Source organism: Diceros bicornis, chromosome 17 (genome assembly GCF_020826845.1).
Source record: "Diceros bicornis minor isolate mBicDic1 chromosome 17, mDicBic1.mat.cur, whole genome shotgun sequence".
Classification (NCBI taxonomy): domain Eukaryota; kingdom Metazoa; phylum Chordata; class Mammalia; order Perissodactyla; family Rhinocerotidae; genus Diceros; species Diceros bicornis.
In genome coordinates, this window is record NC_080756.1 from 52,003,795 (window position 1) to 52,147,973 (window position 144,179).

Consider the following 144,179-nt stretch of genomic DNA (forward strand, 5'->3'; position numbering starts at 1 on the left):
AAGGATGTGATTGCTTTCTGATTAGAAAATTACTAGTGGGAGTGGGGGTTGGATTAATGGTCTGTGCCTACCAAGGAGATGGGAGAAAAGATGGCCTAGAGAAAATGAGAACATGTGTCTTCCCTGCACAGGTATAGAACTTGTGATTTTCTTCTAAAAATTCAGGCGTTTCATCACTCAAGAGTGGTGGACACATTTAGTCTCCTATAATATGGAATGAATACTGACCAGAGGAAAATGTTGGTTGAAAGATTTACACAAATATTTGCCCCCGAGGTTAGGATTAGGCAATTATTTGCAAGAGACGCACTATCTTCTACTTCTTCTCTGACAATTTATCACACACATTCTAGGGGCTTAATAACTATTGAATCAGTGAATGAACCATATTCTTCCCTGTAAAAATTTCTATTTTGTTTGTATCATCTGTAGAGTCTAACAGAATTGCTTTTGACACATGAGAACTCTGAGTATATATGATTACTGATTGGCTTGGATCATTGGACATTCACTCTGGAAATTTTGTGATGTAATGTTCCAAGTCATGTTGCTGTTGACAATTGGATTAAAGACCTATGTTTAGGTCTTAACATCTGTGAGATCTTATTCAAGTCTCTGAACCTTTCAGTTTCCTGATTTGCATATAAGGATAACAGTGCCTGATTTGTTTGTCTTACGAGGTGTGGAGTCCAAATACATTGTATGAGATTTTTTCCTGCTGAACCACTAATATCTGTGCTTTTTTAATGATGAACACATAATTAGATATTCATACACCTGTGAGATACATGATTTATTTGTTTTTATAATAATGGTGAATTTTTCTCTTGTAATAACAGTGCCACTGGTGTGCATGTAGGACGTGACGTTAATATGAGTTAAGTGAATATTGAGGTTTCATACCTATTTTCCTTTGGTCAATAACCTCAGTTCAAAGATATAATTTTAGTGGAATAAAAACTGAATAGCAAGACCAGCCTGGTGGCATAGTGGTTAAGTTCACACACTCTGCCTTGGCCGCCATGGTTTCGTGGGTTCAAATCCTGGGCTTGGACCAACGTACTGCTTGCCAAGCCATACTGTGGCAGGCATCCCACATATAAAATAGAGGAGGATGGGAACAGATGTTGGCTCAGCACCAATCTTCCTCAGCAAAAAGAGGAAGATTGGCAATAGATGTTAGCTCAGGGCCAGTCCTCCTCACCAAAAAGAAAAAAAAAACTATTGAATAGCACAAAATTGTGTTGTAATTCTTTGAGGTGATCTCAGTTGATTAACTAATTAAGCTTATTTGCTTGGTGTCTGACATTCGTTTATGGTATTTTACTTATAAAACACATTGTGTGTGTGTGAGAAAGAATGCATACACATGGTCTGTATGAAAAACATCAGGCTCTCTGCTCTGTGGATGAAGTTGATCCAACCAAGCTGGACTGAGAGTTTCTTCAAGAGTCATTGTAGGGAGAGTAGACAAAGTATAAGCTTTAGTTGGTTTTTTTTTTTTTTTTTTGAGGAAGATCAGCCCTGAGCTAACATCCATGCTAATCCTCCTCTTTTTGTTGAGGAAGACCGGCTCTGAGCTAACATCTATTGCTAATCCTCCTCCTTATTTTTTTTTTTTCCCCCTAAAGCCCCAGTAGATAGTTGTATGTCATAGCTGCACATCCTTCTAGTTGCTGTATGTGGGACGAGGCCTCAGCATGGCAGGAGAAGCAGTGCCTCGGTGTGCGCCCGGGATCCGAACCCGAGCCGCCAGCAGCAGAGTGCGTGCACTTAACCGCTAAGCCACGGGGCCGGCCCCAAAGTATAAGCTTTAGAATCACATACTTAGAGCCAAATATCTGGTATTGAATTCTGGCTCTTAAATTGTGTCAGTTGTGTGACCATGAGTAAATTACTTAAATTCTTTCACTGTCCATATTTTTCATCTGTAAATGTGGATAATGAATTGTTTGCAGAGCCCTTGGGAGGACTGGAGGTAAGGAATGCAAACACCAGGTACAGACAGGATCCAAAGAATTGTTTGATTACTTGCCTCCATCTTTTTGTCTTTCTGATGCTATCCTCTGTCACTCCAGGTCTTCGTTTTCTTTCTTCTCGGTGGTGGTGCCCTGTTGCTGTGACTCTGGGGATCCTTTGCCTGGGATTACTGGTGACTGTTATAATGCTGATAATGCAATGTAAGTATCGAAACAGGGAAATGATGGAGGAAAAAAATGAGAGTTTATAAACATGGTTTATGAGTTGGTTTCATAACTACAAACAATCTTGATTTAGATACATTTTAGGCAAATTGCTTTTAGAGTGAGTGGGAAGATGAGTGGATATATTGTGCTTGTCTCTCAAATAGATTGAGGCATGGAATGAAGATTACGAATGGTAGGTTTTTGTTTTGTTTTCTTTTGTTTTCATAATTTCATGGATAGAGCCTACTTAAATCCTAGAATGATGAGGAAGAAAATTATTTGAAGTTACTAATCCACAAGATCACCTGAAAGACCCAAAAGTAAAAGAAACTTCATTTAGTTCACGTTAAGTTTTAATAGTAATGATTAAATACCAATTTAAAGTTAAGAACCAGAAACACAGTCTTAATAAATAAAACATTTAAAACAAAACATACTTCAAATTTATAATATGGGCATTTAGGAAAGAGAGGATGCTAAGAGAAAGAGAAATGAAAAGAAAGATAGAGTGGCCAAGACAGAAAGAAAATGGTGCTGATCACCCATCTAACCTCCCTGTGTATTTACGTTGGAGATCTGAGTTATTTTGGCTCTCTAGAATCCAGGTTACTAGGGCCTTTGAAGGGCTATTTGTTTCTTAATTGTTGTTTAAGGTCATAAACTATTTATTATTTCCATCTATAAATACTTAAGGACTTTCCTAATGATTGGGATAAGTGCCTTGACTCAGTGGTGGTTATTGGAAGTCTTTCTCTGAGCCCCTGATCACTTTACAACAGGGTCAAATCTGGCCTTCAAGCCAAGGAGTCTGCTTTATACTGAACCATCAAGCTTCTAGAACTGAGATACTTGACGCTTAACATTTGTTGCCTGCTTGATTTCACAACTTTAATTTCATCTCCACCCTTTCTAAAAAAAGTACTGTGGCAAAAAAAAAAGAAAATGTTTTGAGACTCTTGTGACACAATTTAAAATAATTCTGTGGAAGCGTGTTTCAAAAAAGAGACTAGTGTCACAGTCCTTAAATAAAATTAGGAAGTCTGAAAGGGTAGAGAGAGGACAGAGGAATGAAGTGACAAGTAGAATAAATTATTAATGACAATTCCTACTAATAGTTACTGAGTCTGGTTGGCTTCTGACTATTTTAGCTTGTCTATATTTTATTTTTACCACTGATATACTACTTACCTTGAGATTGCTTTTAATTTGTGTGTAGCCCTCATCAAGTAAAATTCTGGTAATTTTTTTTTTAATCACAAGTATCTGTGACAGTTCCTAACATTAAAAAAATATTGCAGCAATTTCAAATAACTTTCAAATCCATAATTCGAGTAAATTTGGGTCTTTTTCCAGTAGTTTTTCTGTTGTCAAATCAGATATTTGATTCAGTTCTTTGATTTCCTCAAAATCCAGTGGAGGGATTTTTATTGGGGATTGGTGATGGAGTCTTAATTCAGCTATGGTTTAGTATCCCAGGTGTATGATTACCTACAGCAACAGCAAGCAAACCTTACTCACCAGGAAAATATACTGGAGGGACAGATCTTAGCCCGGCAGCAAGCGGAAAAAGATTCTCAAGAGTCACAAAGGGAACTCAAGGAAATGATAGAACCCCTTGCCCGCAAGCTGGATGAGGAGTCCAAAAAACGAATGGAACTTCATCACCAGAACCTGAATCTCCAAGAAACTCTGAAGAAAGCAGCCAACTTTTCCGGTATGGGGCAGGGAGGGGTGAAGAGAGGTGAAGGAACTTTCTCTGTTAATCTTACCCCATTTTGGAAATGTCTGTAGGCACAAAATTGGCATATTGATATATGTATCATTGTTCATTCCTAATGTTCTACCCCAAAGTTCTCTATTTTTGTCATCCTCACCCTCCCCTATGCCAAATTCTTGAGATAATCTGATTTAATTAACCACACATTTGGGGGATTTAAGTTTTCCTTCTTCGCAAGAGACTCCTCTTCCTTTTTAAAATTTTGGTTTTGAGAGTTTTCTAGAAGAACTCTCCTACCCTTACCCTTTCCATTTCAATGTATCCTAATCATTAATTTCTTTTTCTAAGGAGTCCCCTTTGTCCCTAGGGCCCCTACCTCTACATTAGCTTTATTCCGTGGCACTATTTCTTGAAGGGCACTACATCAATTTAAATTGAATCAATTTGGCTGGCTTGGAAGTACTAGGTAGATACTTTAGATAAAACAAAAATATGAGGGTCCCAAGAAGTCAGTTTATGTGAGAAAAATTGAGTTGATCTCAGCCATATCCTCAGAATCTCGGAGGTGGGTAGAAATAGTAGCATCTATAAGAAAGAGATGATAATGTGAACTCGTATATTATTATGGAAGTTATCTGTATTATTTAGTCTTTCTACCGTGTGCAAGTAAACCAGATATATGATTTTAGTCATAGGGAGAATTAGAGGGTGTGAGATGGAGTCACTTTCAGAGGTACATTGCTTCCTTGAAGCAGTATGAATGAGTGTCTTATTCTCAGCATTAGTAACTAGCACTAACAACAGGTTTCTCCAGCTTCCTGCTTGTAAAATTCATTTAATCTTAACCACATAATTTCTTTGAATAAAGACTATATAAGAACAGTTCACAGATACTTATCCCTTTATTTTATAGGATAAAATTGAAACCCAGATAAATTAAATGATAATAATAATGATAAGTAGTTTTATATAAAGTTTTACAGTTTATAAATCACTTCAATACTTACAGGGTTATTTACATTTCCAAAATAACCAGAAATTTTTAGACAAACTGATATTTTGGAAACGTCAAACATGTATTTAATCTCTTTAAGGAGGGAGCTATTGAGGAAATGAAAGCATACACCATCTTAAGGGAGGCTTAAAGGAAGGAGGATAGTATGTCAAGGATATGAATGTTTATATAAACAGACATAGCTACATACCAATCAATGATTTATTTCACAGGTGGGGCTGTAAAACAGTTTTGTTTTTATCAGTCGTATGGGATTAAATCTACGTCAGGACCACTCAGAACCATCTCCTAGGGATGCCAGGCGTGGACAACTAATTGAAAATAATAAATGATATGTCTTTTGCTGGCAGATATACCAGATAACATGTTCCGTTCCTTGACAGTGTCAGATAAAGGCCAATTAGTAGAGACACCAAATAAAGTACTGCTTTTCATCAAGCAGCTTAGTGACAAAAACATTAGTAATAAAATACCATGTGGAAAAAATATGCCAGTTTTCTCAAGTTTGAGATAAGTTTTATCTTTCTTACTAGCAAGTCTGTGGTCCTTGGTGTATACATGAAGAGGAAGAGACTCTGAGAAGTTGCTATACGTGGTTTGCTTGAGGTCATCCAGCTAGAAAGATGCAGGCTCTTCACAGTACGAGGCTTTACTTTTAGCCCCAGAATTAGTGGTGGTTCTCAACCTTTAGTGTGCAAAATTATCACCCAAGTAGCTTGTTAAAAATGGCAGCTTCCAGGTTTACCCCAAGATTCTTTATCAAAATATCTTGAAGGGCATCAAGAAACATTTTCTCAATTGATTCCAACTCACATGTATGAGGTAGTGTGATGTAGTGATTAAACACAACAATAGTTACATTGCGTAGGTTCAAATTCCTTTTTTCGTTATCAGTCAAATGAGGAAAATGAATGGAACCTATCTCATAGTGTTGTTATGGGGACTAAATGAGTTAATATGTGTGAAGTACTGCCAACAGTTTTTGGCACATAGTGATATTTGTGAGTGTTAAAAAAAAATTAAAATAAATACAGGTGGTTTGAACATGACATTTTGAGATTTGTCCGTCTCACGTTGTCATAGCTTGGAAACCCTGTCTAGACTGTCCTTGAGTCCATGAAAACCAATATATTCTTGCCTTTTACATAATATGATGGGACTAGGCAAATTAAGACGAAGCTTGCATTCATTGCTTTCAACCTGGCCTTTTGTATGCCCTTTCTCTTTCACTTTCTCTTTCATAGTTCAGTGCCCTCCTGCTTTCTCCTCTCTGATAAAGCTTACTCTTATAAAATTGTCTAATCATTTTATGCCCCAAGGAAAACTCAAATTAAAATGTCGTGTTTCTCAAGGATTTTAATTTTTTCATTTTTTGGTCACAGTGTAGACCAAAGGGCTTTTTTTCCCCATTAAAGAGATTCCAAGTGTTACGAGTACACAGAAGAGATGACGAGGAGGAGGAGGAAGAAGCGGAGGAGGAGGAGAAGAAGGAGAAGAAGGAGAGGGAGAAGGATGATGATGATTTGGGAGTTCTTTAAAATGTCCATAAACATATAAACATTGGCGTATTTTGCCTATTACCTAAGCCCTGAGTTGGGTTTTTTTGGACTGCCTGGGAATTTCGCTGCTGAAAATTTCTCCTTATTTTCTGAAATCTTATTGAAATTGAGATGCTCACTTTGCATCAATATACTGTTCTCCCTAGAACATCTCTGTCCAGAGGAATACAGTGTGTGCCACATACACAGCACTAAATTTTCTAGTAATCACATTAAAAAACAAAAAGAAACAAATGAAATTAATTTTAGTAACGTTTTATTTAACTCAATATATTTGAAATATTATTTCAACACTAATCAGTATAAAAATTATTAATGGGATATTTTACATTCTATTTTTTGCATTAAGTTTTCAAAATCAGGTGTGTCTTTTACACTTACAGCACCTCTTAATGCAGACTAGCCACATTTCAAGTACTCAAGATCCACATACGGCTACTGTATTGGACAGAACACATCTAGAAGCAGGAGACACAGCATCTAAACCTAAATCTATTATTCAAAGACCTGAAGTTTTAAAATGCGTAAACTTATCTTTTTAATAGCAGAATGGCTATTAAATATTCATTCCCCCAACTCTCACTTCCATTATTTGAAACATAACTTTAAAATATAGATCAGATTCTAAACTTACATCTCAGCTCAAGCTTTACTTTTTAACAACCTTGCTTTTTAATTTAGTTTCCTAAAATTAGAACGCTTTATTTCCTTTTCTCCAAAAAATGGAGAAATAAAGACTCTAAGGCTATTGAGATATTTGCAGAGTCTGGGTATAATTCTAAGTAAGAAGAGATGGGGGCCTGGCCCCGTGGCTTAGTGGTTAAGTGTGCGCGCTCTGCTAGTGGTGGCCCAGGTTCGGATCCCGGGTGTGCACTGACGCACCGCTTGTCCAGCCATGCTGAGGCCACGTCCCACATACAGCAACTAGAAGGACGTGCAACTATGACATACAACTATCTACTGGGGCTTTGGGGAGAAAAAGGGAAAAAAAGGAGGAGGATTGGCAATAGACGTTAGCTCAGGGCCGGTCTTCCTCAGCAAAAAGAGGAGGATTGGCATGGATGTTAGCTCAGGGCTGATCTTCCTCACACAAAAAAATAAATAAATAAAAGAAGAGATGGCACATATGTGAGAGTCCTAAGCGGAGAATTGATTTAAGAATTATAGAAATATTTTTACCCAGGCATAACTCACTGATTAGATATACTATACCTCCTAGGTCCTTGTCCCCAAGACTGGCTCTGGCATGAAGAAAACTGTTACCTATTTTCCTCTGGCCCATTTAATTGGGAAAAAAGCCAGGAGAACTGCTTGTCTTTGGATGCCCAGATGCTGAAAATTAATAGCACAGATGACCTGGTGAGTTTTTATGGATGTGTGTTGGGCTGGAGTATTGGCTTATAGGGAAATAAATCAGGTTTCAGCCCTTGGTCGAGGAGCACTTGTTTGAGAATCAGAATACCTGTTCTCTAGCCACTAATTATGGGCATGACCTTGGATGGACATCTTACGTAGCATCTCTAAGCTTCAGTAAACATTTCTGTAAAATCAGTAAAGGGATGTCAAAGATCTCTTTTGGGTCTTTAGTTTTGTGAATCTAATCTAAAACGACCACACTGTCTTCACCATCAACTCAGAAATGTTACTCCCCACAGGAATTCATCAAGCAAGCAAGTGCCCATTCCAGTTTCCCATTCTGGATCGGGCTGTCTCGGAGGACACCCAGTGACTCATGGCTCTGGGAGGACGGTTCTCCTTTGAGGCCCCGTTTGTAAGTTTCCTGTTCTTTGCTGAACCTGCTAGTAAAGTTGCTGCTGCCTTCCACATGATGTCCCCCTCTTGGCAGAGAGAAGCTTAGGGAATTTCTGAAAGTCTCTTTCCCCCCTCTCTCACACAGGGACTTGCGCATTTACCCATTCAGACCTTCTCTTGAGTTTTCCTTCCCAGACCTATTACTGATTTGAAGCTTTAAGACAAGGCTAAATTCTTGACACAAAGTGACAGTAAATCTACTTTTTTTTCTTCTCTCCGCATGCAGGTTTAGACTCCAGGGAGCTGTTTCCCAGGTGTACCCTTCAGGCACCTGCGTATATATACAAAGGGGAGCTGTTTTTGCTGAAAATTGCATTTTAATGGCATTCAGTATATGTCAGAAGGCAGCGAATCTATTGAGAACACAGTGAATTTGAAGGCTCTGGAAGGAAAGAAAGAGGCCTTTGAAGTCTCCACTGGAATTTAAGCTATTCTTCGTCACTTAGGTGCAAACCGTGAGAGCCCTGAGAACTGCCTGTTACTGGCTGACTGCAGAACTTCTTAGCAGAGACCGGGGCTCCAAATGCTTGACATCTTGATATCAAAAGTTTTGCTTCTATCTCTATTTTTTCACCTAGCTTGTCCCAAGCCTCTCTGCCAGCCTTCAATTCCTCTTCCCTTTTTTATTTTAAAATTTCACTCCTCTCTAATCCTTGGGAGTCCTCTGTATTCAGTTCTCTCTACCTCAGGGCTCCCCCTCCCCCTCCACAAACCGCATGGAAGACAGAACATAGAGAACTTGCCCAACCGCAGGCAGAGGGCAGAAAAGGGGAAATATGCCTGGGAAACAGCATCTGAAGAAACATAGAAGAGGAAACACCAAACTGGAATCAAGAAACTCATATTCTCAATGTTAAAATCTACCATTCGGTGGTTTTTTAAATTGTGGTCTCTTACCACGTACACACACACACACACACACACACCCATACTCCACACCACATCCTCACATTTTGGGCAACTGGGATGTCCCAGGGAATAATTAGAAATTGGATGGTCTTCTCTGTGAGCTAGTTCACAGTTCATTATTGGTTCCCGAATAGGTCATTATTTCTTCATCTTTTCTTTACCCAAGAACAGCTTAACACCTTTCATCCTTCAGAATAGTATTTGTTAGAATCATGAGATAAAGGACCTAGAGGGAAAAATAGAATTTTTTTTTCCCTAAAGTACATAACCTTTGTAGATGACCTCTCCTCAACTCTGTTATGCTATGCTCTAATGCAGAAACATACAGGACCAAAGAATGAAAACAATTCTAAAACAAACTGACCCAGGTATAGAAATATTGCTGAATAGAAACTGATGGAATTAGAAAATTCCTTCTATTTTTCAATACTCCCTTTCTACCTCCCTTCACAGATTATTCTACTTTATTTTTTAATTTAATTTAATTTTTTTTTGTGAGGAGATCAGCCCTGTGCTAACATCTGCCAATCCTCCTTTTTGCTGAGGAAGACTGGCCCTGGGCTAACATCCATGCCTATCTACTTCCACTTTATATGGGACGCCTGCCACAGCATGGCTTGCCAAGCGGTGCGTCGGTGCGCGCCGGCGCCGGAGATTCGAACTGGTGAACCCCCGGCCGCCGCAGCGGAGCGCACGCACTTAATGGCTTGCGCCACCAGGCCAGCCCCAGATTATTCTACTTTAAAGGAGCCTTTCCATTTTGTTGAAAATGAGCTTGCACCAATCTTATAAACAAAGAACAAAGTTGTATCATCCCTAGGAAGACAAGAGATATTTTCTTTTATTAACAGCTTTATTGAGGTTTAATGTCATATAACAAACTGAACATATTTAAAGTGTACAATTGTTAAGTTTTATCATATGTAAACACGTTCCCTTGAAATCACCACCCCAATTAAGATAGGGAACATATCCATCATCCTCCCAGATTTCATCATGCTCCTCCCTAATGTCTTCTCCCCAGACAACCACCAATCTGCTCTAGTTGGCATTTTGTAGTATTTTATATAAATGGAATCATACAGTATGCCTTCTTTTTTTTTGGTCTAGCTTCTTTCACTTACGTAATCATTTTGAAATTCGTATACCTTGTTGCCTGTGTCAATTTTTCATTCTTTTTAAATGTTGAGTGTTATTCCTTTGTAAGCATATACCACAATTTGCTTATTCATTTACCTATTGATGACATTTGGGTTGTTTTCAGTTTTTGGCTGTTACAAATAAAGCTGCTATGAACATGCATGTACAAGTCTTTTTATAAACATAGGATTTCTCTTCTTTTGGGTAAATACTTAAGAGTGTAATGTTTGGATCATTCAGGTGTATGTTTAGCTATTTAAGAAACTGTCAAACTATTTTCCAAAGTTGTACCATTTTACATTCCTACAAGCAGTGTACAAATGTTTCAATTCTATCTCATCCCTGCCAACACTTGGTATGGTCAGTCTTGTAATTTTAATCATTGCAGTTTAATTTGCATTTCCTAAATGAAAAATGATCTTCAGATCTTTTTCTTTACTTACCTAGTTATGGTGATTATTTACTATCTGCATATTTTCTTTGATAAAGTCACTGTAAACATCTTTTGAAAATTTTTGAGTTATTTGTTTCTTATTGTTGAGTTTTGAGAACTCTTTGTATATGCTGGATAAAAGTCCTTTATCAGATATCATTTTGATAATTTTTTTTTAGTCTATGACTTGCCTTTTTATGCTCTGAACAGTATGGTCAGAAAAGCAGAAGTCGTAAATTTTGATGAAATCCATTTCACGTTTTTACTGTTGTTTCTAAGAACTTGTTGCTTAACTCAAGGTCACAAAAATTTTCTCCTATGTTTTCTTGTGGACATTTTCTAGTTTCAGATTTTATATGGAAAAATATGACTTGTTTTGGGTTAATTTGTGAGTCAGGTATTGAAATTCTTTTTTTTTTTTTTTTTTTTTTGCTTCAATTGTTTTAGGAACATTTGTTGAAAAGATTATTCTTTCTTCACTACATTGCCTTTATACTTATGTCAACAATTTGTTATCAATATATGCGTGAGTCTATTTCTGGACTCTCTATTCTGTTCCAGTGATCTATTTGTATATTTTTACAACACCACCATGCTATTTTGAATACGGTAGTTTTGTAATATATCACATTGTTCTTTTTCAAAGTTGTTTTAACTAATCTATGTTAAATTTTTGATATATGTTCTCATGTTGATTTTTGAATTGGCTTGTCAATTTCTTAAAAAAAAAGCCTTTTGAAATTTTGAGTGTGATTGCATTGAACCCATAGTTAAATTTGGGGAAAATTGAAATCTTCAAAATATTTATTTGTTCAACTCATGAACAAGGGTGTTTCTCTCTGTTTACTTAGGTCTTGTTTAATTTCTCTAAGCAATGTTTTGTAGTTTTCTGTGTACAGATATTTCACATCTTTTGTTAGATTATCGTTATATATTTCATACTTTTGATGCTTTTATAAATGGTATTATCATTTGTAATTTTAATTTCCAAATGTCATTGGCTAGTGTATAGAATTATAATAAACATTTTTATATTAACCTTGTATCCTGAAACTTTGAAACACTCACTTATTTCTCCAGTAATTTTTTTTGTGTGTCTATGGATTCCATTGGATTTTCTAAATAGATAATCATGTCATCTACAAACAAAAACATTTTTATTTCTTCCTTTCTGGATGACTTTTATTTCTTTTCCTTCCCTTATTTCATACATTAGAACCTCCAGTATGATGTTAAATAAAAGTGGTGAGAGTGAACATTCTTATTTTACTCTTGATCTTGAGAAGTCATTCAGTGTTATACCAAATATGTAGTGTTAACTGTATGTTTTTCATAGATGCCCTTTATCAGATGAGGAAGTTCCCTTTTATTTCTAGAATGCTGAGAAGTTTTATCAGGAATGGGTATTGATTTGTCTAATCTTTTTCTACAACTATTGAGATGATTATATAGTTTTTCTTTTCTTTTACTTTTTAGTTTTCTAATATGATGAATTACATTGAATAATTATAGAAGGTTAAACCAACCTTGGATTCTTGGGATATATTATCATTTTAATATATCAGTGGATTAGATTTGCTAAAATTTGGCTTATGATTTTTGCAACTATGTTTATGAAGGATATTGATATGTTATATTCTTTTTGTTCAATGGTTTTGTCTGGTTTAGGTTTCAGAGAAGTACTCCTCTATATCAATTTTCTGGAAGATTTTGTGTCAAATTGGTACTATTGTTCATTAAATGTTTGATACAACTTACCACTGAAGTCGTCTGGGCATGGGGTTTTCTTTGTTGGAAGATTTTAAAGTACAAATTCTTTAATAGATATAGTGCTATTCAAATGATTCCTTCTAGTGAGCTTTGGTGGTTGACACCTTTTAAGAAATTTGTCCATTTCATCTAAGTTGTTTAATATTTTGGCCTAACATTTTTATTTATATTTTCTTATTATCATTTTAATATCTCTAGAATCTATAGTGATGCCACTTCTCTCATTCCTAACATTGTTAATTTGTGTCTTCTCCTTGTTTTAAAAATCAGTTTGGCTATAGATTTAAAGGAAAAATTTCATTTTTCTTCTCGAAGTTCTTTGTTTCACTGACTTTACCTTTTTTTGTAAAAAGTGAAGTCTGTTGCTTCTGTTTTCTATTTTGTTAATTTCTGCTTCAATTGATTTTTCTTCTTCTACTTAGTTATGTTTTAATTTGCTCTTATTTTTCTATTTTCTTGAGATGGAAGATAAGTTTGTTGATTTAAGACCTTTTTTCTTTTCAGATATAGCCATGTAGTGCTATAAATTTTCCAGGTAGACTGCAATAAGATATGACGTATATTATAAATCCTGAAACAACTATTAAAATAACAATACAGAGAGAACTGCTAATAAGCCAGGGAGGTTTAGAGCTAATAAATAAGGAGACAAAATGGGCTAGTAAACAATATTTAATTAACACAAAAGAAGGCAGGAAAAGAGGAAAAGGGACTAGAGATAAGTTGAGACAAATTGAAAACAAATATCAAAATGATAGACTTAATTCTAATTATATCTAAATCACATTAAATGTAAATGGTTTAAACACCCAAACAAAAGACAGAAGTTGTCAAATTATATAAAATAGCAAGACTCAACTATATGTAACCTAAAAGAAACACAGTCTATGTATAAAGACAAAAAACAGGTTAAAAGAAAAAGGATTGAATAAGATATAACATGTTGACACGGAGTGGCTATATTAATTTCAGACAAATAGATTCAAAGCAAACATTATTAACAGATAAAGAAGTTCATTTCATAATGATATAGGGGTTAATTTATCAAGAGGGAGTAACAATCCATAATATTTATGTCTCTATTATCACAGCTGTAAAATATATGAATCAAAAACTTATAGAAGTATAAGAGAAACAGACAAAACTGTAATTATAATCAGAGGCTCAGATACTCCTCTTTCAATAATTGATGGGATAATAGACAAAAAAAAATCAGCAAGAGTACAGTAGACTTGAACCTAGTTATCAACCACCTTTATCTGATGTACATTTTTAGAACATTTTACTCAACAACAGCAGAATACATATTCTTCTTAACTACACATGAAAAATTTACCAAGTCTCAATAAATTTAAAAGATCTGAGTCATGAAAGTATGTTTTCTGACCCCAGTAGAATTAAATTGGAAACCTGTAGCTTACATATATATTAGGCTGCCAGAAGTTATCCTACAGCACCCTAATGCTTTTTTCTTTCCTTTTTTCCTTTTCTCTGTCCTTTCCTCCCTTCCTTCCCTCCTTCCTTTCCTTTTAAAATCATTTTCTCCCAGTGTTTCCTTTTTGATAGTTTCTCTTGTTATACTTTCAAGTCCATTAATCTCTTCTGCTGGCTGTCTAATTTATCATTATTATTATACAGTGTATTTTTAATCTCACACTTTGTAGTTTTCATCTGTAGAAGTGTGCTTTGTTTTTTTTAAATATCTTCCATGTCTCTATGTAGCTTTTTAAATGTATGAATATATTAAGAACATATTAACTATTTTAATGTGTGTGCCTTCTAATTCTAACTTCTGAGTTGGTTTTGATTATTTTTCTCCTCACGACCTCATTCCCACAAGGGTCATGTTTTTCTGACTCTTTGTATGCCTGCTAATCTTTGATTGAAAGCCAAACATTATTAATTTTACCCAGGTCAGTGCTAGATGTTTTTGTGTTCCTATAAATATTCTTGAGTTTTATGGTGAGATATATTTAAGTTACATAGAAACAGTGTGATGCTCCTGGGTATTGCTATTTGATTGTTAGGCAGTACCAAAGAAGTTCTCAGTCTGGGGTTAATCATTTTCCATTCACGAAGGGAAGATTTTCTGCATATTCTACCTGATGCTTCATGAACTATGATCTTTTCCAGCCTTTCTACTGTTGGGAAAGGGCACTATTCTCTGCCCCATGTGAACACTAGGTATTATTTCCTTTATTCCTTTTGAATGGTTCTTTCCCCAACGCCTCAGGTGGTTCCCTCATACTGATGCTCTGATCTGTACCCGGCTGATTACTCAGGGAGGACCGTCTACAGATCTCCGGGTTCTCTCTTTGTGCGGCTCTCTTCACTTTTGTACTCTCCTCTGAACTCTTACTGACTTTGTCTTTCCCAATCCTGGTGTTTTGCAGTATCCTCCTCAGTTCCCCTTCCCTGTGTGTGGCCTGCAAACTCCATAAACATGGTAAGCTGAGGCAGTCACAGAGCTCACCTTGTTTGTTTTCTGTCTCTCATGGATCATTGTTCTTTGTTGTTCGATATCCAGCGTTTTGAAAACTGCTGCTTTATATATTTTGTCTGTTTCTGTTTGTTTGCATCAGGCTGGAAGGTAAATCCAGTCCTTGGCACTCCACCTTGACTTTAAGTAAACAAGAGAAGGATTTTGTAATTAGGTACAGACAGTCCCCAATTTACCATGACTTGACTTTTGATTTTTCAACTTTATGATGGTGTGAAAGTGATACGCATTCAGTAGAAACCATCTTTAAATTTTGACTTTTAAGCTTTTCCTGGACTAGTGATATGTAATACAATACTCTCCTGACGCTGGGCAGTGGCAGCGAGCCGCAGCTCCCGGTCAGCCACGCGATCACAAGGGTAAACAACCAATATGCTTACAACCATTCTGTACTCATACAACCATTCATTTTTTCACTTTTAGTACAGTAGTCAATAAATTACATGAGATATTCAGCGCTGTGTTGTAAAATAGGTTTTCTGTTAGATAATTTTTCCCAACAGTGAGCTAATATAAGTGTTCAGAGCATGTTAAGTTAGGCTAGGCTAAGCTATGATGTTCGATAGGTTAGGTGTATTATGATATTTTCAACGTATGATGAATTTATAGGGAGGTAACCCCACTGTAAATCAAGGAAGATCTGTACTCAAGTTTCTCTTTCTCTTGGAGCTACTAATATGTCTGAACAAAGACATGTTGATTCCTGGAAAAAAATTCTAGTCTAAGGAATGGAAGGTGAATTTCTTGCCTCTGTGTCTGGTACAGTCTCTATTTCAAAGTTGATGACAGAGCTATCTTCTTGTGCCAAGATGACAGTGCCTATGAGTCATTCTCCTGTCGCCCTTACTATTTCTGTCTCCAATTCTCACAGACATTGATGACTTATCTTCCTAAACTTTAGATTCAGAGGCAATTGCCTTAATTTGTTCTATTTTGGTAATCTCTCTTTTAGTTTATATACTGCTTCATGATCTCAACCACGTAAATGTTCTCACCCTTGTTATTGTTTAAATCAGGGTTACAACTATAGCTTTCGGCCTGTAGCCAGTATATGTATGTCCTGAAAGCTAAGCCTGGTTTTTACATTTTTAAAACATTATTTAAAAAATATGCAGCATAGACTGAAAGTGATCCACAAAGTCTAAAAGATTTACTCTCTCATCCTTTGCAGAAAAAATTTGCTGACTCCTGATGTAAATAACTTATTGTTTATTTCTCATTAAAGAAATGCACAAGGGCTTTGAATTTGATTTCCTGAGTCCACATCCCAGTCTATTACCCTCTCTGCTGTCTAAGGCAAGTTACTTAGCATCTTATTACCTTGACTTCCTTAATTGAAAGATAGGAATAACACTAGAAGCTCATAGATCCTCATATCACATCTATTAGCTCATATATATTTGAGGATTTAATGGGATAATGTATATAGAATACCTCACAGAGTGCCTAGGATTTGGTCAGAGTTCAAGAAATGTTAGCTATTTATACTATTAGTTCTTTTGTTTCCTGTCTTTATAAGATTCTACAAGTGTTTCTGGTTTTGATAGTAGGTTCTTAACCTCTTATAGCAAATTGACCAAATAACATACAAACCATCTTAACTTAGGTTTAATTGTGTTTGTAGACATTGCTTAGAATTCTTTTTTGTTGTTCTTGTTGTTGAAGTAGTGTGCTGTGGAACATACTCTGATTTGGCACTTGTTTCCTTAACTATAAAAAAATATTGTTCAGCATTTCTTCAGTTTCTTTTCCTGAGTTTATTAGGGCTCTACAAGGCATTTGGGTCAGTATGGGAAGAGATGGTATATAATTGAATATCATTTCAAATATTAGATTACCTTCAGGTGTTTCACAGACATAGGCTGTTCTAGTTTGGAAACACTGGCAGAACATGTATGCTTTCCTCAATCTATTGTTCAAGTTTTTAAGTCTTACCAAGTAAAATGAGCAAATTTACAATATCCAATCTTTATACCTTAATATTCCAAATGTGCCTTCTTTGCACCTACATTTACTTCCAAAATCCTCTCAACTTCCACTCCTCCATGATCATTCATCCTCATCCCACAGTGTGCAAGGTATTAATCTGTGAAGGATGCCATGAACCAGAAAACTGATGGACCACTAGTTCCCTGGGAGCAAATTTAAAAAAGGAGACAGGAGTAAGTGGTTCTAAGCATTTGAACAGTTGGGAAACTCAGAATTCTAAGTAGAAATATTAGCCATTTGACTTGTACTTGGACCATAAGAAAATCTAAATGGCTTTGAAAATTATCAAATTGGCCCTTGGTTAGAACACATTTAAACTAATAGTTCATAGGGTACCCTAATGAATAGTCACATGCCTCAGATCTTCCCAAGTTCTTCCACTTATTAAGAGCACAGCTGACAGATAATTTATAATTCTACTCTTAGAGAATAAACAATCCAATAGTAATATAAATAATTTAAATTCAATAAAGCATCCTATAAGACTGACAGCAAGAATCTACCTCAATATATTTATAAACATCAAATCACTTGTGTTTGCTAAGCTCTTTTCTGAGATAAGCTTATATAGCACTAAGTCTTTTATTTATTTACAACAAACCTCAAGCACTAAAAAAAAATTAAATGAGCAACTTTTTCTAAATATTATGCCCATCTCATTAAACATGTGTGTGATATTTTGGAAATGATGTGGCATGCCTCGTACATAACTTTAAAATACCTAATTATATGCTTCAGTAACTTAAACACCAAAATAATATTATCAGGATATTTTGCTTCCTCCAAGTTATTCTAATTTCCTTTGACAAAGAGATGTGTATTAGAAATTTTTCTCACTTTTTTTTGGTTCATTCATTCATTTAACAACTCTCTCGACTGTCTTCTTTCTTTCGTGCTAGCAGGGTAGACAGTAATGAATATACATAGAGTCTATTCTCATGGTGCTTACAGTCTAGTGTGAAGGAAGAAAATAAACAATTGAATTAAAAATAGCTACATGTATGCAATTTTATTCATTCATTTAATATGTGCAAGCACAACTCTAGCTGCGAATTAGTGGCAAACAAGACAAGTTTCCTGCCCTCTAGGAACTATGTTATGGTGACACAAGTTAAAAATTAAATCAACATACATGGGAATCAAAGAAGGAATTCAACAGCTGCTCCTAATGGAAGATAACTGCTAACAACCACAATTCATTAAGTATGAAGAAATATAAATGCTTTTAGGCAGAGTGGAAGTTACACTTTTTTTATGAGTCAGGTCCAGCAGAAATTCTCCAATTTTACTCACAGATGAATAAAAATAGGTTAACTTCCTCTGAGTTGTCTTGAAATTACTAAAACACAGCTGCAGATGGCGCCATCACATCATTCACTCCTGCGTGATTTTGCTAAATCTTTTTTTTTTTAATTTTTTGTTTATTGGTTTATAACATTATATAAATTTCAGGTGTACATCATTATACTTCTATTTCTGCATAGATTACATCATGTTCACCACCCAAATACTAATTACAACCCATCACCACACACATGTGCCGAATTACCCCTTTCGCCCTCCTCCCTCCCCCCTTCCCCTCTGGTAACCACCAATTCAATCTCTGTCTCTATGTGTTTGTTTATTGTTGTTATTATCTACTACTTAATGAAGGAAATCATACGGTATTTGACCTTCTCCCTCTGATTATTTCACTTTGCATAATACCCTCAAAGTCCATCCATGTTGTCACAAATGGCTGGATTTCATCATTTCTTATGGCTGTGCTAAATCTTTTTGATTAACTCATACCAACTTAGTTCAGATCTCACACCACAGGAAATCTATTTTCATTTTTCTGTTATCCTGTACCTTTCTTATTCACCATCTAAGGATCCCAACAGTGATTTAAGACTCATCATGATTTTACTGGTGAGGAAAGGAGGAGTGAAAATTTAACAACCTATCTAAAGTCACTCAGTCAATCAGTGAACAGAATCAGGAGCAACAAGAAAACATGATATACGTTTATTGGATAGAACATGGACTTTAAATTTAGAAGTTCTGCCAATAACTTGGAGATTTTTTCCCCTATGCAATTCAATTGCCCTATCTCAGGTTGATTCCCCTCTTAAAAAAATGAACGCAATATATCAGGCGAATAGCTTCCAAATATTTTGTGGGTTCAACTGCTTTTTTTCTAAGTGAAATTATGTATGAAATTCCTACATACAAAACAAGAAAAATCAGACATGCTCTGCTTGTATCAATTCTGGGGCAGTCTAGAGACTTGCTTGCATGGCCTGTCCTGCATCACATTTTGCTATACTTTTCTTCCTATTAAAGATGATGCTGAGTTTAAGGGCACAGGAAAAAAAGAAAATATAGTCAACGTATTTGACCAAAACATGGATGGCCAATACAGTAACAAAAACAAATGCAATGGAGAAAGAAAAGCCACTGGGTGTGGAAGAAAGAGGAACAATGCCACATGTAACCTAAAGCAAACAAATATACATACAAAAAACACTTCCCACTTGAAAATTACACCCACCATTCTTTGTTTTCTCCTGCTCTCCAAAGCCAATTCAGACACAACTTGGTTGTGATTTGAGACTAGAAATTGGAATTACCAATTGTTTAGTTCTTAGTTCATAAGAAGTATAGTTGCTTTCTTGTCATTTTCCCCAGCGGACAAGACGACTGAGGCATGTACCAGACATTGGACACAGAATACCCATAGAGAGAGAATGCTTGTCCTTTTGGAATTTATAAACTGAATCAGACAATAGAATTGGGTAATTTTAGGCTATAATATACGAAGGTACTTATATGTTTTGCACATGTATTATTACTTTTAAAATGTTTTTATTTATTTTTACACATTTATTTATACATTGACCCAACATATATTTATTGATAGCCTACAATGAATCAGAAGCTAGTCTAGGTTCTTGGGATATATCAGTGACCAAGACAAGCAAGATTCTTAACTCATGGAGCTTACAAACATGTGGGTGGAGTGAGTCTAATTATAAACAGATGAGATATATTCAAATAGTATGAAGTGCTTTGAAGAAAAAAAAATGCTGTATGATGTGATCTAGAGTGAATCGCAAGCCCATGGTCATATGCAGCTTCAGGCTGAGTAATCAGGGAAGACCTCCCAGAGAGGGTGATATTTGAACCGAGAACTAATTATCGAGAAAAATCCCTCCATGCAAGGTTCTCAAGGCAAAGCATTTCAGCCAAAGTATAAACACAAAGTCTCTGAGACAGGAACAAATTGGTGTGTTCTGTGATTAAAAAGAAGGCTAGTGTTTCAAGACCACGGACAGTAAAGGGGAGATGGTTAGGGAATGAAGTTAGAAAGATAATCAGGCACCAAATTATTTAGATCCTTATGGGCCAGAGAGGATATAGCCAAGAGTGTTCAGCAGGCAATAAGGGGGCAAATTATCTGTAGAGAATTTAAAAAATTTATTAAAAAGTAAGTCTGCTTTTAATTATCACCATGTACCAGCAATACTAAACAATGTTAGTGATAAAATATTGCCTGAAAATATCTTTGCCCAAAGTTTTAAACAATTATTGTGTTTAGTGTTGAGTTTTAAAACTCTCTCTCTATTTATCTACACAGTCAATTCTTGTTATTTGTGGTAGTTATGTTCTATGAAGTCACAGAGAACACTGAACAACTATTGCTCCGAGGAGAAATATAAAGGTAGGCTCCTGTGAGCATCTGGTCACAACATTTTTGTCAACAGATCAATGTATAAACTTGTTTTATGTATGTTTCTGTTTAAAGACACCTTGGCTAATATATATTGTTGATTAATTAACATTGAACTCATGGCCACCAGCACTATAACTTGTACCTGAATAAAGCTTATCTAACACACATATTTTCTCTGGAAGCCACATCACAGCCTTCTTGAGCTTAAGAACACTAGACAGCACTTTAGTACTATGCTTGACCGCATTTTAAACAGTGAAACAACCAACAAAAAAGTGGAAAAATGAAAAAAATATGGCACTAAATAGACCGTGAAAAGGACACTCATTTACTGTATGAAAGCTGGAACAGGAAGGCAGAATGTTGCCTTGTCAAACTCACCTAGGATAGTGCGTGTTGGGCGAATCAAGTTTTCACTGTTCTGCTCATGCCTGTGAATGATCGTGACAGTGCTGAGAGTATTGATTTCAAGATTACAAGTAAATTTTACCAAGTAGGCAAATTCGCTTTTTTGGAATCCACAAATAATGAGGATTGACAGTATATGGATGTATAAACAGACACATATATACACATATGTATCTATGTATATGCTTCAAATTAGCGTCCTTTAGTAAACATTGTATTCTACATGGAAGCTAAATCACAGAACTCCCAGTTATACTGATATATGTGGTTTTAGAACAAGTTGGACTGGTTTGGAATTGCTTAAGTTCACTCAGAAGACCACTTACTGGAGAGAGGGGGAGTCAAGATGGCGGCGTAGGCAGACTCTGAACTCACCTCCTCCCGTGGACACAGCCAATTTACAACTACTCGTGGAAAAATTACCCCTGAGACAGAACTGAAAACTGGATGAGAGGAACTCCTGCAACAACGGACTATCCTAACTGGGGTAGAAGAGGCAGAGACCCCCTTCCGGAGAGGAAAAATACCGCCTTCACAAGCCGCCAGTTTCACGGGCGCCAGGAGCAGCTCACAGGTACGCAGCCTCCCTGGAGGCTCGGGGCCCTGAGCCGGGGAGCGCCCCGGCTGTGGGCATTTTGTGGACCCAGCACAATCGAGACCAGCGGCATAATATCTGACTTTGCCTGCTACTAAAGCATTGGGGAGGACCCCCAGAAAACCCGGTTCACAAAGAAACTAAAACTGGCTCTTAAAGGGCCCACGCACAAACTCACCCGTTCCAGAAAGCATCCTAAAATCACCAGAAAGAAAGGTGCACAGTGCTTTGGTGACAAGAGACTCACCTAATAGGCCCTGAGTGCATCTCGGTGAGGGGTGAGACCTCTCCAGGGACTGGGACGTTGGCAGCGGCCATTGTTGTGGCCTGGTGTGAGCGTGCTGACACAGACGCCATTGGAGTTCTCCCTGAGGCCTGCTAGCCCAGGGTCTGCTCCACCCCCTAGAGCACCGATTTAATCCAGCTCAGCCAGGGCAGACAACCCACCCTAGAGACTGGCCCCACCCAACAACAAGCCCTCAGGCAACGTGTGGGCCTGCATAGATTGGTGACTGGATTCTCTGCAGCCTGGCAACTGAGCGGACTTGAGCAGGCAGGGTGTGCACAAGGAGCGGGTGGAGAGTGTGGGGCGGTGGCGGAGTGTGTGGGGCTCCCGCCGTGGAGAGACTGGGTCCGCTTGGGGAGGTCGGGGCGCTCACACGGGGCAGGACTGTGTTGGCAGTGGTGTGGACCTGTGTGCAACAGGGCTTGTCAGCTGCAGAAGACTTGTGCTTCTCAAAGACCCACATAGGAGGTTTACCCCACCTTCCAAAGCCTGAAACAATTGGGTGCTCCTGTGCCTGAGGCCAGCCCCACCCAGCTGCAATCCTCAGAGAGCTGACAAGAGACCTAATAGGCTAGAGGCTTACAGCAATTGTAAGGCCCTGAGCCTAACAACCTGCCACGCTGGGGGTCTACTCAGTTAAAAGAAATACTGCAACACAAATGTGGTATTAGAACTTACAGCCAACAGTGCTGGGGCTCCCCACACCTGATAAAGAGACGGAAGGGCCCACAACAACTACAAGCAGCTGAGCATAACAACAGCTGGCCAGGAGCATAACTCAGCCTCCCTGGGTGCCTATAGGGAGAGCTAACAGGCCACAATAGAAGGACACACGTAGCCCACATAGGGGTCACCCCTGGAACATTAAGAACTGAGGGAAGCACACTGGAAGCCTCATAAGGCATCACTTACATAAGGTCACCTATCCAAGAGCAGGAGACGTAGCTGACATACCTAATACGTAGAAACAAGCACAGGGAAAGAGGCAAAATGAGGAGGCAAAAGAATACATTCCAAGTAAGGGAACAGAACAAAACCCCAGAAAAGGAACTAAGTGAAACAGAAATGAGCAACCTACCTGACAGAGAGTTCAAACTAAGAGTGTTAAGGATGCTCACTGATCTGGGGAGAAGAATAGATGAACTCAGTGAGAATCACTGAGAGAGTCAACAAAGAAATGGAAGATATAAAAAAGAACCAATCAGAAATGACAAATACAATACTGGAAATGAAAAATTCATTAGAGGGACTCAAAAGCAGAGTAGAGGATACAGAAGAATGGATCTGTGAGCTAGAAGAAAGACTAGAAGAAATTACCCAAGGTGAACAGGTAAAAGAGAAAAGAATTAAAAAGAGTGAGGACAGTCTAAGGGACCTCTGGGACAACATCAAGCGCACTAACATCCGTGTTATAGGTGTCCCAGAAGGAGAAGAGCGAGACAAGGGGGCAGAGAATCTATTTCAAGAAATAATAGATGAAAACTTCCCAAACCTAAGGAAAGAAACAGACATCCAGGTACAGGAAGCACAGAGAGCCCCAAACAGGATAAACCCAAAGAGGCCCACACCAAGACACATCATAATCAAAATGTCCAGAATTAAAGATAAAGAGAGAATCCTAAAAGCCGCAAGAGAATGTCAAGTTACATATAAAGGAAACCCCATAAGGCTATCAGCTGACTTCTCAGCAGAAACCTTACAGGCTAGAAGAGAATGGCACGATATATTTAAAGTGCTAAAAGGAAAAAACTTACAGCCAAGAATACTCTACCCAGCAAGGTTATCATTCAAAATGGAAGGAGAGATCAAAAATTTCCCAGATAAGCAAAAATTAAAGGAATGTGTCACCAAGAAACCAGTGCTACAAGAGATGTTAAAGGGACTGATTTAAGGGGAAAAGAGAAGACCATAAATAGGAAAAATTATTTATTTCCATGATTAGAACGTAATGGATAAAAATGTAAAAAAAACAGGTTAGATATGATATCAAAAACATAAAAGGAGGGAGGAGGGGAGTTAAAGAGTACAGCTTTCAGACAGAGGTCAAACTAAAGTGACCATCAATTCTGTATAGAAGAAGTAAGGAACAGAGAAGGACTACTAAAACACTGAGAAAAAAAAAAAGTTAAAAAATGGCAGTAAGTACATACTTATCAATAGCTACTTTAAACGTCAATGGACTAAATGCTCCAATTAAAAGGCATAGGGTGGCTGACTGGATAAAAAAACAAGACCCATATATATGCTGCATACAAGAGACACACTTCAGACCTAAAGACACTCACAAACTGAAAGTGAAGGGATGGAAAAAGATACTCCACGCAAATGGCAATGAAAAGAAAGCTGGGGTAGCAGTACTCATATCAGACAAAATAGACTTTAAAACAAAAACTGTAAAAAGAGACAAAGAAGGGCATTACATAATGATCAAGGGAACAATCCAACAAGAGGATATAACACTTGTAAATATCTATGCACCCAATGTAGGTGCACCTAAATATATAAAGCAATTATTAACAGACATAAAAACAGAAATAGACAGTAACACAATAATAGTAGGGGACTTTAACACTCCACTTACACCGACGGATAGATCATCCAAACAGAAGATCAATAAGGAAACATTGGCCTTAAACGACACACTAGAACAGATGGACCTAGTAGATATATACAGAGCATTCCATCCAAAAACCGAAGAATACACGTTCTTTTCAAATGCACATGGGACATTCTCCATGATTGATCACATATTAGGCCACAAAACAAGTCTCCATAAATTTAAGAAGATTGAAATAATACCAAGCATCTTTTCTGACCACAACGGTATGAAACTAGAAATCAACTATAGGAAGAAAATCAGAAAAGCCACAAATACATGGAGATTAAACAAAATGCTACTGAACAACAACTGGGTTAACGAAGAAATCAAAGAAGAAATCAAAAAATACCTGGAGACAAATGAAAATGAAAATACGACATGCCAGAATTTATGGGATACAGCAAAAGCAGTTCTAAGAGGGAAGTTTATAGCGATACAGGCCTATCTCAACAAACAAGAAAAATCTCAAATAAACAATCTAACAATGCACCTAAAGGAACTGGAAAAAGAAGAACAAACAAAGCCCAAAATCAGTAGAAGAAGGGAAATAATAAAAATCAGAGCAGAAATAAATGAAATAGAGACTAAAAAAACAATAGAAAAAATTAATAAAACCAAGAGCTGGTTCTTTGAAAAGATCAACAAAATAGACAAACCTTTAGCTAGACTCACCAAGAAAAAAAGAGAGAAGGCACAAATAAGTAAAATCAGAAATGAAAGAGGAGAGGTTACAACAGACACCTCAGAAATACAAAAGATTATAAGAGAATACTATGAAAAGCTATATGCCAACCAATTCGACAATCTGGAAGAAATGGATAAGTTCTTAGAATCATACAACCTTCCAAAACTGGATCAAGAAGAAGTAGAGAATTTGAATAAACCAATCACCAGTAAGGAGATCGAAACAGTAATCAAAAACCTCCCCAAAAATAAAAGTCCAGGACCAGACGGCTTCCCTGGTGAATTCTACCAAATGTTCAAAGAAGACTTAATACCTATCCTTCTCAAACTCTTCCAAAAAATTGAGGAGGGGGGGAAGCTCCCTAACTCATTCTACGAAGCTGATATTACCCTGATACCAAAACCAGACAAGGACAACACACAAAAAAAAGAAAATTACAGACCAATATCACTGATGAACATCGATGCGAAAATCCTCAACAAAATACTAGCAAATCACATACAACAATACATTAAAAAGATTATACACCATGATCAAGTGGGATTTATTCCAGGTATGCAGGGATGGTTTAACATTCGCAAATCAATCAACGTAATACACCACATTAATAAAATGAAGAACAAAAATCACATGATCATCTCAATAGATGCAGAGAAAGCATTTGACAAGATCCAGCATCCATTTATGATAAAAACTCTGAATAAAATGGGTATAGAAGGAAAGTACCTCAACATAATAAAGACCATATATGAGAAACCCACAGCTAATATCATCCTCAATGGTGAAAAACTGAAAGCTATCCCTCTAAGAACAGGAACCAGACAAGGATGCCCACTGTCACCACTCCTATTTAACATAGTATTGGAAGTCCTAGCCAGAGCAATCAGGCAAGAGAAAGAAATAAAAGGGATCCAAATTGGAAAGGAAGAAGTGAAACTGTCACTATTTGCAGATGACATGATTTTATATACAGAAAACCCTAAAGAATCCACCAGAAAACTTTTAGAAGTAATAAACGAATATGGTAAAGTTGCAGGATACAAAATCAACATACAAAAATGAATTGCATTTCTGTACACTAACAACGAAGTAGCAGAAAGAGAAATTAAGAGTACCATCCCATTTACAATTGCAACAAAAAGAATAAAATACCTAGGAATAAACTTAACCAAAGAGGTGAAAGATCTGTACACCGAAAACTATAAAACATTTCTGAAAGAAATTGAAGAAGACACAAAGAAATGGAAAGATATTCCGTGCTCTTGGATTGGAAGAATTAACATAGTTAAGATGTCCATACTTCCTAAAGCCATCTATAGATTCAATGCAATCCCTATCAAAGTTCCAACAACATTTTTCACAGAAATAGAACAAAGAATCCTAAAATTTATATGGAGCAACAAAAGACCCCGAATAGCTAAAGGAATCCTGAGAAAAAAGAACAAAGCTGGAGGTATCACACTCCCTGATTTCAAAATATACTACAAAGCTATAGTAACCAAAACAGCATGGTACTGGCACAAAAACAGACACACAGATCAATGGAATAGAATCGAAAGCCCAGAAATAAACCCACACATCTATGGACAGCTAATCTTTGACAAAGGAGCCAAGAACATACAATGGGGAAAAGAAAGTCTCTTCAACAAATGGTGTTGGGAAAACTGGATAGCCACATGCAAAAAAATGAAAGTAGACCCTTACCTTACACCATGCACAAAAATTAACTCCAAATGGATTAAAGACTTGAATGTAAGACCTGAAACTATGAAACTTCTAGAAGAAAACATAGGCAGTAAGCTCTTCCACATCGGTCTTAGCAACATCTTTTCAAACACCACATCTGACTGGGCAAGAGAAACAATAGAAAAAATACACAAATGGGACTACATCAAACTAAAAATCTTCTGCACAGCAAAGGAAACCATCAACAAAACGAAAAGACAACCTAACAATTGGGAGAAGATATTTGCAAACCATACATCTGATAAGGGCTTAATCTCCAAAATATATAAAGAACTCATGCATCTCAACAACAAAAAAACTACCAACCCAATTAAAAAATGGGCAAAAGACCTGAACAGACATTTCTCCAAAGAAGATATACAGATGGCCAACAGACACATGAAAAGATGTTCAACATCACTAACTATCAGGGAAATGCAAATCAAAACTACAATGAGATATCACCTCACGCCCGTCAGAATGGCTATAATTAACAAGACAGGAAACAATATGTGTTGGAGAGGATGTGGAGAAAAGGGAACTCTCATACACTGCTGGTGGGAGTGCAAACTGGTGCAGCCACTATGGAAAACAGTATGGAGATTCCTCAAAAAATCAAGGATAGAACTACCATATGATCCAGCTATTCCACTGCTGGGTATTTATCCAAAGAACTTGAAAACACCAATTTGCAAAGGTACAAGCACCCCTGTGTTCATTGCATCGTTAGTCACAATAGCCAAGACTTGGAAGCAACCTAAGTGCCCATCAAGGGACGAATGGATAAAGAAGATGTGGTATATATACACAATGGAATACTACTCAGCCATAAGAAACGATGAAATCCAGGCATTTGTGACAACATGGATGGACATTGAGGGTATAATGCAAAGTGAAATAAGTCAGAGGGAGAAGGTCAAATACCGTATGATTTCCTTCATTAAGTAGTAGATAATAACAACAATAAACAAACACATAGGGACAGAGATTGGATTGGTGGTTACCAGAGGGGAAGGGGGGAGGGAGGAGGGTGAAAGGGATAATTTGGTACATGTGTGTGGTGATGGGTTGTAATTAGTATTTTAGTGGTGAACATGATGTAGTCCATGCAGAAATAGAAGTACAATGATGTACACCTGAAATTTTTACAATGTTATAAACCAATAAAAAAAAAAAGAGTAAAAAAAAAAAAAAAGAATACCACTTACTCAGTTTTCCTTATTTGTAACGACTCATTATGGAATATTTCTGTGTTTAAAGTGTAGATTTAAAATAAACATTGATAGCATTGCACAGTGATTATAAAGTCAAATAAACAGAACTTGAGCTACTTCAATGGTCCTTCTATGTGACCATTTGTAATTATTATTTGTATTTATACAATTTTTCAATTTGCAGAGACATTTGACAGCTTCTAAAATTGATCCTGAAGAAATAAAGACATGGGCAATATTGTAATTTCTGGAATAATTGTGAAATAGGATTTTTTAAATCTTTGCCACACATATGCTATGTATACATCTTTTTCCTATTTACCTATTTGTGGCTTCAGTGAAAGAAACTTTTCAGAATTAAAATGAACAAAAAGTGGTCTTCAATCAATAATGAGCAAAGATAAATTGATGACTCTGGGTACACTATCTAATCAATGTGAACATGTGAAAAAGATTACTTTTGACAATGTCATTGGCAAATTTTGAGAAAGTAAGGGTCCAAAACAAAAATTGTAATATTATTATTTATTATGGTGACATACCTATATAAGGGTATAAATTCTTTCTCCCTTTCCAAAAAATATGTTAATATGATTGAAAATATTTTATCCATATAATTAAAAGTAGTTTGTATGATAATATTTATTTTATGTCAATGCACACATTTATATGCACTTTTATTTTTACTGGTCTGATTTTATATATCAAGTTGAATAAAAACTATTCACTACCTATATTTGTTTTCTGGCCGTTATTACCATTTATTCCATTTCATGATTATTACTGAATATTATTTTTTTATATAGAAGAGAGTGAAGTAAAAAAGAAAAAATGAGGGGCCTGCCCAGTGGCGTAGTGAAGTTCATGCGTTCCACTTCCATTGGCCCGGGGTTCGCCAGTTTGGATCCTGGGCGCCGACCTACTCACCGTTCATCAAGCCATGCAGAGGTGGCGGCCCACATAGAAGAACTAGAGAGACCTACAACTAGGATATACAACTATGTATTGGGGCTTTGGGGAGAAAAAAGAAAAAGAGGGAGATTGGCAACAGATGTTAGCTCAGGGCCAATCATCCTCAAAAAAAAAAAAAAAGAAAGAATGAACTGCTCCAGGTGTTGAATATGCGGGATACACCACGGTTCAAGGAACTCAAGGAGTCATGAGGAACAGAGTTATAAGCATCTAACAATAAGAAAATACCACATAAATATCATCTCTTCCTTGAGAAGAATGGGAAGTTTTAAATACAAGTGCCATATGAGACTGATGTTTACGTGCACTATATACATTCTCTCCTCAGTAAAACAGTAGAAGAGGGGCTCAAAGGAGGAGGGATAGTAGAGGTTATATGTGGTATGTGGACAACGTAGCAAACTGGAACCAGGAAACCACTGGAACAGTAGGGTAGCTGGAGCATAAACAGAATCAGAGAAGAGAAGGTGGATGGGGAAAAGATGGTGAGGGGCACATTTTCACTATGAAGTATCTATTGATTATAAAGAGAGCCTTTGGTTTAATCAAAAATTTTTAGACACTCTAAGAAAGGACTCAATATCAATTACTTCATTTGTAGAAAGCATAAAAATAACACTGAAAGGGTGCTGTGAATAAAGCTAAGTAATTTTCGTGGTGTGCCCAAACCAGGGGATACATACATAAATGATTTAAGTAAATTTTTTTGTCTGTATCCTCCAAATATGATGTGGAACCAATCAGGGTGGGGATTGGGCCTCATGCTTCCTTGTATCTAGGCTTCTGAGAAGATGGTAAATGTTCAGTAGATATTTAATTGCTTAACGGATAGATAGAGGAAGGAAGCAAGGGAGGGAGGAAGGAAGGAGACTCAAGTTAGCATTCAAATTGGAGGTGAAATTTGATCAGCCCTGAGCTAACATCCATGCCAATCCTCCTTTTTTTTTTTTTTTTTGCTGAGGAAGACTGGCCCTGGGCTAACATCCATGCCCATCTTCCTCCACTTTTATATGGGATGCCGCCACAGCATGGCCTAACAAGTGCATTGGTGCACACCCGGGATCCGAACCCAGGCCGCCAGCAGCAGAGCACACACACTTAACTGCTACTTCACGGGGCTGGCCCCTGATGATTTTTTTTTTTTTTGAAACTTATAAACATTAATGGGGACGGTACTTTGGAATGTTGGTATCCTGAAGACTTACATTTTTTTTTCTACAATGGTTCTTAAGTGAATACTTAGTTTGTTTTTAATAATCTTGTTTTCTATTTAATTAATTTATTCATTTATTTCTATAAGTTTGTATATTTATTCATTTCTCTTTATTCATTTATTTGTATAAATTTTCCAAAAAGTCACATTGGATATATGCCTCAGGCTCTCTTGTGTTTCTTTTTGCTGGTCTAACACTCTTTCTAGTGCATCTATCAAAATAGATATTTATTTGGGAAGAATTTTATTTTTTGAGATTTAATTCTGAAAGCAAATACTACTGTTAACAACAGCTTAATATTTGTAGAAATAAGAGCATGACCAGGCTAATTTAGCTATTCTGAATGCAGTTCTTTCGATTGTTTTATTGACATTATATTCAATCTGACTCAGATTCAATTAATTGTAGTTTTAGTTTATAAAATGTGTTTTTCACTTCTAAGAACTCTTCTCAGATTCCTCATTTTTCTTTGAGGAAAAAACTTGCTGTATGGATGCAATTTTTCATCAAATTTTCACTGAGAATATGAATTAGATAATTGTTGTTTACTGGGTTTTGTTTGTTTTGTTTAGGTTGGTTTGTTTTTCACCTGTTTCTTACATTAATGTTTAACCAGGGGTAGTTTTCTGTGAATACTTAGACTGTCTGTCTCCAACCCTCCCCTGCCCCTTGAAATGCTAAGGGACTTTTTTTCCTAGTTTATCCATAATTTGTGTAATCGCTGTTCAATTGTTTTAGTCTCAGACAAAAAGAGAAGACTAAAGTTTACATTTATTGAAAAAATTTCAAGAGCCAATTGTTCTTGTAGGATTGTGATTAAATAGAGGAAAGTAGTCATAAAAAATAAAGTTATTACGTCAAGTTCTCTCATTGGAAAGTCTGAATTGACAGTAAAAAGCCAGCCTCTTTTTATTGCCTGGAAGGTGCTCTTCTCATTGTTGTTCTCTAGTTTTGTTTAGTAGGCTCACTTCTTCCTTGAGCCAATTTATTCACTCTGTGAAAAATCCCCTGCTTTCCAACTATCCTCTGCTTTCCGAGGGCTGCATTATAGAAGTGAAAGCTGATGAACTGATGGATGTTGAGATTAGATCCACCTTACTACTTTGCAACGTGTCTACAAAAAGTTAGTAAAACTTTTGTGGCAGCCTGGGTAAGACGTAGAAACTCACTTATTTTCCATTGCACTCTCTTCCATTTGGACATGTTGTTAGTGAGAACTGCAGAACTCTCGGCGTATAACACCTCCGTCCAAACCTCTGCACTAAGAGACGTGACAAACTCCGGCATGGCTTCTAACAGCTTAAGGCTGAGTCCCTAGCGTCACCCCAGACCCCCGTAAAATGCCTACTTCAGAAAGCTCAATGCTTCCAGGAGAATTTACTGTTTGTTCTAGTCAAAACTTGGTGATAGACAGATAGGCAGGTCCCTGGAGCCCCTCTTAGAGCAGTTACTTTAGAAAGCTTGCAATTATAGATCCTTTCTCTGCCCTTTGAGATGTAAATCTACCACCCAAAACAGTTTCTTCAGGACCTGAGAGCCATCTCTTTGAAATGCAACCATTCAGGGAGTTAGGGACTTTTACTCTCTGTGGGAAGATAGGGGCTTAACTTCAGAGGGGGCCACCATCCTTCAACATGCACCATTGCCTCCTGTCATAAAAGCAGAAGTTCATTTCTCTTCTGGAGAGGCACCAATTAACAAATTCAGATGGCCCAGTCACACGGATTAACCCCCCTTAATACCACTCAGTGCCTTTCCCTTCGCATACTCCAGCCTTTAAAAAGTCTCCAGTCTTTGTTTTGGGGAAGTTGGGTCAGTTCATGCTGGGCTCTCTTGTCTGTTGTAATAGTATTACTGAAGGAAATCTGTCTTGACCGCTTTAATGAGTGTCTGGCGTGGTCTATCTTTGACAACAGTCAGATGTCTCCTTCATGCTACTTGCTTCAAAGACTTGTAAACAGGTTGGATACCTCTGTAGTTTCCAGCAGTGGTAAGTGTTTTCCGTATCTCATTAATTTGGACATTACTATGGAAATTGGAAGAGAGGAAAAAAATCAAACATTTAGCATAATATTTCAGTGCAAGAATCCTCCATAACTTCTTACTTGCAATATAAGTGTATGGAATGGTGAAGGAGGCAGTGTAGCATAACAGAAAAGATCATGAGTTTTGCAGCGAGTAGACTTTGACTTGATTCCTTTCTTCAATATTCTTATTAGCTTCTTAAAATTGAGCAAGGGACTAAAATTTCTATGTCTCATTTTCTTCATTTGAAAATAAGAATAATACCTCCCACATAGACTTGTTGGAAAACTGAGATTGAATGAGAAAACATGTGTAATGGGTAGTACTTAGCTCATAGTAATTGTTCAATAAATAATTTACCACTTCATGTTAATCTCTGACAAATCCCAAAGAGATTTGTTTCCTCTCTCTGTTGTTACAACAGTGCACCTCCTTATGGCATCCTTCATATACCTATCTGTAGGTTTCCTGTTATTAGACAAAGAGCTTCTTCACAGGTATCATTTATCCTTGTATCCCCAGCTCCCGCCAATTGAAAAGATGGGCATTCTGAAAATGTTTACTGAACAAGCGACTACACGAATAAGTGAATTAATGTATAGTTATAGCGAAGTATTGGTGAACTCGAGGTATCAAAATTGTTTAATAGTTTATATAGACCAAGTCAATTAATGATGTCAAATTCAGTTGTGAGAATAATGAAAGCAGCATAAGACATTAGTCTCTTCATTTTTCTCACATTTTGTCTGAAACAAAGATCTATCCATTGTGCTGCCTTATTATTTTTTTAAGAGTCATTAGTCTCAGAAACAGGATCTAAAGATACAAATGGGAAATTGCTATGGCAGAGTTTTCGTTTCCTGCTTTTGGATAGCTGGTTGGACAACTTAAGCTCTTGTTCAACCTCAGTAAATACCTCTCCCACATGATTTGACTCATAGATCCTCTTTTGTCCACAGGCAGTTGTCTTAGGAGAAGAGAGAAAAGAGCTCTCAAATGCTGTGTCAACTCGGGAACCCAGGAGAACAATGGAATACCACTCTGAGTTAGAAAATGTGGATGAAGATGGATATACTCAATTAGACTTCAGCTCTCAAGGCATCGCCAGGAGACGTGTGGTCTCAGAGAAAGGTATTTTTTCTTTCTGCCTTCAGCATTCTTATTCTCATCAACTAAAACCCATAAGGGGAGAAAATATGAGAGACTTGTGATTTGTAGGGCTTTTATTAATATGTTTTAAAAGGTTTTCAGAAGTCATTGAAGATAATTTGAATGTAACTAAGCCTTTTCTCTTGGCAATCATTCAGTGACTAATAACTAGTATGTAAATTAATTATTCTGATGGCAGAAAATACAATTTCTCTGCTCTGTAGAAACAGACACTTCAGCAGTAAGGACCTGTAATAAGTGTGATGAAATGCAGAGATGAAAGAATTTCAACAGGAGTGGCTTGTTGTTGTTTGATAGAGAGGAGTAAATTGTAGAATGGAGGTCGAGGAAACTTAAATAAGTGTATATGAACAACATCAGGATATTGGAGAGAAGAATGAAAAGATGGGGGCTGGCCAGGTGGCATAGTGGTTACAGTTGATGCACTCCTCTTCGGTGGCCCAGGGTTTGCCGGTTCGGATCCTGGGCGTGGACTTATACAATGCTCATCAAGCCAAGCTGAGGCAGCATCCCACATAGAAGAAATAGAAGGACCTACAGGGGCCGGCCAGGTGGTGCAAGTGGTTAGGTGTGGCGCTCCGCTGAGGCAGCCCGGGGTTCGCAGGTTTGGATCCCGGGCATGCGCCGACGCACCGCTTGTCAAGCCATGCTGTGGTGGCATCCCATATAAAGTAGAGGAAGATTGGCATGGATGTTAGCCAAGGGCCAGTCTTCCTCAGCAAAAAGAGAGGAGGATTGGCAGATGTTAGCTCAGGGTCTATCTTCCTCACAAAAAAAAATCAAAGAAGGACCTACAACTAGGATGTACAACTGTGTACTGGGGCTTTGGCGAGAGAAAAAAAAAGAGGAAGATTGGCAACAGATGTTAGCTCATGGCCAATCTTCCTCAAAAAAAAAAAAAAAGGTTCCAGGATGCCATCTACGAATTAAAAAAAAAAAAAAGAATGAAAAGTTGGAAGATAGGTGAGGGAAAAAAGCAAACTTTTTTTGTGATAAAGGCCAAAAGGAAGTCAGAAGTCATAGAGTTTAGAATCCTGAATCTGATATGATTTTTATGGTAAGAAATGAATTTGGATTTTTTTAAACAAAAGGAAGTTCTATGTACACCGGTGAAAGAAAATATATATTAGATGAAAAGATCCCATTAGCAGGGCAAGAGTCTTAAACAAAATATAAAAGGCGTGAAAAATGGAGAAGGGCATTAAAAGATCTCTCTTTTAGAGAATGAGAGGTTTAGTCCCCTCTGTGATTCTTCTATTTGACAATGTTCTGAAATGCTCCTACTGCTTATTCTCAGTCAAAGGCAGAGCTATGTTCTTGCTATGGTGATGTTGACATAAAAGGAATTCTCTGTTATCAAGAGAGAGATTGCTACAGGTTTTGACATCAGAATTTGTTCTCTTCTTCTTTCCTGTAAAATCACATTGCACAATTATTTTCCTTTTGCCACTTATGAATTCTTTTCTTGCGCAATCTGTTGGGGAATAGTGAAGATACTGGATGATGCAAGAGGTAGGGAGGTGTGTGTGTTTATGCATATGTGTGAACAAACAGTGAGTTACCTACAATGTGCTCATAATCTCTAAACTAGGTGCTTTTATGTGTGTTAGCTCATTTAATACCCACAATAATCCTTTGAGGTATTATTACTCCAATTTTTCACAAAGAGAAATGAAAAAACAGGAAGTAATTTGCCCAAGGCAACACATGAGTGAAAAGGGAAGATTACCCTTAGTAACCAGTGCTATTTCCCCTACGTTAAGCTGTCTGTTCTAAGAATGAGTAAGATTTCAGGATCCTGGTAGTGTCAAGACCTATAAATATTAATGTGGATCTAAAATTAGGCGTGCATAGATATCACAGCACTGTGCTCAAATTACAGTTGCAGAACCTGAAGAAGTATGCTAAAGCTGGGGAAAAATTCAGACTAACTCTACATGACTAGATTCTCCAGGAATCAGTGATTAATGGTTCACTTTAGAATTTGCCAGATTTTGATGAACTGTAGAATTAAAGTGCTCCATGATCCCTCATTCTATTTCTTCCTTCAATTTCTGCTCCCTCTGGCTCCTCAGGAACCTGTGCTGCATCTCCTCGTTGGTGTCCCATTGCTGTGACTTTGGGAATCCTATGTTTGGTAATACTGGTGATAGCTGTGGTCCTGGGTACCATGGGTGAGTATTGGTGGGGGATATTAACAATAACAGATATTTAATAAGCATTTATAATGTGCCAGGCACTCTTTTAAAAGCTTGACATGCATAATCTAATTTAATCTCATTATTAACCCTATTGAATTGGTACTATTAATTCTCATTTTATTTATAAGGGATGTGAGAGTCTGGAAGGTTATTTTGTTTTTCTAGAGTCATAGACTAGTTAGTGGTGAGATCATGATTGCAAATTCAGGTGAATGATCTAAAAAAACTCATACTCTTAACTACATGGTTCTACTACCCTCCTTGAATAGCTGGTTTCAAAGCTGTGGAATTCCCAGGATAAATTAATGGAAGGAAACCAGTGGAGGTAAAAAAGGAAGTACAATATGGTGCTTATCTTCCTAATGAAATAAATTCTCTAAAGAAACTACAAGCTATTTTTATGAGTCTCCTGATTTAAGGAAATTGTTTTATACCTGATCTTTAGTCTAATCTCCTTTGGATATATCAGCAATTACCTGAGGCACTTACTAAGTACTAAGTAGATGTTTTGTGATGGATGAACAAACATTAGATTTTAAATCACATGCATTGTATTGTCAATAAAGTATTATTGTGCCTTCAGAGAGTCTTCATTAGATTCCTTAATTAGTCAGATGTTTATTGAGTACATTTATGTTATAGGTACTGGGCGAGTTCTCAAGGAGCTCTCATTTTCAACTGGAAGGAAGATAGCTTTATTACCATTTCAAATCTATCATGGCTCCAATTGACTCTTTCATTTACTTCTTGCTTTCTCCCTCAAAATCTTTCTTCTCTACGTACTTCATTTTTCTCTTTTTTACTACACCTCCTTCATGGCAGTTATTTCTTTCCATCTATGTAACCCGTCAATCTATCTATCTATCTGTCTATCTCTATCTTTACTTCTCCATTAGCAACGTATTATCTATTTATCATTAATCAACAATGTATCCCTTTATATTCCAAGAAAAATATGGGATTTGGGATTTTAGTTTTCAAACATAGTAGAATGACTTTTTTTTCCCTGTCATTATTATGGTTGTTGGTATCTGAAGCTTTTTGGAGATCCAATTCAGGGAGCAAACCATTGAAGAGCAACAACTTTCCATCAAGAAATAGAGAGAACCACAGTCAATCTACACAATCATCTTTAGAAGAGAACGTGGCTCCTACCAAGACTATCACAACTGCAGGCAAGGGCAGAGTTAAAGGATTAATAGAATTCTTGATTCAAAAGGGATAATTCTTGGTGCTAAGACCTGGAGCAGAGGGAATGAAGACAGTACTTTTACATGCAGTGATTGTGCATTCAAGGAAGGCACACAGTAGTATTATCTCAGTATAATACGCACCTGTCTTATATACAATAAAGTGGTATCATAAACACCCCATGCACTTGGCTGAACAGTTCTAAGTTTTTGTTTTTGTTTTTTCAAATCAGTAACTAATTTATCACTGGATAAGTGTTTAGGCCTAAAGGAGATTGTATAATTGGTGTGAAGGAGAGAAATGTGTTCTCTCCCCTTAGGGAGTTGACATTTTAAAGTGATATAATTAGAGTAGCAAACAGGACATCAGAAAGGAAGGAAGAGAGAGAAAAAGGAAAGAAGGGAAAATGGTGCTAAGAATTGAGGCTAAATTAAACACATACAAAAGAGATAGACCTAATAGATGTATTCCTGAAAACTCTAGTTAAATTTGTTTTTCTTTAATCATACAATTTCATTACAATTTTACATACTCTTGGTCTTTATTTCTAACTGCCTCATAATTGACTATGACAATATTTTGACTTCAATTTTCTATCTTTGGACCCATACCTCATCACTATTGGTATCAAGTAGCTAATAATACAAAACAGAGATACTCTATAATGTGAATAATTGCTCTTTTACTTTTCTCATTTGGAAAGTTGCATTCTGAAATGGATCTCACACCTGTAAATTAATTACTTCAATGTCTACTTCAATGATTGATTTTGAGTTAATTCATTTTAAAAGTTATGACTGAGAAAGGGAGTTCTAGACTGAATTTGAAGGAAAGGAAAACAAGTCAAGAAGGAAAGGAGAATTGACTGTCTAAAACACTGTTTATAGTTACTTGATTAATTTTTTTAATTTTAAATGAAGGGGAGGATTTTAAGGTGGTCTCCTCTGTAATATTATATCCCTATAATTTGAATTGAAAATAAAGTATATTATTAGCAATTCATTGATTATTTAGTAAGTGTCCTCAGGATGAATGGTGCTCGCAGTGAAAGAGTGAATTGTTATGATATGAACCTCATTATACTTATCTTTTATTTCCAGGAGTTCTTTCCAGCTCTTGTCCCTCTAACTGGATCATACATGAGAACAGCTGTTATCTATTTAGCACATCATTAAGTTCCTGGAATATAAGTAAAAGGCAATGCTCTCTACTGGGTTCTAATCTCCTGAATATAGACAGCTCAGAAGAATTAGTAAGTGTAGACTTCAATTATAACTATCTGTGGTCTATATTGAGCAGAAAAATAGAGGTAGATTCCAGGTAATGATAATTTTCCCTAAGAGAAAGTCCTTTTTAATATTCTCCATAGTTATAATAGCATGCACTAAGTGGGTAAGGTATATAATATGTTTTTCTTTTTAATTAATTAATTTAAAAAATAAGCACATTTCACTTTAAAACAAATCTTTTCAAACAGATTCAAGTTTGCATGACTATGATAATCAGACCACTACTCATTTTTGTGGGTTTGGATTTCAATTTTTAAATTTGGTGGACTAAAATAGAAAATTCTCCTCTTTGTCATCATAATTATCAAGAAAAATAGCAGCAATTTTAATATACATTTATAAATCCTTTACTCCTTGCAAGCTACTGGGAAAGGCAAAGAGGTTTAAAAACTAAACTTGCTATTATGATGCTCATATAATTTGTAAGAAAAAAATAAACAATTCAAAAGCTGTTAAAAGTTGAATATCTGGTATTGGCAACAAATGCAATAGGAATTCAAAGAGAGATCTCTCTTGACACAAAAAGCATTACGGAAAAAGTGAGACTTACAATGCATCATGAACGAGGGATAGAACTGAGATGGGCTATGAGAAGGGGTTAATGGTCAGAAAACATCCTAGACTATACATCTAAACAATCTGCAACTTCTCCGTTTACTTTCACTACTCTCAGGTTTTTGTTTCTGTCATGTCTTACCCAACAGTTCTAGTTCATAAGAAAATTACTGGAAGTAGATGTATGGCGAAGAAAGAGAATGAGACTGGAAGTCTTTCTGGTTTTTAGACTTTCCTATAATTGCCACTATATTGTACTATATTTGTTAACAATTCAAATATCATCATTAAACCCCAGGTTACTTATTCATAAAGCAAGCAATGGGACTAAACTATTTTTAAGTTGTCATGTAACTCTGAGAATCATTTCTTTTTTTTGTGTGTGCGTGTGCCTGTGAGGAAGATCAGTTCTGAGCTAACATCCGATGCCAATCCTTCTCTTTTTTGCTGAGGAAGATTGGCCCTGAGCTAACATCTGCCAATCCTCCTCTTTTTTTGCTGAGGAAGATCGGCCCTGGGCTAACATCCGTGCCCATCTTCCTCCACTTTCTATGGGACGCCGCCACAGCATGGCTTGACAAGCAGTGCGTCGGTGAGCGCCTGGGATCCGAACCTTCGAAGCCTCGGGCCGCCAAAGTGGAGCGCGCACACTTAACCACTGCGCCACCGGGCCGTCCCCATGAGAATCATTTCTTGACAAAGGTCGTGTAAATTTTTACTTACAATTTGAGGAAAAGGAGAAGGTTGTGGATTTCGTCAGGTAGTTTGAGTGGAGATGACACAATTTTGACGTTATGGAGCTATTCTTTATTGAAAAATTAAGCAATAATGACCCTGAAGAAATGAAATATGCCTTTTGCGACACTGAATGGCATTCAAGAATTACCACTTCTCTCTAGGTTGATGCCAGTGTATGCATGCATCCTTCACCAAGGTGATTCAATCTTTTGTCTCTTTGTCAATGTTGCTAAGAGTGTCTCTCTATCTCTTCTGTCTTTGTCTCTCTATCTCTATCATCTCTATCTCTACCTCTCTGTCTCCTTGACAAGTATTTGTATTTATGTTTCCCTACAGGAATTTATAGCAAAGCAAGTGTCGTCCCAACCTGATAATTCATTTTGGATAGGGCTTTCTCGCCATCAGACTGAAGGAGCATGGTTCTGGGAGGATGGCTCAATATTCTCTTCTAACTTGTAAGTATCTGGAGAGACGAAGCTTCATACCCTTTCTCAGAGAGGTGAGACCATGTCAAGTGGTTAAGAATCTGTTTATTGGCCATATAAAGAAAGAGAGAGAATGACAGAGAGCCATGGGGAGAGAGAAAAGAGTGAGCCAAGAAAAAAAGAGAACAAGAGTGTAGAGGAGGTCTTTATAGTCAAAAGAGCTGAGTGGCCATTTAATGCTATCAACACAAGTGTTCCCTCAGCTTTCTTACCAGAAGGGCATCTCTCTGAAATTGTCCAGTAAGGAGTAATCACTGTCACTCAGTGTTAAACTGTGGTTAAGAGCATAGGTTTTGAAGTTAGTTCTCAGCTTGAGTCAGTGATTGGCCCACTCAGTGTAAAATTGGATAAGTTGCTTAACCTACCTGAGCCCCTCTTTCTTCATCTGTAAATGAGAATTAAAATAGTACCTACCTCATAGAATTTTGAGATAAAGGAGAGAAAATAAAATCACTTAGCATAGTGTCTTACATATAGTAAATATGTGATACATGCTATTATCATCATTTTAAAAGCAACTACATTTCATATTTTGTGAAGTTCTTGTAAACATATTTCACATTTGCATCATTACGAATTCTTCCTCATTGTGTTCTCCAGAGAAACAGAGTTCCCCATTCGAACCCTGACTAATACAGACACAATGAGGAAGAATTTATATAGAGAGATTTATTATGAGGAATTGGCTCACATGATTACGGAGACTGAGAAGTCCCACAATCTGCTGTCTGCAAGCTGGAGACCCGGGAAAGCCTGTGGTGTAATTCAGTCCTAGTATGAAGAGCTGAGAACCAGAGGAGCCAATGGTGTAAAATCCAGTGCCAAGGCAGGAGAAGATGAGATGAGATGAGATGTCCCAGCTCATGCAGCGAGGCAGGAAAAAGGGGACAAATTCCTCTTTCTTCTGCCTTTTTGTTCTATTTAGGCCTTTAATGGATTGGATGATGCCCACCCACATTGGAGAGGCCAATCTACTTTACTGAGTTCACAGATTCAAATGGCACACTCAGAAATGTTTTATCTGGCTGTGGCCAGTAAAGTTTACACGTAAAATTAACCAGCACAAAGTGTTAAAGTTTTCCTCATTGCAATTGTCATTCATTATTTTTTTAACATCTGCAGAATATGATATTGTATTCCTCTTTTAAGTTTCTTTTATTGGTGTCTGTGTGTGTGTCTGTGTGAGTGTGTGTATGTGAATGCTTGTTTCTTTCTTTTTTTCTTCTATCAATCTCAACAGGTATAGTTTCCAATTTGATTAGTCTTTTCAAAGAAAGAACCTTTGGCTTTGTTGATTCTCTCTCTCTTTCTCCTTCTGTCTTTTTTTTCTTTCATTAATTTTGGTTCTCTCTTTATTACTACCTTCTGTCCAATTTCTTTGTATTGAATTTGCTGTTCTTTCTCTAACTTTTGTATGGATGTTAGACACATAAGATTCACTCCTTCTTTTTCTCAAGTACGTGTATTTAAGGCTATCATTTTAATGTATTTTCATTGTTGTTCAGTTCAAAGTATTTTCTAATTTCCATTGTGAGTTGTTCTTTGATTCATGAATTATTTACAAATGTAATTCTTAATTTATAAGTGTATGTGTGTTTCTGGTTATCCTTTTATTTTAAGTTTTAGCTTTATTCCATTAAGATCAGAGAACATATTCACTGTGATTGCAATTTCTGATTTTTATCTGCTTCTTCCCATACTGAGAGAATTGTATCAAAATTTTCCACTGTATTCTACTTACAATTCTGTAAACATTTTATTTGATGTGTTGGAGCCATGTTGTTAGGAACAGATAGATTTAAAATTGTTATATCTTACAGGTATATGGTCCGTTCAGTGTTGTTTTCTCTTTTCTTGCTTTCCTACTTTTAGACTGGTTAAATACTTTCTATTATTCCATTTTTTTATATCAATTTGGAATTTACTCTTTTACTAATTTTCTGGTAGTTACTCTAGAGATTGCATGAATTCTTCACCATCAAAGTCTAATATTAATTGGCCTTTTTATGTTCTTCCTGGGCAATATAAAAATCTTAGAATATTCTTCTGCTCTCTTTACTTCATCCCCAATTTGCATGCTATTACTTTTGTGTACTTTAATGATGACACATATTTTTACACATTTTAACATCTTTAAAATTGGCATTTGTCTTACAGCTGATGGTCTTTTATAATCACTGTAGGCCTGGATGGAAGTTGAGCCCTGTCAAGAAGGATTAGCATTTGTTTCTGGTACTCAAAGGGAGGCATCCCTAACCTGAGACCACTTAAATTACACACTCCACTTGGATTTTTTCTGGAATACACTGGTATTATGGACTCAGAGAGGTGAACTATATGAGTACCAGCTTGTGATTCAAGTTCTCAGAGGATATAGTTTTTTCCTCCCACCTTCTATGTGGTGGCAAGATTAAAATATGCACTTTTCATTGTTACTCTTTTCTGTTTGGCAGTTTAATTTATTTATTCCTGCACCAAAATAGCCCTTTATTTTCCATTAAATTTTCATCTTTGATGAATTTATTTCACAGTATTAGATTAAATAAATGGTACATCAACAATTTATGGTATCTTGGATTGAAAAATATGTAGCCCTAGGAAACAGTAACTGTATAGATTTATGCAGTCAATTCATCTAGATTTTCGCAAATATGTATAATTTTCATTGTTTCTTATTCCTTTCTGCCTCTCCTACCTCCATTTTGAATCATTTTCTTAAATCTGGAGAATGTTCTTTAGTATCTCCTTTAGAGTCGAAATTTTAGGGTTGAATTCTCTGTTTGCCTAAAACTGTCTTTATTTCAACGTTTCTAAAAAAACATTTCCTTTGAGTATAAAATTAGAGATTTGTATTATTTTTCTCACAGCCATTCAAAGATACTATTATTTTTTCTGTTTTTTATTGTTTTTGAAAGATCAGCTGTTTGAAGGTAATACATGTTTTAAATCTGATGTCTTTTTTCAGCTTTGGAAAATTCTCAGCCATATTTGCTTCAAACGTTGCTTCCTCTATGTCTTTCTTCCTTTCTTCTGGGATTCCAGTTGTGTGCAATGTAGACCCATTTGCAATCCTATACGTCTCAGTTGCTTTTTTCTCTTTTTGCTCTAATCTAGATATTTACTTCTCATTTATCTTCTAGTTCATTGACTTTTTCTAATCTATCGCTAAACTGCCGTAAAAGCCTCCATTAAATTTTTTATCATAGCTCTTTTTAATACTTTTTTTGTATGTTTTTATGACTGTGCCAATAAGCAGACAAATGCAGAGACCAATATTGTCAACACTCTATACCTAGCACCCAGATTTAACAAATGATGTTGACGTTTGGACATATTGGGACATATTCACACCATCTTCTCTTCTCTTAAATAAATACAATGTGGCAGATGCAGTTGATACCACCCTTCCTCTCCATTGTTTTCCAGAAGTTACTTCTACAGTGAAATTGGTGAATATCAATTTTATCCAGGGTTTTACACTTTACTACCTACCTACCTATTGTCTGTAAACCACAGTCTTTTCCACGTTTTTAATTTAAATATATAGTAGTCTTGTACAACTTATTTTAGTCACTCAATATTTGATTGTTCCCTGTTATTCCGTAATATAAACAGACCACGATTTATTCATCCATTGCCTTACTGATGGCAATTAGGTTGTTAGCAATTCATTGATCTTTTAAATAATGTTATAATGCATACCTTTGATGGGCCTTCCTGAGCACATGTTCAAGAATTTTTCTACAACACATAACTCAACGTGCAACTGCTGCATCATAGGCTATAAACATCTTTATATATTCTTTTAGAAATTGTCATACTGCTTTCCAAATAGAACTATTTACAACCCCACAAGAAGAAAATATGAAAGTTGCCATTTCTCCCCATCTTCACCAACACTTGAAAACACTACTGGTTTTCTAAGTTTTTAATTTTGTTTAGTAAATTTTTCAGTTCTGTGATTTCAACTTCTTTCTCAAATCTACCCTGTTGCTATTTTTAATTCCTGGCTTTCTTCCAACATTCTCAACATTATCTTTTAACTCCTGGAATACACTAAGTATAGTTGCTTTAACAACTATTTATTTGGGGCCGGCCTGGTGGCGCAAGAGGTTAAGTGCGCGTGCTCTGCTGCGGCGGCCCAGGGTTCACTGGTTCAGATCCTGGGGGTGCACAGACACACCACTTGTTAAGCCATGCAGTGGCGGTGTCCCATATAAAGTAGAGGAAGGTGGGCATGGATGTTATCCCAGGGCCAGTCTTCCTCAGCAAAAAAGAGGAAGATTGACATTGGATGTTAGCTTAGGGCTGGTCTTCCTCACAAAAAATAAATAAATAAATAAAACAATTTAAAACCACAACTATTTGATAATTCCAATGTCTTATACTTATGTATGTCTGTTTCTATTATATTTTTATCTTATTTTTCATTCATGTTGATTTGTTTTCTTATATGCGTGATTATTTTTGATAATCTGCTTAACATTTTATCTGAGAATTAATTTGAAGGTTGCAGGGTGGCTATTCATTTGTTTCTGGCAGGCACCAGTGGGTGTGAATGGTACAAACTGCTGAATATGATCACATTTTGATTTTAACACCACTTAACTCTTTCTTTTTCACTAGCCCAAGATCAGCGAGTTTATTAACAATCTTAACAAAATATATTTCCTACTTTTCTATAGCAATTTTTTGTCTTGAATTTTATTTTGCTCCTTTAAACATACGACTATAGGATTCTTTCCAAAATCACAAATGTGGGCCCAAATTAACATTTTGATATGTTACCACCCCTTGGTGGCAGTAACTTAATCTAGTTCTGTACATACCCAAAAAACTCTTGAACGTCAAGGAAAATTTTTGCAGAACACTGAATAGTATTCTCCCTGAAGCCTGGATCCAAGTTGTTTCATGCCCTTAGCCTGGTCATTTCTACAGAAGAATTCTCTCAATCCTCCAACCTCAGGATCAAGAAGAGATAGATACCCAAGATGAAGAGTACTAGACCATAGCTTTTGCAGTGAGGCTCAGTGAGGTTCTTTGAGCTTGACTAATTAACATTGCTACCTCAGGAGACTGAAAAGCAAATAGAACAGAGCCATGCTTCCATTTACCCATGGAATTATCATAATTGTCTATCACGATATTGAAATATAATTCTGCCTTCAGGATGCATTAAAATAAATAGAGTTGTTTGTCCTGCCTTTAAGTGGCCTTGATATCTATGTTCTTTGTTTAGTTTTAGCTCCCTTTTAGCATTAACAATCTAGTTGGTCTACTCACTATATACACCCAGTAATAGTTTCACTATACTGCTGCTTTTTTGATAAATATACTTGTAGTAAGAGGTTGAACGATAAATAAAGAACTTTCTACAGAATATTACATAGTTTTTTCTTTTTCAGAAGCTTCATTTAATTTTATGCAACTAGTAGTATTTCTTAAAAAAAATTTTTGAGTCATTTTTCTGCCTTAATAATGGAGGCTATTCTGTTACCTTTTGAGAACCAATACAGTCTAAATTCAAGCTTCCTTTTCCAATAGTACAGACACTTCAGAAACTCTCTTCACCAATATCCTTACCAATTTATTTCAGCATTGTATAGACAGTAGACAGTATTCCTTAGATTTGTTCTAATTACCCCATTGCATTTTATTTTAACAGGTTTCAAATTAGAAGCACGGTTACCGAGGAAAACTCATCTCACCGTTGTGTATGGATTCACGTATCAATCATATATGACCAACTTTGTAGTGTACCCTCATACAGTATTTGTGAGAAGAGGCTGTTAATACAATGATGGGGGTATGGTGTGAAGAAGCAGAGAGAAGTCTATAAGATAGTAAGGAGGGCAGAAAACAAAACAGAAAATGGAGATATTTAAGGTCAAAATAAGTGCTGAAAATACCAAGAGAGCTCAACCAATTTGAATCTTAGCTGAGCAACAGGATGGAGAGACTATGATTTCTGCAGCTCTATTGGTAGGCCAATATTGTATTCTAGTTAATAGAGGCCTAGAAATAGAGTCAGGGCAGCTGAACTTGACTTTTCACTTTACCACTGATTTGCTGTTTACCTGGGATTAGCCACAAATCCTTGGTGTTTCAAGATCTTAATTTTTGGCTCTACCAGAGTCGTATTTGTCCTTATAAAGTGCCACTGTACACACGGTGTGTTTCCGTGATGTGTTCCTCCACTTCTAGCAGTCTATGAGACACAGGTGGAAGGCAAAATATATTTCTGAATAGATAAATGAAGAAATGAAAAAATATCTTCATGGCAATCAGAGCTATTTTATTATTTTGTTCATCAGTATGGTCATGATTGTGATCAAAAGCCTCGAGAAGAAGCAGCAACCCCCCCCTTTTTTTTCCTCAATTACATAGCCCAGAGAATATGTCTGCCACATTTCTGACTAATAGGATCTTATATAATGTGAAATTGTAGGAAAACTGCTCTTATAAGAAAGCTTTCTCTTTTTTAAATACTACCAATCAAAAGAAGATCTGAAAATGAATATGAAAAAAGTCACCAATCCTATTGACAGAGGTATTAAAATTTTGGAATGAGAAACGTATTTTATTATTTTTTATGATTACTGTTTGCAGTTTTCAGCAATTCTTCGGTAATGACTGTAAAAAGGTATTATTGGAACATAACTATGTTTCCTCATATGATGATTTGTTTCTCTCTTATTTTCTTTTAGTCTTTTCCACTGATGCTATTTTTATTTCCAGTGGGGATTTCCATATTATTGCAGAGTCATTTACAGCCTTCCCATGTTTATTAATATGTGAACAGAAATTGTATCAAGTTCACAAGATTTTTCACTTTAAAATGGTTAATTTTGTGTTATGCAAATTTCACTTTAATAAAAAGTTAATCAAAGAAACTTTGGCCTCCAAATTATGTGCTGTGTGTAATAAACACTATCACAGTTTGCCTTCTCCCCCAAAATGATGATGAATTTGGCATTGGGGAGGAGGTAGTGTAGTAGATAGTTCTGTGTTGAAGAATAAATATGAGATCTTAAATATTTAAAAATCTAAGAGAAGAAGACAGATATTTTTGGTGAAGTTTACTATTGTCTTTTAATATGCAAACCTGTGTTGTCACTATCTAAAAGGAAATGTGGAAAGGGCAAAGATAATCCAGGTTGAGAGTTAAATTAAGGCACAAGGTGGGATCTTGAAGAGATGCCAATTTTAATTTTGTTTTTGGTTTGATTGGTTCCCCCCAGGATGGAATGGATGAGTTGAAGAAATCATAGTAATCAAGGAAAATAATTCTGGGTGCTGAATGTCCAGCTGTGCTTATCTAGAATGGACAGTCTGGCCAACAATAACTTATGACTTAAAGAGAAAAGCATAAATATGACAAAAGTGATGGTGTAAAGTAAGATTGCTCTAGGTTGTCCAAGGCACACACCATACCTGACTTGTTAATACATGTTTATACCACAGCTTACGTGGAAATGTGCATGGGAATAAACGGAAAACATCCACACTTTTCCAAGGGACAGAAAAGGGAAAATAGCTGCTAGCTGAATTTACATCTGAAAGATAAATTCAAGATGAGTAATAATCATGCTAGAAGAAAGAACTTACCTATTAAAGGTCCACCACCTTCTCTTGCCTGAGTTATTGGGACCATTTTCAAAGTAGTCTCCCAGCATCCACCTTTGCCCTTCCATAGGTAGTTTTCAAACATAGCAGAGTGGGTCCACTAAATTTAAAACAAATCATGTCAGCCCTCTACCAAAACTCTCTTCAACTTCCCATGCAAGTCAGGATGAAAAAGTAAATCAAAACCAAAACCAAAAGACTTTTATAATTATCTATAAGACAGTTACTGTGGCCCACTTTACTCCTTTGAGCTAATCTACTTTTCTCCTCTTCACTCATTCCTTTTAGGACCCTGGTTTCTCTGTTATTTCTCAACCGCAGCTGGCATGCTTCTGCCTCAGGGCCTTTGAGCTGCCTGTTTCCTTTACCTGAACGATTCTTACGCAAGACATCTGCAGGGCCTACTCTTTCACCTCTGTTAAGTCTCTGAACAAATATCACTTTCTTAATGAGGCTGACTCTAACCACCTATTTAAAATTACTAACACTTCTTATTCTACATCCTTAATTGCTTTTACCCTCCATATATTTTCATAACTCTTATCACAGTCAAATATATTCTACTATTTACTTACTTATGATCTTTCTTGTATATCATCTGCCTTCCTCCATAGAATGTAGGCTCTAAAAGTACAGTTTTTTTTTTTTTTTTGAGGAAGATTAACATCTGTTGCCAATCTTCCTCTTTTTCTTTTTTTTCCTCCCCAAACCCCTAGTACCTAGTTGCATATCATAGCTGTAGAGTTGTAGCTCTTCTGTGTGGGATGCTGCCTCAGCATGACTTGATGAGCGGTTAGTAGGTTTGTGCCCAGGATCCAAACCAGCGAACTCCAGGCCGCCAAAGCAGAACACACTAACTTAACCACTACGCCACCAGGCTGGCCTCTCAGAGAGTTTTTTTTTAACCTGATGTATCCCAGAATCAGAATAGTACCTGCCACAAAGTAGGTGTTCAAAAAATATTTTTGTCATTGTTAGAAAAAATAAGCAAGGACAAGTAGTAAAAATGTTCTAATGTAGGTTGCTTGGCAAAAATTATCAAGGATCTACTTGAATCGCTGAAGTTTGGAAATAGTTCTGATAGCTGTTTCATTAGAATCATAATTACCAGCATCTCCTAAATCCGTTTTTTTTTTTTTTTTGGCCCCAGCTGTTGCAATTTCTAATATTCTATCTTTCTGCTTCCTTCTCATATGTGCTTCACTTACCTCTCCTTTCAAATTTTTTACTGCCTTCTCTTCTATTTTCTAAATCATCAATCTAATGCGAATGACCAAATCATTTTTCATTTCCTACTTTTTTTGTGTGTGTGTGTGGGGAAAGATTCGCCCTAAGCTACCATCTGTTGCCAATTTTTCTCCTTTTTTCTTCTTTTTCCCCTGCAAAGTCCCAGTACATAGTTGTGTATACTTGTAAGTTCTTCTGGTTCTTCTATGTGAGCCACCACCACAGCATGGCTACTGACAGACAAGTGGTGTGGTTCCACATCCAGGAACCAGGCCCAGGCTATTGAAGTGGAGTGTGCCAAACTTTAACCACTAGGTGATCAGGTCTGGCTCTTGATTTCCTACTTTTCACAAGGCATTGTGCAAGAGAAAGGTCTCTTTAGGTTCATTTTATTTAGAATAACCTGATGAACAATACATGGCTTGAGACACACAATGAATCCACAATATATACTTCCTGATCCGTTCCTCATAGGGCCTGGGTGCCCCAACCTAGGCATCTTCTATACTCTTTTGTATTTAGGATGTTTGATTTAGCCAAGCAATCACCCAAAATATAGAAAAGTATTGGTAGAATAATATAATTCTATTGTATGGATTCAGGAAGAATTTTTGGACATCATCTAAAATAATCTTCTCATTTCCTTCTCAACTTGGGAAATTTAAGCAAAAATTGTTACTTGGCTTCTTAAACTCACAGGTAGTTAGTAATAATTCTAAAATTCCTGACTTCCAGTAAAATGTGTAATTGTTCATGATCATGACATACCAGATGTGCTACAAAATGTTAAATTGAGTCCAAATACTGTAAGAAGATAGATCATTGAATTGACAACAGGAGAGTAGTTTTAAACCTAATTCTGTCACTAACCAACTGTGTGACTTTAGAGCAATCACTTCATCTAGCTAGGCTTCAATTTCCTTTTTTGGAAAATGAAAGAGTAGAATCAATTAGATATCCTCAAAAGGACTCTTTTGTGCTGACATTCCATGTATATGATGCATTGTACTCTGCCCTTGGAGAAAGGAAGAAGTTGGTCCTATAGTCTCTTCTCTTTTCACAAAGGCACAGAGACGTTAAATTTAATCTAAGGAACTCAGTGAGTGTATGATGGGTAAGAAATTGGGTGATATGTATCCCTCCAACTGATTATTGCTCTGCAGAGTCTGAAGGAATCTCCATACGATTGTACGGTCTTGGCTTTTTTACACTGTAGTAACACAGGAAGTACAAGCAGGTGAACAAAAGATATCTGAGAAGGGCAACCCCTTTGATCGTTGTTCAGAGACCGCCCAAATAGAAAACACATGCTATTTCCCCTCCGTCTGACCAATTTGGCATTCAGAGTACAAGTTCACAGGAGAGGGGCTGGGCTTCTCCAGGCAGGAACTGGAGTCAGAGGCTTCCCCTGCTATTTGCTGGGAGAGAAGAACATTAGGAATGCCTTTGAGTGCCTCGGTTCCTGAATTGTCTCACAGTAGCCCGGTGGCCTGGGGAAATCTGACCACAGCTCGCCTTCACCCCTGCAGGAATCCAGATGCAGGCCAAGTACAGCAGCACGAGGGACATGCTGGATGCTGATGGGGACACCACCTTGAGCCTGCATTCTCGAGCGTCTACTACAACCCAGCGGCCAGAGCCGGAGCGCACAGGTACTCTGCCTCCCAGAGTGGAAATTGGCCAGCCCCTTGAGAAATGCGTGAGATGAGCTCTCTCTCCTAGGAATGTACAAAATGGAGGAAAGAGAGAAAATGCATTCATGATTTACAATAATATGTAACTGTGTACTTTTCAACTTATGTGCCACATATATGAACATCTGAAAAATTAAACTCAATATATACACAGATGTTTGTTTTTCTAAGATTTGATTGCTGGCAGAGTATTTTGCAGTTGAGAGTATGTTGCTTTTACCAACTAGCTATAGCATACTAGGTGAGATTGTATGTACAAGTAAAGCAATGTCCCTTCCCCTTCCCGCCTTCCCAGGAAGGCCAAATCCAACGCTGTTTTATTTACCATCTGTAATCTGATCTGGAAATTTATAAAGGCTACATTTTTGCTAGTTTTGAACTCATGGCTTTAGAGGGAGATTTCCAAGCAGACACATCAACCCTGGTATTTTGTTATTATAATTCTGCATCCTGAAGTTGTGAGGCCTTGAGAGTCATGTCAACATCAGGTGTTTGGTTTTATCACCTTTGAAATGAGGAGAGATTAAAGCAAATGCTTTCTAAGGTCTCTTCAGCTCTGAAATTCTGTAATTTGATGATCTAAACAGTGTACTCAGATGCAATTATATCCCGTCCCATTCCCTTTTGTTCTATTGACTCTCATAATATTATTGAGATGATTGAATTAAATTATGAAAATATTTAATTGTAGTTACATTTAGCTTCCATCTTATGCCTTTATTTCCAATAATTCACTCTCTGACATAGTAATAAAATATTTATTTTTTCAGTCCTTAGTAGAGATAATTCGCATACATAGAGAAGGATCTTATTTCTTGGGCAACTCAGTCAAACTAAGGCAGAAATCTGACTTGAGTTCTAGTGAAAAGATCTCACACTGTAATACAGGCAAGACTAGATTCTAGTACAAGATATGCCACTTACTGTGTAATATTAAAGTTATTAAGTAGTCTAGGGCTTCAATTTCTTCATTTGTAAAATGTTAATGATAGTAAACATGTATATAGTGATTTTTATGTGCCTCTCATTGCTTTAAGCACTTTATACGTATTAATTCATATTAACTTGAACCAATATTAAATAGAAGTAACAAAACCTCTCTTATAAAGTGGCTATGAGCTTATCAACCAAGGTTGATAAGCTATGTAAAGTCCTTGGTGCGTTGCAGAGACATTAAAAATGTGTCTTTTCAATATTACATTCTTTGAGAATTCTCAGTGTTCTGCTTAACATTTTTGTGTCAGTCTGCATCAGAGAGAGACTCATTCAGTGCCTGTATCTTCATGTCCTTTCTCTTTTGACCATATCCACATTTTCTTCACCTCCATAAATTTGGACATACACTTTTTCACAGTTGTCTTCCTTTTCCCCTTTATAAAATAACTTTTAAGTTCTCTTCCTTTCCCTACTAAACCTTTCCATTCACTTTCTATCCATTAAATGATCCCCCACCTGAGACTCACTGACGTGGCTTTTTTTTTTTTTAACTAATCTATCTAGTAAACTGTGAGGAAATACGGGGGATTTCCAGCCTCCTTGATGTGAAACAAAGTGACAACTTTGGAATGTCTGTTTCTGTAGCTACCAGATACAAGTAATTGGATACAATATGTTTTCCTCCAACAAATCTTCTGAAGAGTCAGCTCTTAGGGCTGTGGTTTTAAATGCCTTGTGTATAACCTCATTTTTCACCTTTGACTAGAGCGGGGAACTCTCACAAGGATTAGTGATCAGCATAATCAGGAACAGGGTGTACAAATAAATTCTGCTGAGGTTGGAGGGTGGAGAGGGAGGTGGAGCAGGATAAAACACTAACTGAAACATCTGGCAGCCTTTGTGTAAAAAGTGGAAATTGATACAGTAGGAATAGAGGTTACAAAAAAGTGTCTTGGAGGCAAGCGTCTGAAAATAGTTATATTAGCGTACATGTATGATATCTTGTTTTTATTTTGTAATAATGCAAATATTTAGAGGAATGTCACTACAGAAGTCTAATTATTTCTTAGGAAAATAGATCTGATATAACTTTGCTGTTAAAAATAACAGAGCAAAAATTGCTCTGGGAATTTTTTGGCAATGCAGAGAATTCAGATTCAACATAATGTGGCACAATTATGACTGGAAAATTTTAATTTTTATTTAGAATTAAAAATAAATTATATACCTTCATTTCTTTTCTAAACTTTCATTTTTTTCAATATAAAAGTTATGCTTGTGTTAAAAAAATGCCAAACAATTAGGAAGCTAGAAAGTAAAAATGAAAGACAACACTCTCATACCTTTTTTCCATAAACTTATGCTGGGGGTGATGTCATGCCAGGCATGTCGGCAAAGTACTGAGGATATAATGCCAAATATGATATGGTCCCTGTTTGTGAGGAAACTTAAAGTCTAATACAATTCTTGACTAAGCAATAAGTGTGATAAGGTGCCATGATGGAAGGATGCACATGGTACAATGGAGAGCTTGGTCACTTCTATCTGACAAGAGTAGAGGAGATCAAGGAAGGTTTGAGAGAGGGAGTGAACATTGAATTGAGTTAACTTTAAGGTGTTCCACATGATATGGAAGCAGAAGTGGGAGAACTTAAAGGGTTGGGGGCACTACAGGCAGACAGACACATGGGAGGAAAGCCATGAAGGTCTTAAGTAACTTTGTGTTTTTAGAGAACTATAAGCAGTGTGTTGTGGTTGATGTGTAGACTTGGAGGGAGGAAGCTTGACAAGAGGTAGGTCTGGAAAGTTAAGGAGGATCTTTTATGTCCTACTGAGGTATTTTGATTCTATTCACTAGGTGAAATGAGGTCACTGAGGAATTTAAATAGGAAGTAACATAATCAATTTTGGTTTTTAGAAGACCATCTATACTGCAATGAGGAGGATGGATTGAAGAAGTATAAAACTGGATGAGCTAATACCAGATTTTGCATTAGTCTAAGCATGAGATTAGAAGAAGCTGAACTGAAGTGGTATGGGAACGAGGAGGAGGAATCAGATGTGACAGATGTTGAGGAGGTAGAGTTTAAAGAATTGGTGACTGGTCACATGTGGAAGACAAGGAAAGGGAGAGCAGAGGTTGGCTAGGTTCCATCTGATGTTATGTGCGTGGTGCTGCCATTAACTGAGATAGCCACTATAGGAAAGATGAATTCAGTTTGAGTTTGCGATGCCTATAAGAGAAGGCACACACACTGGAGTTGCCCAAAGGCACTTGTATGTACAGGATGTGATTCAGAGGTAAGGATTCTGAGCTACATATATATATGAGAATTGCTGGCGTTCAGTTAGGAATTAAACTTCATAAGAATGAGTGAGATCACCGAGGAAGAGAATGTAAAATGAAAAGACAAAAGAAGAGAAGAGAAGAGTGCCAAGAAGAGAATCTCAGAGAATAGAACAATTAAGGGCCAGGATGAGCAAGAGATTCCAATAAGAGGTAATAAGAATGGATGACAGGGAGTGGTAGAAGCTGGACCAGGAGAGGCATCTAGGAAGCCAGGAGACAATAACTTCAAGAGAAATGGAAAAGTCAATGGTAATGAATGGTGAATCTTTAAAATAATAAACAATAAATCTGCAGAGAGTTCAAGTAAGAGGAAGCCCCAAAATAATTTATTGTCTTAGCAATGAGGAGGAAAACGGATTATTGGTAATTTTTAATAGCAGAGATTTGAAGGGAATTGAGAGGTAGGAAAATAAACAATTTAAATCATTGTCTTTTTCTCTCTTCCTTTCTTCTTTTTTGAGGAGCCTGGCTGTAAAGAGAAGAGATAAAGTGTTATAGCTGAGGTATTATGGGGTTGAGTGAGTGCTTTGTAAAATTGTTTTTTAAGGTATGGGAGATTTTAACTCAATTGTAGCTTGAAAAGAAGTGCAGGTAAAGTACTTTGCAGAAATAGTATACCAAGGAGAGAGAGAATGAAATAACTGATGGGCCAAAATTCTAGCTGGAAACTGAATGTAATCCTATCAAAAGAATATGAAAACCAATTTGGGTTTAAGAAAAAACAAAAAACCTTTAATGAGAAATTCAAGTTCCATTTTTTCTTTGTTTACATTAATTACAATATTCTCAAATTTTTCCTAGATTTTTAGTTTAATTTCCTCAACTACAGCATAAACCCTTCATTGCTGAGTCATGGCATAAATCACATCTAATTGATTCAACAAATCTTTAAAGTGCACCTACTTAATATCAAGCACTATGGTAGGCACTAAGGAGACCCTGTTTGTGAGGTGCTTAGAGAAGTGGAAGGAATAATCTGAATCAATAATTATAAGAAAATGTGGTGTATTGCTATTGAATATGTACAGGAGGCCATAGGCGCAAACAGGAATGAACAAGTTAGTGACTGTGTTTAAGTCATGTGCATATTTTTGCAAGAAGTGGCATTTGATCCTGGGCTACAAGGCTGAGTCGAAATTTTCAGATGGAGCAAGATGGAGCACTGGGTGACCTTTCCATAGTGAGGACCTCATGTGCAAAGATAAAAGCAGAGAGGCAAGAACTAATCTGGGGTACACATCAGAGATTCAGCGTATTGATGGGTAAAATTAAGAAAGACAAGTTCAGAGGGAGAAGATGAGGTGTTAATTTTGAATTGGAATTTAGATCAGGATAAGATAATTTTGAGTATCATCAGCAGAGTCTAACATGAGGGCAAGGTGGACACTTGGGCTGAGGAATGAACAGTCCTCAAGGGGAGTAGGTGTATGAGGGGGATTTGGGAAGATGAGGCTAAAAAGCAGGATGGGATCCTACTATGCAGGCCCTTATATAGCACGCTAAGAAACGTTTTTCCTTAAGTAGAATGGAGAATGTATGATTTAAGGTGGCTGCTACTGAGATACTTCACAATATAGAAGCAAAAAGATGCAAGTGGTAAAACACTATAATTCCATTTGGAACTGCCATATAAGGGCAAATATTAATGTAAGATTTGTTGGGAAGATAGGAAAATGATTAAAATGTTCAGCTCTGGAAGGAGAGTGCTTAGATAGCACTTCTGCCGCCATCACTTGCTAGCTGTGCAACCCTAAGCAAATTAAGTACTTGGCACTTCAGCTTTCTTAACCAAAAAAAGGGTAAAAATAGTGCCCTCTTGAATATTTTTTGGCAGATTCAAGTGAAATACTACAGCATATATAACACACTCAGTATCATCATCAGTAGCTGTGTGCCCTTGGGTAAGGTAACTAACTCCTCTGGGACTCAGTTGCCCACATCTAAAATGGGGATTATCATAGTATCTACCTCATATGGTGTTTGTAAGGATAGATGAGGTGATTCATATATGGCATTTATCACAATAACTCAAGGAATTTTAGCAATTATAATTTATAGTAATGTTATTTTTGAATTATATTTCAGAAATGAAACTCCTTGACTGGGATATAAAATTGACTAGCCTAAATTTACTTAAAAGAAAAATATAATTGAGATTTTAATTTCTGTGAATCAAAAACTCAGTAATATTCTGGAAATAGCTTATAGGTTCTTAGATGTATATATTTTTTGAAATAATAGGAATGGTAACACCCATTTAATTTTAGAGAGAATGAAAATAGCAAACATTCAAAATAGACTCATAAGGGAAAGGAAACTTGCATTTTCATGAACACCGAAAAATACTCCCAACCCGTGGAACCTTGAACAGCCTCACAAGAGAAGGTTTACTATGTGCCATATGCCGTATGCCACTAGTTTGTGATGTGGTTTTGTGCAAATTATTTAAATTCTCTGTGTCTTTTCCGGCTTTTAAGATTCTTTCTATTTCAGAGGAATAAATAGACTACGTTTGGTAACGTCTGTTTCATTTTTTGTTGGCCCTGGGAATGGAGGTGAACAAAATTTTCCCTCTCTGGTGCCTGATGAAGAGTAACTGGTCAAGTATGACAACTCTCTTCATCCACAAAGTTTCTTAAACCTACAAGGAAATCTGTATTCAAAACTTGTCCTTAGCACTGTTGCCTTTTATAGTAGAGTTATAGTAAAAGGATACAGGAAAGGGATGTTTTTTCCTGCATATATCTTATTATTCCTAGGGATGTTTATATCATTCCTTGGCCTGTCCACACCTCTTTCTAAACATGCCTCAGGAGACAGCATAGGGGTTCTCTTCCAAAAACTAAAACCACAATAAAGCCAAGCCAAACTGAGGTACCTCCCAGGCAGCTTATTTTTCTTGTTTTAGGTGGGAGTAGTCCCTAGAGAGAGACCTCATGATCAGGGGCACTTAGAATAGAACTCAGAAACATTAAACTCATAGTTAAGAAAAGAAAAAAAAAAAATACCGAGAGGGAAAAACAACATCAAAGAAAAAGAAAAGTGAAACTTTCAACTCCATAGTCTTTTCATCATGGAAGCGTAGTTTCCTAGGAAATGACCATACCTGCTGTAGAAATTCCATAGGGTTATGTTTCTCTGGGTCTCTAGATAAAACAGGGAGGGATTGTGAATATTAAGGGAGAAGAGAAGAAGAGAGAGAGAGGGAGAGGGAGATAGAGAGAGAGAGGAGAGTCAGAGTGGAAAAATTTTCAAATGATCAGGGAAAGATGATTCCTTAGAAGAGAATTTTTAAAACTTTTGTTTCCTTAGCAAAAAACATACTACATTTCTTTCTTTTTCTGTCCTAGAGGCAAGCTTAGGAAGGATCAAATATTTATTTTTTACATGGATATAATTATTATTACATAATGTTCTAATCCCTAAAGTCCATGCTCTCGCTTCACAGTAAGGATTTAAGTTCATTCTTTTTGATCCTTTGGGCAGAAAAACAACATCTCCCTTGCCCTCAATATTATACAAGCGAAAGCAGGTTTCTTAAGGGGTAAATAATTTGGTTGATTTCCATAGTTCTTCTTCTCCTTTACCTTTTTAAAATTATTTCTAATTTTGACAAGGGAAATATTAATCATAAAAAGGGACAGCATTTTTTACATTTTTTATGTTTTTGAGATATGTAGTACTCTAATTAGGTTAGAGCAAAGGTAGACAAGCATATAACAGAGATATTTATGTATAACAGACACATGCATTCATTCAATCAATATTAATCGAGCTTATTTCAACTGATGCTGAGCTATGATAGGGACTAAACAGACAATAATCTTTTTCAAGAAGGAGCTTACTTTCTGCTGGGGTAAGACAGATATAAACCAAAAGAAATAAGTAAGATATATAGTATATTTGACGGTGATAAGACATATGGAGAAAAATAAAGCCATTGTTGGTGGGTCCATATACGCACTTGCACCTCTGGAATCTAGAAACATCCACATGGTTAATTTTCTTGGGCTATATAGAAATTTAAAAAGACTTAGAGTTTTGGAGATGATATTTAGCTTAAGCTATATTCTGCCCTCTGATCTTGTTCTTTTATACTCTGACTTGAGATACTCTTAAGGTCAATGCCATGAGAAACCACCAATTTCCAGGAAAATTTAGACCAAACTATATAGGCCAGTTAATCGAAGGAAACAGAGGAGAAAGCAAATTTCTCTCATATTTGTTCATGATACAGAATCTCGCATAAGTATAGAAACCAGTATGACTGGGAGATGTATTTGTCTTAGTCTGCCCTCTGCTGACAGAAATATTGTTGAAAAGTCAGTCGATTTTTAAAAAATCAACCTGTAAAGTTTAACTTTAGATAATCCTCTGTGCTCTGTAAAATTTACATAGTTTGGGTAATATTAATTTTTCCTAATTGCATTCTTCATTCATTTACTCATTCAAATATGTATCCAAGCCTTATGTGCCAGGCAGTATTTTCAGTACTGGAAATACATTGGTGAATAAGATAGACAAGATCACTATTTTAAGGAATGTACATTCAAGGGGGGAGGGGATAGACAGAAACAAAGTCATGAAAATATTACTTACTAATCTAATTTTATAAAAGCATACATAATGGCTGATGTGCTAGAAATGGACTCATGGACCTCTCCTGAGGATGTGTTATTTAAATGAAAAGCCGAGTAACAGGAAGCAGCCTACCAATAACCAATCTGAGGATTAATTAATTCGGGGGTAGAGGGCAGAGCTAATGCAAAGATACTAAGACAGGGACAAGCTTGTTTGGATCAAGGATAAACAGAAGCCCATTGTGAGTAGAGCATTTGGGTGAGAAAAGATTAGTTCAGAAATGGATGAAAGTGCTAGGTAGGGTCCAGATCAAAAAGATTCTTGTAAGTGCAATAAAGCTATTGGCAGTTTTTAAGTCAGGAAGTACCATAATCAAATTTCCATTTTTTAAAAAGAGGGACCTGGGTCTTTGTGAAAAGTGATGTGAATTTTGTTCTAAAAATAATGCAAGCCATTGAAAGTTTTTATGAAGGAGATGATTATCAAGAGAAAATAAGATTCACATTTTAAAACACATCAATGTCTGCCCTCTGATTTTTACATATTTTCTCTACCAGACTGTAAGTTCCAAAGGATAGTGATCATATTTTCTATTTCTATGCTATTTTTATTTATCATTCCCCATTTAGAAATAATATTTAGCACAAATCCCTGTACTTATATTATGTAGAGGACTTTGCTAAGGAGGAAATGAAGTTATATGTCTTTAATCTTTTTGTTTTAGAACCTGACTTAAATTCCCAATGGAGTGAAACACAGGTCATGAAGAGATCAGGGTTTGTTTGAGAGTTTTGCTCTTCCTTTGTTTCACTTTAATCACAGTGCTAGATGCTACCTGTACCTGATTTAGGGGCTTCCTTGTTAGACATCTTACGTCATTCAGATTGATAAATGAGCTCACTATGTGATGGGTTTACTCTTGACTCAGCAATTCCTGTAAGGCAAACTTGTGGGGATGTGGGCAAGGGAAGGATGCTGGCTATAGATTTTTTTTTGTTTTTTTATTACTTAACTGGTGCAAAATTGAAATAGCTTAGATCCATCCTTGAGAAATTGATGATCATGTCTTTATAATCTATTTTTGAAGAGATATAAATCAAATGAATGAACAAACAAAATCCTTACAAAGAAATCCTAAAAAGAAACAGCAAAGAGATCACGTCGCTTTACTGATATGCAATTTGGTCTTTAGAAGACGCATACATGAAACTTGGGAGGGGGATGTTTTGCAAAAGTAACAAGTTAATTGCATCTCTTCTCTGATGTGGAAAATTGTTCCTTGTTAAGGCATTTTCATGAGAATCTTTTATAAATCAAATTTTAACAAAAAGAAGATTATGCAAACAACCACATAAAGATAATGGTAATGCATAACTAGATTCAATGCAAAGTAGGACTGGGTGAGTGGGGAGGATAGAAATGGGTGGGGCTTGTCAAAGTATCTAGCTGTGATAAGTGAGGCTTGGCATAGAACTTTATGACAATATTTCTGAGGACATAGGGAATGTTTTCTAGCTCCTGATTACTGTTCTGCAGAATTTGTTCCTTCCCAGAACCAACTCCTCTCACTTGCTTGCTGCTGATGTAGATCCAAGAGGAAGAAAAAGCGAAACCTTGCCTTTTCTTTTGTTCCCTGCAGAGCACCAGCCCCGCTCTTCAGCTTGGCGTCCAGTGGCCCTGACCCTGCTGGCTTTGTGCTCGCTGCTGCTGATTGGCCTGGCAGCACTGGGGCTTGTGTGTAAGTCTCCGCTCTGACTTGGGGGAGGATCCCGGTTCCAAGGTTTGTCTAGGATGAGAAATATTTGTTATAGATTTTTTTATTTTACTTTAATTCTGGAGCCTGTGGGTAATTCAATGTACCTTACTCTAATGCACCTATTTAAATGATGAGTAGTAGAAGCATTAAAATACAACAATCACTTGCCAGCTAGACTTTTACAATCTTTTTGAGACTAGAAGGTTTTTGTCTGTTTGTTTATATGTCAATATTTAAAATCATCAATTTTTAATAAATGCATACTTCAGCCCTTTCCCATTCCACAAAAGAGTAGAGCAGCAGTGGTTTTTGCTCTCAGTATGCATGGTGCAGCGGGCCAAGCAGAGGGAAGAAATTTCATTTACATTCCGCCCCCTCCATGTAAGGAGAACAGACTAGGTTTTTAATCACTGTAACATTTTTTCAAAAAGTCCAGGAAGTTATGGAATCATTTTGCAAACACGTGTGAAAATCAAACAAGGACGAATACATGTATAAAAGTCTTTAAATTTCAAACTCGTAAGGACAAAGGAAAAAACTTAAAAAAGGAAGTGGGCAAATTTGCTTCATCAGATTGAGACTCTACAGCAATGTTTCCTGAACAGTTGAAGAAGGTAGTTCAAAGTAAAAGGCCACACAGACAAGCACATTTTAATGCCAAAAATTGCTTTTTTTAAAGGAAATTTTAGAAACTTGTTTTGATCTTAAATTTTAAAATGAAAAAAATAATTTCTTAGTATTTCCACCTGGCCCCAAAATTTTTACTTCATTTTGATAAAACTATTGTTTTTGCAACCATCATTGTTTTTAGGTATATAAAACAACTCTCATGATTCCTGAAGGATTTCTCTACTTAGATTTAGAAACCTGAAGTTTAAAGCTAAGCATTGAAATTTTCTAGCCAAGTGATACTAAGGAAGTTACTTGTTCTCACTGAGTCCAATTGCAGCTCTATAAAAATACAGAAATGATAATATGACTATTTTAATGATTGAATGAGATAATGATATATGGTACATTGTCAATACTCAATATAATGATCAATACATAAATGGACCTGTGGTTGAGTAATGGTTTGAAAGTATACATAAAAATATTTACTGAGTAGTAAACTTGGTTAAGAAATTTATTCCTGAAGTTAGAAACTGTTATTATGACTCCACATTTTCAGATAAGGAAACAGACTTGGAGAAATTAATTTGCCCAAGGAAAATCCAATTTATTATGTACTACAGTCCAAACTTGAATATAGGCAATATGAGATCTCAGAGCCTGAGATCTTAAAGAAATACTGTTTTGTCTTCCCATATGTAGAAAATAGAAATAGAAATGAAGAAATAAGCTGTCCAATCTGACTTGGTAACTTGGGTCAGTTTTTCAGTTCTACCAGCTCTCCAATACTCAACAAGACAGCCTCTTTAAAAAGGAAGAAAGATTGGGGAATCTCTCCCGACAGCTGCAATCTCTCCACGCCCAAAACAGGAAGCTTGCAGAAACTCTGCAGCACGTGGCTGAAAAACTTTGTCGAGAGCTCTATAACAAAACTGGAGGTAAGAGAGTCCTGATCACTAGGCTTCCCTCTGGCCTCAGAATATCTGTCAGTATAGGGCTGACTTTCCCATCAGGATCGGGGAACCGTGTAGTTGTCTGGCAAACTTAAGAAAGAGTTCGGGCATCCAGATCATTTCCAGTTACTAGGATCATTTAGTTCAGATACATCTGTGTTGTAATACATGAAAGGATTCTTCAAATTCAGACATTTTGAACAATAAAAACAATTAACAAATAACCCAAATAACACCGCGAGTAAATAAAACACAGGTTATTGCTCAATTTACCTTGGCACATAGAGACCTAACAGTAGTATACATTTCATAATGTGTTGACAAATCCTTCCCCATTAAGAAGTTAATAAACTCATAACCATAGTGCTCAAACTTTAAGAATTATACAGGGATCAGGTTGAAATACTGTTTAAAATAAAAATCAGTTTAAAATAAAATACAACCGCTCAGCTAGTATTTATTAAGCACCTACTGATGTGCACCATGCAAAACACACAAGGCGTTCTGCTCTCATGGAACTCTTGCTCTTTTGGGGTGGTGGTAATAAATAGATTTAAAAACATAAAATAAGATGACCAGCTTGTCCTAGTTTGCTCAAAACTTTTCCAGTTTTAATACTCAAATTCCCACATTCTGGGAAACCCCAGGATCCAGGCATGCAAGAACGGTTAATCAACCTAAATATAATATATGAAAGGATAATCTATCCTATGGGAAATAAAGTAGACAAGGTAAGGGAGATCGGGGATTCAGGGATGGTGGGTTGCTAATTTAAATAGGGATATCATAAATTCCTAATTAAGATGATAATATAGGAGCAAAGATTTGAAGCGTTGTGGGAGGTAGCCATGTAGATATACGGAGAAAGAATAAGCCAGGTAGGGGAAACAGGATATGCAAGAGCTCTAAAATGTGAAAGTATCTCCGTATTCAAGGGGTAATAAGGAGCCGGTGTGCCTGGAGCAGAGCGAGGGATTGGAAGACTAATAGGAGATGCGGTAGAGATTATTTATGGTACTAGGGGACATTGTAAGGGATTTGGTTTCTATTTTGTGCAAAATAAGCGTTCATTACTAGGCTCTAGAGCAGAGGAAATACATATCTGACAAGAGTTTTTAAAGGCTCACTCTGCAAATATGTTGAAAATGGACTAGAAGAGAGAAGGATAGAAACAGAGAAATCACATAAGAAATGGCTATTGCCATAATCCAGGGAGAGATGATGGTGCCTCCAACTAGAATATTATCAGTGGAGACGAATGCGTGATGGGATAAAATAGGGTCTGAGATAAATAGAGGCGTCAAAGATATCTCCAGAGTTTTTGAACAAAGCAACTAAAAGCATAGAGATGTGATCAAGTGAAATGGGGAAGAATTCTGTGGTTATGAGAGGGAAGAGTAGGAACCAGGAATGCTATTTTGGGCATGTTGAATTTGAATTATAATTTAGATATCCAAGCATGTCATATGCCAAGGTACAAGTAGGCAGTTTGATTTATAAGAAATAAGATATGGGCCAAAGATATAAATTGACTTACAAAGAAAATCTCCTAAATTCTTTATTTAGAACTTTGTTTTACCTCATGAAATATTTCAAATATATGGAAAAATACAAACCAGAATATAATATCCCTTTGTGTATCGACCACTTAGATTGTAACATGTTACCATTTTGACACTGGATTGTTTTTATTTATTTTTTATTTTTATTTTTTTAAAGATTTTATTTATTTATTTATTTTCCCCCCAAAGCCCCAGTAGATAGTTGTATGTCATAGTTGCACATCCTTCTAGTTGCTGTATGTGGGACGCGGCCTCAGCATGGCCGGAGAAGCAGTGTGTCGGTGCTCGCCCAGGATCCGAACCACTAAGCCATGGGGCCGGCCCATGACACTGGATTGTTTTTAAAATAAAGACATTTTTGTGGATATGATTGAGTTCCCATCCTACCGTATACCGACAAGGGACTTGGCCACAGGTCCCCAACTCTCACAGGCCCAAGGCCATGTGAGACATTAAAACCATGGCTTTCCAGGCCTAGTTCCTATATTTACAATCACTACCCATGGAGTCCGTCTCACCCTTGACCTGTGCACTTATTTCTCTGATTTTGATGCCCATCTTAATTTCTGACACATAGATATTTACCATTCTAATTCATGCTCGGCTTAGTGTTTGTGCAATTTTTTCTAAAACTTTATTTACCTGTGCTTAGAATGAGAAAAGAGTTCATATCCCATTGGTATGTATTGCATTTTCAAAAATCCTTTTACTATTATATAACAGGATTTTGAGGAAGAAAATTATAGAAACTTCAGTTGTTTCTTTTTTTTTTTAGGAGAATTGGTATCTTTATTTATCTTTATTTTTTTTTTTAGCAATAAAGTTTTTTTTATAATTTTTTTATTGTGAAATTTTTGTTGTACATTATTGTTTATCAGTCACCATATAAGTGCATCCCTCCACCCCTTGTGCCCACCCCCTACCCCTCTAGCCCCTGGTAACCACCAAACTGTTCTATCTGTCCATGTGTTGGTTTATATTCCACATATGAGTGAAATCATGCACTGTTTGTCTTTCTCTTTCTAGCTTATTTCACTTAACATAATACCCTCCAGGTCCATCCATATTGTTGCAAACGGGGCAATTTTATCTTTTTTTATGGCTGAGTAGTATTCCATGGTATATATATACCACACCTTCTTTATCCAATCATCAGTTGAGGGACACTTGGGTTGCTTCCATGTCTTGGCTATAGTGAATAATGCTGTGATGAACATAGGGGTGCATAAGCCTCTTTGGATTGTTGATTTCAGGTTCGTTGGGTAGATACCCAGTAGTGGGATAGCTGGATCATAAGGTATTTCTATTTTTAATTTTTTGAGGAATCTCCATACTGCTTTCCACAGAGGCTGCACCAGTTTGCATTCCCACCAGCAGTGGATTAGGGTTCCCATTTTCCCACAGCCTCTCCAGCATTTGTTGGTTTTTGTGTTGGTGATTATAGCCATTCTAATAAGTGTAAGGTGATATCTTAGTGTGGTTTTGATTTGCATTTCCCTGATGATTAGTGATGTTGAGCATCTTTTCATGTGCCTATCGGCCATCTGTATATGTTCTTTGGAGAAAAGTCTGTTCATTGCCTCTGCCCATTTTTTGATTGGGTTGTTTTTTTGTTATTCAGTTGTGTGAGTTCTTTATACATTATGGAGATTAATCACTTGTTAGATATATGGTTTGCAAATATTTTTTCCCAGCTGGTGGGTTCCCTATTCATTTTGATCCTGGTTTCATTTGCCTTGTAGAAGCTCTTTAATCTGATGAAGTCTCACTTGTTTATTTTTTCCATGAGTAGACATGGAATTCAAAAAGATCCATTTCTGGCTGATGGTGAGTAGTGTACTAGCTATATTTTCCCCCACTAGTTTTATAGTTTCAGGTCTCAGCTTCAGGTCTTTGATCCACTTTTAGTTAATTTTTGTGTATGGCAAAAGAAGGTGGTCTACTTTCATTCTTTTGCAAGTGGCTGTCCAGTTTTCCAAGCACCATTTGTTGAAGAGACTTTCCTTTCTCCACTGTATGTCCTTAGCTCTTTTGTCAAAGATTAGCTGCCCATAGATATCTGGTTGTATTTCTGGACTTTCAATTCTGTTCCATTGATCTGTATATCAGTTTTTGTACCAGTACCATGCTGTTTTACTTACTATTGCTTTGTAGTATGTTTTAAAGTCAAAGGGAGGATTGTGATGCCTCCAGCCTTGCTCTTCTTTTTCAGGATTGCTTTAGCTATATGGGGTCTTTTGTTGCCCCATATGATTGTTAGTATTCTTTGTTCTATTTCTGTGAAGGACGTCCTTGGGATTCTGATTGGAATTGCATTGAATCTGTAGATTGCTTTAGGTAGTATGGACACTTTAACTGTGTTTATTCTTCCAATCTAAGTGCATGGAATATTTTTTCATTTCTTTATGTCATCATTGATTTCACTGAGTAATGTCTTATAGTTTTCATTGTATAGGTCTTTCACTTCCTTGGTTAAATTTACTCCTAGATAGTTTATTCTTTTTGTTGCAATTGTAAATGGGATTGTCTTCTTGACTTCTCTTTCTGTTAGTTCGTTGTTGGTTTATAGAAATGCAACTGATATCTGTAAGTTGATTTTGTACCCTGCCACTTGGCTGTAGTTGTTGATTATTTCTAATAGTTTTCCAATGGATTCTTTAGGGTTATCTATATATAAGATCGTGTCATCTGCAAACAGCGAGAATTTCACTTCTTTGTTGCCTATTTGGATTCCTTTTATTCCTTTATCTTGCCTAATTGCTCTGGTTAGAACCTCCAGTACTGTGTTGAATAAGAGTTTTGAGGGTGGACACCCTTGTCTTGTTCCTGTTTTTAGAGGGATGGCTTTCAGTTTTTTGCCATTGGGTATGATATTGGCTGTGAGTTTGTCATATATGGCCTTTATCATGTTAAGGTACTTTCCTTCCGTACCCATTTTGTTGAGAGTTTTTATCATAAATAGATGTTGGATCTTGTCAAAAGCCTTCTCTGCATCTATTGAGATGATCATATGGTTTTTATTCCTTATTTTGTTAATGTGGTGTATCACATTTATTGATTTGCGGAGGTTGAACCATCCCTGTGTCCCTGGTATAAATCCCACTTGATTGTGGTGTATGATCTTTTTAATGTATTGCTATAATCAGTTTGCCAATATTTTGTTGAGGATTTTTGCATCTATGTTCATCAGGGATATTGGTCTATGGTTTTCCTTCTTAGTATTGTCTTTTCCTGGCTTTGTTATCAGGGTGATGTTGGCCTCATAGAATGTGTTGGGAAGTGTTCCATCTTACTCTCTTTTTTGGAATAGTTTGAGAAGGATAGGTATCAAGTCTTCTTTAAATGTTTCGTAAAATTCTCCAAAGAAGCCATCTGGTCCTGGACTTTTATTTTTTGGGAGGTTTTTGATTACTGTTTCAATCTCTTTACTTGTGATTGGTATATTCAGGTTCTGTATTTCTTCTTGATTCAGTTTTGGGAGGGTGTATGAGTCTAGGAATTTATCCATTTCTTCTAGATTGTCCAATTTGTTGGAATATAGTTTTTCATAATATTCTCTTATAATCTTTTGTATTTCTGTGGTATCTGTTGTAATTTCTCGTTTTTCATTTCTAATTTTATTTATTTGAGGCTTTTCTCTTTTTTTCTTTGTGAGTCTGGCTAAAGGGTTTTCAATTTTGTTTATCATCTCAAAGAACCAGCTCTTTGTTTTATGTATCCTGTCTACTGTTTTTTTAATTTCAATTTCATTGATTTCTGCTCTGATTTTTATTATTTCACTCCTGCTGACTTTAGGCTTTGTTTGTTCTTCTTTGTCTAATTTGTTAGGTGTAGTTTGAGGTTGCTTATTTGGGCTTTGCCTTGTTTGTTATGGTGGGCCTGTATTGCTATGAGTTTCCCTCTCAGGACTGCTTTTGCTGCAGCCCATATGAGTTGGTACAGTGTATTTTCATTTTCATTTGTCTCCAGATATGCTTTGATTTCTCCTTTAATTTCATCGATGATCCATTGGTTGTTTAGTAGCGTGTTGTTGAGTCTCCGCAGCTTTGTCACTTTCCTGGTTTTTTCCTTGTAGTTGATTTCTAATGTCATGGCATTATGGTCTGAAAAGATGCTTGTTATGATTTCAATCTTCTTAAATTTATATAAGCGTGCCTTGTTTCCCGACATATGGTCTATTCTTGAGAATGTTCCATGTGCACTTGAGAAGAACATGTATTCTGCTGTGTTTGAATGGAGAGCTCTGTATATGTCTATTAAGTCCATCTCATCTAGTTTTTCATTTAGGTCCATTATTTCCTTATTTGTTTTCTGTCTGGATGATCTGTCCATTGATGAAAGTGGGTGTTAAGATCCCCTACTGTTATTGTGTTGTTGTTAATATCTCCTTTTAGGTTTGTTAATAGTTACTTTATGTACCTTGGTGCTCCTGTATTGGGTGCATATATATTTAAAAGTCATATGTCTTCTTGGTGGAGTGTCCCTTTTATCATTATATATTGCCCCTCCTTGTCTCTCATTACCTATTTTATCTTGAAGTCAACTTTGTCTGATATAAGTATGGCAACATCTGCTTTCTTTTGTTTGCTATTAGCTTGGAGTATGGTCTTCCATCCTTTCACTCTGAGCCTGTGTTTGTCTTTAGAGCTGAGATGTGTTTCCTGGAGGCAGCATATTGTTGGATCTTGTTTTTTAATCCATCCCCCACTCTGTGTCTTTTGATTGGAGAGTTCAGTCCATTTACATTTAGGGTAATTATTGCTATATGGGGGCTTGTTGTTGTTATTTTATTGCTCTTTTTCCGGTTCTTTTGCATTTGTTTTGTTTCTTGTCCTGTGTGTTTTGGACTACCAATTTAGTTTGGTAGTTCTGTATGGGGTTTCTCTTAGTTTTCTCTTTCTTTATCGTGTCTGATTCTGTTCTGATTATTTGGTTAGTGGTTACCATGAGGTTTGTATAAAAAATCTTGTGGGTGTAATAGTCCATTTTTTGATGGCCTCTTATTCCCTTAGACTAAGTCAATTTGATCCCTTTCCTCTTCCCCTTCTAAATTATTGTTGTCACATCTTATTCCTTCTTGTGTTGTGAGTTCGTGTTTAACATGATGAGGTTGTATTTATGCTTGGTGCTTACCTTCCCTTGATCTTTGGTTTTATAATTAAGTGTTTGCTAATCTATTTTGATAGAGGACTGCAATTTTTCTGGTTTTGTCGACCTATTTTCCTCCTTGTTCAAAACTTTGAAGCCCCTTTCTCTTTTTTTCCTGAGAGATGGCGGCCTTCTTGAGCACTTCTTACAGTGAGGGTCTTGTGGCAATGGACTCTGTTAGCTTTTGTTAATCTGGGATAGTTATTACTTCCCCATCATATCTGAAGGATATTTTTGCTGGACAGAGTATTCGTGGCTGAAAGTTTTTGTCCTTCAGAATTTTGAATATATCGTTCTATTCTCTCCTAGCCTGTAAAGTTTCTGTCGAGAAATCGGCTGAGGGCCTGATAGGAAGTCCTTTGTATGTTGTTGTTTTTTTTTTGTCTAGCTGTCCTTAATATTTTTCTTTGTTGTTGACTTTTGCCAGTGTTACTACTATATGCCTTGGAGAGAGTCTTTTCGCGTTGATATATTTAGGAGATCTGTCTATTTAATTCACTGGTATTTCCAGCTCCTTCCCCAGGTTTGGGAAGTTCTCAGATATTATTTCTTTGAACAAGTTCTCTGCTCCTTTTGCCCTCTCTTCTCCCTCTGGAATACCTATAATCCTTATGTTGGATTTCCTAATTGAGTCAGATATTTCTTGGAGAGTTTCTTCATTTCTTTTTAGTCTTAGTTCTCTTTCCTCCTCCATCTGGAGCATTTCTAAATTGCTGTCCTCGATACTGCTAATTCTTTCCTCCATATTGTTAGCCCTGATGCTTAAGGCTTCCAGATTTGTCTTTATCTCCTCTATTGTGTTTTTCACCTCTAAGATTTCTGATTTTTTTTTTTTTATAGTTTCAATCTCTTATGTGAAGAAACTCCTGATTTCATTGAATTGTCTGTCTGTGTTTTCTTGTATTTCATTAAGCTTTTTTATGATGGCTATTTTGAATTTTCTATCATTAAGGTTATACATTTCTGTGTTTTCTGGGTTGACTTCTGGGTGTTTGTCATTTTCCTTTTGGTCTGGAGATTTAATATATTTTTGCATGGTGCCTGTCGGTGTTGGCTTATTTTTCCTCACAGTGAAGATATATGGTTGCAGTTTCCTCTTGCTGCCGCTGGGTGAAGGTCAAGGGCTATGTATTCTGGCCTACCTCAATCTGCAGGCACTGTCGTTGGCCCCTGGCTCATCTGAGGCATGGCTGAGTGGAGGCTGCTGGGGGGGAAACGTGGGAACAGCTGAGACTGGAGTGCAGCTGGGCCAACACAGCTGGGTCTCAGGTGCGGGTGGGTTGAAGCAGCTGCAGCTGAAGTGCTGCTGGGCCAAGAAAACTGGAACTGGAGTGTGCTGGGCTGAAGAAGCTGGAACGTGAGTGTGCTGGGCCAAAGAAGCTGGAACTGGAGTGTGCTGGGCTGAAGTAGGAGGAGCTGGAGTGCTGCTGGGCCAAAGAAGTTGGAAAATGAGTGTGCTGGGCCAAAGAAGATGGAAGTGGAGTGCGCTCGGCCAAAGAAGCTGGAAGTGGAGTGTGCTGGGCCAAAGAAACTGGAAGTGGAGTGCGGTGGGCTGAAGTTGCTGGTGCCAAGTCAGCTGGAGCCAGAGCACAGGCCAAGCTAAAGCAGCTGGAGTCAGGTGGAGGGGGGGAGGTCAAGCCGGAGGAGCTGGGGGCGGGGCACGGTCCAGCTGGAGCGGCTGGGGCTGTGGCATGGTGGGTCCTGAGCTGTGCTGCCTCTGGTGCAGGGGTGCAGACTCGCCCTGCTGCTGGTCGGGCCTGGGCACCTGGGGGCCACTGCCTGTGGGGGTGGGGCATGGTCACGCTGCCCCTGCTGGTGGGGCTTGGGCACCTGGGGGCCGCAGCCTCTGGGGACAGGGCTGAGCTGAAGCACTGCTGTGCTGAAGCGCCAGTCGGGCAGGCTGGATGGGGGAGGGGTACTTACTTTTGCCTCCCCAATCTCAGAGGTTTCTCACCTTGCTGTTGCTCTCTGCTCTCCTGAGGGGCTAGATTGTTGAAACTACCCTCGCAACAATTCTGCTCGCTCCGTAAGGGGATTCCCTTGGGCTGTGAGAGGTCTTGGAGAGCACTGGTTTTCACACAGCGAGCCACCCCTCCCCCCTCCTCTGAGAGCCACATGGTCTCAGTCTCTGGATTGCAGTCCTTGGGGAAGGAAGGGAGCTCCTCTTACCTCCTTTGACTTAGTCTGGGGATTCCAGAACCTCATTCCTTGGGTGTATGGCTGCCTGGGTGCCTCAGACATCCCCTGTGTTGTGTGAATAGCTTCTGTTGGAATGTAAATGTCCTTTCTGTTGTGTCTTAGACGGGGAGAGTTCAATGGAGGAAGCTCACTCTGCCATGATGCTGACGTCACCCCCAGTTGTTTCTTAAATACAATGCATATTGAGTTTCTGAATATGAAAAGTTCTTATGAAATTGAATATCCTCTCAGTATGCTGAATTACATAGGGCAAAAAAAAAAAAGGAATTCCCAATCATTCATTACTAGTTTCCATACTCCATGAAAGCAGGCAGTGTCTGTTTTAATTTCCACTGTATACTCACTACCAATTACAATTCCTGGCATGTAGTGTGTGTTTGGTAATCATTTGTAGTTATCATTGCTGGGAAATTGAGTATCTAAGAGAAAGAGAATCAGTTCTTTCTTGAGTCATCAAGTACTTATGTAATTTCAAGAGAAGAAAGCCAGCAGACCTGGGTAGAAAATAACTTATTAAAATCATTTTCTTTCCAAGAACACAGATGCAGCCCTTGCCCAGAAAAATGGAAGTGGCATGGGGACAAATGCTACCAATTCTATAAAGAGAGCAAGAGTTGGCAGGGCTGTGAATATTTCTGCATTTCTGAGAACTCGACTATGCTGAAGATAAACACACAGCAAGTGCTGGTAAGGTCCTGAGGCTTGGTCATTATTTGAAGTATTCTCGAAAAGAAGTCTTTAAAAGAGCTATACAGGAAGATTCTAAGGAGTCAATGTCCACAGACTCTCCCACTTATTATAATCAAGGCCTAAGACTTATTCCTCTTGCTTTGAATGATCCCCTGAGGTATATAAAAGGAGTTCTGTTCTCCACAAATACCCACCCTTTGGAAACATGAGAGAAAGCTCTTCCAACTCCCCATGAGTCAGGAATCAAATGACAAATGTCTTAATTTCTCATCTCTTTTGGTTTGGGTAGGAAGAGAACAATATTGATGCCATGTCAGGAAGATGAAAATATCACTTCCTGCTCTTCCGTTATAAAAGTGACACAGCTTTTAACAGAAAAACATTTAATTAAATCATTGCCATAATCTGCAAATAAATATCTTGTCTTCCAGAAGTTTATAGCCTAACATAGACTAGTCAAGGCAGATATGAAAATAAAACTATAAATTGGCATATATTAAGTACGCACAATCAAAGTACACAATTAAAATGGGTGTGATTATTCCCCTTTCTCTTAACGTTTATTGTTGTCTTTAGGTTTAATTCCTCAAGCAGTGTGACAATTATTTATTCATCATTATTTTAGCGGAGGTCTTGGCACAGAATAGGTTATTGGCAAAGGCTTAATTGAAATAAATGCCCAGCTAACTATGCAAACTCAACATACTTTTAGCTACATCTTAATTTCTACCCACTTCCTGAAATCTGTGATGAATGAAACACTGCTCTCTCTCTCATCTACTAAAATAATATGTTTCATCCTTTCTTGATAGCTCAATTTAGGCGGAAATGGAGGCAATTTATTTGACTAAGACAATGTATCCTAGCATAAGAATTCCTAATTTTTTCAATTCTCTTTGTTTCCTCCACCTCCAGCACATAGTGAGGACTCAGGTATATAATTGAACTATATACAATATTAGAAAATATTATTGAGAAAGTTATATATTTTTTCTTATACACTTCATATGTTTGTATATATTTAAATCACTTTCGTATGATTCATTTTCAGAACTTTTAATTTGAAAAGGACACTGTTCAATTTGAAACAATGTTTTCAACAACAGTTTTTTTTTTTTTTTAAAGATTTTATTTATTTATTTTTCCCCCAACGCCCCAGTAGATAGTTGTCTGTCATAGCTGCACATCCTTCTAGTTGCTGTATGTGGGACGCGGCCTCAGCGTGGCCGGAGAAGCAGCGCGTCAGTGCGATCCCGGGATCCGAACCCCGGGCCGCCAGCAGCGGAGCGCGCGCACTTAACCGCTAAGCCACGGGGCCGGCCCAACAACAGTTCTTTTGATATGCCTATTTCATGACTATTGCTTAGGGGTAGTTTTATTTATATTTCCAACAGTCTTTTATTGAACCAATATGTGCCATTAATTATCTGAGGGGTTGAGGATATAAAAATGAATAAAACAAAGTATATGTCCTTAAGAAACCCATAGTATAGTGGCAAGGAAAGACATAAAAATGGGTAACTCTAATAAATGTAGGTAATTTATATAAATTTCTACGTTAAAGAGTGAGACTAGATAGAAGGAAGTAAATAACTTTAAAAATTCAATATGGATATTAGGAACAGAAATTATCATATATATGGCTATATATGTGTATATAAACACACAAAAAATATATATATACATATATATGAAAATTTTCCCTTTCTCCCCTTCCTAGTCTGAGATATAAATCATCCTTCTAAATTCTTCTTTTGCCTCTTTTTGCATTAAAGTATATTCATTATTCTTTTCTCTTTCCTGGTCAGTTCCTTTCACATTTATTTATAAAGGTTACTTCTCCATTCCTACACTTTTCCTTCCATTTCCCAGAATCACTCTCTACATCTCTTTGTAAATCTGCCTCCTATATTTTTTATATCAATCTTAGTGCTTAATGCTGTGACTTGAAAATAATGTATCATTTATAAATCTTGGTTGATGTGAGTCTTGGTTTCAGAATATCAGTATATATTCCACGATTGTTAAGACAAAATAATTCATTAACCTGGACAAATTAGCTGTCCTCAGCACAGATGCTTTTTCTCTTATGTGTACTATTGTCTTGTGTAGTACACTATCATGAGTAGTGCTATCATGTGCTATTCTTGTATTAAGTGCTGGCTGGCCCTATACATCTCTGTGTACATATACACGCTATAACACCTCTAAAGCTAAAGGTTTTCTTGTGTGCCTTTCACAGGAGTTTGCCATGCCTCAGAGCTACTCTGAGTTTTTCTACTCTTATTGGACAGGGCTATCCCGCAATGGCAGTGATAAGGCCTGGCTGTGGATGGATGGAGCCCACTACTCCCCTGAACTGTAAGCCTTCAGAACATTTGATGGGAAAGGCATTTAATAAAGAGGTTTTGCTTGAGTGACAGAGTTCAACAATTTGGTTCAACAAGCATTAATGGAACATCTGCTTTGTATTGGATACTAAGTTTGCAGGAGGATGTCTAGAGATGGATAAAACATAGTGCTTGCTCTGGAATGGCTTGTAAACCAGTGAGGGAGACAGAGAACAAAATGTTAGTAAAATAGTAGCGACAGTTCTCTGGCTGGCTGCTTTCAGAAGTTTGTATTTTAGGGCCTGAAGTCCCTTAGGGCATAATTAAGTGTCTGGGATTTAGAGACAGAGAGACAGAGACGGAGACAGAGACAGAGACAGAGACAGAGATAGAGATCGTTTATGGATGAATAAACTGAAGCCCAGGGTGTAACGGTAACTTGCCACCAGGTCAGACAATGTGTCAATATCCAGAGATAGTATAAAACCCAGATTTCTTGGCTTTCTGTACAGTGAAATGGGGAGCATATCTTTAAAAATACAGTCTCTGAGCATAGATATACTGACAATATAAACAGTAATATTATAAAAAATTAGTTTTACTTATGTGAGCATTTAGGTAGGAGTGTTCATGGTATCCTTTGAAATAGGTAAATGTAATATCTATACCAAAATATATTACAATTTAAAGCCATGTGAGAATATATTTGTAAATGATATATCTGATAAGGGGTTAATATCCAAAATATATGAATAAATCATATGATAACTCCGTATCAAATAAACAATCTGATTAAAAAATGGGCAGAGGACCTGAATAGAAATTTTTCCAAAAAAGACATACAGATGGCCAACAGGTACATGAAAAGGTGCTCAATATCACTAATCATCAGGGAAATGCAAATCAAAACCACAGCGAGATATCACCTCACACCTGTCAGAATGGCTATTATCAAAAAGACAACAAATAACAAGTGTTGGTGAGGATGTGGAGAAAAGGGAACCCTCATAAACTGTTGGTGGAAATGTAAATTGGTGCAACCACTATAGAAACTCAAAAACTTAAAAAATAGAGCTACCATATGATTCAGCAGTACCACTTCTGGGTATTTATTGGAAGAAAATGAAAACACTGATTCGAAGAAATATATGCACCCCTATGCTCACTGAAGCATTATTTACAATAGCCAAGATATGGAAGCAATCTAAGTGTCTATCAGTAGATGAATGGATAAAGAAGATGTGGTATATATATATATACAATGGAATATTATCCATAAAAAAGAATTAAATCCTGCCATTTGTGACAACATGGATGGATCTAGAGGGTATTATACTAAGTGAAATAAGCCAGACAGAGAAAGAATATCGTATGGTTTCACTTACATGTGGAATCTAAAAAAACAAAACAATTGAACAAGCAAAACTAAACAGAAACAGACTCATAGATGCAGAGAGCAAAGTGGTGGTTGCTAGACGGGAGAGGGGAGAGGATAAGGTGAAATAGGTTGTGGGGATTAAGAGGTACAAACTTCCAGTCATAAAATAAGTAAGTCATGGGGATGTAATGTACAGCATAAGGAATATAGTCAATGATATTATGATAACTTTGTATGATGGCAGATGGTTACTAGTCTTATTAGGGTAATTATTTTGTAGTGTATATAAATGTCAAGTCACTATGTTGTACACCTGAAACTAATACAATATTGTATGTCAACTATACTTCAATAAAAAAAAAAAGCCGTGTTTGAACAGATGCCTTTCTTCTCTATGTAACATATAGGATTTGTTCTCCCAGGAGACAGGACATATTCAGTGTAATCTTTTTTATTTTACAGTTAAGTACACTGAGTCACAGAGAAGGTAGATAATTTTTCAGGTGGCAGTAAAATCATATGATAAATTTGGATTATACACGTATCTTCATTTTAGTTAGAAACAGTTTTTGTTGTTTTGGGTGACCTGCTGCTTCTAAGAATAAGTATGAAAATTGAGGGACTGAAAAGGAAGAGCTTGGTGACACCATATTTCCAGTAAACTCATTCTGGGTATCTAGTCTATAATTTTATTAAGCTAGGAATACTCTCTATGTACTTTCTAGCTACTTAACATTTCATTTTAGAAATAAACTGTGTTAAACTAACTTCTTTTTTTCTTTTTTAAGGTTTGAGATTATAATAGACTTCACTAGCCTGAGAAGCAGAGACTGTGTGACCATCCTCAATGGAAAGGCTTTCTCGAAAGACTGCAGAGAGTTGAGGCGGTGTGCTTGTGAGAGAATAGCAGCAAAAGTGAAGCTTGAGAGGCTCCATTAGCTTCTCTGAACCATAGAGGTGATTGACTCTCCAGCTACAAATGCAACTTCAAGCTTCCTCCAGAAAACCTGAAGATCAGAACAAAAGTCAATCTCTTTATGTGCACCTCTTCTAGTTTGGTTTCACTTCCTATTTCCTTCCATTTGATCCATGTTCATACAACAATTCAACAAAACGGTTGAGCCAAACCATCTCAATGCAAGAGATATTTCAGACATTGGGAAATGGAAAAAAATCAGGAAAGGCAATCTCTCTGACTGGTACAAGAAGGTTTTTTGTGTTTCCTGTTCAGGATCACCAGCACTTCTGAGTTTGGATTCATGCATATATTTTCCAGTCACAAAGAAGTCCTATTTATGTACCACCAAGCAGCCTCAGAAACTCACAAATTTGTTGGAATCCACCTTCTTAACTTAGAGATAACTTTCTAGTGTTCTTCCTTCTCAGCATCGACTATCATCTTCCGGTTTCCATGTCTTCCTTAATACCTGGAGAAGTGAAAAACTTACTGAAGTAGCACAAATAAATGTATGTAACATTCTTTGTCCCAACAGTCAAGTTGTCCATGAGGAATGAGCAATCATTCCCTATACTGTGCTACCAAATACACAGCTAATTCTTTTTGTTTGCTTCGGTTCATACTTTTCCCTTCCCAATCTCTCACTAAAGCCCCCGTCTTCTATGTCTATGAACTGCTTTCCGCTGGGATAATTCTCTTTATTAGAATCTTAACTTTTTACAAACATACCTCCCCATGTCCACTTAAGACTCCAATAATTGTCTCCTTTCTCTAGCAATTTGTCACAGGAAAGAACTATTCTCAACTCAGTTCCATACCGGAATTACTGTCCCTGATGCTCCCTTCAGAGAGATTGATGGTGCCGGCAAAAGTCAATCTCTTTACGTGCATTTCTAATAGTTTGATTTCTGTTCCTGTTTTCTTCCATTTGATCCATGTTTATACCTTTCAGGTACTGAAGATTTAATAATAATAAATGTAAATAATGTGAATCGTGTGTCATTTTAGAATGGATTCGTGATTTGGGGAAAAATTCAGTGTGGAGATGCTCTTTAAAATATGATAGCAATCAGTGTTTTGATTGTTTGTGCCTTGCTAAGAATTTGTAGGGACTCTACAAGAGTACTGATTATTTGATTATTTGGGGGAAATAAGACGTCTTTGAGATGCATGCTGTCTTCAAGAGGATGGTTTTAACACTTTCCTAAAATGAAATCCTTTGAGGCAAGTTTATGTCCTTAACACATGGCTAAAGATGAGTAAAGTGAATTGCGATAGGGTAAATTATCCACTCAGGTCATTGAAAGTGAAAGAGAGCGTATAACATCTGCATCCATAGCTGGCTTCTCGCCTAGGAGCCGCTTTCTCAGGATGACAATATGACAAGGGTGAATGCGAGTAACACCATCACAACTACTCACCTCCTTCGTTTATAGATAAATCCATTTTAGGAGTTTAACACTAGAAAGTATAATCTATTATAAATCTTTATTTTTCAATAGTGGAAACTGGGGTGCTTCAGTTTTATTTTCAGTAAACATGTATTAATGACATTAAGTTCATAAACATATGATAAAGAGGACACTTTTGTGTTCATTTTTATAAGACAGTGTCACCTGTCAATCACTACTTGCAGATTTCTTCCTTAAGAATTTTTTTTTTCAATTTTCTGATGATTAGCTAGGAAATGTATTCAGTGTTGAACAAATTTTGTGTTGATTTATTGTGTTGTGCAAAGAGAACTGTATTTGTGGTCATAAAATGAGAGTTTTAGACCACTTATTCTGATTTATTTTGGGAAAATCACTTTACTTCACAAAGCTTATTTCATTAAGTATAAACTGGAAATATTTCTAATTTCCTCAAGGTGTTACCGTTAGCTGAAATGAGGTAAATGTGAAATTAGTTTCACAATCCTAATTGCAATATAAAACGTAAGAGATATTAAAAATATGTAAAAGGGAGAAGGGATTTAGTGATTCATTTTTAAAAATACGGGAGCACAAAGAAACATAAACAGCCTTCTTTGGAGATGCATTCATGAACAAATTGTAGAGACACATCTACACTGGGAAGCTGTGGATATTACCAAATACTTTCTACGATGAGTGCAGATATTTAACGAATGTGGTTAATATAATAAACACATAACAAGAAATGTGGATTAGGCCTTTAGTTAAGCAATTAAATGTTATTTAAGCTTCGCTACTACAGAAGGAAAATATGGTTAACGTGAGAAAGTCAAACGACTTTGTGGGCTAAGTTGTAAAATAAGGACATGACATGCATCAAGTTTTGACTCCTGGCATCCTATGTAACTGCAATCTAGTTCAGGGTTGGATGACAAGTGTCTCTTTAAATGCCATTGATTTGAAGAGTCTAGCTACCTGGAGAGTGGGTGTTGAATAGCGCTCTCTCTCCAAATCTGCAGCCTAAGGGAAAGTGCCACTTTTGATGGTGAGGAAGGAAAAAATAGCATTTATTTGACATTTTTGCTATTCTTGAGCTTATTCCTCTCCATCTTTGCTCAGTTCCCTCATTTGTATAACAAAACCCACTGATCACGATACCCAAAAGACAGAAAAGGAGTATGACACAACATTCTCTCCACAAACATTTTTTTTTTTAATTTTATGAATAACAAAAAAAACATAACGTGAATTTAAAAATATGATTTGCTGAGAACAATTTTCCATTGAGAATCAGAGACGACAGCACCCCATGAATTAGCTTTTCAGCATGAGAAGACGTTTTTTCTTCTAGGCTCTTGTGCGTTTAGGTCATTCTGAAGAGATTGCAGGAAAAGTCAAAGGAGGAACATAGCCTTTCCCGGTCTATCCGAGTTCCCCAGGGTACACAATGAGCTATTTCTTTTCCTGGGGATATTGAACCAGCTCTTAAAGCTTATCAACAGGAAGCAGGCCCTGAGCCCTGTAACAGCAGGAAGTGTGAGAAACGCAACGGGAGCTTTTACTTTGGGGATATAAGAAGATTAAGTAGAAGAGTCTAGCAGGTTGCCTCAGGGTTGGCCTTAATATTTGGGAGTCAAATACTTTGTAAAGGGATTCTTGTTGTTTTTGAAGAATACAGAAAGCAGCATAATCAGATGTAAAGTGTACAAAACTTTTTTACAAGGTTCACTGTATGAATAATTTTCAGAATCTAATACTTATTGTGAGTCTGTCAACATTACTGTTCTAATGTTTTTCTTTTTACACACTTAATGTCCTCTGACCCTACCATATAACAAAGCCTCTTTACATTTCTAGGACAGAGTTTTACGTCTCCTCTTTCCTTTTTTTAAAGCTAACTTGGAACTCAATGAGACAGTTCTAAGATACCCAATTCATTATTGGTGGGACTGGGATATGAAACTGGTTCTCTCAGTGCTAAGGCCCAGTCTCTTACTACTGCCTTGAACAAGGCCTTGTTATTCTGGGCCAAAAGAAACCTGCAGGAAAAAATCTTCCGTCTATAACATCTGTGTAGAAAGCAATGTTGCCACTGAAGAAAATTGTAGTCGTAGGAGCTTCTGTCAGCTGTACTGTAGATAAAATTCTGACTTGTAAATACTGCATCACGTACTAATGGGATGACATCAGCCCAAGGATGTTTGCCTTTTGCTTCATTGTACTTTTTCTAAAGAGTTATTAAGTGCTTCCTATTCTTTCTCTAAACATAGCTCCATGACAATGCTTAGAAGAATCTTGAAGGCAAACAATCTTTACTAATAAAATTGCTATTGTTTCTCCTTTATTCCAGGTTATTATACTTAGCTGTCAGCTGCCAGCTGTGAAAACCAAACACAGGAGACGACTTATACTGCGTTCTCTTTGCTATTCTCCTTTTCTAGGTTTAGCAGAAAACTAGAGAAAATTCCTTTTATTGAAATTCCCATCATTCAAACTCCAGGTCAAGGGTAAATAAAGAAAAAAAACACCGAAACACGCTCTTCTCATCCTTAAAGGAATTATCCTTCAGAGGTCATCTTTTTACAATTGATTCTAGGCTCATTTAAATGATTTTCACTGCCTCAGTGAATTAGGTTTTATTTTACTTTATTTATATAAGTTGTGTATTTATTATAAGGAAGGATAAGAATCTAATGCATCTCAGCTACTCCTTCGAGAAATGAAAGATTAAGTAAAATCATATTGGATTTAGCATATATTTGATGAGAATCTGCTGTATGGTAAGGTGTTGTTCTATGGATAGTAAGTGGTAGAAAAATAATATGATAACAATTAGTGAATTTTTCCTTCTTTCAGGTCACAAAATACTATCGTATCCATTGTCTCTTGGGAACAAGCTAGTCCATGTTTCAAGGAACCTGCAGATCTAGGACAGAGATTGTCTACAGATTTATTTGAAGGGATTCATTAACTTTAAAACAGATATTCTCTCCAGAGAGTTGCCGACATTTTACGTGTAAACTTTATCTTCTCAATATTCCTGTAATACAAGCAGGAAAAGGGGTCATTTTTACCTAGAATACACCAATAAGGTTGATGCCTAGCGATGATTGGTGATTTATTCCAGGTAACAACAGCAAGCACAAATAGAGTGTTCAACTCTGTGCAAGGTACTGTTCTCAGCAATTTATAGATGTTAATGATCTAATCTTCAAACAACGTTTTGAAGTAAGTTCTATTATTATTTTACAGTGAAGAAATTGAGGCACAGAGAGATACAGCCAAAAGCGCTGGAGTGTTAACCTTGAGATTCCAGACCATGAGTCCTTTGATTTGTGAGCGGTGGGGACAGTCAGTGAGAGGGAGGAAAGAAGCTTATAGCTGTCCTTTACTGCAGAAACACTGATGTTGGCAGCCTGATATTCCTTCCACTTACGTGAAGCGCTGGTAGTTCATCTCTCTAGGAGAATTCTGCAGTCCTAAAAATGATATCATCTTACAGGCAGCACATAGCAGCCTGTCTCCCTTCCAATTTGAAAATCCATATCTTTGTCCTCCCATCCTACCAGTCTGATAACACAATGCCTGGAAGCTTAGAAAATGCATAGAAAGATCTGTCAGAGAGAGAGTTTAAAAGGTCACATTTATTTATTTATTAAAAAATATCAGTCAGCTGGAACTGCATCATCTCCCCAATGACTTAGAGATTTCTGTATGGAATTTATAGTCACTCTATGTGAAAAAAAGAAAAAAGCGACAAATGGAAATTATTTTTCTTCAATTTGTTTTCAATTCTTCAGGGTTTTGTCTTCTATAGCTCTAAATCAGTTTTATTCTTGGCAATTTGAACAACATCAAATAAATGTCTGGAAAGTGTTGAAGAATATTACCAAGTATAAATGCCAAAATAAGTTGTGTGTCCCAGGTAGCTGGTTTCGTAGCCCACACATTGGTTTACTTCTGCACTTGCTGTTTGGCTTTTTGTGGCAGGTTTTCCAATGGCCTATTACAAATACCGTTGTAATAGAGAGAACACTTAAAGCACGATTTCTTTCAGATAGATCTTAATGCGTATTTCTCGCAGATAAAATACTTCCAATTGCTGCAGTTAGCGAAAGAAAGGAACTTGTCTTTGAGGAATCCACAGACCTGGTTAGGTGATTCGAGTCTCTGTTCTGGCAACCTGGAGAGGCAAGTCAGTGCATCTGAGGTTAGGTATGGGGCTTACGGTGATGTTCCTGTGGGTAACTAATAAGAGGTGTGCAGCTTTTCGTTTTGTTTTATTTTATTTTAGTATGGCACCCTCCTGTGGTAGTTATGTCCTCCTACTTCAACAAAAGAGCTGTTTTCTCTCAAGAAAATATGTTAAGGTAATTTCAACAAAATGTATATTAACAAACAAACAAACATGGATACACAAAGATAGACTCTAATTTAGAATTTTTTTCCTGATTCTCAATTCTCAAAATACTAAGGCACCTGATTCTGTTCACCAGTCTCCCAGTTCTGTCTGAAAGCTTAATATGGAAATTGCTTAATAATTACTATAATCTCTTTCTCTTAGTACTCTCTAACCATTAAGTGATACAAAAGAAATGTACTTGATAATTACATGAAATTGTTCATTCAGACTCTCAAATTTTGATGTGAATGTGCTAGAGGGTAATGGCAGTGGGGCTGAGAAGGAGGAAGATTTAGAAGCCATGAAGCTACTCTTAAATTGCCTCAGCTTTAATTCCATCAGAAGCCTGTGAAATTATCATGCTGGTTATGTCTCCTAGAGGAAATCTAAGGTATCAAATAAAATGAACTTTGGAATTCTCTCATGTTTCTAATTTTATAACATTTTCCTCAGATACCTACAGGTCAGAGGAAGGAGAGGAGCCATCTTGCCAAAGCCAAGGTCCGCTGAGTCCATCCCGAGACAGTCCCACCCAGTAACCATAGCTGCGTTTGATCTTCTTCAGGCTGCCAGTGATAAAGTCCTATAAGAAACAAGACCTGAAAGGCGAACTGAGGGGGAAAAAAACCCAACAACAAACTGTCGTGAAATATGAAGTTTGGAATTTTGCCTAGACAGAAATTAATGGGAACTTGACAGCTTGAGAAAGAGAGAGGGAGGGTATTTAAAAGAAGGGATACATTTTATAGACTTTTTTCTGTTGCCGTATGATCAATGCGATGTTAAGGACTATGGGAAAAATAGGCATCTGGTATTAAAACAGTTTTAATAGATTCAGAGAGTTTTAACAGAGTTTGGTAGATAGTATATGTCAAAAAAAAAGGTAAGTGTTATACTAGACCCTCATTATCAGGAGAAGTAAAATCTCCTGGACATCATAGATCTCCTGGAGATCGCCTAGATCATTCTTTCCCAGTATACTTCAGTATGAGGAATAGTTTAGAAGATTCCAGAAGCAACTTAACTGTAGGCATATTTTGTTAGAAGAAACATTAATAACATTTGTCACCAAGTTTGCACAGAAAAAATAGTGTAAACCCATAATTGTAGTAAGTTAGTTCAAGTTGCCTTGGTTTACCGCATTTCCTTAACAAATTGTTCTCCCATTATTCTTATAAAAACGAACTTGGACTAACTATTGAATATAGCGGGCATACATTTTTAATAAGGTCAGAAATATGTAACTATACATTCTACTTCACACATATTTATGGGTAGAATGATTTCAGGGAAACATCTTATTGTTCGTTTGTTAAGATGTAATACACTAGATTTAATGTCAGTTAAACATTCATTTAGCAAATGCTTATTTTTACAGACCTCTCCATTTTATGAATCACCTCACTTTTTATACTTCTGCTTTTTCTTCATAATTATAAAATTGTTATAGGTTATACTTCTCTACAGCATCGAAAATAATAATTTTAAAACATGTATACAATTATAATGAATGTATCTCTTGGACTGGATTAGCACATCACAAAATGTTATTTCCCTTTCCTTCTCCCCTTTTTGATTAACAATAACAGATGTAGAGCTAACATACTCTCCTTGATTTCTGGATAATCATTCTGGGTTTTTTTTTTTTTTTCTCCAATTAAAAGGAAAACAAACCATATTAATGCCTACTTTGTCTGTTTTACACCTTTATTTCAACAAATATACTACTGTTATAGAATATGAAGGAATTCTGTCTTATAAGAATCAGTCCTTTCTTTTAATGGGTAACATGGTATTTTCAGAATGATATGACATCATAAAATAGTGCTTACCATTTCTTCTTTATTGTCTATTTGTAGAAGAGTAGAGCCCTCCTTCAAACAATTCTCTTTACTGGCATGCCAGATTTTGTGATTTTCAACGACATAGTAACAACTTCCTCCATTCTGAATCCAGTTGTCTGGACAAGGGCTGCAGTTATGGGCTTTGAACATAAACATTTTACCTTATTAAAGTTGTTGTAAAAATATTAGTCGCACATGTCCTCCAAAGAACCCCTTGGATCACCCCCAGTGAAGCTGAACGCTCTAACTGAATGGTTCATATGATGCAGTACTTACCAATTTCAGCTTCTCTGAGGATGAATACAATAAGATTTATGTAATTATTTCCAACTGCAATAGATCACTAAGAATTATTTTCAGGTAAAATTAATTTGGGACTATCTTTTCCCAAATCGTTCCTCTTCTATAATACTTAATCTGATTATTCTATTTTTATAAATCTTTCCTTTTTTTAAGTTTACATCATTTATAGTCTTCATTTGTTTGCTTATTGTTTAGTGTTCATTTAATCTTACTTAAGTTTAGTTGAAAATGTACTACTTGACTAAATTTTAGTCAGAAGGAGCTACAATAGGTTTTTGACCTGTCTCATCGGAAATTACTTAAATAGTATCCACTACAGGAAAGTTAATTCTCTATGTTATATGTATAATTAAATGCTAAACAAGTAACTATAGAATACTTGACAAACTATACAACAGGTAGAAATAGACTGTTTTAGGTTTAAAATGCTTGTAACACTCGTAAAGGTTAAACGGAAATAACTGTAGAATTTTTAAAAAGAACTGAATCCTGCATTGCTATAATTTTATTACAAATACTCTAATTTTCAAAATGGATTTTCTGCTCAGCGAGTTAGGTAAATTTGTAAAGAAATAGCTAAACTAAATATATTGAGGAATTTGGAGCTATAATTAAAGATACACATAAATTTGAGTGATGGGATAAAACATAGAATGTTGCTTTTTTAAAAATCTAACCTACTAATCTCACACATTTCACTTTGAAATTTGACTGTATGTTTTCTTTACCTGCATTTCTTAGAACCTCAGTATTTTCCACATACTATTGAAATATACAAATAAGATTGAACTGGAGAATGGATCAAAATTATGTGTTTCCTATTATAAAATCCTAACTACAATTTTGCAGAGGATAAAATGTGTGTCACTGTTTCTTTTGAGGAATTGGCACACACATTCGTATCTGCACAGTGGAAATTGATCTTATGTCAATTACCTGAACTTAAAGAGCTCTTCATGAGGGTTTGACAATATTTTATCTGGAGGTCAGGGTTTCTATTCCATTGTGTGAAGTTCAACAGTGCTCTCTCCTGTTGGATGAGTTTTTCTTGCTGCTTCATTGCAATAGCGGACACCTGGAACACTTCAAGCAATAACAATCATTCCTAGTAAAATACTGAAAAATTATAACAAAGTAATCTTTCAACACAGACTAAAGACAACTACATATTACTGATCATTTTCGTGACTTTAATTTGCATTATTTTAAGTTTTTATTTGAAGTTTACATTGTTCAAGAACCAAAAACTACAAAGGATACACAGCAAAAAGCCGCTTTGCCACCCTTGTCTCCTTACTCACCCAATCATGCCCCCTAAGCAGTCACGTTTACCAATTTCTTTTTTATTTTTCCAGAAATATTTTGAATTTTACAAGCAAATGAATATAAAATGCCCTCTCTTCCCTTTACACAAACAGTAACAATCTGTTTACATGGTTTTGTATCTTTTGTTTTATCCCATAAAATATATTTTGGACATAATTCCATATCAGTACACAAAAAGCTTTCTCATTCTTTCATTATAACTGTACAGGATTCCATCGTATGGATGTAACATGATTTATTTTACTCATTCTCTATTGATTTTTAGACTGTAATCTTTTGGTATAACAGAAATAAATTGTGTAATAAAGAACCTTAGTCATACATAATTTCATATATGTGCAAGTATGTTTCTAAGATAAGTTGCTAGGTCAAAGTTTATGTGCATTTAAATTGTATTAGATATTTCCAAATTACCCTCACTATATGGTGTTACAAATAGTATCTTAGTATCATTTGAATTTGCGTTTCTCTTTTTATGTTTGATGTTGAAACTCTTTTCACATACATTTAAATAAAAGTCGAGTATATTTCCTTTTCTATGAAGTGTATAATTATATCCTTTGTAATATTTTTTCATTGGGTTTCTTTTCCTTATTGTTTTATATGAGGTCCTTAGCGTGCTGTGCAAATTAATTCCAACAGGCCTAGAATCAGTCTGAGCAGTGTTTCTAAAGTTCCTGCAGGGCACCGGCCTTTGGACAGGGCATGAAACATACTGATTAGCAGTGGAACTTGGAGGATTTTTTGGCCAGATTATACTAGCTTGTCAGTATTTTTTATTGATGACATGTGATTGATGATTGCCCATGGTTACAAGGAGACCCTGTGAAGGCTCTGCTGTTGAGGCTGGTTACCTCACAGGAATATGCCTGTGTGGCCAGCAAAATATAAAATTCCCAAGCGAGACTCCATTTTGGGCTCCCTGGTACCAAGGTGGTCAATAAACATATAGCGGTTCTTGACTCAAGAGAGAGATTATCTCCTCAAGGACACTTACAGCGAGAGGAAAAGGTGTCTGCCTGCGCTTGGCCTCCCCAGACTTCTTGTTATAATACGTATCTTTGCTTTAATGTTGTTGTTAAATTGTACTTTTGGGTCTCCTCTTACACATATACTAATCCTTCTCATGTATGTTTTATGTGTCTCTCTCACTTTTCTATATTTTTCTATCTTTTCACTATTCCTTTCTTCATTCTATTGCTTCTTTGTATCTTCTGCTTTATCTTCTAGTTAATTAATTTACTCTTCAGCTGAGTGAATATATTTAATTCTTTTTTTGGGTGATAAAGCAGATCATAACCATTGCAATTTGTTAAAGCTTTATTCAGGTATAATTTATATGCAACCACACATATTTAACCAGTAAAATTTGATATATTTTCATATATATATATATTCATGCAAACTATCACCACAATCTAGATAATGAACTTATCCATCACACAAAATTTTCCTGCTCATATTATTTAAGTAACATTTTATTTTGAGTTAATTATAGATTCACATGCAGTTGTAGGAAATAATTCTATATTTTAGTTCTTTTTTGATGTGTGGTTTGCAAATATTTACTACCAGCTTATAATTTGCCTTTTTTTTTAATCCTCTTAATGGTGTCTTTCATTCACCACATTCATTAGTTCTAGGTTAAAGGGTATACCAGCTGCATTTACATGGTTTAACAGAGAGTGGTTTAACAGAGAGTTACATAATTGGTTTGAAATAAGTTTATGATCTATTAATAGTTATTAAGTGGCAGTTATTAAGTAGACATGTTGTTTTATAGAAGGAGAGAAGAGAATCAAGGAAATAAATTACTGAATTAAAAAGAAAAAAACTATACATGCCAGTGAGACCGTAAAAACTAAAAATCAGACCTCTTAGAGAGAAATAGAAAAAAAGAAGAAATAGGCAGAATTGTAAAATAATTTCCTTTTTTTAACCACATTTTAAAGAGGGAATTAACTAAGATCACAAAACGAATCTGATCAAGAATTGATCAGATCTGCATTGTTTATAATAATTGCACTAACCAAACTCCACTCCTTTCAGATTGCCATTTTAGAATAATGGATTATTAGAAAAATGCAAATGAAGTGAATATTTTTAAGGTTGGTCCACATAAAATCTAGTTAGTTCTATCTCAAATGGAGACTTGAATGAAATTTGGTTGTGCTCTTAATAGAGGATATTGTCGTGAGGGGAAGAATATACTTTGTGTGTTAAAAAAACAATTTGCATCTGCGTGTTGTTCATCTCTCCATTAACTGGTCAAGTCAGCAATCATAATAAAACATGTAATTGCGTATCTGTATCTTCTGATCTGCTTTAGTTATCAACATTGCTACTGAGAAGGAAATGCTAGAAACCAAGAACTGTGGACTAGAGAAAGCAGAGGTCTATACCCTGTCCATGTGTGAATAGTTCAAGTAATCCAGGCTACCAGTGGCTTGGATTATTTTCCTTCTTCTTAGCAAAAGGTTGAATCTAACTAGAGTACGGAGTAGGACAGTGATGTTATTTATATTATCCTATTAATAATCTGGCATGTTTAGATACTGAAAAATAATCTTTCTTTTAGGAATTTGAATTATTATTCTAAAATTTTAAATTTTGATGAACTTTGTCTAGTTAACAATATTTTTGAGGTTATTATTGCTTTGTTTATTACTACTTGAAAAGCCTTCATGACATAAAACTGTAATAAAACTGGAGAAAGAGAAATGAGACTTTTCTTTAGTTTCCCCCTAAACGGAAAGCAACATACTGCCCCTTTATTGGTGTTGGGGTTGTAATCAATTTGCAACAAGTGAGGAGTAAAGATTAAACAATATAATTACCTGGGGAAATATAAGACAAAATATTTTCAGTGCCTTCCAAAATAAAAGTATTTATTTATGATGTTATATGTTATACCTAATTGATAAACTAGGAAAATGAAAAAGAACAGTAAAAAAGAATGAAAAAAATCTAATTTCTCAGAAAATATTTTGCACTATAGAGTTTTGTAATTAGAAATTCAACTAGCATAACTAATATAGTAGAAAAAGACAGAAAATACAAAATAGTAAGGAGAAAGCAAGAAATTACTTCTACTTTTAAACCTATCACTCAAATAACAGTTGTTAAGATTTAGTTTATATCCATTGAAACCTTTTTCCATATATGCACGTAAAAAATACAAGTATTTGACCTATAGTTTTTATAAAGCTACATTTTTCTATAAATGACTTTTTTTTTTATAATTTTTATTTATTTATTTTTCTCCCCCAAAACCCCAGTAGATAGTTGTATGTCATAGTTGCACATCCTTCTAGTTGCTGTATGTGGGACGCGGCCTCAGCATGGCCAGAGAAGCGGTGCGTAGGTGCTCGCCTGGGATCTGAACCTGGGGCGCCAGCAGCAGAGCGCATGCACTTAATCGCTAAGCCACGGGGCCGGCCCTATAAATGACTTTTTAATCTGTTTCTTTCATAGGAAAATATTGCATAATTATATCTCCATGTTAATAACAACAGTCCTAGAGGACTTCTTTAAATTACTGCATTGTATTCTTTTATATCAATGTAACATGATTAATTTTACCAGTTATTTTATTGTCAGACAGGTATGAACACTCTTTTAATAATATATAAGAATAATTTGTAGTTAGTTCATTCATTACTTTCATATTATGATACTTTAATTAGAAGGATATAGATTTCATTCACTACTTTTTGTGTATATATGTATAATATGTATACACATATGTATACACATATGTGTATACACATATTATGTATGTATGTATACAGAAATATGTATACACATATTATATATATAATTTAAACATTATTGACATTTCTCTCACAATAAAAATTTTCAGGAAGAGATCATATAACACTTAACATTCTTTATTAACATGAAACATGATTAAGATGGAATAATTACTAAAAATTAAACATGATTTTTATAACTCAAAACCTAGTGGCTATGACATAATCTGTAACCAGCAGGGACAAGCAGTTAGTTAGGAAAGTTTGAAGTGAAGAAGCTGCTTCTTGTTTAACACAACTACCTTGTTTCTGTAACTGGTTTTAGTTGAAAAAAGCCTTAAGTGCTGAGAATACATAACACGACCTTGGGAAATGATAACGCTGGTCGCAATAAATAAATAAATAAATAAAAGCCACTACATTTAGACAAAAGCTAAAGGTAAAAATATTTTACATTTCTATCGTAACATTTAGGTTTTAAAAGTAGATGTTTACGGTTATTAATGCAAAACTAAAGAAAGCAAAAACTTTTATTTGTAAGCATTTTCCAGAAATTACTGAAAGTCTTAAATGCTTTCTTTTATAGCTAGCTTTCCTTTAGCCTCATCAAAGTAACATTTTCTTTATATAATTTTTATTTTGGGAGTTGAAAAAAATTTTTTCAATACATACTACATCTACGGGGTTAAAACATTAAAAAACCCACAAAAAGGAAACACTGAAATGTCTTGTTTCACTGTTGTCATCATCTATCTCACTAGTCCTGATCTCATTTTTAGTTATTTCTTATATATCCTTCCTGTTACTTTGGGTAACTTGAAGTTATCCTTTCTTAATCAATTTGTGACATAGTAAATACGTTACTTTAAATGTTGCTTCTTTTCACTTAACAATATATCATGAAAACATTTACATGTCAGTCAACAGAGAGCAGCTGCTACAGAGGCTGCTGCTTCTCTGCCCCCTCCTCCTTCCCCTCCCCCCACCCTCTCCTCCTCCTCCCCCTCCCCCCATCCCCCTTCTCCTCCTCCTTCTCATCCTCCTATTCCTCCTGCTCCTCCTTCTTGCTTCATGGTATTCCGTATTGTGGATGTACCATTGTTGATTTAAATTGTCCCTTAGTGATAAGCATTTGAGAGTTTTTAATATTTTTTCCCCCATTGCTACCCATGCAAGTTTATTTTACAGGACATAGTGACAGGAAAATTTTCCAAAAGTGGAATTTCCAAGTCAAAATTAATTAAAACAGTTTAAGATGACCCACAGTTTTTTAGGAACATAATTGTCTATTTTATCTAAACAGATTTTATGAACTACACAGAGAGGAAGACAAAATTAAGTACCCACAGGACAGCAAGTTTGTGAGGACATGGAAGATGTACAGTATTTTTTTTTTTAATTTTTTTTTTTGGGAGGAGATCAGCCCTGTGCTAACATCTGCCAATCCTCCTCTTTTTGTGCTGAGGAAGACTGGCTCTGGGCTAACATCAGTGCCCATCTTCCTCCACTTTATAGGGGATGATGCCGCCACAGCATGGCTTGCCAAGTGGTGCCTTGGTGCGTGTCCAGGATTCAAACTGGCGAACCCCAGGCTGCTGCAGCAGAGCGCACACACTTAACTGCTTGCGGCACCAGGCTGGCCCCTGTACAATATGCTTTTATAAGCATCCTTAGTATGTACTATATGCTGTTTGGCAATATAGTAATTGGTGATTGGAGACTATAGGCTTATTTTTATATAAAAAACTAATTCTATATCCCATTTACTTGACCATATTGCTTCAAAATGTTGCATCTTCAGTTAATCTTGTTTTTAATTGAAAGAGTTCTTTACACTTCAAATTTGTTTTATCTTCTTACCCCCAGTAGTTCATATTTATAAAACAACATTGAAATTTATTATATAGAAGTGCTATTTGAACCATGCCTTTTAACGTTTGCAATGTCAGTTGCATAGGGATTCTTGCATTGTTGTTAGAATGGAGATGGCAATATTCCGTAAAGTTTTCAGGTTTTACAGAAGACACTGGGTTATTAGAGGTTAATAGACTTATCTGTTAGCTGTCTTTCAACTCTGCAATCCACTTTCAGTATGTCTGTCTGATAAATAGATATTTCAATGTAAGGTTCCTTAAAAAAATGAACTTGCATTTGATTTAAATTTATTTTTGGATAAAGCACAGAAGGAGCATAGAATGAGATAAGGAAAGCTTTCTGGAAGTTCTAACATTTGTTGTGGGCTGTGTAATTATATGTGAGGTGACAGACAAGGTAACAATTATTTATTGAGCTCCTAGTAATTCTTAAGACATTTCTCTGAGAACCATCAGGAAAATAAGCTCATAGCTAACATGAGCAAGATCAAGTTTCTTATACCTTGTAGAAGCAAATTTGAACTCATCTCTTCCTCATTCTCAGAACTCATAATTCTCTCTCACTGGCTAACATCTACTAGACAGAGAAATGATTTGCCAAGGCATGCAAGAAAGAAGAGTTATCCGGACAATAACCTTCATCTTTGTCTTTCTAAGCGTATTTCTTAGTGCTAGCATGAGTGATAATAAAGGTTCTTAGTCCGTTTTTTGGAATCTGCAGCTCTGTAATTATTATATCTTATAACAACTTCACTTGCCAGATATGGGAACATGTCTCAAGTTTGGACTAAAAGGAATAAAGAAATGTCGTTAAATATGGCCGAGATAAAGTTCTCAGGTTTTCATTACACATATTAAATTGTACCTTACCTAATATAAAGTGAAAAACTCTTATTAAAATAATCTGCATAAGTCAAGTTTAGAATAAATGTATATTTAGAAAAGGAAGAGCATATACTGGAATCTTTCAGCTTGCACGCTTTGGCATGCTAATATGATTCACAAATTACAGCATAATATACATAATTACTTACATTATTTTTCCCAAAAAGACCTATGGCGTTAGATTTGAGTTAAACAACATGCAATTGAACATTAAAAGTTATCAGTGGCATCCAAGTGCTTAGCGAGTGATATCAAATAAATGTCCCATAACTTAAATTAGGAAGCCATTATTTTATATGACTTATATACATTTAGATGTTTCTAATTGATTTATTTATCCATTTATGAATTATGAAGTTTTGTTTATAATGATATATATACATACTTGTATATAAAGCTATATGTAGTATATAATACATATATATATAGATTATTTTGAAGATATCCTTTCGTACTTACACTTGATGCCCAAGAAAATGGAGGTTGTTATTGAGCCCACGCAGAAAATACATGCAATCACTATCACAAGACACCATGTTCCTAAACAAGGAATAGGGACAATGAAATTTAGTTTGAGAAAGTAGATGAAAGATATGGGCCAGGATAAGACAAGACTGAGAAAAAGAATGAATTAACATTAGGCATTCCTACTAGAGTACCGCTGAGGCCTTTTAACTATGTGTAACAGGTAAAAGAGAATTCAAACTCTTTGAAATGCAAGTTATAACATGGATAGCATTTAATTTGGAAACATGCCAAATAGAAGAGATTTAATAATATACTTCTCTAACTCTTACACGATGCCAAAAACTTACTAACTAGTTGCATGTATTCTTTTCCAACTTTCAGAGATTATAACAAACCAGGCAGTAAGTTTAAGTTTTGAAAGCAAAAATGCCGTTTCACATCTCCTCATCTCTTTGCAGTGTCACTTGAACATGATTGGTTCAAAGATACTTCCTCTTAAACACACAGTTTGGGATGAGAAATATGTTTTTCCAGGTAATTTTGCAACTATTCAGGAAGGAAAAATGAAGAATGTGTGATTTGTTATATTCTTAGCACTAACCAGACAAAAATATGTAAAATTTATCTTTGGATAGTGTGGTAGGCTGAATAATGCCTCTGCCCAAGATGCCCATGTTCCAATTCCTGGAACCTGTAAATGTTAAATTATGTGGTAAAAGAGACTTTAAAGATGTTATTAACCAAATGATCTTGGAGGGAGATTATCTGGACCCTTATAAATGAGAGGTAAGAGATCAGAGGGACAGAGTGCGATATGATAATAGAAGCAGAGAGACATTTGAAGATGTTATGCTGCTGAATTAGAAGATGGGGGCAGGAGCCATGAGACATGGAAAGTAAGAAATGCAGCTCTAGAAACTGGAAAAGACAAGGGAATGGATTCTCCCTTAGAGCTTCTTGAGAGAATGCAGCCCTGCCAACACCTTGGTCTCAGCCCAGTGAAACCCATTTGGACCTCTGATCTGTAGACCTGTAAAATAAATTTGTGTTGTATTAAGCCCCTAAGTCTGTGGTGATTTGTAACCTCAACAATAGGAAACTAGTACAAATATTAAATAATAAAGACAGAACTGATTACTATAGCAGACAGCTCTAGGCTGATAAGATTTTCCCAGTGTTCCAACCTATGTTTTCTCTTTATTTCTTAGTACGTTATCAGATCAATTTCAGGGTGTTTTATGCAGGAACTGAAATAATTTAAAAAAATATGATTTCTTTTCTTACTTTCCAAATCCAGGAATTCTTTTTCTTTTCCAACAAGAGAGAGAGAATAAAGGACCACATACTTGTCGAGTGCATTGCTCTTTTCCTTTTCACCTTTACTTAGTCCTCCTCCACTTTATTTCATTGTTTAATGTTAGCATATCATGCACAGCATCATACACTTCAGAGGGTTGTCTCATTAGAAAAATCACCTTGGGCTCATCATACAACAAGAAACAAAACATAAACTGCAAAGTTTTGAACTAAATAGTTAGAACTGGTTACCTGAACATTTGGTGGAAGGCAGATGTTTCTGGTAAGGGTTTGATGTTGGATTATCCCATCGAAGAGAAGTATACATTTCTTCTTCTTGCATATCTGAGATGCTTTGATAGGTAAGGCAGTCCACACGAGAAGCTGAGACAAATAACTTCTTTTGTAGTCAGGAGCAGATGGGTGAAAGAACTGAAATTGGCTACTTTTTCACTCCAGTGAGAAAATATGTTTGGGTTTAAGGAATAGAATAAATGCATCTTCATCCAGAAAGTAGAAGTTTATGAAGTTTAAGCCAAAGCACAACTTGTTAAAGAAGGAAATGAGAAAGAAACTGGACTCAAAATTGCCAACGATAGAACATCTTATTGTTCTGGTTTCTAAAATGTAGCAGATGTTGAAAGTGATAGCACCAGATTACTGTTATGATGAGAAGGATAGAAGTGCAAAGAATGCACTTATGTTTGGTAGAGGACATTAAGCATAGGGATGACCTAGATAGCAAAGATCCGAGGATAGCCCACATTGAGCAAACCAGGGTGTTAGGAGTTGTAGATCACTGAGTGTCCTTAAACAAGAAAGCTAGGAAGGGATTTCATCCCTAAAATAGATTTACACACTGTACTCCTTAAGGTAATGCAGTTGCTGTGATAAGTAAACCTCAAAATATCAGTCATTTAACACAATAGAAATTTATTTCTCACTCACATAATATTTTAGTTCCAGTAATCCTGGTTAGTGGGTAATTTTGCTCCTAATGGGACCTGGGCTCCTATCTTATGAAACATTGGAGTCCTCCGCTTCTAGCTATTGGGAAGAAAAACAAAAGATGGCATATGCACACCTGCTTCTCAAAAGCCATAACCTAGAAGTAACATATATCACATTCACATCCACCAACGGAATACTCATGTTTGGGTCTGAAGGCTGGGCCTGATAAATGTAAGTTTTGCCTGGCTAAGCAAACTATCTATGACAACTTCACTCTAGAAAGGAAGCACGAATTATTTAGTGGATAGATGGCCATTTCTGCGACATTCTGTGACTACAGCATTGGTATTGAGAAATTTGCTACTTTCATCATCATTCATATATTGGCCATTTGTCCTTATGGACAAAGGTCATGTCTTGGTAATTTACTGACTGCAAATCCCAACAATATGCAAAATTGCAATGTTCTCTTTTGTTTCAGTGTCCCACTTAATCCTTCATTGATCTCTATAACAGGAGAAAACAAAAGGCACACTCAAGGGTAGTCTAAGGGCATTTAATAAAGGCATTGTTTACAAGGCTTTGGGAAGGATTACAGTAAACAAAAAGGACTGGTGAAATATGCATTGGGAAGCTGTTATCACCCCTAGGCATGAAGGGTTAAGGGGAGGGTATTTATTGGAACTTTGTGGTCTGTCTGACAGGGGCCGTTGTCTAAGACATAGAACATATAGACTTTGCCAAACCATGACATGGTAGGAAGAGAGCCAGGGGAATAAATACCCTACCACCCTATCTTCACCTTCTGATTACTGCCCAGTACCTCTCAATAGCTAAATTAACTGGAAGCCAGAGGCCAAGTTTGCCCAGATAATGCTGTTCATTTGAGTTCTGCCTCCCAAGGCACAGGGTGGGGCTGAGAGGATCTCAAGAGGCAATTGGAGAACATGCAGCAAATTCTCCAATATTTCCTATGATTTTCATGTGATCTGAGATTCCGATCTGAAAAATAATGTGACAACTCCCTAGAGCCTTTGCAATGGAATGATCTCTCTCGAGGAGAAAAAGAGCAAGAAACCATAAGCATACCAAATGTTCATTAAGACTAGTGACAGGAACACAGGAACGGAAGTTCAATGAGTTGTCATTAATTTCCAGGTACTCTCGAATTTTATCAGGACTAAATATCAAGCTCAGAAAGATCTACTTTTCCCAAATACAGTATATTCTCTGATAAATTTCTGTGGGGGAAGCATTGGGCTCTCCCAATAAAAGATTAATATGTTACCTGTATTGCTTTTGATGTTTTTAGTCACACTACATGTTACTTATTATTCATTACATTCCAAGTACTGTTTCAAAGGGCTTTTACATGAATTATTTTGATTTTCACAACAGCTCTATGAAATAGGTACTACTGTTAGTATATTGTAACTATATTGCAAGATGCTTTCAACATGAGTACTAGAAAAAAGAATCTTTATAGGCAGAGTTTGACTGGCTAACATTTTTTTTTTCTTTTTGGTGAAGAGAATTAGCCCTGAGCTAACATCTGTTGCCAATCCTCCTCTTTTTGCTGAGGAAGATTGGCCCTGGGCTAAGATCCATGCCCATCTTCCTCTACTTTATATGGGACGCCGCCACAGCAAGGCTTGACAAGCAGTGCATTGGTCTGCTCCCAGGATCCAAACCTGCGAACCCTGGGCCAAGCTGAGAGCATGAACTTAACCACTACGCCACCTGGCCAGCCCCTCGTTTACATTTTTTAATTGCCTTTTTGCCATGCACTGATACTCTTCTTCAAAATTTAGTTGTGCCGCAGTGATGTATAAATATATGTTTTTCCATTTGGAGGAGGTAAAACACTTAAGTCCAGAGATATGGCTGATTTTTGGACAGATTTCTGAATTATTAGTTCCTATTTGGCTTCTCTAAACAAGCAAGTAAAAATAGGAAAATAATGATACTATCCCCCAAAAGCAAAGATCTCAAGAATCTGTAGAGGAAGCAGAATCTGAAGTATTTCTGTTATTTTTCCTTCTCACCCCAAAATCTGCTTGTTTATTGATAGTCTAAAACAAGATAAAGATTCAAGTGTCTTTGGGTGTTAGTGCACAAAGCTATAAAGGTAATACATACTTATTGATTATTTATTAAATGCTTGATACTCTGCTCAATGCTTTACATAATTATATTAAATGATCCTCACAATTACCTTATGAGTAAGGTAATAATATTAAACCCATTTCATAGATGAGGAAACTGAGTTTTAAATAGACTAACTAACTTACCAAAAGCCACATAAAGGTGTAAGTTCTAAAGTAATGCTTCCCAAAATGTATTCAAGACTATTTGTATTAGAATAATGGGGGTGCTTGTTAAAAACGAGGGGGTCTCTGTGTCTCCTCAGCCTTCCATAAGTATGAGTAGTATAAGTATTTGTGTTTGAACATCTTCATGTTTTACCAAGCACCTCAGCTGAGATGTTTGACAATCATGTTCATACATTTTATTACCACTAATTTATGAAAAAAGAGTACCTTCAGGGAAGCTGTGTGAAAGAAATGCAAATTTTGCCAGTTATCTTGTTAAAGGGTGCCCCTCTACATATTCTATAAATACTTCCTGAGTCGCTTGACAAAAACCAAGCATAGAACTGTCAGGAAAAGGACTAGATAAAGCATTTTTACTTGCTGTTCCGTCTACCAGCCTATGGGCTTTGTTAGGAAGCATTTACTCATTTTCCATTCCATCAGGTTTCTTGCAAACTTTATGTTCCTTCATTTGCATAGAAAATTACTGCTGTTAGGTCTGACCAGAGGTGGATTTGGAATAGAAATTATATTTCTATAATATTTTACTGATTGTGGAGCTTCCTAATAAATCATCTCACACAATGAGAAGCAAATATCTTTCTGTTTTCTGTGAGCCAGGAACTGCACTTGGTGCTGGGCAATGAACAGCAAGTAGGAAAGTCATGGTGTCTGCCTTCAAGGTCTTTCTGGTCTAGTTAATACTCTGAAGTTTTAGTTTAGGTTGTAGAACTCTGAAGGACATAAGATGAGTGTTATCCTATTTTAAATATGAGAAAATGGAAGTTAAAGAGGCTATATGACTGGTCCATGGTTGCACTTTAAGTAAGTGATAACACCATCCAAATTATTCTACTGACTCCAAATTTAGTGTTCTTTCCATTATCTTATGCTATCTTTCAAACTTAGATATTTTGAATAGTTTTCAAACTTTGATATTTTGCCCAGCTTAAATCAATTAAGCCCTAACCTTTCTTGTTCCAGTTTTAAATTTATATGTTTTTTCTGAAGATGCAGTGAATCATGCTATGTTGAGATAATTAAGAATAAAAGACAAGAAGAAGGGGAAGGGAGAGGCAAAAGGGATAAAAGGGCACACAAGTATGGTAATGGATAAAAACTAGACTATTGATGGTGAACACAATGCAGTCTATACAGAAACTGAAATATAATAATGCACACCTGAAATTCACACGATGTTATAAGCCAATATGACCTCAATAAAAAAAATAAAAAGGAAAGAAAAGAAAGAACAAAGTGAGAAAAGGATACCTCTTATCATAAAAATGTCAGTTCACCTAAAATAAATATGTAAATGAAATAAAATTTCAATAAGAAAAAAAAGAGAAGAAGAAAATTAGCAGAAACACAACACCTGAGAAGCAAATTATCCACTCACAGACTAGCTTCTGGATGTATAAAAAAGAGACTAAGTTATCAGTTAGTATAAAGGAATATATAAAGGTGGTACTAAATGGTGTTGGTAGGAAAGATAATGTAAGGATGACTCCAAGGGAAATAAATGGAGAAATAAGCAATTTTATGGCTAGTTATTCCTTTGTCCAGATCTTTTATTATACAATCAAGCACATGTCTGTGCCTGTTCATCGCTTTGCATTAAGGTAGTTCGTCCATCTTTGTCATGCCAGCCTTCCTCTCACACATTAAATAATGTTTGTTTTTACATAAGGTAGGGTGAATTTTCCCATTATGAAAATAAGCACAATTCATGTTTTCTGATTCATTTCCAGGATGCTTAAACCTGTGAATGGAAAAGGTAGAATGAGTTCCTTTGAAAGCTAAATAAACAACAAACAATCAAACTCTATGTATGGTATTTTGTTGCAAAGAGTGGAAGCAAAAAGTATGGGGAAAATAAGTGAAAAAAAAAAACATTAGATTACTGAGAAACTTCCAATCTGCTTGACGGTATAAAGTACGTGCGTTTGAAAAGCTTGGTAGCAATTTAATACAGCATAACATTAAGCAGCAAGTAAATGCTAGGTACAATAGGAGTCCAAAGCAAAAGATGAACGGGGATTGAAATTATGAGAAAGACTTTATCATCTTTCAATAGAGGATCATACTTTACTCTTGAAGGAAGGGTAGGATTTAGATAAACAGAGAAGAGATGGAAAGCCCTGTAAGGCAAGTGGCTGGACAGGAATGAACTTAAGGAAAAGTAAGTTGATTAAATGTTTTTGAAATGAGGATTTGTGTTACAAGGTAGCAGATATAACACAGCACACTGTATTGCGATTGTCTGTTAATTTGTCTGTATTCTCTGCTAGATTGCATGCGACAAGAAGACAAAAAATGTGTATTTACTAATTTATTTGCCAACAATCTATGGACTACCTACTATGTGCCGAAGTTGTTTTACATGCTGATGACAGAGTGGTAAACAAAGACAAGGTCCTTTCTACTGGAGAACTTACATTATAGTTGGAGGATATGGGTAAGAAGCCAACAAATAGATAGAAAATTTCAGAAAGCAGTAAGAGTTGTGAAGAAACAAAACAGTGTGATATGATAAACTCAAGTGGATGTGAGTGGAGGGAGGCTAATTTGTTGGAATAATTAAAGTTGGTCTCATTGAGGAAGTGATGTTTAAACAGAGACTTGAGTCACAAAGGGGTGCCAGTCATGGAGTTCTGGAGGTAGAGCATTCTAGAAGGATACAGCAAGTACAAAAGTCCTAAGACAACAAAACAAGTTTAATCTGTTGAAAGAGCGAAGGGAATGCCAGTTTGCCTGCAATATTGTGAATGAGTCAGCAAGTGACAGGAGATCAAGCCCAAGATCTATGGAGAGGCTTGTTTGTACTTGCAGAATCCTTGGCTCTTACTCATAGTAAATACTTAATAAATATCTGTTGAATAAATTAAAAATTCAAGTAATAATCAGATTGTACAAGTTACGGTTATCAGTTTAAATTTTAACTGGAGAGACTTTGCAGTTTTGATATACAAGAGGAAAAACAAATGTTGAGACTGGAGACAGGATAGTCACATTAAGGAACTCTTAATGCAATTGTCTCCTTTGCCTGGATTATCTGTGGAAGGATGGAGCCTCATGACGTGAACATTGGAACCACTTTGTGAATGATGATGTGCCTGATTCTTGAAGATCCCTGGGTGTAAGAGTAGGTAAAATGACACTGAAGTCAAAAGAATCCTCAAAGTATTAACTTTCAACCATAAAATAATGAGGATGATAATTTTGTTCTAAAAATATGTGAAGAGAATTAGATCAAGCTGAAAAAAAAGAACACATAAAATGTTCCAATGGTAAAGTTGAGGGTAGAAATTAATGGAAAAAAATATCGTGAATAGAGGTGGATTGTACCTTAGATAAAGAGCAGATCAATGCGAGAGTAGGGAAAGTAGAATTGTCTTATAACCAGTGTTCTCTTCTTAGGATTAGGGTGTAAGTGACTCAGCTGCTGCTTATATAACCCACAGTAGGGTACAGAGTCAGCTCCCAACTTTTAAGTAACTTGCACTCAAGAGGATAGAGGATCTCAGGAATAAAAATTGCTAGTTGTGCCTTGTATTTTGAGTGTCCAGTGACTTACACATTTTTGGAAGGAACTGAGCCATCTTCCCACAACCACACCTTATTAGAGTTCTGTCGGGACAATCCAACCCAACGCATTGATGAAATCCTGTTTTTGATGTATTCCTATTACAACCACAAATAAATATAATGGTCAGAAGGCTTCCACAGCTCTTGTAACAACATAAAGACAAAGCTTCATGGTAAGAACCTGGACAAAAAAAAATTTTATATTATTTGTCTATATTAATATTAATTAATCATATTTGATATTTAGAATTGTACCAAGATCACTTGTTTTGGAATAAAAAATACTTGTAGGACACAGGAAAAAAACTGTACACAATGTAACTGATATTCTAATCTTTCTATGTGTTTCTCTTTCCATCAATTGAAGATTAGATTTCCAAATAGAGTCCCATACATGTCTCTTAAATGAGATAAATGGTAAACAACTAGAGAAGGAAAATGAAGAAGAAATACATTATTGGTGAAAATTTGTATTCCCTAAATTTAACCTCTACTTGCTTTAGTTTCATTGCTCAGCTTGCCTACAAATCGTACATGTGGAAGTATTAATTTGTTTCAGTTGATTGGGTAAAGGGGAATTATATGATGTCTTTCTCAAAGGGATTTACAAATAACATACATCTACTTTTCCTATCTTCTATACTATATACCAATTTGTTTTTGTCCATTGCTTATTGCTCCAACTAGAATACAAGCTCCATGAGGTTAGAGATTTTTTATGTTTTATTAACTGCATAGGTTCAGGTCCTGGAATAGTTCCAGCACATATTTGTTGAATTAATGGATGAGTCGATCTATGGGTAACAAAATTAAAAGGAGATCAAATGTTTTATATTTCCATACCTCACAGAAAAACAGACGGGTTAGAATGCATTCTTGGCAAATAAAAAATGACTCGAGCTTCTTGACAGACACGTAAGACACAGAATGGCATTCCATAAGAGATATTGTGTGAAAGTCACTTTTCAGTGCTTATTTCTTAAAGCTTGAGCCACCCATCAATTCCATTAATTCTTGTTCTTTTCTTTGAAATACATCCTCATTATATACTTCACTATAGGAAGTATATTCTGTCTGAAATTCTGCCTGAAATTCCACTATTCTTTGTTTCTCAAAAATTATATTACTTTCTCTTTTACTTATAAATCTCCAATCTGGCATCAGCTTAGAGTAATAAGTGTCAAAACATGTAAATGTGTCTCCAATTAATCTCTTTGCAGGAGCTGAGATTTCAGAGTACTCTGTTATTTTGCCTGATTGGAAAGAACTATTAATTTATTTATCTGAATTTCTTCTCTATGAGTCTGAGCCCACAAAACGAGAAAGTAGATGGTACAGCAAGTTAGAATAACACAGCACACAAATGCTCACAAATGTCACTGGACTCATGTCCTCATTTCTGGTCCAGTACTGTGCACTTCAGCTCTCAGGAAAGTATGTCAATTTTGCTGATCAACTATAACAATTTTGTAGAATATGACCAGCTTGAATATTTTTCTCTTGAATCTCTGTCTGCACATAGCCCAAATCCTGACTTCTTTTCCAACTTACATTTGCTTTCTTTTTTAATACACAAAAATATGGATAATAACTATATAAGAAATTGTAGGATAAATACTATAAAGAATTTTTGCCTTTTTAAAAAATGTGTTTTGATAAACCTGTTATTGGGTAGAAGGGAGAAGGTAGAAGGCTTGGTTTCTGACTTGCTCCCAGGACTCATGAAGAAGAGAAAAGCTACATTAAATAATAAGAAGAGAGTATATGAATGGATGTGGACGTATTTTGCTTGAAAATAGAGACTTTATTAGGAGCTATCAGAGCGGGAAATGTGGAAGAGGAGACATGTTTAATGGAAAATTTTCAACTGAAATCTTGTGTGTTGCGCAAATGAGATTGCTTCCAAACATAATTTTGGAAATTATGCAAAAAGAGGAGGATTAGCATGGATGTTGTTAGCTCAGGGCTGATCTTCCTCACAAAAAAAAAAAAAAAGGCATGTAATATTGAGATAACATTGTTATTTATATTTTACAACCATATTAAGTTTCTTTATACCTTCAGACTCTTTTATGAATTAGTAAATAGAGTTAAGGAAGTTGAGAAAGGTTAAATTACTTGTTGCAGAGATAAGACCAGAACTCAAAATCCCATAGTTCTATTTCACCTCTTGCTACTCTCAAATGTTGTAATTTTTACTGAGCTTGATAAGCTTCTCATATTAGCACAAATTGGGAGATGTGAAAAAAATATATATTGTTTTAGTGAAATATTTCACTTGAGATTTTTCTCCTTCTGACTCCAAAATATTTGACATAGACATCTCCTTACCAGAATGTTCTGGTTGGTGATCTTCACAAGAGTAGCATTCATGCCAGTACAGTACTGCTTACTCTCTTCCCATGTCAAGTTGTGCCTGAAGAATCCATAGCAACCTTCTCCATAATATCTCCAGTTTATGTCACATGGGCTGCACTTATGGCCTTAAGGAGAAACCAAGCATAGGAACCCTTTCATTCTAAATTGGGCTTAATTTTTCCCCATGTTTACTGCAGATCTCAAGATTTCCTACAGATAGCATCACAGAAATACTCCAGGGGTAGAGAAGATGAAGAGGTTACCAAACTATACGTACCCAAATTGTGCCCTTTTTCCAATGATTTTAATAAATATTGGCAGAACCGCTTTGCTAATTGCTGCAGAGTTCCTGAGAGATTTTTATTCTCAGCTCGTAGGTAGTTTTGCTGCTTGACAGCTAGGTGTAAAAATTACATAATAATTTGTAATCAGGGTAATAAGGGTGATGTAAAGACCTTTCAATGAACTTTAATTTCAGTAGAATTATCAATCTATGAAGTGTTTACTAGATGCACATGAGTAAATGAGTGCTGAAAAGGGCTAGGGTAAAGGGGAGTATAAAGAACAAATTAAGAACTATGTAAAATTGGCACCAGAGGGTTATCCAAAAGAACAAGCGAACTATTTGAAGGAGTCAATCACAAATGAGAAAATGCCATGATCAAATTGCATGCCCAAAGCAGTTATTTCAACTTTCCTTGAATGCAGGTTTCTAAACAGATTCACAGAGATGAATTTTGCTATTTTGTTTTTTATGTAATACCAAAAGATCCTTTCATTTAACACATACATATTGATTTCCTTTTATGCTCAAATACTGTGATACTCAGGTAAATAAAAGATGATGAATGACGAATTCTAAAATATCTTGTGAAAAAATAAACAATATATAAACAAGCAACAACTAAACATGATAATGTGACATTAGAGGGCTTTTAGATTTACAAGGAGAAAAATATTTATAAATTAGGTGTGATATAAATTGTCTCCTCATGGAAGTAAATAAATTCATTAAACAAAATGAGAAGGAGGACATTTTCAGAAGAAGGAATAAAATGAGCAAAATTTCAGGCAAGGAGATGTAGGATTTATTTGTGAAACAGAAAAATCCGGATTGGCTGGATCTTAAGATATGCAGGACAGGGAGAAAAAAAAATTATAAAAGTGTGAATCCATACTTAGGAGGATCTTAAAGCCCAGTTTAAAATTCTTGAAAATAGTTTTTAATTAATAAAAAAAATCTAAAAGATGATTTTTATTAGAAGGAAAGGTAAGAATTCTCCTTTATTGAGAATATCTTGAGCTACATATAGGATGATTGGAGTAGTGACAAGTAGGCAAATAGTGACAAATAAGATTAGTGGGATACACCGGGACTCTTAGGTATTGCCTTCCTCAGATCAAATCTTTGGCAATGAGTCAATACTTACATGTAATCCCCAGAGTCACCAGCCCAACGACCATCCCCATGCACAAGATCAGCAGAATCAAAGCCATCACACGCCACAAAGATGGGGTAGCAAGGTCAACTGTGGGCATACAATAAAGACGTCAGAGGGCTGGCAGTATGGCATAGCTTTGGGGCAGTGTCATCCCTGTTCCTGCTCTCTCAGGATTTTCCAAGCAATATAAACATATTCGTTGGCATATCTTGCCTGTGTTCCCTTGGTGGTCGTCAATAGTAAGCATAAACCACTCCCATTCCACACATGGGGATGGCCCCATCCCCAACGGACTTCTTCTTTCTGACTTAAAATACAACTAACTGTTAAAGTTTTATGTGTTTACTTTGTTTTGTGCCCACTCTCGTAAATAATTGCTTCTATAATCAATGACCGGAGGATCACGCCCATGTGCTGACATCTTAGAAAATGGGATTGCAAAACATTCTCTCCCCTTACCCGCTTGGTTTCTATTCCCTCCAGCATTGAACTCTATAAGCCTTAAGGTAGTGTACCCTGCTTGTATCTTTTGTTGTTTGTATTCTAAATAAATCTATCTGAGCCTATGTAGATACTACTCATGTAGTTACTACTATATCATGTAGATACCACTACAAATGCTGTAGAGAAAGAAAGTCATTTAGGAAAATAAAACTAAATGTGCTATCATTAGTAGAAAAAGGAAACTAGGTTGACCTATTTCGATAATTAATTTCCAATTTCTGGCTCTAAGCATTCTTACCTGAGGTGCGAGCTGGTTTTCGAGTTTTAATATTTAAGATGACGTATCCATCTTCATCCTGCATGGCTTTCCTTGGACTACAAGTGAGTTCAGAGTTCAATTACTTTGCAAAATGTGGTGTCCACTCTTATGATTTCAATGTCTGTCAGTCTGTGATGCTCCTCTCATTGGTAAGGCAGAGCCATATGAGTTGGAGCAAGTGTATTTTTTTTTTTCTTTCCAGGAAGCTGTTTCACAGCTGCTCGAAGATACATGGTCCTTGAACATACAAACACAAAAATAATAACTTGTGGTAAAGGAGTAGATATGGCATTTGTTTCCTGTTTCCTTATCTTCAACTCTGAATTAAGCAGTATTCCATCATGTGTATCCTTTCAAAGAACAAAAAAGTTCCTGCTTCATCTTAACCTTAGCAGAGCCTAAATCATATTGTTTAAATAAACTAATTTCTCATGAAAATTCATGGATAAAATACTAGTAGATATATGTATTGTCTATCTCACTGTGAGGAGCAAGTCTAATATAATGTGATCTAATGTGGACTAGATTAGATGTTTCATGGTCTTGGGTTAGAAGGGACCGTTCCTAATTACGACTTAGAATTCATCCAAATTCTTGCATCTCTTGCCAATCAAATTTTTCAAAAATTCAAGGACTTCAAATGAGGCAGCCTTCATATTGCTTAGGTTTAGGCATAGAAGGAAAACAATCAAAGTGAAATAACACAATTAGTGACTTGATGTATTGTGCTCAAGTGATGTTTGCACTTCAAAACGAATTTCCAGGAATGGAAAAATCTTAATTCAATGAACTCACGTAATTCCAAGTATAGTGGTATTTAGATGAAGAACTATTTGAGGAAAGGATGATATCTTAGTGCCCTTTGCATCACAATATAATAAGTATTTCACACATTTAACTTTATGAAATGGGCTTTTAAATTGTTATTTTAGCTTACATTGCAGGTAGTTATAAGAACAGCCGTAGAAAGGTCCTGCTGTATTTGTTGTAGGAATATTGGTGAGAGTGTTGTCTATTTTATCATTAGGGTTTCTCTTATATAGTTTTGTAGCAGATGTTTTTGTTAAACTTTACGGCCAGAAAAGCTTCCCTTCTTCTAAGTAACCAAGGAGGCATTTATCTTATAAATGATCTAATTTCTATTTTTCCTTTAGTTAGTAGAATGTTAGACTATATTGAAAATTTTATTTTTCAATGTAGTAATTACATAAGATCTTGTGACAAGTATTTTGTTTACTAACTTTCCCTTTGGCATCTCTTGTACATATTTTTTTTCCTCGCTGTTATCTCCTTCACTTTGAATTCTTTGTCAACTCACTTAAACTAATCTTTTATTTTAAAATTTCTTTCACTGCACACCTCAAATTATTTTGAGAATGAGGTAAAGTATAAACAAAACAAGCATGAAAGGCATTGCCTGATTTTTAAAACCCACACTTAGCAGGACTTAAATAATTTTACCAAAAACAGATATTTAATCAAAAATCCCACTCCCTTGAAATAAATGTCAAATTTAATAATGTGCTAAAAATCAAATAATCCAATTTCTTAAATCTCCAAACCACTTTTTGTCACTGAGTTTCTTATCTCTGTTAAAATATTCAGTGCTTCCCAATCACAAGCCAGGCAAATTCAGATCATTTCCCTACCATTCATCTACCACTGCTTCTATTCAAGTAACTTCTTCAGCCAAAACGACTCTTCACCCTTCCTGACAGTGCATGACAGCCCCAACCTTCCAGCACAGCCTGAGGGTTAGTTTGACTCTCTCTCTCTTCCTTTGCTCACGTTTACTCGCATACCAAGCCCAAGGTTTTTCTTTCACCTTAACTCCTATCTTCTGTGTCCTTTCTGTCACTGCCTTACTTTAGTGCTTTTTTTGTAAAATATACTGAAACACTGAAAAATAATTGTGACTAAGTGACAGAGAGAAAAGAGTGTGGAGGGTGCAGTTCAAAGGACATTTTTTTTAAAGAAAGCTTTATTCTGTTCTCTTAGTAACAAAATAAGTAACTTCTGAAAATTTATAGTGAAGTTAAATCAAATACCTAAATGCAAGATCCATGGACATTCGGAAGACTTATAATTATTGTAAACATTTTCTTGTTCAATTAACAGAAACTTTAATAAGGTCTGAAATATAACAAGTAGCTTGCTTTGTTCAGATTTCCACATCTCTAGGTCTTGGGCAATTGGTTAAATTATAAACGTATCCCATTTATTCTTCTTGCAAACCACCAGGAATATGCCAGGCTTACTTCTTGATTCATTAATTCTTAAAACTGTACATTTAACTCCAGAAGTAGGTAAACTTGAAATGGGTAACACTAAGCCTCAGATGATTTTCCTTTCCTATATCTCAGCCTCTGGATTTTCCTTTGGTTCTTTCTCCTTGGTGTTTGTAATACATCATTGGTTTTTGGATCGTTGATTATTCTAGCCACAGGCTGAGAGTCTTATATCAAGAACTATGTTCCATAAAAATATATTGGCCATTATTTTTATCCCCCAAACATGACCTTGCAGTGTGAGAAATATACTGGATGAGAACAGACTCTCAGGTCAAAGAAGCCCCTGATAATATTAGTCTTAACTCGACTTTCTCCCTCTACGTAATCTGTAAATACAAGCTGAGTTACTCAGCAAAAATTATGCAGAGAACTGCAGGAAAAAGAGATAAATATTACAAACTTTTCTTTTTCCTTTTCCAAAATCCAGAGGCTTTGCTAGATAACTCTTAATCACCCTACAAGGCCTATCATTGACATTTTATTTCTGCTTGCATATTTTATTACTCTCTTTTTTCTTGGCCTAGGAAAGAAGAGTTGAAAAAGTCCTTTATTCCAAATATCCAGATGAGTTTGAACTTGGAATAAAAATCTTTATTTCTTTAGTATTTTAGAGATTAAGAGGCACTTTTACATAAATTTTCTCTTTTAAAGCAAATATTTTATTAATTGAATATGTTTCAAGCACTGAAATTGGTGGTGAATATTCATGGAGCAAGTTAGTCATGGTACTAGTCCTTATGGAACACAGAGGCTTAGATTTTAGCTATCCTTTATTTTTTAGTATTTAGAACAACTTCTCCCACCCACCACACACCAGCCCACACTCTTGTCCCTCTTTCTTGCTTCATTTTTTTCCATTGCACTTATCACTATCTGACACACAGAGGCTTCTTAAATATACACATTTTTGTCATGTATCCCCACAAGAATGTACTCCACGGTTCTAAAATAGTGACTGACATACTGTTACCATCCAATAGATATTTGGTAAATGAAGGAATATAGGTACAATGGGAATTTTGATCCTAATATTACACATGTAGAAAGAGAAGTTTAAGGAATTTGGGGACTTTTCTATGATCATACTTATAAAAAGCAGCACCATCTACTTAGTTTTCCAAGTTCTTTCCACTACATAAAGGCGTCTTTCAAATTTAGGTATTGGCCGGATTCTATTATCTGTGTTTATAGCTGAAGAATGAGTAAAATATACTAGGATCACAATGACAAGGTATAGATGCAAAAACAAAGGAACTTAGTGGAATCCATAGCATCGTGGATAAGACTGATCAATATATAATGATGGCTAGTGGATGTGTAAAAGAGAAAGACGAAAAGAGAATGATGTTGATACTGTGAGTGTTATAACAATGTCTCTAAACTGAAAAAATATAAGGGAGGTGAATATTTTGCAGCTGGTCATAACTTTGTACAGACTTCTTAATGTACATCACCTTTAAGCTAACCCTTAGGTGCATTTATAGGTGATAGCTTGTTCCCTCCCTCAGTCCTGCGCATTAAAATTTTTGGTTCACCTTTGAGTTACTAGCCTTCTACATACGTATTAAATATTGTTTATCTTTGGAAAAGACTAGGATTTCCTGTCATGAAAAAAAGGATAATTAATATTTTTCTTAAATTTTCAGAAAGCTTAAACATGTGGATTGAAAAGCAGAATGCATTTTATTAAAAGTTAATGAACCAAACAATGAATAATTATCAGATAACAACTGTGGCCGAGCATTTTGTTACACATAGTAGAGAAAATGAAGGAAAAAAATGTGTTAGACTGCATCCATAACACTGAGAAGTTTATCATGCACATGCTTACAAAATATCTGTAAATAAAAAAGTTAAATAATAATCAAATGAGGGGCCGGCCCGTGGCATAGCGGTTAAGTGCGGGCGCTCCACTGCTGGTGGCCCTGGTTCGGATCCCAGGCGCACACCAAAGCACCGCTTGTCAGGCCATGCTGTGGCAGCATCCCATATAAGGTGGAGGAAGATGGGCACGGATGTTAGCCCAGGGCCAGTCTTTCTCAGCAAAAAGAAGAGGATTGGCATGGATGTGAGCTCAGGGCTGATCTTCCTCACACACGCCCATACACACAAATAATAACAATAATAATAATCAAATAGAATATGTAAGACTTGAGTTAAGATTTGAAGGAAAGGCAAAGATTGCATAAAGAGAGAGAGGAAAGGGGAATGTTTTCAGGCAGGGCAAATATCTGAACAACGCTCTGAAAGTTTGAATGAGTATGATGTGACCAAGAAAAGTGAATTGATCAAGTGTATTTGAACTGATGATTCATGTCACAGTATACTGGGACATAAAGTGTCCTAATAAAATCACTATAAAACTTACATTGCAAGGACAATTAATCAGTTATCTGAACATATTTTTGTTGATCACTGTGTATGTCCCAGGCACTATTCTATTTCCTGGGGATTAAGTTGTGAACAGAACTTACATAAGTTGTGCTCTTATTGAGGTTATATTCTAGTGGAGGATGGTGAGCAAAGAAGCCAAGAAAGAAAAGAGCAGGATAATTTCAGATGATGATAAGCACTATGAAAAAAATCGTATAATAGAACTTTACTGGTGAGGCTTGGGGCTGGCCCTTGTTGTGCCCATTTGAATTGGTTTGTTTAACCTTCACTAGAAGTACTTGGGCAACTGCATAGGTTTCTTCCATTTTTAAGATCATCCAGAATAATTTAAGCTTATTTCTGATATAATAATAGTGATAGCTATCATTTGTTATTGTTTCTATGTGCTTGTATTAATTACTTTTGTGGTAGGTATTACACCAATTTTATTAACAGAAAAAATAAAGCACAGAGGTTAAGTGACTTGCCAAAGTCACTGGACAAGTAAATGTTGATTTGGGATTTGAAGCAATCAGTCTATCTTCATAGCCCTTTATTTTAATCAGGGTATTTTATTATCCTCATGGGATGAATATACATTTCAAAATAAATTCTATCCGATATTCATCCTCTGGCTCCTCCCTGTGGCCATTTTTTTCTGTTTTTATCTTTTCTCTAGGTCTTTGACGAGTCCAGATTTAATCTTCACTTTTTTCCATTACTTTTTGTAAATAATTTTGAATTAATTCCTATTCTACCGATTCTCTGGGTACTATCCAATATAGGCCCCTCTTTAAAAGTGTTCTCTGAAATAGGCATAATATGTGGGAATGGAATGGTCATTGAGGAACAGAGTGAGAATATAACTTCCTATTATGTAAACTCAGTATTTCTTTTCACATGTCCCAAATCAACAATACTTCCATATTTAATACCTGTGTTCCCTTATTTTCTGCAATGAACAGTATTTTCTTATGGATTTAATTCATGTTAGTGTGGCAAGAGAAGTCAAAGGTGATTTTAGGTTTTTGGCTGAGGAAGTCTAAGTATGAAGTTTTCATTTACTGAGACAGAGAAACGTAGAGTGAAACCATTGGGAAAAAGTTGTTCATTTTTTTTTTTTTATGTAAGTTTGAAAATCCTGTAACAGATCTAAATAAATACCCAAGTCTCCAGTCAGATAAATAGTCCTGGAGATCAAACCCTGAAACGAAGACATACATTTGGAGGTCATCTATGTATGGCTATTACTTGAAGCCGTGAATCTAGAAGAACTCGTGCAGAAGATAGAGGGCCAAGGACTGAACTCTGGGGCACAATAGCGTTTTGAAGTCTGGTAGGGAGAAATCAGCAAATCTGATGGAGGACTAGATAGTGAAGCAAAAAGAAAAACAAGATAATGAAGTCCTGGAGAACAAAGTAATTTTTGTAGAAGAATTTTAAGTTAAAGGGAATAATCAGTTATGTCAAATGCCGCTTATAGGTTGAGTAAAAAGAATCCTGAGAAATAGCCATTGGATGTGTTAATGTGGAAGTTAATGGTGACTTAGGAGTATTTTGATAGAAATAGTGAGGGAACAAGCCCGATTAAAGTGATTTCAGGAAAAGTAGGAAGAAACAGCAGGCATAGACAGCTTTTTGAACCGTTTTGTTGTTAAGAGAATTAGAGAAAAGGGGTAATGCTATGTATGTGTGTGTGGGGGGTAAGCAAAAAATTTTTTTGGCTTATTTTTGAAACGGGATAAAAATATATCATATTTGTAGGTTACGGTGAATGAACCAGTAGAGATTGAAAAACAAAAAAAATAACGATTCCAGAGAGAGAAAATCACAAGTTAAAGCTCCTTAAGTAGGTAGACGGAATGTATTTCAATGTACAGATGGAGACTGACTATGGATAAGAGTTTGTACAATTTAACCACGAAAAATGGTTGAAAATGATATTGCCTTACATACAGATGTAAAATGTTTTTTGTATAAGTAGTCAGTGGAACAGAGGAAATCCTCTGCTGATGCTTTTATTTTCTCAAGATGATAAGAAACCAGGTCATCAATGGAGTTTGAGGAAAGAGAGAATAAATTTGAGAATTGAGAAAGGAAGAGAAATTAGGGATAATCTTGTAAGAGATTTGCAGAATATATTGATTAGTATGAGTTCTGGGAAGTTATAATTCAAAAATATAAAATAAGACCACTTAAAATGTGACCATTCAGCTGCCTCTATGCAAATTTAGAGTAGGTAGAGTTGGATTTAACCTGACTAGGTTTTCCAGATATGTCTGATGAATGAAGGGATAAGCAATGAATTTGTAGTTGTAGATAAGGAAATTATTATTATTAACCCTAGTAAATCGTCTAAGATACGTAAAATAGGAAATGAGACATGAGAGATTTATGACAATGAAAAGGTCACATGGTCACTGAATTTGATATCCCAGTGGGCATCAATGTTTTGTAGGCCATAAATCACCACAGGGAGTGGGCTGGAAAGATAAAGAGTTGGAGGTGATAGAGTAGAACATCTAAAACTGACGTAATGGAGGAGGTGCTCACATTGGTAATGGAATTGTCTAGACTCTAGTGCAGCACTGTCCAGTAGGACTTTCTGTGATAGGAGAAATGTTATGTGTTTGCATTGCTCAGGTCCACAGCCAAGAGCCTCATGTGGCTATTGAGCACCTGAAATATAGGTAATATGACTGAGGAAATAAATTTTTAATTTTAATTAATTTAAGTTTAAATAGTCACATGTGGTTAGTAACTACAATGTTGGACAGCATAGCTTTAAAGTATGATCTCCATCGTGGGTGGCTGATTTGTGGGTGTGGTCAAGGTTATTGGAGGTAAATCCAGGAACTGAAAGCCCAGGGTATTGGAACTGTCACTTACACAAGTATTGAAATAATTGATAATCATAACAGGAGTAGAAGTGAACAAGGAGATTTAAGGAAAAATGATAAAGAAATCAGGAGAAATGTCCTAGAATTTGGTAGATAACTGCAACAAGGTGTGTTATTTGATAGTGTACTCTGATAAAATGAGCTACAGAGATGCTGGAAGTTTTAAGGGAGAAAAGTATAAACAGTAATTTCTAAATTAATAAAATTATAAACTAAGGATACATAATATGGCCTTTTAGGATCATAGTAGTAGAAAGCATGTAGGAGGTATGAGCAATCTTCCTTATAGAATTGGGAACCACATGCAATTCTTCATCGTTGTTTTACCCAAGGTTTATTTCATATAAGATAACAAGAGGTTAAATACTTTATTAGGGAACTTTAAGGTATTTGAAAGAATCAGGGAAATGAAAATGAAAACTTAGTCTTTGCAAAATTTGATGAAAGTGAAAGACCAGAGCAGATGTAAAAAAACACCCTTGAGTTCTCATTTTCATAATCACTTATTGGATTTAACTTTTCCTCATATCAGTAGCCTCTGCCTTTACCTAATTTACCTAGAATGGTAAACATAAGCATAGATTTACTATTCATTTCCATATTTTTGATAGTGGAGTTTAATTGATATATGACCCAGAGCCTCCAAACTTTTCTTTGATTGAGCACTCCATTAATTTGAAAAGAAAAAAGATGATATAAACAAGACATATATGTCCATTTATGTATTTAGAGATTATGCACAAATGCTACTGAAGAATTATTATTATTGTTACATTGCCTTTTTACAACCCATTGGATATTCCTTCACACCCCTGAGGTGGGTGCAACTGATTCTGGAGATCTTTGATGAGGATAATCTTCACAGAGGTTTGGATCACTCCCCCAGCCATCTGAAAACAAAAACCCCACACCAAATCCTCCTCCTGAGTGTAGTTATCTAATCTCTCCCTCTCACTCCAGAGGGAAGCTTTAGAAAAGATTACTTAGGTCCTTTGCTCATGTATAGCACCCAAATATTTTTTTGAGTTACATATTAGTTTCCTATTGCTGCTGTGCCAGATTACACAAATAAAGCAGCTTAAATAACACTAATTTATTGTCTCACAGCTCTGTAGGTTAGAAGTCTGATGTGGCTCTCATAGGGATAGAACCAAGGCTGTGGGCAGGGCTTTGTTCCTTCTGGAAGGCTCTATGGGAGATCCGTTTCCTGGCCTTCCATCTTCTAGCCTGCATTCCTTGGCTCTTGGCCTCCTTCCTCTGTCTTCAGCCAGCAATGGTGTATCTCTTTGAACATTCTTTGTTGTCTCATCTCTCTCTGATCACATCTAGGAAAAGTTCTCCACTTTGAAGAACTCATGTGATTACACTGGGCTCATCCAGATAATACAGGATAATTTCCTTATCTCAGAATCTGTAACCCTAATCACACCTGCAATGTCCCTTTTACCATGTAAACTACCATATTCAGAGGTTCTGGGGACTAGGGTATGGACATCTTCGGGGGGCTGTTATTCTGCCTACTACAGGTTCTTCACAACAATTTCCTTTGTTATATAAATTAATACATTTTATGAAAAGTTATAGTGGGATTACAAGTAAATACAGTCCTTTATGAGCTCTGTGAGTCCGATGGCTGTTGTGACTAAATGGCTATTGTGACAACTCCACATGCAAGTGCTGTTTTTTTTAGTGTTCTTCCAACTATTAGCTAGAACACTTTCTATATAGTAAATTGTCAACTCTTTGTTGCTCATATGATGTTGAAATTTATAGTATCCCAGTGTAAATCCTTGTGCAGTGAGTTTACTTCCGTTTTATTGGAAACATGTTTTCAGGGCATTTTTAGGCCTAAGAAAGAGAAGTAGACGTTAGTTATTTTATCAAGTTATTTTTTTAATTAAATGTAAATAAATTGCAGTTTAAAGAGCCTTGGAGGCACAAAGACACTCTAGAAATTCCCCCATAATCAGTGTTCCATACGAATATCCAGCACTATTTACGCCTATGGTTGTCCCAAATTCCAAATTATTATTTTTCAGACCTAAAAGACTGCATGTTTTCTATAGGAGTTTTAGCTGCCCCACAAGATGACTGTGGGCTGCCTTCATGTTAAAAACCAACCAAGCAAATTAAAAACAAAAATAAAAGCACCATATCATACGCCAGTCTCATTCCCTCCAGAATCTGTTTTTTTTTCACTCCTCTGAAACTTCATGTAGTTATTTTTTAAATCTTGTCCTGAGTATTTGGTGGTATCTGCAGGAGCATTACTCTGTTAACAACTTAGAAACAGCAGAAGGGAACTTCCATTCATACTCAGTTTTAATAGCTATCAGTTTCTTCTCCAGGCCCCATTGCCAACACCATAGGTGTCTGTGTCTGTGTCCGTCTGTCTGTCTTTCACTCACACTCACATTCACACACACACACACACACACACACGACCCACATTTGGATTTCTTAAAACAGCAGCCGGTGCATATGGTCTTGAACTTTACAGCTCTTCCTGTCTCAGTATGCGTGATTACACGGCTCTTCTTGTCTTAGTATGCGTATCTGCTTGGTATCCGATATGAATGAGTATAAATCAGATCCAATGTCTCCTACAAGATTAGCTGGCCTTTGACACATGTAAAGATGACAACCTGACCCTTTATTGAAACATTCAGAGTAGCCTCTACCTTGAGGATCATGGGAACTCCCCCATGAAACCATCATTCCTGTTTTGCCTCCAAATACCCTTTCTTTGCTTCCCAGCAAGAAACAATGCTGAATGAGCAGATAGTTTGAGATCTACAGCATTCTGATTTCTTTTTGTTGTTGTTGTTGTTGTTGTTGTTTGTGAGGAAGATCAGCCCTGAGCTAACTTCCATGCTAATCCTCCTTTTTGCTGAGGAAGACCGGCCCTGAGCTAACATCTATTGCCAATGTTCCTCGTTTTCTTCACCAAAGCCCCAGTAGATAGTTATACGTCATAGTTGCACATCCTTCTAGTTGCTGTATGTGGGACGCTGCCTCAGCATGGCCGGAGAAGCGGTGCGTCGGTGCGCGCCCGGGATCCAAACCCGGGCCGTCAGTAGCGGAGAGCGCGCACTTAACCGCTAAGCCACGGGGCTGGCCCTACAGCATTCTGATTTCTAAAGAGAATATTTGACTCCTCTCACTTTCTCTGTAGAAAACTGATTGTCATTCTGTCCTTGCAGAGGGGCAGTGGGATGTGTCTTGGTTCAGTTGAGTATCTTTATAAAAGCTCCCAGCCTTGAAAAGAACATCCTGTTCTCAGGCCTGAAAATATTGAAACATTAAGTAATAATTTATAGTACTCTTTCTTCTACGTTGTATGAAGTGACCTACACGACGCTCACATTTCAGGATGCTGTTGGAGCAGGGTATAATTGGGACAGAAATAATTTAAGGAAAAGAGGAAAGAGTTCAGAGAAAGCAAGATGTGGTCTTAGGGAATGAACAGGTGTTAAACACCTTGAGGTGCTGGCTTTGATACCGATGTTAAAGAGAAAGATGCTGTGGAATCTCCAAAATGGAGACAAAGTTGTGGAAGATATTAGTAGAGTGAGTGTTCCCAATGTTGAGGAGAAAATATGTGGCTTCCAGGATCTCTTTAAATTGTGTGATAGAATTATGTTTCATGAAGCTCTATGTTATAGTGAAACATTCTGATTGGACATGCCAGCTATCGAGTTTGGGGACTAAGAGATTTCTTTTTATAAATGTAGTTCTTGATATTTGTACCTTGTAGAGATGCTAGGGAATATTCTTTTAGAAGGCAGTTTGGAGGCTTCTAAAATAGAGAAGATGAAGAGAATTTTTGTTTTCAATGGTATAAATAACTGAAGAGAAAAACTGGAGGATGAGTGAGTCCAAAATAGACAAGAGCTAGTTTTTTTATTTTGTTAGCATTTAAAACTTTTTTTAGGGTAGTTGAAATTCCTAGTGTAATTAATAATGTGAAATCAATAATAATTTCTGTGTAATATTTTATATACATTATATAATATCTTTATCAAAATATAATTGTGAAATAAAGGGAATAATATAAGTACTTTCTCCAATGTATTAATGAGAAAACTGAGGCTGAAAGAAATTAAATGATTTAACCAATTGTATACAACTGTTGTGTGGTAGAGTCCAGACTCAGTTCTAGTCATCCACTCATTCTCTTATACCCAAGTGGAATAAACATCAGTCTCTGTGGCCAGGAATCCAATTTATACATCAGACTACATAGCTTACCTTCGAGAATCTGTTGACAGTTCAGGTTGCTGTCCTGAATCATCTAAGACATATGAACTACATCTTCCTTGTCTTTAGATTTATTTTTAGTTTAAGCATGCATGTGTGTGTGCGGTTTGGGGGAATGATAAACAAAAAAAGGATGGGAATAGACTGCGTGTGTCTAATATACGTGGTTATATATTTTTGCTTTTTTTTTTTTTAATAATCTAACTCTAATCCTTGAACAAAAGAGAGTTGTGCATGTAGTGTGTGTGATCGTGCACCCAGAGATTGCATTAATCTGTCTGAAATATTGGGCTAAATGCCATTTAGATCCTGAATTAAGAAACAGGAAGCTGAGGTAAATATGAGAACCATTTGTGTGTGTATAGATACACACACACACACACACACACACACATAAAGATAGGATGCTAAATTTTGAAGAGTTATCTGCTTGCTTTCTGGTCTATTCCGCTGTTTGTAGGTTAGATTGCACATTCATGCCTTCTTTCATTCAGTATTCATTTGTTATCTACTAGGTGATAAATAAAATGGATAATAGATAAAAATAAAATCCCCAATAATATGTACCTTATGGATCTTTGTAATCTCAAAACTTTGGGATCTCTCCTATTGCCAGGATCATCCAGAGAAGCAGTTTCCACAACATCTCATCTCATTCATGAATTCAGTAAACTTAAAGAAGAAAGGTATGTCATAATGTAAAACAAAAACCGAAAAATTAGGAGACTTACTCTTAAAGGAAAGGAGAATGGTGGAGAAGTTAAATGGAGGAGAACTGATGGTGGGGCCCTTACTGCACATCATTTTAGGTATTTTCTAGATAGAGGCATTGAAGAAGCAAGAGAGGAATTTTACGAAGTTGAGGAAGCTCCCTAAGTGGGAGATATAAACAACCAATGTGTAACAACCACAGGCAATTCTGTTTGCTAATTCCTCTGTTGGCTTTCTTCAGAGTATCCAGCTCTATCCCCCATATGGCGTCAGGCTGGCCTGAGTCTGCTAACTCTTTGTCTGATGCTGCTGATTGGGCTGGTGACCTTGGGGATTATGTGTAAGTATATTTGCTTCAAACTCAAGAAAGGTGATTAGGAAATCCATTTGTAAACTATGTAAATTCAGGTTGGATGATATGGTAGGTGCTACATCCCGAATACTCTAATACTTTCTAATAGGTCATCTCCTATCTCTCTTATTCTCCATGTTTCCAACATAAACCAGCAAGGGATATAGTTTATTTTTTTCAGGGTTTTGCCCTAAATCCATTGCTTTCTCTTGGTAAACTAGACTGGACTATGAAAACAACTTTTATTTTCCTAATTATTGGTTGTAATAAAGAGCCTCTTTTCTGCATAGACATACATCCACTTATTATCCTAATGGTGAGAAACAGGGAGCCCAGGGAAATGGATTCAAGGAAAAGCATGCCATTTCATGCTTAATGAAGACCTGCTTAATCTTCTCACTCCAGACCTTTCTAGCGTAGAGAAAACTTCTAAGCAGCGACAACAGCCTGACTGCTATAAATGAAAAAAGAGATACAAACAAGGAGGAAGAGTCGCCTGATATACCTTACCCAGTAGATAGAAAATTTAACCGTCTCCGCATAACAATGGAAGCTCCATTCCCAAGCACAATATCCCAAAAAGAGTATTTCCTTGATTCGAACCTATTATTGGGCAGTCAAGAGTGGACAGGATTGGGAGTCCTGGACTACCAATAAGCAGAAAAACATCCTGAGAATACCTACTTTGTAAGGTGTTGTTAAGTATATCATGTACAGAATAGTGAGTTGCACAGTATTCACTTTCTGGGGACTTGCAGTCAATGAAGTTTATTTGCTGAATGATACTAACATCTACTCTCTGCCGCTTTCATTTCTTTTTATATATGTAAGATCTCATGGATAATTAGGATTTAGACACATCTATATGCTGTAGCTTACTCTTTTGAAAAGAAATATGTTCTAGCAGCAGTAACAGGTATTCAGTAGCCAATCATTATGAGGATTAACAGGTGATCTTCTACGATGACGTATATTTTAAAAAGTGAAGTTGCAATAATATATATTCTTTGGTTCACCATAAAAGGGTGGACACTTTTTTTTTAAAGTACAGTGCTTTTAGCACAATTGTTCTTAAATTGATTATGCTAATGAATATCCTGAAGTTTATTAAAAAGGCAGATTTTATGGATTCAGGACCAGAAATGATCTAGTGTGGCAGTGAAATCTGCTTTTTTAAAAAATAAATACCTCAGGTGATTCTGATGCAAGTAGTCTGCAGACCATTCTTTAAGATACCCATTGTCCCAAAGGATTCTGTTCCTATTAAACAACAATTAGCAGACATTTGGTCCACACCAAAAGTTCTTTGATATTTGCAAGACTGTTTTAGTTATGTCCAAAACATCCATCAGACATTTGATCCACGCCAAGAGGTCCTTGATATTTAGTCTTGTCCAAAACCAGTTGGCATGGACCAAATATGCTCATAGATGTTTTGGACAGGGCCAAATTTCAAGGACCTTTTGGACAGGACCAAATGTCTTGCAAGGAAAACAACAATTACTTGAACCAACTCCATAAAGAAAAAAGAAAAAATTTCCACCAAATGAATGGCAAAATAACTGATATTACTTTAGACAAAATGTCAGAAATATGTAATTATTAATTCATTATTTTAATACAAGTAAAATTATAATGAAAATATAAATAAAATTATAAGAATGAGCTCTAAACAGTTTGGAATAGAAAGGCATCTAGTGTGTTTATTTCATGATACCTCAATTATTAGGAGCTACTAATAAATATCAAAAAAAGTAAGAAATATTTCTGTGTTAAGAGAATTATCTATGGCTATCGTGAGAATGGAAGGATATATGAACTTGTCTCCTGTTATGTCTTGGAGTTTTGCAGACATTTAATGATATTAACTCAGACTCAGAGAAATTGAGTCAACTTCAGAAAATCATCCACCAACAGCAGAATAACTTATCCCAGTAGCTGAGCAAATGAACTCTGCCAAGAGCTGATCATTCACACTTCAGGTAATCAAGACCTGTTGACCAGTCAGATCAAGTCTGTCGCCTGAGTTTAGGTTGCTTACATGCACCACCTCAGAGTATGAGAGAGCTATGTTACCCAGTGACTCTTACTAATGTTGCACTAAATTTACAGAAGACAAGGGAAGATGCAAATTCATTTGATATTTTTGAAAACACAGAGGCAAATTTGGGAAGCATCTTGGAATGACACCAATCCGCATACTTCAGCCCCTCCTTTTATGAACTATTTTTAGGTGATCTTGTTGTCTTAAGAATTTAAAAGCATAACTGGTAATTCTGAGGCCAGAAGACTAAGCCCTGAAAAGGGAAATTTCAATCACCATTGTCCCAACTCATAACTGGGGGTGACCTCATATTCAGAGGCTCCTAAAGAAGTATGTTTTCAGGGTGCTGGCTCTCAGACATATTGTCAAGTTAAATGATTTAGTTTCCCAAACCTTCCCAGTCACTCTAGAATTGTTTAGTTTGTGCTATTGGGTGTAATTTCTCTTTCAAATGACAAACATAATCCTTGTCCTAAGATGTCGCAATACTACCAAAACAGCTGCTATTATTTTGCAACAAATGAGGAGAAAACCTGGACCAACGGTAGAAAAACTGCATGGACAAGAACTCCATCTTGGTGAAGATGGATAAGTTGGAAGAAAAGGTCTGGTTGAATCTCCTTCCCTGGTTAGAAAAATTATCTATATAATGGAAAGTAAATACATGGAGTTTCTGATTCACATAGTAGGAATTTAGTGTATTTTGAGTGAGAATTAATAAATGAATTTAACGAATGTTCCCATCTGTCTTACTTCTGCAAACTGGAATGTGGTTCTCACATAACATTTTTCCTATTTTCTCTCTCAGGATTTTCTGAAGTCACAGCCATTACTCAAGTTTTCTTTTTTCTCACTGGGATTATCATGGGACCCATCTGGCAGAAGTTGAGTATGGGAGGATGGCTCTATCCCCTCTCCGTCCTTATAAGTCTCAAACTATTGGGAAAACACCAAGCTAAGAATACTAAGAAATGGAATACTAAGAAAATAAACGTTGGGGGCCGGCCCCTTGGCTTAGTGGTTAAGTGCGCATGCTCGGCTACTGGCGGCCCGGGTTCAGATCCCGGGCGCGCACCGACGCACTGCTTGTCCGGCCATGCTGAGGTGGCGTCCCACGTACAGCAAGTAGAGGGATGTGCAACTACGACATACAACTATCTACTGGGGCTTTGGGGAGTAAAAGGGGGAAAAAAAAAGGAGGAGGATTGGCAATAGATGTTAGCTCAGGGCCAGTCTTCCTCAGCAAAAAGAGGAAGATTAGCATGGATGTTAGCTCAGGGCTCATCTTCCTCACCAAAAAAAAATAAATAAATAAAATAAATGTTAATTATAAGATTTATAGATCTAGATACAGAAAAAGAGTATAATCTACAAAGAAAAGAGAGCTTCACTAACAAATACTGAAAGGATGAGGACCTAATTTTATGTGTGTGACAAACTCATGGCAAGACAGTGACCCTCATGTATTAGTTTAAATTTATTTTTTTATTTAATAAACAACACAAATAATACTTACTATGTTCAAAGTACTTTATAAATACTAGCCCTATGATAAAAGCAGTTATAGTCCCATTTTATTGATGAAAAAATTGTCATAGATTAAATAACTTGCCCAAGGTCATTCAGCCCATAAGCGGCAAAATCAGGACTGAGTGCACTAGGGATCACGAGCTCAGCCTCTCAGCTATCCTTCAGCACTTACAGCCCGGAAGGTAGTGGTCATCATAAGAGCATACATTAACACATTTATTTAAATTGAATAATTATCAGCTATTTTCTAACAGGAAGTAAATCTGAATTGACTGACCAGTTTAACAATTAGTTTTTTGACAGGGACTTGCCATTAGATTATACAACACATGTTTTTCATGAATTAAAATGAGGTAAATCTGCCACTTCAAGGTTTTAGTGAAAATATTTAAAGTACATATGGTATAACACTCTGAAATTGCATTTTTTGCCAGTATTTAAAGTTATGGAAAAATAGATGTCAGCTTAAAAATATGTAAAGGGACACATTTTTGCAAAATTCTTTCAGTGAGTACAAAACCAAATATTTTGAGAAACACCCCTCATTACAAATATATTCAAATGATACAATTATATTCATATTTTAATATTAGATATGGTATTTGTGTTATTAGGTAAAATTTAATATCATTGGCATCTTTCCGGGTGTGGTAGGTTTTTCTTCACCTCCCTACCCCATCAAGATATTAATCCATTCGACTCACTTTTGTTTTACTCTTTAATGCGTGTTGTTGAAGTTCTCTTAAACTGAATTATAATTGATCATTTTCTGTCAAAAATCCGGTACTTCAGCTATGACTCACCAAACTCCTTGAATAACAAACAATGATATGTCTATACTTTTCTCCCTAGATGCACTTTATCTTCATCCATTTTCCAAAGCTTTGTCATGGCTTTTTCTATTCAATGCCAATCTCCCACTCGCTAATCACCTCTACTAGTCATACTAAATTGACTAGTCTAGTTTCACAAAAGTAATAATGGCAAAAAGCACATGCAAAGTAGTAAATACACAAACAAAAATGACAGTTACTTCTTTAAAAAAAGAGCTATATTAGGCATGAAATGACTACAGATTAATCTGAGGTACCGCTGCTAACACTGAGGGTTTACAGAATAGTTCCATGACGCCAAGTAAATGCAATTGTTTCCATTTTGGAGTTTAAGAAGATGTGTCCCTTCTCCCAAAGGAGTTTTAATCATCTCTTGCCCTTCCACTCACTCTTAATTAAATTACAGAGCAGTGGCCTTCACAGCCAGGTTCAGAACCTTTGGACACTGATCCCTGGAGACTGTGGCTGTCACACTGAGGTTAGTGAGACTGAGCTTCAGGATCACACAGCCATTTTCTGCTGAGTAAAGGCTGCTCTGAGCAAGTGCATACACTAAGAGTGAGATTGAGCAAGCCCAGCCCTGAAGCAAGAAAGGAATATCACAGTGTAAGGCAGATCATTTGGATAAAAAGCAATTTGGGGCACAGGGAAGACTTAGACCTCTTGAGCATAATTTTCTAATGATGTTATTTAAGAGTTATCACCAATTCTTTAGCAAAGGAACTAGGGACTGATAGCAGAGACACATCAATGTAGTCATTCATTTTTCTTTCTTAACCTATGTCTTGTTCTCTCTTCACCCCCCACATATGTATAAATATATACAACATTATATTTGTGCATAGTAAAATGTAATAACTTTTTACACAGAATGTGATTTCATTTTTCAGTTTTTCTTCATAAAGTTCCAAAGTAAAGAAATTCTGATACTTGTAATATAATCTGCCCTGGATAGTTTCTACCAAGTTAAAGGAGGGAATACAAATTCTTAATCCAGAATTTAGGTATCCTTCAAAAGTAACTCTACTTGGGATCATGATTAACTTGAAATAAAGAACTCAGATATGCCAGCCTCGGGGATTTTGCTGTGTCATGGCAGCAAGTCTCCCAGCATTCAAGGACGTGATATTTGGCTGTCAGGGTAACTGAGAACACTGCATTGTGATCAAACTTCAAATATGAAATTTACAACTAATTTTAAATTGATTAATTTTCAGATTTAGTACTAAAGAATATGCCCAGATCAATGGACCCAAAGGATGTACCTATTTTCAAAAACGAAACATTCATATTTCCTGCTGCGGTGCTAAAATTTCTCGGATGTGTGAGAAGACAGCTGCATTGGTGAAGATTGAAAATTTGGATTAATATGCTTCTTCCAAATTCACCAAGAAGTAAGGGACTTGTCATCAAGTTCATGTGAGGAAGGAGAAAGCCACACTACTGGAGCCTAAAACAGATTAAAAAGTGACTGTGTGTTTAAACTACGGGCAAATAAACGTGCTTCATAGAACATTCTTCACTTCATCATCTGATACCTTCCCGGTCTCATGTTCTTGCTATTCAGTCTTAAAATTATCACTGGGGACCTAGGGGAATAGCTGTTCTGTGGCCCTGTTATTCAATCTCAGAATCATTTCACTGAATTTCCTCTCTCTCAAATAAAAGTCTTTTCTTGCTTTGTTGTTACATATGCACAAGCGCACATGAGTGATATTTAAATATTTAACAGTCAGAACTGACACTGGTCACAGCACTGGAATGAGGTCCAGGAGACCCTGTAGTGATAGCTGCTGGATCATGTAGAGATTTGGGGACCCTGGGGTAGGGGTCCTGCAGGGGCAGCAGTGGTATACCAAATCATTTGGAAATATCTTAGTATCTCAGCAAATGCTTTGTCTGTACCACTGTGTACCAGCCAAGTATCAGCCTGTACAAGCAAAATAACCTAAGGTACATTTTTTGTTATTCTTTAAAATTTAGATAATTTTTAATCTAGGTGAAGTAGCATATTATTTAGTATTTACATTCTCATTTATTTAAATTAGTAAATAAATTGAGGTTATTGAGGTTATTGTTTTGGTAATCTGGATATTGTTACCAGAAGTTTATTCTTTTATCATTGAAATTTTATTTCCTTCAGAAAAAAGTTCTAATGAGTTGTTTGAAGATTTTAAGATACTAGAATCATTATCTTTTATTTTTATTTTTCAGAATTTTTCTTTAACATAGTTTGTTAGTGTCCCTGCCCAATAGATCCTAAACATTGTAAATTTAGAGTTCAAGAGTTTTCTGGGACAAAATAACTGATTTGAGAATATTGGTAAAAGATATAGTTTTCATTTTCTCTTCATATAATTGCACAACTATGTATAGGCTAAAGAGAATAGTAAACTGATCTGTGATATTGATTTGGCTGGACCAGAGATCTAGAATTTACTGGAAAAACTGATACGATCCAAGTTCAAAGCTAGTTGTATTTAGAATACTTGGACAGTTTTTTGAAAGAACATCTTCATACATACAATCTAGTAGCCTGTTATTCTATAAATTTAAAATTGTGATGTAAAATTGGGAGCTGATCAACATTTTGTATATGTATCAACAGAAACTGTAGAACAAAGGGATTAAATTCTAATGTGAAAATTTAGTAAGAATTACAAACAAAATATATTTAAGCACAGATTTTTAAATCTACATAATTATTTTATCGCAGTTCAAGCGAACAGTCTTTACCAATTCCCCAGTACCAACACAGGACTGAAAAGCAAGCTACACACACATGGATTAAAAAAGCAACTTTATTCTTTCACTTCTGCTTAGTAGCTTACTGCCATTGCCATTCTCACAAAGATAAAATTATTCATTAACGGTCAAGAACTCTGCACCCGACTCCCACGTATTGTTTTTTTTTTTTTTTATTTCCACGGGAAAGAAAATTTCTTCTTTTATTCCTTTATTTCTAACCATAGAAAAACTGCTATTAATAATTAAAATACCTTTTTTGGTTATTTTGTTCCTATAAGAGGGTACAGGTTTCTTTTTTCCCTAGTGTCTTGTATCTTTTAATTCTTATCTCACGTACACTCTGTCTTTCAGACTCACTAAAAGAGGATATTTCTGTTTCTACCTCGGAGTGGCTCTGGAATTTGATCAGATCCTGTTTCTCATAGACCTCTCCCTGCTGCCCTGCCATCATCATGTTATTTCTGGCAGCTTCTACAGTGGATGAATAAATCCAAAAGTCTTCTTGGGGCTACTTTAACTTCTTATATCAGAATAACTTATCTCTCACTGCTTTATGATAACTTGGCTTATGATACATGGTGTATCCCAGGAATTTCAATCTCTCTCTTCAGTCAAAAGTCCTGGGAGATATTACATATTTATATTACATACAAAAAAATATATATACATGTACATATAAATACATATACATGTCCACACACACATACATACATTGTCTAAATTCCTGGAGATGTTTTGTTTTTATTTTGGATAACTTTCTTCTCTCATTTAGTAGTTATGCAGTTTGCAAACCTTCATATCAGATTTACATGGATAGTTCCTCAAAACTACAGATTCCTTGGCCACATCTCAGATCTACAGACTCATAATGATTGGAGGACAGGACTAGAGAATCTGTGAGTTCACAAACTCTACAGGTGATTCTTAATAACTCAGTCTGGGTATTTGGCAACGTTCGGATAAATGACCTCAATACCAACTTCCTGAGCAGATATATCCAGAGGCAAATGTGCTAGAACCATCCTCAAATTGAATGGTTATTTAATTTCTTCTTTTTTTTGTTATTATTTATTTGTTTTCTTAAATTTTATTTTTGCCAAGCTTTATTGAGATATAATTGACATATAACATAAACTTGTATAAATTTAAGGTGTACAACATAATAATTTGATATATGTATATATTGTGAAATGATTTTTAAAATAAGTTTAGTTAACACATCCATCACCTCACTGGATGGCTCTTTCTGCAATGTTAGCAAAATTAGTTTGGTTTGTGCAGGCCAAATTGGATCAGGGAGGTCAAAATTGGACAGAGTAATTACAAATCTCAATTATTTCATTGCTGTAACCTTGGCCAACAACTCCTTAATGAGGAGATTGATTGCGATGGTCAGGAGAGACACGTGATGTGCAATTTGGTCTATCTGCCTTTGTGGAAATAGTTCTCAATTTAGCTGCACACTGAAATTATATTGAGGAACTTTGAAGAAATGCTGGTGCCTGAGATTATCTCACCTCTTAAAATTCTGATTTAATTGGGGCAGCAAGACAAATAACCTACAAAGGAACCCCTATCAGACTTTTCAGCGGATTTCTCAACAGAAATCCTACAGGCTAGGAGAGAGTGGAATGATATACTCAAAATTTTGAAAGACAAAACCTTTCAGCCAAGAATACTATATCCAGTGAAAATATCTTTCAGATATGATGGAGAAATGAATACTTTCCCAGATAAACAAAAGTTGAGGGAGTTTATTGCCACAAGACTTGCCCTACAAGATTTGACCAAGAAGGCTCTGATATCTGAAAAAAAGAAGAAGAAAGGGCTTACAAAGACTTGAGCAAGGAGATAAATAAGAAGACAAAATCAGAAAATTGCAATTCTCTATCAGAACAGATTAGTAAAAACTTAATTATAATTCTAACGTTAAAGGGAAGGAAAACATCAAAAATAAATATTACTACTTTATTTTAACCACAGATTCACAACACATAATGGAATAAGTTGTGACAAAAACAACTTAGAAGGGGAAGAGGAAAGGGATGAAACTGCTTAGACTAGGGGAACAAGAGGCTATCACGGAATGGACTATCTCATCTATGAGATATTTTATACAAACCTCATGGTAACCACGAAAAGAAGAGTCAGAACAAAAACACAAATGATAAATAAAGAGAAAACCATCGTAGAGAGCCACCAAACTGAAATGGCAGTCCGAAATACACAGGACGAAAAACAAGCAAAATATATAACAACTGAAAAACACATGATAAAATGGCAGCATTAAGCGCTCATATATCAATAATCATTTTAAATGTAAATGGATTGAATTCCCCAATCAAAAGACAAAGAGTGGCTGGATGGATTGAAAAACAACACCAACAACTTGCTGCTTTCAAGAAACACATCTCAACTCTAAAGACAAACACAGGCTTAGAGTGAAGAGATGGCAGACAATACTCCAAGCTAATGGCAAACAAAAGAAAGCAGGTGTTGTCATACTTATATCAGACAAAGTAGACTTCAAGAGAAAACAGGTAATGAGAAACAAAGATGGGCAATATATAATGATAAAAGGCACACTCCACTCAGAAGACCTATCTTCTTAGAAGTCTTATAAGACTTATAAATGTGTATGCACCCAACACAGGAGCACCAAAGTACATAAAGCAACCATTAACAAACCTAAAAGAAGATATTAACAATACAATAATAGTAAAGGACCTTAATGCTCCACTTACATCAATGGATAGATTACACAGACAGAAGGTCAATAAGGAAATAGTGGACTTAAACACAAAACTAGAGCAGATAGACTTAAAGATATAGAGAGAGCACTTCATCCAAACACAGCAGAATACACATTCTTCTCAAGTTCATGTGAAACATTCTCAAGGAAAAACCATATGTTGGGAAACAAGGTAAGCCTCTATAAATTTAAGAAGATTGAAATCATAACAAGCATCTTTTCCGATCATAATGTTATGAAACTAGAAATCAACTACAAGAAAAAAACTGGGAGAGTGACAATGATGTGGAGACTAAACAACATGCTACTGAACAACCAATGGATCATTGAAGAAATTAAAGGAGAAATCCAAAAATACCAGGTGACAAATGAAAATGAAGGCACACCGTACCAACTCATGTGGGATGCAGTGAAAGCTGTCCTGAGAGAGACATTCATAGCAATATAGGCCCACCTTAACAAATAAGAAAATTCCGAAATAAGCAATCTTAAACTACACATAACAGAATTAGAAAAAGAAGAACAAACAAAGCCCAAAGTCAGCAGAAGGAGGGAAATAACAAAAATCAGAGCAGAAATAAATAACATTGAAACAAAATAACAGTAGAAAGGATCAATGAAACAAAGAGCTGTTTCTTTGAGAAGTTAAAAATGACAAACCCTTAGCCAGAATCACCAAGAAAAACAGAGAGAATGTTCAAATAAATAAAATTAGAAGTGAAGAGGAGACACTACAACAAATCAGAAATACAAAGGAGTAAAAGAAAAATTATATGCCAACAAATTGGACAATCTAGAGGAAATGGATAAATTCTTAGATTCATACAACCTCCCAAAATTGAATCAAGAAGAAATAGAGAATCTGAATAGACTGATCACAAGAGGTTGAAACAGTAATGAAAAACCTCCCAAAAAACAAAAGTCCAGCAGCAGATGGCTACTCTGGAGAATTCTATCAAACATTCAAAGAAGATTTAATACCTATCCTTCTCAAACTATTCCAAAAAATAGAGGAAGATGGAGCACTTCCTAACACATTGTACAGGGCCAACATCACTCTGATACCAAAGCCAGATAAGGAAAATACAATGAAGGAAAATTACAGGCCAATATCACTGATGAACATAGATGACAAAATCCTCCACAAAATTTTGCCAAACAATCACAGCAATATATTAAAAAGATCATACACTATGATCAAGTGGGATTTATACCAGGGACACAGGGATGGTTCAATATCTGCAAGTCAATCAATGTGATACACCACATTAACAAAATGAGGAATAAAAACCATACGATCATCTCAATAGATGCAGAAAAAGCATTTGACAAGATCCAACATCCATTTATGATAAAAACTCTCAAGAAAATGGGTATAGAAAGAAAGTGTCTCGACATAATAAAGGCCATATATGACAAACCCACAGCCAACATTACACACAATAGGGAAAAACTGAAAGCCATCTCTCAGAGAACAGGAACAAGACAAGGGGGCCCACTCTCACCACTCTTATTAAACATAGTACTGGAGATTTTGGCCAGAACAATTAGGCAAGAAAAAGAAATAAAAGGAATACAAATAGGCAAGGAAGAAGTGAAACTCTCGCTCTTTGCAGATGGCATGACTTTATATATAGAAAACCTTAAAGAATCCATCAGAACACTATTAGAAATAATCAACAGCTACAGGAAAGCTGCAGGGTACAAAATCAACTTACAAAAATCAGTTGCATTTCTATACTCTAATAATGAACTAACTAAAAGAGAACTCAAGAATACAATCCCGTTTACAATCGCAACAAAAAGAATAAAATATATAGGAGTATATTTAACCAAGGAGGTGAAAGACCTATACAATGAAAACTATAAGACGTTATTGAAAGAAATCGATGATGACATAAAGAAATGGAAAGACATCCCATGCACATGGATTGGAAGAATGAACATAGCCCAAATGTGCATACGACACAAAGCAATCTACAGATTTAATGCAATCCCAATCAGAATCCCAATGACATTCTTCATGAAAATAGAACAAAGAATCCTAAAATTCATATAGGGCAACAAAAGACCTTGAATAGCTAAAGAAATCCTAAGGAAAAAAAAGAAAACTGGAGACATCACAATCCTTGACTTCAAAATATACTACAAAGCTATAATAATAATAAGAATTATAATAATGATTATAATTATGGTCAAAACAGCATGGTACTGGCACAAAAACAGACACACACATCAATGAAACAGAATTGAAAGCCCAGAAACAAACCCACAAATCTACGGAAGCTAATCTTTGACAAAGGAGCTAAGAACGTACAATGGAGAAAGGAAAGTCTCTTCAATAAATGGTGCTGGGAAAACTGGACAGCCATAAGCAAAAGAATGAAAGTAGACCATTACCTTTCACCATACACAAAAATTTCCTCAAAGTGGGTCAAAGACTTGAAGGTAAGACCTGAAACTACAAAACTTCTATAAGAAAGTATAGGCAGTACGTTCTTTGACACAGGTCTCAGAGGGAACTTTTCAAATTCCATGTCACTCAGACAAGGGAAACAAAAGAAAAAATAAACAAGTGGGACTTCATCAGATTAAAGAGCTTCTGCAAGGCAAATGAAACCAGAATCAAAATGAAAAGACAACCCACTAGCTGGGAGAAAATATTTGTGAATCATATCCAACAAGGAATTAATCTCAATAATATATAAAGAACCCACACAACTGAACAACAAAAAAACAAACACCCGGTCAAAAAACGGGCAGAGGATATGAACAGACATTTTTCCAAGGAACATATACAGATGGCCAATAGGCACATGAAACGATATTCAACATCACTAATCGTCAGGGAAATGCAAATCAAAACTACTCTAAGATATTACCTTACACCCATTAGAGTGGCAATAATCACCAAGACAAAAACTAACAAACGTCGGAGAGGTTGTGGAGAATCCTCATTCACTGCTGGTGGGGCTGCCAAGTGGTGCAGCCTCTATGGAAAACAGTATGGAGATTCCTCAAAAAATTAAAAATAGAAATACCTTATGATCCAGCTATCCCACTACTGGGTATTTATCCAAAGAACTTGAAATCAACAATTCAAAGAGACTTATGTACCCCTACATTCACTACAGCATTATTCGCTATAGCCAAGAAGTGGAAGCAACCCATGTCCATTGACAGGTGATTGGATAAAGAAGATATGGTATATATATGTACAATGGAATACTACTCAGCCATTAAAAAAGACAAAATGGTCCCATTCACAACAACATGGATGGACCCAGAGGGTATTATGTTAAGTGAAACAAGCCAGAGAAAGACAAGCACTATATGATTTCACTCATATGTGGAAGAGTAACACACAGACAGAGAGAACAGTTTGGTGGTTACTAGGGCTAAGGGGGTTCGGGGGTGAGCACGAGAGGTGAAGGGGTGCATTTATATGGTGACTGACAAATAATAATATACAAATGAAATTTCACAATGTTATAAACTGTGATGACATCAATAATAATGAAAAAAAGAGCAGGGAGCAAGAGGGCAAATCATAGGTGGAAGATAGCTCTAGGTGATTACCAGAGACAGGTCCTATTCCCTATAGACTATTTTTGTGCTTTCTGTGCCCTCTGTGATGTTGAGGCCAGAGATGAGAAAGACAAGATGTTAGACCATTCCAATTTTCCCAGCTTGCTCAATAGTTCTAATGAATTAGATATCAATTACTCAAGTCATCTTTAGATCCTTTAACATCTAGAACTGGAAGTTGTAGGGAAGCAATAATTTTTATTGTAACAGTTACCAAAAGAAAACACCATCATTTTCAGTTCTCCAACTTTCTTTGTTTCTGGACAGAATTTATTTCTGAGAAAAGTTACTCTCTGTGGGTGATCTTGATGATGGAAATTCTTTCCAATCCAGGTTTTGATCCAATTTTTCAGTCTACTTATTTCCTCCTAAATACAGGTGAAAACCCTTGATTAGCTTTGTATATATTAACACGCTCTCTCTGCAATATATATATATTACATATATATTCAGAAACATTTGTATATATATACATATATATTCAGAAACATACATATGTATATAATATATACATATATACACAATATAAACATATATAAATATTATATAATATATATTTCAGAAATATGTATATAATTGTATTTATTATATATAACATATAAATTTATATATTCTATATGTAATATACGTATATCCACAAACGTGTATTTTCTTCAGTTAATCGTTGCTATATCTATTTTCTGCTATCAGCTCTTAAGCATAATTTACCTGACCCATTTGTTTAGATGACAGTTTTGCCTGCAAGAAAAGAACATTTTTAAAAAAGACTTCACTAGGATATATGGAGATAATAGGTAAGGAGAATATTAGACAAAATATATTGATTTTAAAAATACAGAAAGAGTTAATGGAAGTGTATTAGGTGCCTAAGACAGAGGCTGAGCTGTGCAGTGAAAATAAAATTGAATCGTTGTGGACAGTAATAGCTTGGTTCCCATTTCTGTCAAAAAGTAGCTTTGTACGTACAACAAATAATCCAGTCCCTCTAAATCTTATTGGATGTGGTGTTCTCTGAGTACAGTTTTATCATATCTGGGTTTTGTGCAAAAGGTACACTTTCTGAAGTGCACCAATATGTGAAGGTATAAAAGGGAACATCATCTGACGTGTGAAGGATGATAGAGCTTAGAAAGGAATTCTTTATATTAAAGCTCATAGCAAGTATTTTCTTTTTGTAAATTTCGAATTTATTTCACCTGTAGAAAAATAATAGCAATCTCTTCCAAACCAACAAGTCCACTTGAGCCTCTCTGTCAGCGTTCACTTCCTGTTCTTTTTACTACACTCAGCTCTTTCTGTCTGCGTTCTCTTTGAGGAATTCGGTATATTTCCCATCCTTTCATGAATCTGTGAAGTTCTGCTTTTTATCTTCTAAAAATATTTTTAGAATTATAACCAAAAAGTACAATAAAAATATATTAAATTTCTTATCTCTGATTAGATAAGTGCATGTTTTTATATGCATACATCATGAATCTTAAACTGTATTAAAATAAAAAAAAGTTTATATTCATTTTTGAGACGGGGAATTGGAGGTTGGATACCTGGTGTAATTTTCTTTTTCTTTTCTTTCTTTCTCTCTTTCTTTCTCTTTCTTTCTTTCTTTCTCTTTCTTTCTTTCTTCCTTCCTTCCTTCCTTCCTTCCTTCCTTCCTTCCTTCCTTCCTTCCTTCCTTCCTTCCTTCCTTCCTTCCTTCCTTCCTTCCTTCTTTCTTTCTTTCTTTCTTTCTTTCTTTTTCTTTCTTTCCTTCTTTCCTTCTTTCCTTCCTTCCTTCCTTCCTCCTTTCCTCCTTTCCTCCTTTCCTTCTTTCTTTCTTTTCTTTCCTGCCTGCCTGCCTGCCTCCTTTCTTTCTTTAGCTTTTTAATTAAGTACATTTAAATTGAGTAAATAATACCGAATTCATTAGAACTATTGAGCAAGCTGTGAAGATTGGAATTGTCTGTAAATCAGTAAAATGGGCACGTTTTTTAATAATCTGCAAAGACTAGGATTAAAAGTAAACCACCCTGGAGTTGAACCATACTTGTTCATACATTAAGCCATTTTCAATGGCCAAGCAAATTATTTGTAATTTTATTCTGTGTAAACAATCTATGATCCTCCTTTAGTGCTCAGAGTCATGGGGCCTAGTGATCTTTAAGCAACAGGGCTGAATTGAATGGCCACCCCTAACTTAATGCCTGTTATTTAGCTACTGAAAGACTCAGGAGAAAATTTGACATGAAAAGATACTTTTGACCATTTTGAGGACCAGAAAACTTCTTGGTCAGTATTTCTCTAGGAGATTCTCCTCTAATATCTGCCTATAACATGGGAACAGAGAGAGAAACTATTTTCTTAATGTCCAGGTTCACAGAGGTAAGAGTGGCGTTTGTCCTTCCAGGTACTCGGCTATCCATAATACACTGTAATAGGTGTTATGCTAAACGTATCTAGTGAGTGCTTTATAGAAATGCTGAAGAAGGATTGGGTATATTGATGCTGCTCTGTGTTTTCTTCATGTTATAATTACTTCTTTAGGCAAGGGTATATTTTCTATTTGTGTACCCAAATGTAACTTCATTTATGGGTGCAAGTCAAATCTGTATAACTAATGAAATATGGTCTGTAGCTAATCCTCATGCTTCCCAGATGTGTTTGGACTGCCAAAACTTCCCCAGAATTTCTATAAAGATTGTGTAGATGATGCGTAGATGACAGTGAAACCAATCGTGATATAATTAAAATACTCTAGGAAAAAAAGTTGTGGGTAAAACCAGGAAACACATTCTGAGAGGAGAGGGGAGGATTAAGTTTAATATCCCAGTTTTAGCACAGGGTCAGATGGCAGAATAGTCCACAGCACGAGTGGGCAGAATCTTGCAGTTTTTCTGCACGAGACCCTGGGAAATGGAAAGTGCCCTGTAATAGAAAGAGCAATGAGCTGACAAGGTGAATCTCTATTTTAAAGGCCAAAATAACTAGCCGTTGAAAAACAAAGGCCACACCTGCATACAATGTCTTCTATTTCCTGCTTGCGGAGACAGTTATCTTGGTGATTTTCCAACCAGAGTCTCTGTAATTCTGCGTTACAGAGGCTGATCCTTCATTTTTATGCCAAGGAATTCAAGTCATGAAAGACCAAGGAGACTTCTGGGGCAGCACCGGCAGGGGGCGGTAGACCATAAGTGTGAAATTGACAGGTGTGCACCAGCTAAGGAATTTGAAATTTTTGTTGTTTGACATTCCAGGTGTTTGCTCTACTTTTAGTGAATTGTCCCATAATCAGAGAAAGGAAGGGATTCTGAGATTTTCTCTCAGCATGAACCAAGGTTATAACAAGAACAGCTGCCACTGGACTATTAGACTAAAAATCAAAGGGAAAAAGCCTATAAATCCAATGCAGTGATTTTCATCTGAGTCCTCAAATTTTCCCAGTACTGAGTAAAGACAGATTATGCTGATATGGTAAAACTAATATCCGAATTCTTACTGGATTAATTTGGTAATAATAAGTCATGAGTTTCTGTTCTATTTACTAGATTCTCAAGTCTTCTATAATTGTGTCTATTATAGGAGTAATATTTCAAGTTTGATTTTTCCCAAAGTGATTTGCTTCATCATTTGCATCAGGTAATTTATAGTGAATTAACCAAAATAACGCATACTCACTAAATCAGATAATTTTTCATAAATATAAAAAATGTAGGTACAAAATAGAGGATTTTTGTAGGTACAAGAATAGAGGATGCCAATAACTTCTTTACAGATAGAGGCACATGTCTTTGACTCAATTCTTGGATGATATTTTGTGATTTTAATCCAGAAAATAGAATTAAAAAAATTTCAGTTCATGAATACAATTTACAAACTTGGTTGATGATTTGCAGATGTTGCAATGTTTTAGTTTTTTCATCTCTAAGTAATAGCTGTAGTAATAACTGCAAGTATGTTAGAAACAAGAAATTTTTTTAAAAGAATTCTTTTATTCATGGAAGAATTGTAGACAAATTTTAACATCTGTACCTCAGAATTTTGATTGTTTAAATATGGATTTTACCTCAAGCTTAAAAAAAACCTAAATTTTACATACAAATGCGGTTTACTGTATTATTCTTTCATCTTTTAGTTTAGTTTGTGCTTGAATAGAGATTCAAACTTAAGGGACAAGTATTGGTTTTACCCACTCACTACCTGCCTAGATTTGAGTTTCTCCCCCCTATTTTTCTTGGAAATTATATCCTCTTTTCCTTGAGAGACTCTGCTTCTCTATTCCATGACATTTTCCAGAGAATCCCTTCTCTGATACCTACAGAAATGATCACAGATCGAGAGCTGAAATTCATCCTTTAGCAACAAGTGGTTGGTTCAAGAAGCAGGCTTGTGACCCGAGCATGACAAATCTGAGTTCTTCTGCAAATTGATATATATAAGCTCTGAGATAGAGTTTTTTTTCTTAGTTGGGTTTGCTAAGCTAGAGGTACTTTTGCCTTATCAATATTCTATGGGGAAGGCTAACTACAGTGAGAGAAAAGAACCAATATTCAATGAGAAACAGAGGATAGATGAGTGCAATTGCAACCTCTAAGCCCTGAATTTGGTAGCTTTTCCTTAAACTTTGTGCACCACACTGGTAACCTTCCCAGCTCTGTGAGATAATAACTGCCTTAATTTGCCTAAGCTAAACTGACTTAAATTTCTATTAACCGTGACTAAAGAGACCTAATTAATACAAAACTGTTTTCCAACTTCTATTGGAGCAACATTTAGTCTAAATCTACATGATTCTTCCGAGATATTTAGGGACTGATGTCTTTCATATTTTTGACTATATTCTAAAGCCTAGAAAAATTACTTTGGATTCTTATTCTTATTGGTAGAAAAATAGGAGTTCTAATTCCAAACATAATCTCTGGGAATATAGTATTTTTTTTTTTTTTTTTGTGAGGAACATCAGCCTGAGCTAACAACCATGCTAATCCTCCTCTTTTTGCTGAGGAAGACCGGCTCTGAGCTAACATCTATTGCCAATCCTCCTCCTTTTTTTTTCCCCCAAAGCCCCAGTAGATAGTTGTATGTCATAGTTGCACATCCTTCTAGTTGCTGTACGTGGGACGCAGCCTCAGTATGGCCGGAGAAGCGGTGTGTCGGCGCATGCCCGGGATCCGAACCAGGGCCACCAGCAGCGAGTGCGCTCACTCAACTGCTAAGCCACGGGGCCGGCCCAGAATATAGTATTAAAATGTATCTTTGATCAGAAACGATGGTTCCCAACGTGGATTCCAATGTGGAGAAATAGTGAAGTTCTCAATAGCATTCAAACCGAAGCTAAAGAGTGATGTTACTAAGTTACTGTGGGAGAAATCATTTTACTAATTTGAACTACTTTGTTCCTCAATACTTTGTATTCTAGGTTGAGAATGAGAAATGAACAAAATAAATGCCTTTTATTATTCTGTGTAAGGGAACATTCCTCACATCTAGGCCATCTTTTGCGGCACTTTTGAAATCAGAATTTATCATAGTTGTAGCAAAGGAAAATTGGACTTGTTTACATGATTGTTACAGGATTAATATGTATCTAGCCTTCTACCATATATTCCTGTTAGATGACAACAGGTTGTAATTTAGTTGACAAACACCCAACATATTGTGGACTTTAAGTCAGTGCCCTAACTTTGGGAATTTTGATGGTGTAGGGGAGGAAGAAGTATTTCTCTATCCTTCTAGGTTCTTCTGGCTGATCTAAAAATGAAATTTACATGAGACAGAATAATAGGAGAAAATCAAACAAGTCTGATAACATGTATACATGGGAAAACCCAGGAAAACTGAGTAACTCACCAGAATGGCAGAAGCAACCACCTTAAACACCATCTTCAGCTAAAGACAAAGGAAGATGTTGGAGACAGTAGTTTGAGACTTCAAGGGGAGGAAGACAATTCACAGGGATATGGAAAAGCAAATGTTTGATAAACAAATGTTTGCCATGCCTTGTAAATACAATGAAACATGGAAAGGACTTTGATCAAATGGGCCTTGCTTGGTTCTTCTCTGTCTGCCACACTTAGTTCATATGACACTATAGTTATCTATGGTGAAAGATCCTTCCTGAAACAGGCCTTTCTTAAATTATTTTTGGCAGTTAGGGGGGAGGTCAAAGTTTCTTCCTGCGTCTTTTGTTCTTAAGGATAATCAAGCCAAAGAGGCACATTTTGGGGTAGCAAATTCTGCTCCCCTACAATGGCAAGTGAAGCGTGAGTAGAGCTTTTTTTCCAACTTTCTGTGCTAAACGAAGAAGAGGTCTTTAGGAGATAATTAGAATAGTCAAGATATTACATGCTTACTCATAAAATGAATGAAAAACATCACAAAACAATGTCTTTGAAGGGATGTGTAGATGTCCTGGTTGCAGGAATCCTAAAAGCCCCAACTTCATCTCCAAAAACGTCTCCAATAATATGTATTTCACATTCTGCATTATCCCATCATTTGAAATTGCATGAATCTCCTTTAATAATAGACCAGAACTTAGAAACTCAGTCTTAGGCACTTTATAAGAAGAGATATAAACTAGTGTCACACCAATGATTAGAATTATGGCCAAAATAATCTTCATATTCCCATTATTTTCATAAAAGATACTCTGTGATCTTGGGGAAGTTATTTCACCTCTGTTTGATTAAATTTTTTTCATATCCAAAGTAGAGATGATAATAGTTCTTATTTACAAGCTTATTGTTAGAATTAAATGAGCAAATATATATTAAATTTTTAGGAAATTGACTGGCATATACCAAGCACTATTATACAATAGCTATAATTATCACTGAACATTTTGAACAAATAGAATTTTGCCGGGTGAACAAAGTCAGGTTTCCTAATCGATGTTAAATTCTGGCATTTTAAAATATTTGTCTATTTTACAACAGCTGTCAAAAGATTTTAAATATTACCAACTTTAATACAATAGTATGCAATGGGATATTCTTGAAATACAAATGTACTTTTTTTTTTTTTTTGGTGAGGAAGATTAGCCTTGAGCTAACATCTGTTGCCAATCTTCTTTTTGCTGAGGAAGACTGGCTCTGGGCTAACATCCGTGCCCACCTTCCTCTACTTTATATGTGGAATGCCTGCCACAGCATGGCTTGAAAAGTGGTATGTAGGTCTGTGCCCAGGATCCAAACCTGTGAACCCTGGGCCACTGAAGCGGAATGTGCAAATTTAACCACTATAGCACCGGGCCAGCCCCTGTACATTTTCTATAACGTGAAATTTTAACATAACTTACCATGTGGATAAATACTTCAAAGATGTATGACAGATGTTTATAAAATTTATACTTCCAAGCATCAATAGCATAAGTTTCTAGGGGCCGGCCCCGTGGCTTAGCAGTTAAGTGCGTGCGCTCCGCTACTGGCAGCCCAGGTTCGCATCCCAGGCACACACCAACACACCGCTTGTCAGGCCATGCTGAGGCGGCGTCCCACATACAGCAACTAGAAGGATGTGCAAATATGACATACAACTATCTACTGGGGCTTTGGGGAGAAAAAGGGAAATAAAGGATGAGGATTGGCAATAGATGTTAGCTCAGGGCCGGTCTTCCTCAGCAAAAAGAGGAAGACTGGCATGGATGTTAGCTCAGGACTGATCTTCCTCACAAAAAAAAAAAAAAAGTTTCTACTACTTTGATGCAATAATGAATAGTATATTTCCTACCCAATCTAGAAGTTCTACCTTTTAGGAGGTACTTTAAATTCAAAGTAATATATATATACACACACATATATATATATGTGTATACATATATATTTTACTTATATACATATATATATATAATAAAATAATTTGGACAGATATTACCATTCACACACACACAAACACACACACAAATAGTTGAAAACAGTACTTGTGTATTTAACTTCCTCCCAAAATTATAAACATAAATTTTTTGTCATCTAGAGAAGAATCTTTTGTGAAGCTGCAGGTTTCCAAGAACCTTGTCTCTCTTTAAAATATATCAATTTTAAAGACTCTTCTTTCTCTCCCTATCTCCCTTTCTCCCTGCCTCCCCACTACCTCCTCCTCCAGGGACCTGGAACAGGGCAAGGGCCAGGACAATCCTGGTCACAGGAGCAGGATCTTGGGAGAAAAAGGCGTCTGCCTAATTCCAAGCCCTATCCTACACAAATGCACTTATACCCCAGAAGGCAGAGCTGGAGGATGCTGGAATGCCTGGCTAGTACAGGGCCAGAAAGAAACACCTGGAAGCCCTGGTTTCTGGAGAACTCCAGGACCCCATCCGGCAGCAAGTCCAAATAGGGACCGATTATCACCAATTTGCAGCTTCCTCCTGAGAGATTTTCAGGGAGTGAGCTCCCTCCACACTGGAGGCTATGCAGGTGAAGGGGGCCGGGCCTACCTCCACAGAGCTGGGGGGCCCTGGCTGCTGAAGGCCTGCTGACTGGATGCAGACTGTGCATGCCCATGCCAAGAGGTACAGGGAGCCAGGCATCTGGAAATGTGCAAGGGTCAGAAGAGGATGGGTCTCAGGAGCAGGCTTTTGGGGGACAAGGCATATGCCTGATAGCAAACCCTCACCTACTTGATGGGAAATATTCCCCCTGAAGGCCAGGCAGGAGGTTACTGGACTACCTTGTCAGGGAGGGGCTGGGCATGCTGGCCATGGTATCTTCCAACAAGAGCCACATGAGAGCCCTGGGTGCCGGGGGAGCCCGGGACCCCATCAGGCAGCAAATTGTCGGGGGGAGGAAGCTTTTCCCTTCTTCCCTTCTAGGGTCGTGGGCCTGTCTAAGAACTAAATTGACGTAAGACAGATTAACAGGAGAAAAACAAATTTAATTGTATGTACAGCAGCTCCAAAGATATGAGTCTCCAAAAAGTGACCAAAGCAGGCAGCTTTTATACCTTTTAGACAAAGAAACAAAAAATTTGTGAAGAATTGACAAAACAAAGGGGTTTGGGCTTGGGGTAGTTAATTAGTGAAGAAGTAACAAGGTTTGGTTATAGAGCCTTCTCAGCCCTGAATTCCCTATCTCTGGTGATAAGGATGTCTCTTACCTCTTGGGATAAAGAGGGTACCACGCATGTGGGAGATTTATTTCCTGCTTTTGAGGGGACAAAGGAGGGTCAGAGTATCCTTCTTGTATCTAGTGTTTCTTAAGTAACTTAAGTAGCTCAAGTGGTATTTGGGTGTGGGCTCCCTCCATGCTGGAGGCTATGCAGATGGTTAGGGCCTGGACAACCTCCACAGGGCTGGGAGACCCCAGCTGCCCACGGCCTGCTAACTGGGAGCATACTGTGTATGTGCGTGCCCAGCAGCTCAGGGGATCCAGGGATGTGGAACAGGGCAAGGGTCTGGAGAGGCCTGGTCATAGGAGCTGGCTCTTGGGGGACAAGGCATATGCCTAATCACAAGCCCAGCCTACCCAATTAGGAATATTCCCCCTGAAGGTCGAGTTTGGGGTTACTCAGCTACCTTGCCAGACTAAGATTAGGCAGGCTGGTTGGGATATCCTCCAATAAGAGACACCTAGTAGCTTTAGTTACTGCAGAAGCCTGGCACCCCATCAGCAAGCAAGTCAAAATGGAGACTGTCCACAGACCCAGGGGGACCCAGATGCCCAAAGCTGCTGAAAGTGTGCCTACAGTGCACGCCTATGAGGTGCAGTTCAGGTTAGCCACGGACCTAGATCAGGGCAAGGGTCAGGAATGGCTAGGTCATAGGAGCAGAATCTTTGGGGAATAAGGCATTGACTAATTCCAAGCCTTATCCTACACAAATGCATATATTCCTCCTGAAGGCAGAGTTGGAGGAGGCAGGACTGCCTGACAAGGGCAGGCCAGGAGTCGGGCTGCAGTATCCTCCAGTAAGAAACATCTGGGAGCCCTGGTAGCTGGAGAAACATAGGACTTCATCTGATAGAGAGTCCAAATGGGGACTGACCCTCGCCAGTTTGTGGCTGTCTCCTGAGAGTGATTTTCCGGTGGTTGGCTCACTCCACACTGAGGCTATGCAGGTATTTGGCACCTGGCCTAGCTCCACAGGCCTGAAAGGGTACCCCCACCTGCCCAAGGCCTGTAGACTGGGTATGTACTGTGCATGTGCATGCTGAGGAGTTCAGGATGGCCAGGGATCTGGAAAAGGGCAATGGTCTGGAGAGGCTGAGTCACAGGAGTGGGCTCTTGGGGGGCAAGGTGTATGCCTAATAGCAAGCCCTAACTGACCCAATGGGGAATATTTCCTGTGAAGGCCAAACTCGAGGTTACTCACTCCTTTACTTGGAACGGATAGAGTGGGGGGTGGCCTGGCTGGGGTATCCTCCAATCAGAGACATCTGGGAGCCTGGTTGCCAGAGAAGCCCAGGACCTCAGCAGGCGGCAAGTCAATATGGGGACCGTCTGTCGCCAGTTTGTAGCTGCCACTTCCAGCGATATCTAGACCTGGCCTCCCTCCACTTTGGAGACTATGCAGATGGTTGGGGCCAGGCCCGAGCTCCACCGGCCTGGAGGGCTGCTGACAGGGTGCGTGCTGCACTTGTGAGTGCTGAGCAGGTCAGGGTAATCAGGAGCCTGAAGCAGGAGAGGCCTGGTCACAGGAGCAAGTTCTTGAGGGAACAAGGCATCTGCCTAATTCTGAATCCTATCCTACACAAATGTGTACATTCTGCCTGAGGGCAGAGCTTAAAGATCCTGGACTACCTTGCCAGGGAGTGGCTGGGGTGCCAGCTGGGGTGTCCTTTATATTAAAGGAGATATTTCCATTTCTGATGAATGTATCTATTGATTTCTAGCTGCAGGGATAAGTTCCTGGGCATGCATTGAAGGGTTTATTAAAATTGAGGTAATTTTTTTTCTGGGTAGGTTCTTGATTTGATTACTGTAAAATTTCATTTCAAAATTCCAGATACAACTGCTGTATTCAATCTTCTTGGGCCAGGGGTGTGAGCAGCCAACGATAATAACATTTATTTTAATTACAATAATTTATTTCTTAGAGAAGTTTTAGTTTTGCAGGATAATCCTACCTTAAATGGTGTCTGGCCCTTACACATAATCCCTAGATCAATTAGGACAATCAGTAGCAACAGGATAGGTCAGCAGAGTCAGTGTAGTCACACACCATGAGTTAGAAGACATTTCACAGGTGAAATGGAAAATAACAGTGGAGTAAGAAATGACTATGAGGTTCTTCTGAGGATTATCATTTGACTCCTTTTCCCTCTCTCCACCCCTGCAGAGAACATGTGGAAGGACATTTTAGACTGAGAGATGAGCATTTTAGATTGAGAGATCAGCATGAGCAAGAGTAAGGATGTTGGCATGATTTGCAGAGGCGCTCCACTGCTCCAGCATCAAGTCTTAGTACAATATTCATGTCTTTCACTACCCTTATTTTCACTTGCATCTCATCAGCTCCCATTCTCATCTCCACTTGCATCTCCCTGCCATCCATCTCTCTGCACACACTACATACCCCTACATATCATTTGTCATTTCCTAAATTTATCATCTTGCACTTTCATATCGTTCTAAATTTGCTTGGAATCATCCCGATTCAGGGATTCACTTTCCCATTTTCTCTTTTAATCATGTCCTTCTTATGAATTAGGCCCAAATCACCTTTTCCATCAAAATCTTCTCTAACTATATATCTTCTACTTCTCTACCAATTGTTCTTACTTCTTCTGTGGAGAGTGTCATTCTTTTGGATAGTTTAGATCTTGAGTGATTTAGGAAACTTCAGTGTTGTGTAGATCACATTCTCAGACATTGTTAAGCAAAAGAAAAATACTACTACAGCATTATGTTCTTGGTTTTATCATCCATGGGCCTTAGAGCATATTCTCCTCAGGAAAAAGCAGGATATATATGCATTATATATGCTTAAAAATCACTCAAGCACAGTCAAAAGACTCTGGCTGTTTAGTAGAGTAGTGTTTCAACTTCACCCCAGATTAGCTATAAATAGAGAAATTTTCTGGGGCCAGCCCAGTGGTGTAGTGGTTAAGTTCACATGCTCCGCTTCAGCAGCCAGGGGTTCACAGGTTTGGATCCCAGGTGTGGACCTATGCACCGCTCATCAAGCTATGCTGTGGCACTGTCCCATATACAAAATAGAGGAAGATTGGCACAGATGTTAGCTCAGGGCCAGTCTTCCTCACCAAAAAAAAAAAAAAAAAAACCAAAAACCCAGAGAAATTTTCTATTTCCCTTAGAATTAAAAAAAATAAAACACTTTCAAAACTATCTGCCCGTTCCTGACTTGACCTCACTTAAAGTTACTGAAATGGAGAAATTCACTTATTGGCAAAGAGTGATTTGGATCATTGTTGGAAGAAGACGTTTTAATTCAGTTCATTTCAGTAACTACTTGTTAGACTCTGGGCTTAGTGTTAGCATTGGGTCAAACACTATATGTTGTTAACGGTATCCGTGGTTCTTTCTCTAATAGTTTACAATTTCGTTTATGAAAATATGCCAAGATAATTCCCACGGAAAGTAGTCTTAGAGTTTCAAGAGGTTGATTTACGGACAAGGTATACTTTCAAATGTTTTAAGTTAAGGAATTCATATTGTCTTTTGTGTATAGAATCTAGAGTGGGGCCTTAACTGTGAATGGTAACTTCTGAAAGTCTTAGCACCCCATCTCAAAATACAAGAAGCAAAAAAAACATGTCTCTGTTGGGTTCCTGGACTTGAGTTAACAGCATTCACT

General features: G+C 36.5%; 6 protein-coding genes across 8 annotated transcripts in view; 4 read left to right on the top strand and 2 right to left on the bottom strand.

Annotated features, from left to right (window-relative positions):
• Positions 1-9,574, top strand: part of OLR1 (oxidized low density lipoprotein receptor 1) — a 10,807-nt gene extending 1,233 nt beyond the window's left edge. Inside the window, exons 2-6 of the mRNA XM_058558814.1 lie at positions 2,079-2,180; positions 3,655-3,900; positions 7,697-7,836; positions 8,133-8,248; positions 8,516-9,574. Coding sequence (XP_058414797.1) covers positions 2,079-2,180; positions 3,655-3,900; positions 7,697-7,836; positions 8,133-8,248; positions 8,516-8,660 — 749 coding nt within the window. The 3' untranslated portion in view covers positions 8,661-9,574. The remainder of the gene's footprint in view (positions 1-2,078; positions 2,181-3,654; positions 3,901-7,696; positions 7,837-8,132; positions 8,249-8,515) is intronic.
• Positions 9,575-32,282: 22,708 nt separating this feature from the next.
• On the top strand, positions 32,283-46,980 carry CLEC7A (C-type lectin domain containing 7A). Of its 2 annotated transcripts, XM_058558820.1 has the most exons (7): positions 32,283-32,433; positions 33,428-33,599; positions 35,714-35,812; positions 36,877-37,014; positions 38,131-38,282; positions 39,949-40,067; positions 45,763-46,980. In XM_058558820.1, exons 2-7 carry the CDS (start codon positions 33,497-33,499, stop codon positions 45,896-45,898), a joined length of 747 nt encoding a protein of 248 aa, XP_058414803.1. In that variant the 5' UTR covers positions 32,283-32,433; positions 33,428-33,496; the 3' UTR covers positions 45,899-46,980. The 2 variants fall into 2 exon arrangements, with proteins under 2 accessions (XP_058414803.1, XP_058414802.1); XM_058558819.1 differs by lacking the exon at positions 36,877-37,014.
• Positions 46,981-50,479: 3,499 nt separating this feature from the next.
• On the top strand, positions 50,480-77,022 carry CLEC1A (C-type lectin domain family 1 member A). 2 transcript variants are annotated; one of them, XM_058558817.1, is made up of 6 exons: positions 50,480-50,602; positions 60,151-60,249; positions 61,641-61,817; positions 71,277-71,428; positions 73,674-73,792; positions 75,928-77,022. In XM_058558817.1, the coding sequence occupies exons 1-6, from the start codon at positions 50,488-50,490 to the stop codon at positions 76,076-76,078; spliced, it is 813 nt and encodes a 270-aa protein (XP_058414800.1). In that variant the 5' UTR covers positions 50,480-50,487; the 3' UTR covers positions 76,079-77,022. The 2 variants fall into 2 exon arrangements, with proteins under 2 accessions (XP_058414800.1, XP_058414801.1); XM_058558818.1 differs by lacking the exon at positions 60,151-60,249 and having other exon boundaries at positions 50,488-50,602.
• A 4,540-nt stretch (positions 77,023-81,562) lies between these two features.
• On the bottom strand, positions 81,563-94,051 carry CLEC9A (C-type lectin domain containing 9A). The gene is made up of 6 exons (XM_058557420.1): positions 93,912-94,051; positions 92,355-92,435; positions 84,995-85,141; positions 83,744-83,895; positions 82,373-82,494; positions 81,563-81,692 (listed from the first exon to the last, which is right to left on the bottom strand). Exons 1-6 carry the CDS (start codon positions 94,000-94,002, stop codon positions 81,563-81,565), a joined length of 723 nt encoding a protein of 240 aa, XP_058413403.1. The 5' UTR covers positions 94,003-94,051.
• Positions 94,052-98,539: 4,488 nt separating this feature from the next.
• On the bottom strand, positions 98,540-105,193 carry CLEC1B (C-type lectin domain family 1 member B). The gene is made up of 6 exons (XM_058558823.1): positions 105,053-105,193; positions 104,299-104,397; positions 103,146-103,265; positions 102,842-102,993; positions 100,500-100,606; positions 98,540-98,684 (listed from the first exon to the last, which is right to left on the bottom strand). Exons 1-6 carry the CDS (start codon positions 105,114-105,116, stop codon positions 98,540-98,542), a joined length of 687 nt encoding a protein of 228 aa, XP_058414806.1. The 5' UTR covers positions 105,117-105,193.
• Positions 105,194-109,877: 4,684 nt separating this feature from the next.
• On the top strand, positions 109,878-123,735 carry CLEC12B (C-type lectin domain family 12 member B). The gene is given in 9 exon segments (XM_058557421.1): positions 109,878-109,969; positions 115,958-116,067; positions 117,850-117,948; positions 119,804-119,901; positions 119,903-119,942; positions 120,456-120,554; positions 120,557-120,609; positions 120,813-120,928; positions 123,585-123,735. Coding segments are annotated over 9 exon segments (858 nt in total).
• Positions 123,736-144,179: the final 20,444 nt, after the last annotated feature.

Bases quoted from the DNA above. Each gene is read 5' to 3' on its own strand.
- CLEC7A (XM_058558820.1), top strand. From the start codon at position 33,497: ATGGAATACCACTCTGAGTTAGAAAATGTGGATGAAGATGGATATACT. The intron at 35,813-36,876 runs GTGAGTATTGGT...TGGTATCTGAAG, and splicing joins TGTGGTCCTGGGTACCATGG to CTTTTTGGAGATCCAATTCA. The intron at 40,068-45,762 runs GTAAGTATCTGG...TTATTTTAACAG, and splicing joins TCAATATTCTCTTCTAACTT to GTTTCAAATTAGAAGCACGG.
- CLEC1A (XM_058558817.1), top strand. From the start codon at position 50,488: ATGCAGGCCAAGTACAGCAGCACGAGGGACATGCTGGATGCTGATGGG. The intron at 60,250-61,640 runs GTAAGTCTCCGC...AACTTGGGTCAG, and splicing joins GGCAGCACTGGGGCTTGTGT to TTTTTCAGTTCTACCAGCTC. The intron at 73,793-75,927 runs GTAAGCCTTCAG...TTCTTTTTTAAG, and splicing joins GCCCACTACTCCCCTGAACT to GTTTGAGATTATAATAGACT.
- CLEC9A (XM_058557420.1), bottom strand. From the start codon at position 94,002: ATGCAAGAAGAAGAAATGTATACTTCTCTTCGATGGGATAATCCAACA. The intron at 83,896-84,994 runs GTAATTGACATA...TTATGTTCAAAG, and splicing joins GAAGAGCTCTTTAAGTTCAG to CCCATAACTGCAGCCCTTGT. The intron at 81,693-82,372 runs GTAGGTATCTGA...TTGCCTCTCCAG, and splicing joins TCCTCTCCTTCCTCTGACCT to GTTGCCAGAACAGAGACTCG.
- CLEC1B (XM_058558823.1), bottom strand. From the start codon at position 105,116: ATGCAGGATGAAGATGGATACGTCATCTTAAATATTAAAACTCGAAAA. The intron at 103,266-104,298 runs GTAAGTATTGAC...TTTTACACCTAG, and splicing joins GGTGACTCTGGGGATTACAT to CTGTCAAGCAGCAAAACTAC. The intron at 102,994-103,145 runs GTACGTATAGTT...TTTCTCCTTAAG, and splicing joins GGAAAAAGGGCACAATTTGG to GCCATAAGTGCAGCCCATGT.